Source organism: Scomber scombrus, chromosome 2 (assembly GCF_963691925.1).
Source record: "Scomber scombrus chromosome 2, fScoSco1.1, whole genome shotgun sequence".
Lineage (NCBI taxonomy): Eukaryota > Metazoa > Chordata > Actinopteri > Scombriformes > Scombridae > Scomber > Scomber scombrus.
Genome location: NC_084971.1, coordinates 29979503 through 30085115, shown reverse-complemented (window position 1 = coordinate 30085115; position 105613 = coordinate 29979503). Strand labels below are relative to the sequence as shown.

The window sequence follows — 105613 nt, the reverse complement described above, 5'->3', positions numbered from 1 at the left end:
GGGGGAGATTAATAGTCTCACATTAAACCCTCAAGTCACAAGTTGGAGCTGTAATGTCACAGAGTTGTTGTTTAGTATCACAGCACACACGAGATGTGTTAATAATTGCTTGTTTTAGGGGTAATTGGTGTTTTTCATCACTCAGCACTTGACGTAATTTTCAAAAAATGGGTTTAATTAACTCGGTTGCTCCTTGAATGAAATGAAAAGGAAGTTAAAAGTCCAAGGTGAATGATGTGAGGTTACACTGAGCTGCCACATAGACACACTAGTGAAATGTAACCTGAGATAATACATCTAGCACTCTGTGTTCTCCTCGTGCACCTTTTGTTTGATTTTCATGCTGTATGATTTCAATCTGCTTGCCTGGAACCAGATATAGTGCTTTACTGTACTGAAATGTATCCAAAAAAAAACAAAAACATAGTGTAGAATATATATATGTGATGGATGGTTTCAGGGTGAGCTCAGTTTAAGTGGGGTCGGCTGTGCTCCAGACACTTCCCCTTTTTTTTTACTTCAAGAACAAGAACTTTTGTCTGAAGCAGCCATGCATTATGCAAAGTTATACTTAAAAGGATATGTTAACCTTTTTTTGAAGACTCTCCTTCATATTCCCATCTGTACATTAAATGATTTTTAGTAGGCTGTAATTGTTCCTCCTTTCCATAAGAGCACAAGGAAATCCATTCTTAAAGCAACTTCAATGTAAGTGATGGGGAACAAAACCCACCTACTGAAATTAAATAGCCTTCGTGGTCTACTACAGAATACATATCTATTCAGTAAATCTCTGTGTTCTCCTTTAAAATAAATCTGAAATCAAAGGGAGGAATGTGTTTTAAATGCTATCATTTCACAATTGTGCCTCCTTGGTTTGCATTACCTTAATTAAATATTGTTCCACACTCTCTTTAAGTAAACCTGAGTCCTTATGTCAATACAGTAAAACAAATCTTGAGTAAAGCAGTATGGTGGTGTTTGATTAGAGGCAGAGCAGAGGGTTGCACTGAGCCTGACAGCATCCTGTTACACAACAGAACAGCCACAGTCTGTGAGTAATAACCCGCATTAGAGTTCCTGCTCAAGTCTCCTTCTTATCTAACGTACAAATGTGAACGTGTCTTGTCCTTTACCTTCGCTTGTTGAACAAGCCACCATACAGGTATCCACTGGGTTAAAGTAAACAGCAGAAAGCTAGGTAGCTAATAAATCCCTTTACTGTATCTATCACCTTGCACCCATTATAAGCTGGTTTTGCCGATGTCTTCAAATTCCAGCAACACATAGCCTGTTTATGGCTTGTAGTTATAGTAGTTTGCTTACTTAGTCTCCATTCAGTATGCTACACCAGTACCCTGCCAGCTAATGTCAATCACACAAGTTGGCAACATGCCCTTTCACCCAGCTACACAAAAAGAAGCATTTCCATTCTGTAAACATTAAACTATTAACAGTAAATCTAGGTTTAAGCTCATTTTAGGGAAAGGCTAATGCAACAAGCTTCGGCTGTCTTGAGTTACACAAATCAAGCCGGTGTGTCTTTTTATTTCACAAGTCCATTCTTTGTTCTTTGACAGAAAGCGAGCACACGTTTTTTACTAAAAACAAAGACAAATCTTGCTACCCTTTCCAGTTCAGCTCCTAGAAAGTCTAGTCCCTTGAAACTCGCTCTTGCAGCACAAATGGGGGGAAAAGAAAACACTTGAAATTAGATTACATTTATTTTCATCATCTGTTACCAAATCCAGACAGAGCCTCACATGAACACAGCTAAACACACTAAGAGAAAATGGTCTTTTCTCTGCAGGTTTACCCTTAAAATAAAGCTTTGAAACATGACTTTTAATCTAACTGAATTTGTGTTTCGAATGTAATTCCCTTTAACAAAGTAACCTACTAATTGAGCCCCCACTTGCTGCCATTTGTCCGCTGTGGATTTCAACCAGTCCATCAGATGGCAATGTGGAGCCAGAAGTGTCACTGACTATAATGACAAGTGAGCTTTAAAGAGGCAATGTAAGGATTTAGGTTCAGACTCAATTTGATTTCTGCAACAAAATAACCACCCAACCTGTAATGTGAAGCTTTTAAGCTCACTGATGATAACACTAAAAACACCCAGGCGATATTAAATGTTGTGCAAGACAGCAGATGTAACTGATCCTGTTCTTTTTGCAGAGTCAGCAAGAACAAAAATGAAAAAAAAGGGAACAATACAGGCAGTTACTGTCACTCTCATTACACCGTGCCCTGTTTTTTTTAAAATATAATCCACTGGGGAGGAGTTAAATTGTCAGCAGTCACAGAGTGGACCAGCCACTCTGTGGGTGTTATGAGGATGCAAACACAGCCAACCTGATATGTTTGTGCAGACCACACACACCTTCTTCTCACCTTTAATGGCTGTGCTCGTTAGTGTCACCTGGACGCAGGAGTTCAACCAGGACACAACAGACAGAGAGAGATTTGCCTGGAACTGAACCTTTACCTCTGGCTTTAACAGTGCAGATTGTGCTGCAAAGGAAAACAAGACAATCTGAAAGGTAAATACACAAGGCTTTATTATTTATGCTGACTAAGGGAAATATCTGTATGGGAGAGAACGGGAGGTCTGTGTGTGTGTGTGTGTGTGTGTGTGTGTGTGTGTGTGTGTGTGTGTGTGTGTGTGTGTGTGTGTGTGTGTGTGTGTGTGTGTGTGTGCGTGTGTCTGTGTGTCTGTGTGTGTGTGTGTGTGTGTGTGTGTGTGTGTGTGTGTGTGTGTGTGTGTGTGTGTGTGTGTGAACAGATGCTGTCATGACAGTGTGTCTGCCACTATTCTGGTTGTCAGAGAGAAATACTATGATCTTTTTTATGTTGGGTGTTTGTGAATTCCTGCTGTGAGCGTAATGAAATCTGTCACTTTGTGTCTTAGAGTAGCAACTCTGCTGAAATTAAAGTTTTTCATATGCTTATGTGTTAGGAACTGCAGTGTTAGTTGTTTTAAGGGCACTGATAGAAAGACATAATCACAAAATCCACTGATATCCTACTGCTAGTACTTGAAGCTTTACAGCAGTTTAAAAAAAAGTTTTTTACTTTTTAGTTGCACTATCATTGTTGTTATTTATTTATTTTATAGTTGTCTACCTCACTGTGAGAGAAACATAATTTCACACCTCTAAATGTCTTGACAATAAAGTTGACTTTGACTTTTGATATCAGTTTGAGTTCACAAAAACAGGAAGTTATCAATGCATGTCAGCAATAATATCAAACTGTTGAATACACCAAGAAATCTGCCGGTCATGAAAACTAACTAAATCATACTGCTTATTGTCGCGCTTTGTTCAGGGGATAATTTGACATTATGGACCATGTGGATCTGTGATTGGTCAGCTGGTTGTGTTTTACTCCTAAGTCTTTGATACCAAGTAGACATTGTTTAGAGTGGATACAACATGAGGCATGACTTTAAAAAAAAGACACACACGTAGCTAAGACATCTCCTCTGGGCATCCTTTCTGCTCTCCATGACACCCGCTCTCTATCACAGTAAATGAATCATGCTGCGACTCAACAAAATAGCTTCCTTTTCAGTAAAGGGGAAGTATCATGAACATATTCAGGCATGTGTTCATACTCTTGGACTCAACTAGAATATCTTTGTATGATTTACAGTTTTAAAAACCCCTGTATTTATCTTTAACAACCACTCAGTTCAGCCTCTGTTTAAAACAGGCAGGTTTAGCTCCTGTCTCTATAAAGCCCCCCCCCTCCCCAATGAACCCTTCCTGTTTTGATTGGTTAGCTTCTGGAAGTCGTCCATCGGCAGACTTCTGGTGGCTCGGGAGGTGAAAAGAAAGAATAGTAATCAGATGTCAAGTTTTTATTCTCGATCTTTACTCAAAATGGAAACTTCTCAAATACACCCACGCATGTTCCAGTCTGAATCTGATCTGAAATATGTGAGTCGATGTGAACAACCTTAACAACAGTCTTTACAACAATGGCTTTACAACAGGGAAGTAGAGGTTATATTTCAAATGAAGCGTTTACAGCTGGCTGAACCCTCATTTTAGACTTTCAGGCATCATTTTGACATATTTTCCCCTTTTTAGTTTTGGAGCTTTGACTATGTTTAACATACTGTAGGCATCTGACATTATACAACAATCACTAAAAGCATGATACGTCCCTTTAATGAATCACAGCCAACCCAAATATTTATGGACTGTACCTTTATGATTTAAGTGTAGTCCAAATATTTATCACAAAGTGAATGAAACAGTATAAGCACAGTGAATAGTATAATTTAAGCATGATGAGGCCTGATTACATATGACACACCGGTTTAATGTTGTCATGGTGATCTCAATGACAGACTACAAATCCCATTCTGTATTTACAGAACAAACTCCATGTCAAGCATAGATCCAGCGCTATAAATCAAACGCACATTATAAACATGTTAAAAAATGACATGTATAAACTACGAGGTTTTATTTATAGTGGGGTAATGTGCTGGACTATAGACTCTGTTTTACTGCCAACATGTTGAGTTGCCAAAGCAGGAGAAGCACAGGTGTAGATAATAACAGTAACAATGCTCCATTCAGTGAATTGTCCGTTAATTGCAAGCACAATACCTGAAGGCCTTGAACTGGCTCACAGACTGCAGCCGTCATTAATCTCAATCCACCTGTGTTTTCCTGCTTTGATAACTCATAATGTCTGCTGGGAAAAGGCTCTATTGTGTGTTTTTTTGTTTGTTTGTTTTTGTCTACAGACAGAGCCACACTAGTCATTTCTCCCTATTTCAAGTCTCTATACTGAGCGAAGCTAACCAACACCTTCCTCTAGCTTCATATTTACCATACAAACATGAGAGTGATGTACATACTCTTTTCAAACTTTATGTAAAAAAGCAAATATGTTTAGTTAAGTCATCAAGCTTTTCCCTTAAGATGACATTTTTGGGTATAGTACAGTATAGACACAATACCAGATACAACACTGTGGCCATCCTTTAGCTTTCTTTCTGGTTTTGTCTTAGAAAAATAAAGCAGAGTTAATCAGCTGTTTTTTCTTCATGCACACACCTCCATTTCTCTAACCTCAGACAGTCTGATAGTCCGACTCCAACTCTGGATTTATTTCTGTCACTCTGGAATTTTATCTAGGGGGGAAGTTCGATAGTGGTGGCGGTGGTGGAAATAAAGCCTGTAGCCTGTTCAGTTTCGCTGGACTTGAATCAAAGCCCTCCATATAACCCTCATATATCCAGTGTTATCTGAGTAGAGTCTTTAGCTGAATATATTACGTTCTGTCTTGGAGGTGTGTGTGTATATTTGCACACTTACAGTATACGTCTAGAAAAATGAGATCCATGTGGAAAATCAGGATAATTTTCCATTTTCTCTTGAAATGAGGCTTTTGTCAATAATAATTATTTTTAATGTGTCTTTTTTTCTGAGGCAGACGGTCCATGTAATGCTAGAAAAGAGCTAGTTTGGTTGATGTGTTGTCCGATCACGTCTAACGCTTTCAAATGGCCACTCAAAAAACCTGTTTTTATTCTATGCTTGGGTGAAACATTCAGCTGGTTTTATGCCAATGTTTACATTAAATGATAATCTAAATTATTTATGGCAAAAGTAAACTTACTGAGTTATATTTTATTTGGTTGAACTTATCTAAGAGCGGGTTCAATCTATTTTTCCCTCTTAGTATCACAGATTCAGCCTGTTGGAGCAGGAAAACATATGTATGAGAAACCAACCCAGTGTGTAAGTCAGAATGTTTCCTTATTCAAATCAGGAAATATTTGATTATGGAATAAGCAAACAAGCCTAAACCTGACTCAGCATCCACTATTTGTAGCATAAAACATAATAGCCTACTTCATGAGACTGGACATGGCTGTTTGCTTAAAGCCAAATTTAAGTATAGCATGCAAAAAAAAAAAAGAGTTGGCATCAGTATGCAAAATACACACATTTTACTGCACTGACTGCAGAGTAAAGCCTGGAAGAGTTCATCAGTCCATATTTCAAATTTGTTCGGGCTCCAGGTATTACACAAACTAACGTCATAATCCTGCTTTATAAAACAGTCCCATGTTGCCAGGGACTAAAAGCTGTCACATTGGATGATGCTGACAGGCTGATATCAATATTTGATTTAAAAAAAAAAGCAGAAACAGACTGAGATGTGCGGACTGTAAGCCTCCCTCCAACAGCTGGTCAGAGGGAGAACAAATGGAGGCTGTGAGGTTGAAGATCTCTGGCTGATATCAGGAATGTTACACTCCTGGAGGCCTAACATCCAGCTGTACTGTTTAACTAACAAGCTGAGGTGCTGCCAACTTCAGGGACTTACTGCACGAACTAGGACACTGTAGCCATGGTCATAGGTCTTTGTAAGTCTGACCAATATCGCTGCTGGATGTCTTCTTTATATGAGTGAACAGCCCCCTCCCTCCCAAACTTATTTTGTCAGATATTTGTTGACATTTAACTTGACTTAAATACACTACATTGTGTGGTGCAATAAGTCAATATGCTAATTTCCTTATGATTGATCACCCTGAAAATTGTATAATAGTTGATAAATATGAAAAGTGTCAAGTGTATTTGCACAGTGCTTAATCAGCATAACCCAGCCTCAAAAGGGTCACATTGTCTAACAAATGAGAGGAAGCTGTGTACAGCTATAGAATCAGTAAATAATAAAAGATAACAGACACTGCACTGCAGAACATTAGCAAACACAAGTATGTCTCCACAAACTGTCAAAAGCTGGAAGACTTCCATCGCCTGAGTTTGTGAAGCCTCTTGAAATGATCCAGCCTGCAGACAAAGCAGAAAGCTAATTGAACACATTCACTGATGGCTGAGTGTAATGGCTGCTTTTATGTTTCTATTAGTTCTGATTGTTTTAGTGATAGTGCCTCTATGATTTGTCAAGACTGAAAAATCTCAATTATGATATGCATGGATTTTTTTTGGTTAGGATGAATTCTAATGACTGTTTTCCCCCCTGACTTTCTTATCTAGCTCCACCATGTAGTTTACATTTGTGTTTTGAGTGAAATATCTTAACTACTCGGTGGATTGCCGTGAAATTTGTTACACACATTCATGATCCCCTAAGGATGAATTATAACAACTTCAGTGATCCCCTTACTTTTCTACTTGTATACCACAATAAGGCCTAAATGTAATTTGTCAGTATTTTATTATATGACCAAATATCTGCAATACCAATGAAATTTCCATCGGCTGTACTTTTGTGTTTAGTGCTATCAGCAAATGCTGGTATGCTAACACACTCAACTGTGTTGAACATGGTTAACATTACCTGATAAACATCAGCATGTTAGCATTGGAGCATGCCAACATTTAGCTCAAAGCATTGCTATGCAAGTCAAGGATAGTAGTCTCACACAGCTGCTAGCATGGCTGTATGGTAGTGTTGTAGTTGTTTAAGTAGGCATTAAAAATCACTAATTGCATGATGATATTAATGTGGCATTCCAATCCATATTGAAATCAGTCATGCATGTAAGACAGATGTCACTGACTGTACCAGTTATGGTACAAGGAATGCCAGTACAAACAAAGTCGAGCTGCTTTTGGAGGAACTTGTTTGTCAGGTAAGATCACGTGTTCAGTAATAATAAATTACCCGCTGCTAAATTTACTTTAAACACCAGTGAAATATTTATGCAGGTTTTCTTTTCCACACCTTCCCTCTCTTAGGTCTCAGTCAGTGAGCTTGTAGATAGCTTTAGTTTTTCATGTCATTGAACCTTCTAATGTAAAGATTGTCCCTGTTAAGAAATGCTGCATTGATAAGAATAGCAAAAAAGAGAGTGTTGAAAAGCTGAACACAGGTGATAAACAAATCTCCAAGTTCACTATGTCAAAGAGAGACTGTATTATTTATAATGTGGTACTAAAAAATGCAAGTTGGTACTTCTTCTGACATTATCGCCAAAAACAGTAATCATAAAAACAGTAATAATACCTTGTTCGCTACTGTCAACAGGCCAACAAACCCTCCAGTGTCAGATGACAGATTCTGCCAACAGGCTTTTTCCAAAATACTCCAGTGTCAGATGCTTCTGAACTTATATCCACCAGGTCCTGCAGAGAATTTGCCTCCTTCTTCACTGACAAAATTCAGAAATCTAAACAGGCAGTTTATGCTTCCATATCAGGATGTGTGTTGTACCTGTGTCCACTTAAAAGCAATTCAAATATCATGACACAATTTCATCCGATTAACCATAAAAACCTGGACGACATTATACAACATCTGAAATCCTCCTGCTGCTGCTGCTGTGATATTCTGCCAACAGGCTTTTTCCAAAATGTTTCAAATTGCATGGCCTCAGATCTTCCGCAAATTGTCTTTTTTCCTAGGTTTCTTTCCACAGGTCCTGAAACCTGCAGTCATTAAGCCACTTTAAAAAAAAAAAAGAACAATCTAGACACTTTACTAATGAACAAGTTTAGGCCAATATAAAAACTCCAGTCTTTGAGAAAAAGCTTCTTCTTGTCCTCCGGTCAGGATTTTGACCACACAGCAGAACTGAGACTGAGATTCTGGGGCATCTTCTTTTCAGTATCTACATGCTGGCTCAGATAATGGAAAACAACAAAATATGTTAACATAATTATGCAGTCCACACACAAAAATGTACATAACCATATCATATGTACATAAACCATACCATCAGACTATGCTCCAATAGCAGCACTGAGCAAGTTAACAACTAAATGACTGGATGTGGATTTTATTCAATTAAACAAAGAAAAAACTGAATAAAATTTTTTTTGGAGCCAAAGAAGAATGATTAAATGTCAGTGCTCAGCTTCAGTCAGTAATGTTAACAACCATGAACCATGCCAGAAATCATGTCTTAGTCATGGACTCAGACCTGACAGCAGCCACAACAACAGTCACATTAAGACAATTACCAAGTCAACCTGCCATTACCTGAAAGATATATCAGGGATTAAAGGATTTATGTCTCAGCAGGATTTGAAAGAACTTGCCCGTGCATTTATCTTCAGTTGACTCAACTACTGTAAGGACGTCTTTCACAGGTCTCCCTAACAAATTGAACAGACAGCCGCAGCTGATTCACAACAGTGCTGCTCTAGTCCTCACCAAGACCAAGACAGTGAACCAGATTACTCCAGTTCTCAGATCTGTTTCCTGTCTTTTAAAGAACTGATTTCAAAATACCATAAAAACCGGTGTATGAGTCGCACTGGTGTATGAGTGCGACTCATACATTTTGGGGTATGTCATGTGGGAAAAACACTTTTCTTTAAAAGGCTGGTTTATTTGAATGTACCAGTAGCTATTCATTTATAGCACATACGTTTAAACTTCTACCCCAGTGACAAAAACTCTTCATCAGAGCTGTTGCTGTGCGCTGTAAGGCTCAAAAAGCGCACTATCCCCGAACTCTGTGTCAGTCCCAGAGTCAAACAAAGGATCATCCTCTGTTCCATCCAGTGGAAAAACACAGAAGTTAGTGATTCGTTAACTCTTCAGATCTGTGCTCATACTGTGTGTCGCTGCCACAGCTCAATAAAAGCTGCTCATCTGTGTGCTTTTGCATATCGCGCTTCAAAATCTGCTGCTGTTTTGAATAGTGTCCCAAAACACTTCTGATCAACACACTGAATCAGCACATGCCTATGAACCCGCCTGGTTGTATTTTTTTGTTTTTCAGTACAACATACACACACAGAAAAAAAAACGGGTGTATTTTCATTACCTGCTGGAGCGTGCAGCACGTGCTTGACACCACTGTTTATAGGACGTTAAAGTTAATAAGTGTGGACACTCACATCATTATCTTTATAGTTATTGTGATAGTTATCATTCATAGTGTGGACAGCCTTTTACATACCTATGATCATATCCAGATCCAACCTCTTCTCTGTATTTTACTGATGTATAGGACACACCGGTGTAGAAGATGTACCCCACTTTTCAATGTAAAGAAAATCGCGTTAAAAGTGCGTCTTATACACAGTTTTTTATGGTAGTATATAAAGCACTGAATGGTTCAGAGTCAAAATGCATTTCTCATCATCTTCTACATTATGAATCATCCAAACTGTCTAGGACAGGACATTCCTCAAACCAAGCCAGATATCTTGGCATACTCATAGATTCAGACAATTACCAAGTCAATCTATACGATCACCTGAAAAATATATCAGGGATTAAAAGACTTATGTCTCAACAGGATTTGGAAAAACATGTCTGTGCATTTATCTTCAGTAGACTCAACTAGTGTAACCGTGTCTTCAAAGGTTTCCCTAGAAAATCAATCAGACAGCTGCAGCTGATTCAGAACGCTGCTGCTCTAATCCTCACCAAGACCAAGAAAGTGGACCGGATCACTCCAGTTCTCAGATCTGTACAGTGGCTGACTGTCTTTTAAAGAACTGATATCAAAATAATACCATTGGTTTATAAAGCACTGAATGGTTAAGGGTCATAATACATGTAACATTATCTTCTACATTAAGAGGCATCCAGACCTCTTAGACTGTGTGGGATGGGCCTGCTTTATGTCCTCAGACATAAAACTTAACATAGATAAGAGGCGGTCAGTTTTGATGCTCTGCATATTTGGAACATACTCCCAGAAAACTGCAGGTCTGTTGCAACTCTGTTCTTTTAAATTAATGTTGAAGACTTTTCTGTTGGCCACTGCCTTTCATTAAATCAAATTTGAGGCTTTTGATTAATATCTTACATTGCACTGTAACTTGTACTCTTGTCATAGGCTACTTTGGGGGTAAACTTCAGACTAAAGACTGGTTGACTTGGGATGCCTTGTCCAATTGGGGAGAAAATTGGTAAAACGCAGATGTTTGGGTCAGTGGTTAAGGTTAAGGTTATAGTAAGTGTTAAAGTAGGTCTCGAGGAAATGAATGTAAGTCAATGTAATGTCCCCAAAGATGACCTAGGATAGTGAAAATTGGTAAAACGCAGATGTTTGGGTCAGTGGTTAAGGTTAAGGTTATAGTAAGTGTTAAAGTAGGTCTCGAGGAAATGAATGTAAGTCAATGTAATGTCCCCAAAGATGACCTAGGATAGTATGTGTACGTGTGTGTTTGGGTGTGTTGGGTACACACTTAATGACATGTTTTTGCCTTCTGTGTTCTGGCCAGTGTGTACATGCTCAAATTTCGTCTGATTGTCCCCCTGATTGCGTAGCAGTCTGGTAATTCCTCCTTGTTTCAACAGATCCAGGCAGTCCATAAATCCTGTTGCTAACGCCGTTGTTTTTGCATCGCCATGGTGACAAAACTTGCACTGACGAAAGCTGTATTATGTCTCCCAATGACGACACTTGCATACACAGTAGCATCCTAGTTTTGAGTCTCATCCTGGTTTTTAATCATATTCAGGAAATGGAAAATAACGGTACTGAGTCACTGGTCCGACACCCTTCAAAAAACTTTCCATTGGAACAAAAGTCCATTAGTATAACAGCCCCTCATCCCAAAAACTAAAACCCACTGCTCTGAAGGCCCATTCCTCTCAAAAAATACACTCCCTGGGGTTTTTTTCCCATAATATGTGTATTTTGATGTGCAAACGCAAAGACACTGTTTACAAAATGCTTGCTTTTTAGTGCTTTTAATGCACGCTAACCCTAACCCGAACAACAACAGCGGGGTAGTCTAATTGGACGCCTAACCATAAATAATGGCAGTGTGGTCGTCGCTCACCGCTGCAATGGACCTTCGGAGCAATGGATGTTTGTTTTCAGAGTAATGGGCTGTTGCACTAATGGGTTTTTTGGTCCAATGGGACATTTTCTGTACTATTGGGGTTTTGGATTAATGGGCACTCCCTACAGCTAGCTACAACTAGTTAGCTTATTAGCTTAACATACAAACTGTGATCAGAGTGGAAAAATCTATCGACCACAACTAACTTATCTTATTTAAGTGGTACACAAAGATTAAGCTTTAGGATTTTGTATGCGTGAAAAAAGCGGCTTCAACTTCTTATTTAGTGGACACATTGATATTTTTCTAACTCTCTGTAAGGAAGTGAATATAATAGGCATATTTTCTTTAAGGATACTACTACTACTACTACTACTACTACTGCTAAATAAGTGATAACTTTATTTGTATAGCACCAATCAATTCTATTGATTTTAATAAGTGCAATACCTTCCTACTATGTTATCTTTTTAGCTGCGTGTGTGTCTTGTTTTTATTTGGTTGTCTTATTTTTATTGTCTTTAAAGCACAAATGGAGTGGAACCTGTAATCTCATTATATGTTAAATATAATTACAATAAAGCTTTCTATATTCTATAAAAGGAGCATAAAGCATTGTCTAAAAAAAAAGAACAGAAAAGAAAGAAGAAATAATAAAAACATTAATGTAATATAAGCAGGAATATAAGAATAAAAATAACAATAAAAGTAGTACACAATAAAAGTAGTTAAAAAAAATGAATAAAAACCCTCCACACATGTCTTGATATATATGAAAAATAATCAACGTTGAATAATAATTAGTGTCTGATATGCTGTTTCCACAAACAAGTTACATAATCTTGTTAAAATTCATAAAATACCACCTACTTATTCTCCCTCATTAAAGATCCCACAATGTATAAATAGCCTGGCCTATCCAGATCGCCTTCTTCACTGCAGAGTCCATTATCAGTGTGCACATGTGCACTTGAGGCCTCAAGTTTCCATATCACACTCCTGTAGGCTGAATAATGGACCAGGACTGACTTCAAAACTATGTGTGATGTCACAAAGCCTGCTAATTGGCCTGCTAATTATATTAAAATTGGATTTTGATTATATAAGCACAAAGAAAAGTTTCCACATTAAACAGGTGAATGTGGAAACAGCCTTCCAGTATCACACTCTGCACAGCCATCATTCTTCACAGTGAAGCTCAAATAAAGAAGGGGGGCTTTTAAGTAACTTCTCTATCTGCCCCCCCACTAAACTTCACCTTCTTTGCCCCCTAATGGCACAAATCTACAAATAGCCCCCCCTTCATATTTCATCCATTCAACATGTTTTATTTCTGGTGTGTAATGAGCATTTCAGCCTGGTGGGGGCTCTGTGTCGCCGCATACACTTTACCTTGTGTGCAGAATTTATATTATAGCTTATTGGTGGGTAAATTTAGGGGAGACCTCTCAGCCTTGTCACAGGGGAAGAAAGTTAAAAAAAAGAGGCTATAACAATAGCAGTAGTTGCAAGTTCACTGCGACCAATTCATCATATTTCCTGCTTTGCATCTCCATCCTACATAATAGACCCCCCCTCCTCTCTCTCTCTCTCTCTCTTACTCCTCGTCCGCCTCTGATGAGCAGCATAGCGGGGAGGAGCTCTCCTCTTGCGGGGCTCCTCCTTCAACTCCCTCCGTTTTCCTTCACTTGCCCCGAACACACACACACACACACACACATACATACACACGCACACAAATACACACATACACACACTCATTGTATACACCACCTCCTCCACCTCCTCCTCCTGCTCCTGCTGCCTGATCGAGAGAGAGAGAGAGCGAGAGAGGAGGGTGAAGATGATGAAAAAGGAGTAAAATACAAGAGAAGCTGGTGGTGGGGGGTCTTGTGTTCTTGCGCGCAGGAAAAGGCAGGACGGAGGACGGAAGACAGGGATCACAGATAGAGAGAGAGAGAGAGAAAGAGAGAGAGAGAGACGGTGGGAGGAGGCGACAGCGGCTCGTAAACACGACAGAAAACGGCGAATAGGACGGCAGACACCCCCCACCAGCCACCCCCGTGTCCCTCCTCATCACTCCATCTCCATCCCTTCTGCGCCGTGTGGCTCATCCCTGCGCGTAACCAACAAAAAAAGAAAGCCGCTGCTCCGTTTTTTCATTTTATTTCATTTTAAAATGATCCGGCGCGGTGTTTTCGTAGAATAAATACCAAGACGAGGAGGAGGACGAGGAGGAAGGGGGAAAGAGAGAGAGGAGGCTGAGCTGAGACATCACCGCCGACACCGACAGGATCCACACAGTGTAGCTCGGGACGATCATCGGCGCATCCGAGCCGGCGGATAAAACCGGAGAAGGGGGGTGAAAGCACTGCGAGATGACTGTAGGGTAACCCCCCCCCCCCCCCCCCCTTTTATTTGGGCTGAAGCACAGCAGAAAGAGAAAGAGAAAGAGAGAGAGAGACCCCGGCCCCTCCAGCATCACCAATGCGATGGCATAGCGCTTTCTGCAGCAAAACTACCAGACTCGGATCAGCAGGGCTCTCATCCACCATGAACCTCTGAAAGACATCCGACACAAGCACAGATGGGTAAGAGGAGATGCTCTGCTCTGCTTTCTTTCTTTCTTTCGTTTTTAAATAAGAATAATAATTCCAGGATACGGAGGTTTTGGGTAGGAGGAGGAGGAAGAGGTAGGGGGTTGTTCTGTTGTAGGATTGTGACGTGAGGACCCTTTTGCCATTAGCACTCACTGTTTTTTAAGACTGCAATGCAAAAAAAAAAGGGGGGTGGATCCGTGTCTGTGCGTGTGTGTGTGATGTTGGGATGAAGTTGCCTCTCACGAAATTGGGGAGTAAATGAAACAGATGGCCCTCTGCTGCCGGTCAGCATGGATACATCACCATATATGCCATCTCAGTGGATTCTAGTCTATTGTATTTATTTTATGCGTCTATGCTGCCAGGTTTTTGGATCCTACTGCTTGTGTGAGATTTAGTTTCTTTATAAACAAAATAGTATGTCTGGATAGTTCAGCACTTAAAAACCAAGTTATATTCATCACAATTTAGATTTTAAACGACCTATTGGCACATCTTTTGATTCCTTGTTTAAACTATCCACGCTTGATGTGATGAAGGCATAAAAGTGTCCACTGATGCTGCCGTGTTGCACAGGCTATACTTTTTCATTTTCACACTGTCACACCTTACCTCTCTCCCAAACACCTGAGCCGACGGCAGCCGTTCAGCCCTGTCACATCACAGCTCTACATCTTTACAATCCAGAGGAAAGCCCTGCTACACGACACCACCTCGCCGCGTCTTTATCACCTTTCTCCCCCCCCACACACACACACCCCTTCACCCCTCTTTCCCGTGCTGGGTCGTCTTCTGTATGCGGCAACTGCAAGCCTCGCTGACAAAAAACATTTTCATCTACTGACTAGTCAAACCAAAAAAAACAAATAAAATGAAACCCAGCACTGCATCATCTGCTGAATCCATTTCTAATTTCCCACGAGAGGAGGCCGGTCTCCCAAGCCAGTGTTTAGGGGTCAGGTATTGATCCGGGGGCCCCCCAGATGGGTTATAGTATATTAGGGATTGGGTAAGCGGGCCACTGATAGGCACTTAAGTGCATATTTAGTAGACATGAATGAGGAGACGGTGGTTTGGTGATAAAGAAGATGTGATAAAGAAGCAGATGAAGGTTGTGACTGTGGAGAAACAGCCTCTCTCTCTCTCTCTCTCCCTTGATACCTGCTGACATGTTGCCCTTGAGCAAGGCAATTAATCAGCTATAACTCCATTAGAGAGCAGCTTCAGCGCGGCAACAGTAGCAGCAGACTGTAGCTGTACCTGGCAGCTCCCAGGTGTGAACGTGTGAAGCCGGGTATCGCTGATGAGCATGCTCAGTGAGTTCCCTCAGGAGGAATCCAGGTTTTTAAAGATGCATGTGGGGTAGAGGTAATTATTTGAGAATCTAAGGTTGCTCCAGGAGAGATCAGTTCACATGTGCTTTGTGTGGAAGACATTTGATAGATGCCACTATTGATTTGGGCCAGTTGAACCCAGATGGCAGTGTGATGTATATGTTTTTTTACTCGTTTGGACAGCAGATCGGCTGTAGATCTGTACATGCCAGGTAGTAAAAAGACAGCAGAGAAGGAAAGAATTTGAAAATGATGCTTCACAACAGCATAAGCAGTGGCACAGGCCTACACCGGCGCTCCTGCTCCTTCTCTAAACGTGGCTTCAAATGGTCGGTGATGCCCCGACCAACATCCCAGAGCCCCACATTTCAAAACAACAACATAAACAAAGACCACATCTCATGGGGATGCTGGCCTTTTCACTCCACAGTGATGCTGATGCTGTGAGACAAGGCAGTGGGTGGATGTATGTGTGTGTGTGTGTGAGGGGGGAGGAGGAGGAGGATGAGGATGAGGATGAAGGGGGGTGTGTGTGCAGAAAGAGCAGAGAAATACATAAAAATTGCCTCTTTTTTTTGGATGTCACAGCTGGGAAGCGAACACAGCTGTCAAACCTGGATATGTATGTTGTGTTCATTATAGAGAGGTGGAGAGAAGAGTAGGTTGAAGTGAGAGGTCAGAGCAGGGTGAAATGGAGAGAATGGATGGATGTATAAATGAAGATGAGAGAATCATTTCTAGGAAAGGGATGGGATGTTATCCAGTCGTCTGTCTGACAGTGTTCGGACTCTAGACTCCAGAGATCCACCTGAGCCCCACAGCTGAAGCTCACGTCTTGTGCCAGATCAGATTAAGAACAAACTCCTATGATTTCTCTTTCTCACACACACACACAGACACACACAGGTTTACTTAAGTCACTTGTAGGGTATTCACATAGACTTACATTCACTTCCTGGATACTTACCCTAACTATAACTACTGCCCTGCTTGCCTAAATCTAACCCTAACCTTAACCACAGCCTTTTACCAATAAGGGGGGCATGTCTTTTGGTTGGTATTGACCCCAATTGAACAAGCTGTCCCCAATCAACCAGTCTCAAATCGGGGTCTGTGGTCCCTGAAAGTCATGTAAGTCAACTCACACGCATGCGCTAATATGTAGTGGATGAAGGAGGAAGTTAGATGAGTCCTAGCTGCAACGCTTAGTCGACGCTTAATCAAAAGTATTTTGATAATGGATTAATTAAGTCATTTTTTTAAAAGATAAAAACGCTAAAATGTTCTGGTTCCTGCTTCTTAAATGCTAATATATTCAGGTTTCTTTAGTCTTGCATGAATCTATGTCTTCTTGTTAGTCACAGGCCTAGTTGACAGGTCATTTTTCATCTATAGTGCAGTGTTTCTGTCTTCCGCAAACAGAAAAGGGAGCTTTTTATCATCTGGCAGGGTCATAATGTCTGCAGCTTGCAGCTTTGTCAAAACTTTATCATACTGTATGACACGCTCATATTTTTGTGTTTCGGACGTTTGCAGAGGAGCATTTGATGTCTTGGTAGAAGGGGTAACAGTCTCTCTCTCTCTCTCTCTCTCTCTCTCTCTCTCTCTCTCTCTCTCTCTCTCTCTCTCTCTCTCTCTCTCTTTCTCTCACCTAATCAAAAACAGTGAGTTGGCAAATACTGGAAAAACAAACACATAGATAATAATAGAAAAAATGAAATAGTTTTACCTTCCGCAATCTTCTTTTTTTTTAAACAGTTTTTTTTATCGGTCGTTTTCATCACCGAGCAACCTTTCCCACTTCTTTATTCTTCCTTCCCTCCTCTCACAGAGCTCTGTCATTATGTAGCTCCCACAGCTTTGTACCGCCTGCGACTCAAGTTGCAAGGCCGAAACAAATGGCTTTGCTGGCACGCAGACAGGCTGTCAGTTAATATTGCTGGAGGTGATCTGGGTATGCGGAGATCAGCAGCCTCTTCCCCTTCCACAGCATCCTGTTTTGAAGGCTTTCCCTCTAGAAAAAAAATCGCCCGCAGTACTTCTAGGAAATAAAATTTTAGCTTTGAGTCAGTCAGGGGTCAGAAATATACTTTTACGCCACAATTGTACCACCTTTAACTTATCATTCATAGACGTTTTATAATCCAAATTTAGGCCGGAGAAAGGGAGAATGTGATTCTGCAGGAAATGACTGCACACAGCCAGGCTTGTTGATGTTAGCAGATGGACAGACATCTGATATCTTGCAGTGTGTGAAGACCAGCAAAGCGCAGCAAAGAGTGTTTTGCATAGCCAAAGTAAATTTTTGTGAATTACCTGCGATTCAATGACTTTTGTCTGGACTCATTGTTTTGCTAGTAAATGGGGCAGAGTGGATTTAAATCCAAGCCAAATGCGAAAGCCACAACCAAAATAAACCTTTCCTCAATGGCAGGATCAGTAAAAGACATGATTTAGGGATATTTTACAACCTTAGTTGAATTATTTGCACAGTGTCACAGAGAAAAGAACACTGAAACAAAAGATTTTAAAGGAAATCGTGCTGATTGAGTGATTGTTCTATAAAAAAAATCAGAAAATAGTGAAAAAATGACTTGTGAAAATGTCTTGTTTTGTCCAACCAACAGTCTAAACCGAGATATATTCAGCTTACTATCATGTAAGCCAAATAAAAGCATTAAATTGTCACATCAGAGAAGCTTTAATCAGCTATGTTTGGGCATATTTTTGCTTTAAAAATGACTAAAATTGATTATTGATGCCACCAACTCCAACAGTGAAATGTGGAAACTGGTTCAGGGGAGTGTTTTTTGTCTGTGACTTCAGGTCGATTTCTGTTTCGTTTTGCATGTCGCTGTAATTTCCTGACATAAACTGAAACTATCTGCTCTCAGGATGCAAATGTGACCGACTTGCCTCCTGTTGACTGCTATAAAGTTGAAGGTTTGTGGCTTCTGGCAGCAGCTGTAGGTGAGCAAAAATGAAACCAGAAATGGTTTCACTTGTTTAGGTGAAGCTGTTGACGGAGCTGCAGCAGAATAATCTTTGAGTAAATACAAAGGGTGGATGTGCTCACATTCACTGCAGGTTTACCTGTGTCTCCTAACAGTGAGAAGTGCTGGGTGGTGAAATTAGAGTAAAGGTTGAGTGAAACTGAATGATGCGGGTGGCCATATTTGTCCCAGCAGCTAGTGTTACTTCCTGCCTTGGGCGGTCTTTGGGATAAATATGTTCTTTATTCTGCTGGAAGTCAGTAGGACAAAGGGATGTTTTCAGTGCTGAGACACAGAGGCAAAAACCCTGGTGAGCGCTAAAGTAATTACAAGACATAGCTCAGTGGAGTGTGAAAAGAAAAGAGGGAAGAAGAAACATGAGGCAACAGGGGAGATGCTGAAAATAATCAGTTTTTGAGCGTCTTTTTTCCCTCTCCTGCGTGTGTGCACCTCATTGCCTGTTGTGTTTTTTCTTCTTCTTTGACTCGGATCATACAGTAGAGCTATTCTCTCAGTGTGCATCATTACCGCTGTGGGTGTAATCTCTGCAGTGCAGGCGGGGCCACGCTAGGCTCCAGGATGTCCAAACGGCACCGAGCTAACCCCACCAACAGGTTACGTACGGCTGAGCACAGCCGGCTACTGCTGCTGCTGCTGCTGCTGCTGCTGCTGCTGCTGGGGGAATTAAGCTGTGTTCCACCTCTGATCTGGCATCTGTAGACACACACACACACGCACACACACACTACAGGACTCCTGGCTGTGCTTACACTATTCCTGGAGAGAGAAACCCACAAATACAACTTTTTTCCCCCTTTTTTGACATCTATTTCTGTACTTTTGTTCCTGCAGTCTGGATAATATTTCACTTAACTTATCATTCTTGCAGTACAGTTTTCCATCTGTTTTTCTGTCGGCCCACACACGTCACATACACACACATTAAATGCACAACACACCCTGCATTACGATCACCCCTCTGCCCACGCATCATCCTGCAGATCCTGTGTTGCGTTCAAAGACTGAAAATAGGAGGATGGAGAGTTAAAGAGGTCTCAGAAAATGTCTTATTTCCTGGATTGCCTCCACCCACCTCCACTACCCTCACACCCCTCCCTCAGAGCCCTCATTAAGCAGTCGGACGGTGTTTGATGGCTCGATGCTGGAGGAACGACTCAAAGTTTCTCCGTCACTAACCTGCCGTCGCCCGACAAGCTGCGGGAGATAAAAATATCATCTCGGAGCTCAGCACATGAAAGGTAGCAGCGCTCTGGTGTTCTACTTTGACTCTGAAAGCTCACATGTTACTGCAGACTGTGAAGCTGTTGTTTTGGGTGCAAAGCAGAGGACTATTTTTTTTTAAACGAGAGGTTTAATGTAACAGGTGCCAGACGTGTCCGTGTTTTCTTTCAGGACAGTCGGAGTGACGACACCTTCAGGCGTTTGGCAGCGATGTTGTTTAGACCGACCGGATTTTAAATCAGGAAACTCTAAATCATAAATGTCACTCTGGGATGACGTGATGACGGCAGATGATAAAAGAGATTCTGATGAGTGATGACAAAGTGAGTCTCTGCAGCTGTGTTCGAGCTCAGGCAGTGAATAGTTATTTATAGGTAGTCGTTCACTCTTTTAATCATCTTTTTTCTAATTGAGTTATTCTTATCTTGGTCGACACTGATGTCTAAATTAACAATAAAAAAGCAATTATAAACCAGAGCTGTCCAAAACTAATATCTGAAATAACAATGAAAGGTCCAGTTTGACTTCCAATTACCATGCAGTCCAATGTGAGGTACACCTGACAGTGTTGTTGATTGTTTAGTCAATTTAATGTCAGAAAACAAGTGAAAAGTGTCACCAAAATTGCTCAAAACTGAAGTTAACATATTCAAACCATTCAACCAGAAGTCAACAACCCAAAAATACTCATTTTTCTTCATGTATGACAAAGAAATGCATCAAATAGTCACATTTCTTTTAAGTTTTTGATGATCGGCTTCTACAGAACCAGTCAAAAGTTTGGACACACCCTCATGTTCCCTTGACTCCTTCTGTATATTAGATGGAGCGGTGTAAAGGTTTAGAGCTGCAACGATCAGTCAATTCATTGACTAGTCAATCAACAGAAAATGAAACGTCAACCTTTTTGACAATCAATCTTCGTTGTCGTTATCGAGCAAAAAAAAAAGACTATTTGATGACTTATAGACTGTTCGTTTTCACCCTATAGATGTTAATGTTTCAACTAAAGGTCCAGAGCTTTCAACCACATGTTACAGCCTTCTTTTAGTAAGTGAAATTGAGTTAGATGCATAGTTTAACCTTTGTGTCGTCCTCCCGGGTCAAATTGACCCCGTCTGTTTTGACTGTTCCTTCTTTCCTCCCTTCCTTCCTTCCGTCTGTCCTTCCTCCCTCCTTCTCTCTTTCTTTCCTTCCTCTCTCTTTCCTCACTTCTTTCTTTCCTTCTTCCATCCCCCCTTTCTCCCTTCCTTCCTCCCTCCCTCCTTCTTTCCTTCCCTCCTTCCTCCCTCCCTCCTTCTCTCTTTCTTTCCTCCCACCACCTTCCTCCCTTCCTCTTTTCCTTTCTCCCTCCCTCCTACCTTCCTTCCTTCTGTCTTTCCTCCGTCCTTCCTTCCTCCCTTCCTTCTTTCCTTCCTTCCTTCCTTCTTCCCTCCTTCTTCCTCCCTTCTTTCCTCCTTTCCTTCCTTCTTTCCTTCCTCACTCCTTTCCTTCCTTCTTCCTCCCTTCCTTCCTTCTTCCTCCCTTCCTTCCTCCCTCCTTTCCTTCCTTCTTCCTCCCTTCCTTCCTTGACTCGAGAACAAACGGAGGGTTAATAGATGCTATGATCTTTTTATAAGTAGCTATGGTAGACAAAACAATTTTAACTCAGTCTTTTATTTACTACTTTTCTCCAGAGCTTTCAACCACATCTCACTGTGTTACTTTAGTAAGGGAAGCTCGAATGTGAATTGTATTGTTTTTGTTAGACTTGTTTTGACATAGTTTAAATATACTATATTGTGCAGTACACCAGTACACATAATCTAGACAAATTGTAACCTTTGATTATATTTCACAAGCTATTTATAGTTTAAATAAACAAATCTGAACTCAAGGTCCATGTACAAGCTTGTACTCGAGCTTTCAACAACATCGCGGTCTCAGGCATTTCAAACAGTCCGAGGTCAGGGATGAACCTTCATGCTCATTTACTGTGTGTCAGTCATTATTATAGTGATGTTATAACAACTTCATATTAAGCTGAGCTGATTAGATGCGGTTGTCACTCCGCTTGTGGTTTTCTGATAGTGTTCGAATCACAAGCTCATTTTCGATTTCACAAGTATAGATGTATTTATATAAAGCTAAAACCAGAAGGCTTTACAGTCAGAAGAGTATGGGAAACCCTGTATCCTTACACCCATTATACAACTCTCTCTATATAAAGCCGTTTTGTAATCATAATACAATCATCATTTTAAGAAGTTATTTAATTTTGGATGTTCGGTGTCCGCTATTACTGTCAGTCCAGAGTTGTTTACCGTCCACACTGAAGGCTGGATCGATGGCTGCCACACTGTGTTCTTCCCTCTGTGTGCTCTGTGTTTATAGCAGCGCTTAGCATCCTGTTTCTTAACTGCGACCTTGCCTAAGAGCCATCGGCCGGCCCGTAAAGATCGCTATCAGACAAAAAACAGTTTAACGAGGATCCTGCAGGGTCCCGCAGACCTCATCATATCTGCTGGGGCCCCCCCCGACTTAAAGATGATAGACTTTGGTTAATATGCTTGAGACAAACAGTGTCGCATCAGCAGAGCCTCTGTGAGGTTTATTTTAAGCACGGACTTATAATGCTGGGTTAGTCCCACTTAATAAGCCCCCTCCACACGCTCTCTCTGTTTCACACAGACACAAACACACTGTCTCAGGTGGGGGGGTCTTGAGGGGGCAGCCGTTGTGATGATGAAGTATGGATTTCTGCTCTTGCGGGTTAAACTGAGTGTGGTTGGGCTTTATGGTGGGGGGGCGGATGAGGAGCTCACCACACACACTGCTGCTATTTGTTAAGGGTCTGACTGACTATTGAAGGAGCAGCATCACACCCTTTTCCTTCCGAACTCACCCCCCCCCCCTCTCTCCTCTGCTGTTTAGAAGGTGCTCCCCTTTTCTAAATAAGGCAGTTTCTCCCTCCATGTCCTTACCCCCCTCCTCCTCCTCCTCCTCCTCATCCTCCCCCCTCCACACACTGCCACTGTGTCTCCTGTCAGACCGCCAAGCTTAGTTTACCGCCAGGCCAAATAGAAGTTGCCTGTCCTTGAGTATGTCTCACTCTCTCTCTCTCTCTCTCTCTCTCTCTCTCCTCTCTCTCTCTCTCTCTCTCTCTCTCTCTCTCTCTCTCTCTCTCTCTCTCTCTCTCTCTCTCTCTCTCTCTCTCTCTCTCTCTCTCTCTCTCTCTCTCTCTCTCTCAGCGCCCCGCGTCCTCTCTCACCCACTCTCTCATCTTTTCCTCCTGCTTGGTCACCTCGGTGTCACCTTACAGCCATGTCCCACCTTGCTCCCCCATGAGACTCACCTCACGGGGGAAGAGAAAATGGTCCTGACCTGTGCTCGACCCAGCTGCATGTGTGTTTATCAAGCCGCTACGCTGCTGGAACGTACCACTGTTGCACAATTTATAGGGAGTGTCTGGTGCCAGTTGGAAATACAGCACAAGCCAATCCTGGGTCAAAGATGAATATGCAGATATTTTTGTTGGTGTGTTAAATGTGTGTGTGTGTGTGTGTGTGTGTGTGTACCAGATGGTTGTTTTGTTATGCAGGACGAAACATTTCCCAAGGAGAAAATTAAAATGATGAAATATTGAGTGTAATTCTTGGTCATTTGCAGGTCAAAAGATGCATTTAACTGGGCTCAGTTTGGCTGAAAAGTCAGTACAGTTTACACATAACCATTGTTACAACCCCAGAACGTATACATCTCTATGTACACGCCACACACACACACATCAGTGGAATTACCATGATTTTCTCTTTTCACTGATAACCGTATTGGTGACGTCCAGCACTACATAAGTCTCTGCAGAAATCAAGTTTAAATGTGCTCTAATAACTTCAAATATCACCACATAATCACCAAAAGTTTGTATCAAACTTAATTTATCAGCGCAACCGTGGTTACTTTGGAAAACTGCCAGGAGCTAATGAATGATGGCTTTACATGGCAAAGATTAAAGAACTACAGATGTGTTGAGACAAAGAGCGGAGCACATTTTCACCTCATCTTAACTGTGACTCTTTGACCACTTGACTGTTTGTGCAGTCTATTTTTATTCATGCCAAACAGTCAAATACCAAGTCTACAGATGCAAGCTATGAGCAAGCTAGCAACGGACAAACCGAGCCTGTGTTGTGTGTGTGTGTGTGTGTGTGTGTGTGTGTGTGTGTGTGTGTGTGTGTGTGTGTGTGTGTGTGTGTGTGTGTGTGTGTGTGTGTGTGTGTGTGTGTGTGTGTGTGTGTGTGTGTGTGTGTGTGTGTGTGTGTGTGTGTGTGTGTGTGTGTGTGTGTGTGTGTGTGTCAGACTCTGACTGAATTCAAACCTCAATGAAATTTTTTTTTACCTCTCAGGTTGAAACAAGTTTGTGTGTCAAGTTGTGTGAACATTTCTTTGTCTCAGTTCAAATTTGCATATCTTAGCTTCCACCTACATCTTTTGAATGACTTTAAATGCAATCCTGCTGCGTCTTAAATTTGCGTCTGAACAAATCATATGACGAGAGCGCTCTGTCAAAAGGATTTTTGTTACCTTTGATATTTTCTCAATCTATCCAGATACAGATTAGAGCAGCAATAATTAGTCATTAAGTCCACTGACAGAAAATGATTGACTATTTTCATAATCGATAAGTTGTTTTGAGTCACTTTCTAAGAAAGAAATCTTTAAATGATGTTTTTCCAGCTTCTCTGTCAGTGATAGACATTTTTCTTTTTATAGATCAAGTGTTTAATCAAGTAAATAATAAACAGATTAATTGATTATGAAAATAATCCTTAGTTTCATTTACTGTATGATGCACCGTTTGGATATACTGTTAGAAAATTGAATAAAATAGCATTAAAATTGTATCTCTATAATGAAAGCTAGATGTGTATAAAAGTCTATTGACCTGCAGATGCTTTCTGGATGTGATGGCAACCTTGACAACCTTGGTAACACTATCTGTACCGTTGTCATGATGTGAATCTAATACTCCAAGTTGGTTTGAAAAAAAAAAAAATTATTTGCAAATGCTGTTCAAGCCACATCTGCTGAAGCCTCTCAGTGAATTTAGAGGGGCGGTGGGTGAGAGCTCAGTGTGGTGTTGTAGAAGATACCGCTAACCACAAACAAGGTAATTTCTCCAATGAGGTGTTGTGTGCTTTTAAAAAAAAAAGAAAAGCACAGTCATTGCTGGCTTGAAAGTCGTCACCACACATGTTCACATTTGACACACTTGTCTCACTGCCTCCTGTGAACCTGCAGCGTGTCCTAAAACTACTCAGCAGACAATGTTTCCCCCCTGAGCCCCAAAAAAACATGAAGACACACACCGCTTTTAACTTGTCAAATCCAACTAGATGTTAGGAACAATAAAGCGTTTTCTAGAAAGCGTATGGGATGAAGGCAGGACAGATGTTTTGTGAGATAGGTGGAGGGAATGCGAGAGAGATTCTTGTCATTTTATCAGCATTAAATCTTTTTCTAATGTGCACTCAAGAGTAGAGGAAGGGGTGAGCAGAGAAAAAGAAAGAAAGAGAGAATATGGGAAGATCAAGGCCAGTATAAAACGACACACTGGAGACGGAAGAGAGTCGGAGGCGGACTTGTGATTCATTTTAAACAACGACAAAAGCAGCTCTCCGTTCAGCGCGTTTCATACAGTAAGAATGATAATGGCGTGGTTTTCATTTTGGCTGTAAAGAGATACCTACGTCAATGAGGAGTCTGTCACTGTCACTGGTTAGTGCGAGGGAAGTGAGACTCGAACAAAGGTGGGAAGAGGAACAGCGAGAACGTGCAGCGAGTACGTCTTCGGATGGACGGAGGGAATCGGGTGGGTGGGTGGATGGATGGAGAGAATGAGGGGAAGAGGAAGGATATTTTCATCAGGATTATCCTGCAGCAGAGAATCTCATCTGGGAAAGTGGCCCAGTGCTTAGTGAACAATCAAAACACGCACACACACACATACACACATACTCACACGCTGCCTCAGGAGGTTGCAAAAACAGGAAAATCTCCAATTTACCTCAGGTTGACCAGGAAAGCCCCTCTTTTGGGCTGCTTGTTACACTGTGGTCCCCCCAGAAAGACTCTGCTGCTGGATTTTAATATATATAATTCTGTAGAATTTCTGAGCTAGTGTGTGTGTGTGTGTGTGTGGTCCATCCGTCTATTCCCCTTGTTGAATCTCAGCGGAGTACCTCCTACTTGATTACACTGTTTATTCGCTGTGCGTCCCCCAAAATCCTGCCCACCCACCAGCAGGCTGCAGCCAGGAGGAAAGCATTGATACCATTGTGGTTCTTTATACTCCGTGACAATAGTTACACATTCAGGCCAGATGAGACATAAGACTCTTGTACAGAGCGAAGACTAAAACAACACATTCACAAAGGTAGAACTGTGAAGTGCCAGAGTAAGATAACAAATCTGATAACTGATTCTCTGTTAGTTTAATCTGTTAATCATTCATGCCAAACATTCACTGGTTCCAGACTCTAGATGGGATGATTTACTGCTTTTTATGGTTTTATGTCATTGTAATGAAGGAACTTTATTAGTTTCAACTTTATCACGTTACCACAGCAAACATAGTGTGAGCAGCATATCAACACATTGATGATCCTTTATTTGTCCAATGATAGGAACATTTTACAGGTGCAGTATTGAGCTTAGGTCACCTGTGTGTTGGAAGTGCACAGAGGCCAGTACACACAACTGTACTACAACTCATGAAATGTGTTTATGTTTACTCTTCTCCTCAGATTTATAAAGCTTGTCATTGATATGCATTTTTCACATTCATTCCCACAGTTAGCCACAGAAGGATGTAGACAGTCTTCTATATTGTAAACTGTATGCATATAAATATGAGTCTTTATGAGAGGGAGAGGCAAAGAAACTGAGTCCTCACACATCACCATCATGCTGCTATTCATAGCACCTGTAGTGCCATCATGCAAACCCACTCAATAATTATCATCACACCTCGGAAAGGTAATCAGCATCTCTCCTTACAGAGAAGTCTAAAAGTACATGATGAAAAATGATTTGATGCTTTAAAAAAAGATCTGAGCTCATTTCCTCAATTCTTATTTCAAATACTGAATCTGAAATGCCTGAAACTGACTTCTTGCACACAAACAATAACAAACACAGATAGTAACACACTGATCCCTGAAGAGGATGATTTTTCTGTTAACTGCTGTACTGTTTACCTCGGCTCCTGGTTTAGTCTCATCTGTCTGAATCTGGGCCTTCAGTGACTGGGAACTGTTAGAAGTAGCATAAGTTGCTAACGCTAGAGCAACAGTGTCTTTTCTACTAATTTGGTGACGTTCTGTCAGAGCCTTCTTAAATCAGTAGTGAGGTGTGTGTGGTGCTATTTGGGAAATTTAAAGCCCTCCACTTGGATGTGAAGGTTTAACTTTGCAGAATCATGTACGTATGTGCAAAATTTGGTTCTCACCTTCATCTGCCGTAGGTCCTACGAGCACGACTTGTGACATCACAACTAGTTTAGAACCAATCACGATCCACATTACACAAGTGTGATGTAGAAACCTGAAGCCACCATAGTGCACAAACACTGAGAATGGACTTAAACAGTGAAGTATGACTCTGGATTTAGTTTTTTTTACTATAAGAAATTAAATTAGTTATTTTGAAGGATTATTTGAATCATGCCTGAATCAGTCTTTTTTTCCTCCAATTTCATGCAGAATTTAGGTCTGATCAGTGGTTGTGTATCAATTTAACCAAATTTCTCTTATCAGTTTATCTAATCAGTAAAGATTCAGCTGTGGTTCTATGTTGTATTTTAACAAAACTAATCATGAGGAGTTTTCATTGTCAGATTTACTCTCAGTGCCAGTAAGACAGAGCTGTGTGTATGCGGAGATTCACAGTCTTTTCTACGTACTAATGCTCTCATTTGGAGTGACCTGCGGTAGCTGTGGGATAGTAGGTTAATCTTAAATTCTTTCATTACTGACGCACATGCAGCCCAGCAGCACAGATTAAAACATACCGAGGCTTTGGTTTTCTCACAGCTGGCGGTATGAGTTGATGAGCACAACATGACGCTCTTCATAAGATGACTCAGTTGACATTGAACCAAATTTAAAAAATCTGCTTTGTGTTTTTTGTTCAGGATGGGTTTCAATGTCATAGTCAACTGTGTCCACTTAAACAAAGTTAACAAATTAACACTTTTTTTATCTTTGTGGCATGCTGGGAAAAGGTCAGATGCTGTCTGCAAGGCAACGTGAGAGCAGGATTGAACCGGACGACTGGCATTCATTTAGACACATTCTTGGTCTTTTTAAAGGCTTTGTAGTGATAATAATCTGATTTAGTGCTTTTCATCATGATCAGTATTGGCTGCCTTTTTCCACAAGGTCCTTCATCACAATTTTAGTTGAAACCCTGCAGTGGATGAAAGATTATGATGCTTTTTTTTCCTCTATTTGTTCTTCATATTTAAATGAAAACAGTTTCCAAAAGGTGTAGAGTTTCATTTAATACTTGATCCGTGAGGTTTTGCTTAAAACCGTGTATTGACTTTGGGATGTATTACTGCGTTTTTTATTTTAGATTATCGTCACAGCTTGTGAAAGTGTTACATTCTACTTCCCTCCTCCAGCTTGTTGTAATCACCTGAGGCTTGGTGTGTGTGTGTGTGTGTGTGTGTGTGTGTGTGTGTGTGTGTGTGTGTGTGTGTGTGTGTGTGTGTGTGTGTGTGTGTGTGTGTGTGTGTGTGTGTGTGTGTGTGTGTGTGTGTGTGTGTGTGTGTGTGTGTGTGTGTGTGTGTGTGTGTGTGTGTGTGTGTGAAAGAGAGGCAGTCAATGAAAGATGCATTTTAATGAGGATGGTGGGATGTGGGAATATTCATCCTATCATACCCCACTGGCATCATCTTGTTACCAACATAGTTGCATATCATTAGTTGTGCGTGTGTGTATATGTGTGCGTGTGTAATCCTGCTGTCATGTGTCTTTTGTTAAAAGATTTACAGATCTGAGTGTAGAGCAGCTGGGTGGCCTGATGGTTTGACACACCATCCCATAAGATCACAGCTTCACTTCCCACCACCGCTGATAAGATGATCCCCACTTCAGTGAAGTGATTTCCAATTAAGCACTAGAACCAAAGCTCCTGACTGTCCATGACCTCTGGCCTCTGCTTCAACATGCATATCCACATCTCTGAGCTCTGAGAGACCAAACATTTTTGGTATTTTTATTTTTCCTCTGAGGTTTCAGCCTTATCTTAGGGTCTTCTCATGGGGAGATTATTACTCTCTTTGCTCTAAGATGGTTTGTTTTCTGTGTTTTGGACAAATTGATTTTAAATCATGAAATGTTGTAGGCTTCCCAGTCTCCTCCAAACGTTGTAGGCTAAGTTTGAAAAAGATCAATATGACAATATTCTTGAATGTGTTCAAAAGCTAAAACTTTATCCCCAAAAGGCAGAAATATGAGTTTTTTTCAACATTCCTGGGCAACACACTACATTTTTTCCAAAGTTATTTGCATATTTACCAGTCAGTCAGTCATCTGGTCTAACTGTTAGTTTCTGATTGAATGGATTGAATTGCAGTTTTTTTTCCCACCATTATTTATGGTCCGTAACCATTATTTATGGTCCGTAGAGGTTGAAGCATAATGGTTTTTGTGATCCTCTTACTTTTCTTTTGCTATCATAATCAGGTCAAAATGTACATTTGTTTAGTAAGTATCCAAAAGAATGACATTCCCATCAGCAACACCTGAAGCTTGTGTTTTACTGCTAAGCAGCAAATCTTAGCATGCTAACACGCTGAACTAAAACGGTGCACATGGTGAACTATTTAAACATTTGCATGTAGCATTGAAGCTGTTAGCATGCTGACATTAGCGTTCTCCTTAAAGCAATGCTGTGCCTAAAGCTGCGTTCAACCACATGGGATGTATGGTAAAGATGAGAAAGATTCCCATGTCGACTTCATATTGGTTTTTTATATTATAATGTGCCAAGTCAGCGCTTTGAAGCCTTACTCCAGCTGCGGTAACTTCCTGTTAAACGGTTAACGTTCTTTCTCAAACAGAAAATGAGGGTGTGCATAATAAAAGCATGCACTGCACTCACAGTTTATTAATTTGCATCCTCATTTTAATAATAAACGCAGAGTTCAGCATGTTAGGTGTTGAGTGCACAGATTGTGTAGGCGTCTCCATGCTACCTTCTGTTGTGGTTCATTGTGTGCAGAGCGGAGCAACGTGCAAAAAGGATGAGCGAAGAGGTGAATTAAGGGTGATTTAGTTTTAGTGATTTATGTCACGCTCCTAAAACAAAGAGATTTTATGAGGATGACACATGACTGCAGTGATCTACTACAGTCACACATCATCACTCTAGCAGCAACAGCTTAAATTCTTTAACTTTGACTAATAACAAAATTAAGTTATTAGTCAAAAAATATTTGGCGTGCATTGTGCAGGATGAGTACAGCCTCACAGAGCTGCTAGCATGGCTGTAGACTCTTTGTCCCGTTTGACTACTGGTTGCTCCTGTAGTGATAAAAAGCTCTGACTCAAACTCCAAACTGTTGGCTCTCCACCAATATACTTCTCTTTTTTTTTTTTTCTTAAGAAATGCAAAAAAGAGATGAGTAAGGAAGTCCAGAGTTGTAGTCAGAAAAAATGTGCAGACCACCACCTGTGTTCTTTGGCACAAAATGTGTTGATTTAAATTGAGATTCAAGTGAAATTCGAGTGAAATTCGAGTGAAATTAGAAGCACATGCTCAACATTTCCAATAAGCCAGGGACACATTGCTTGTCCTAAAGCCTGGTTTTGTTATACATCCCAAACATATTAATGGAATTCAGACAGATTTGGACCTCATTTTGTAGTTTGCTTATCTGTGATTATCAGTCAGTAAATATCTTCTCCCACTTGTTTAGGAGTCTTCCTGTGTGTTTCCAGCATAACATTAAACTCACCTAAAAACACTTCAACATCCTCTCCTTCCTGCCTCATAGTCAAATACTAAACACAGAGTTTTTCTCTTGACGTTTTACTTCACTGGTTTATTGTTCTGTAAAGGATGTGTAAGCAGACACCACTCTCTCTCTGCCATTGTATCTCTGTTGTAGATACCTGGAAGACAATGGTGAATGGGCCACGGCTATTATCTGGCAGGAATGGATTGTGCAGAAAGGTCATGTGAGAGATCAGGTGTGCACCCTGTAGCATCTAGGTCACATGCTACAAACAGGAGCTCACATTTTACCGCAGTGTGAGATAAGAGGTCAGTCCTATAAACCTTTTATACACTTTTCCAGAATGCTGGGATACACATGATCTGTTATGTATAAGTATGTCTATCTTGCACATATTTAAAGCACCCACCACAATTCTGGTTATATCAGGTAGCATACATCACTTTACACTATTTGTTTGTGAATGTAAGATAATATCTGCGTCAGTGGATCACTAATGTGACCCAAACATACCATGTTACAGGTTTTTCATGTAAAATAAATACGCACATGGTCATGTCACAGTAGTAGTAGTAGTGGCCCATTCCAGAGTATTATTATTTGTTAGGTTTAACACTTTCTCTTACATGTCAGTACTTTTTTTGATAACTTCCCTTGAAATAAGTATGTATTTTGGTAAAAATCATTGGGAATACATGAATAAAAGAAAAGCCTCATTTACTGTAAATAAACTGCAAGTAAACAATAATACATTATTCAATGATTATTAGAAACTTTATTCTCCATATGTGCTTAATGTTGTGCTTACCTGTAAATACATTTCATATTGTTGGATCTTCAGCTGACCTGCTGTGTAGTTAGTCTCACTAGTAACAAGTGAACACTGCATCTAATATTTCCTATTAGTAGTATCAGAGTACACACAGTAAAAGTCACGTGAATTGAATTGGAGTGTGTCCAAATTTAGAAGTGGATGAAGGTCACTGGTATGGCCTCCATAAATTAAAGCAGTATCATGCAGCACAATTTTCTTTATATTTATACAACTGGATTATCATGATCATAATCATATTTTGTTGTAGTTGATTAAAGTGCAGCTAATTCTTTACATATATACATTTGGATATGTTACGTAATTTAATTGTAAAATGTATCCTTGTTATATAATCTGGTCATATGGAAGAACATTAAATAACACAAGTGACTAGGTTTCAAATACATATATCATAAATTAAGAGAATAAAGTGAAATTGTCCTTTTGAAATGTGGTGGAGTAGAGATATAAAGAAACATCCAATGCAAATACTCAAGTAAAATACACTAAAGGTAACTTAAGGAAAAAAAATAAAGTAGCTTCCACCTCTGTTTGTTGTTGTCTAAACACCACCGCCCCTGCAGACTTCTCAATCAGAGATGCACTTTCATCTGTATTTCCACATACACATAGGAAATGCAAGAAATAAATATAATAATACAAAGCAATCTAAGTGGGTGGAGAGCAAATCTATTTATGTGGGCTGCCAAAATAAATTCTGCATATGAAAAACGCTCCAACTACACTCTCCCAAAATGACTGCAGCTGCGATAGAAAAGTGCTTTATTGGTTCCTACTTTCACTATAAATGATGATCTGAAGATGGTCGGGAATATATTGGAAAAGATGCTGAATGCTTTTTGATATTAGATGAATGTTAAGTTTTTTTGCTTACTGTTGAAACGGATATGAAGACATTTCTTTTGCAAACTTAAGCGTTATAAGTGTTCCTCTTTCATACTTATCAGTCAGATGTTGAGCAATGTGCTGACATTTAGACTTTAGACATTACTGTACCCAAGAGGAAATGACTATTCTTCACCTCTACACTCTGCACAGACGGGCATTAGGGTAAGATGGTGATTGAGTGGGTGTTTGATGTCTTGTGCTGTTGAGGTTATAATGCGTGTGATGGCTTTATTGTTAAGTTCGGTCAGCGGTTTTGGTTATACGTGTGAGTTAGTGACGGATAACATGTTAAAGAAGCAGGTGGAAGAGTTAAATTGGACGGGCTGAATAATGCTCTTATAGTAAGAGGAAATGGGGTGCAACATACAATCCTTTCAGCTTGCCGATGACAGTAAGTCTTTGATCTGTGCTGAGCTGTGCCATTTATACTGCTGGGTTTAATGGAACCAAACTGGACTCGAACCTCTTCGTGCAACTCTTCTCTCTGAAACGCTTGACTCAACTTACCTTCCAGCATATAATATTATACTCAGAGAAAATAATATAGCCATACATCATGCTGTCACAGGGGATTACAGCTCTCACAGTGCAGCTAGATGTGTTTTTTATATCTATATTGTGTTCTTAATATATGAAAACGGGTATTTATGTATCACTGATGAGCTTTAATGGCCACGCCGTATGAGTTCAACATGCGACATGATGAATAGCTCTCATGAAGCTCATCTCGGTGCAATGACATTACACGATAAAGGTCTGTAGTTATTATAATTCACAGGCTGACACACCATCCCGTCGTCACATTTGCTCATGGTATTACATCAATGTAATTACAATTCAAAGATGGCTTTATTGAGGATTATGTGAGTGTGAGTGCATGAGTTGAACACATACACACACACACACACACACACACACACACACACCCACATACCCACATATATATATATATATATACACACACACACACACCCTCAGGAGCTGTGATACAGCACTATTCTAGAGACAGGAGGTGGGTGCGGAGTTGAATGGACCTCATTGTGTTTCAACAGCACTATCTTGGAGACAGACTGGCCAGTCAGTGCATGCATGCACGCACACACACACACACACACACACACACACACACACACACACACACCGACACCGACACATATACAGTATTCAGTGCCCAGGCTTAGGCTTGACCCCACAATGCTCTCTCTCATTTTCTCTCTCTCTCTCACACACACTCCCACATTGACACACACACACACACACACACACACACACACACACACACACACACACACACACACACACACACACACACACACACAAACATAATGAGAGGCACTGTACTGGAATCAACAGCAGTCTTGTTCTCTAATAAGCGCTGCACATTAACACTGTTTGTCTACATTAGCCTCTGCTTGTCTCTACACCTCTACATTCATCTGACACTTCTAAACACACCATGGTGTCAAATCCAGTCTTTTGTCTTTTGTTGCAGCCTTTATCGGAAATCAGGTTTTCTAAACATTGTTTTTTTCAAGTTGAGGGACATTTACCATGCAAGCCTGTAATCAAATGCTGTGTGAAAGTGGCTCATTCTTTAATTTAGTTGTCACTTTATCCAGTGCAAAGAACAAGCATCGGTTTCTTTGATTTACTAACAAGAGTGCGGCTGTGTGGGTTTTACAGTCTGAAAGTGTTGCCATAGCATGGGGTTCTTAACCTTTTCTGACCCCATTTTTAGGCCCCAGAAACCTCATGACCACAGGAGGAAATTGGCAGCAATTATAGAGAGTAATTTCTGTAGAGCCGCCTCACTGATTTTTTATGTGCTGCAATTCACCTTTCGGCCTACGCACTAAAATAAAATTTAAAAAAATCACTTTTCACATGTGAACCAACAATGGCGGACGATGAATCCTGTGATTTGATGACTGATTGCAGCTGAGTCATGTGTCCAAGTTGTCATGACAGTTTGAGTATGGTGTAGCCTACTTTTTCATTGTCTAGTTCAAACTGATTGCACAGTGAGGATGAGAGATTTTATATAAGTTATAAGTTATTATATTAGACGTGCTGGTAATGTTGGTCAGTCAGTCCACCACTTTGGTCCAGAAATGTCTCAATAACTGTTCATGACATCTGGCACCAACGTCCGGAATTACTGGTGATCCGCTGACTTCTCTTTATCTTGGCACATGTTTTTATGGTTGCCATTCAATTTCACTCAACCTGTAAATTAAGGCAACAATGGAAAAAGAGCAATGAAACAGGTGTGTCGACATTATTCCAATCCAAGGCAGATAACATGAGTTACACCAAACATGCTTAACAAACTAGCCGTAGCTGTTTAAAACAGACTGATGTGGCCTTTTTAAAAAGATTCAGATAAGGCAATACCAATAACAAAAGCCACAGGACTGTTCATTGCTGCAGTTGTGCTTGAGCTCAGTGGAAATGTTCCTTCAAATGCAGTAGTTATGTTTGAGATATAAAACCCTGCGGATGTGTAGAATGATTCATGCTGACTCTATCAACACGAATAAATGACACATTATCACCCTCAAGTAGAAGAAGCAGGATGCAGCGTTTAGATTTTAGGTGTGATGTAGTAAGTTGTCGCTTCCTTAGGCTTAGGCTTTATTTAAAGCCTAAAACAGATTATGCTTTTTTAAATTTTTTTTTGTCGTGATTCTGCACCTCCTTTCCTTAAATGTTCTTCTTTAGTAACCTTCACCCTTCCTTCACTTACATCTTTAACCACACCTTCACTGATTCTGTATATGTAAAAATGCACTTATATACAAAATGATGCTGCGATGGGGAAAAATGTAACGGTGTAGATTTTCTGTGCCAGGTTAATGACTGATGGGTAATCTGCTTCTCACAGGAAATGACACATTTAGAGAGAAAGAAACAGACTTTGGCGTCCTTGGTCTGATTATATCTGCGAGGTTGGTAGAGTTGAATTTGAATTGAGTCGCGTTGCACGATTGGCAATTCACATTTTTAGTCTCATATAAAAATCTTTTTTTTTTAAACTCTCTTTTGTGTGTTTATATGGATTAAGGAGTTCAACCTTGATACAGTTTATTTTGCTTTTATGTCTGAAAAGTCTAGAGTCTAAAGAAAAATGTTTCACAGCACTGCCCACATTGTTAGAAGCAATTTCCGTGAGTTGTATCTCAAACAAACACCACGGCAACAAACCCTTAGCACCAAAGTGTTGCCCTAAAAGGAGATCACAGACAACCTGTTTAAACTTTAAATATCTCTCTCTAATTTCGGGTTGCATGCAAAAGTCTGACATGAAGTTTAATTGTAATGCATCTTCACAGTCTGCAGGTGCGCACTGAGCTGTTATACTGTGATTGTTTTAACACCTTTTATTCTTTATCTTAGCAAACTCAAACTCAAAGGTTTAAAGATTGTGTTCATCATCACAAGGTCCCATGTGTAACCTTTACCCTGTTGTTTTAATGTAACCATAGACTGTGTATAAATTTGGATGTAATGAGGTGTGACATCGCCCATTGGTTTGCATTGGAGAAGGTCTGAAGCCCAGAGCTGCAGCATATGGTCGACACCATCTTTTCCACTTGGGCTAAGGTTAGCTACTTTAACTAAATTGTACTAGCAGCAGGTAATCCTAATCAAGTAACAATAAACTTATTTATATACTGCAACAATAGTCTGATTCAATTCGAGTCCCAGAGTGAATCACAATCAACATGGCAGAGATCAAAGTCTTCAAATCTAATTTAATCTCTTTAATATCTATAATAATTTCTAAAATGACTACCAGCACACTTATTAGAGAGCCTGAATTTGGCAATTTGAGTCCATACTGACTGGTTGAAAGATATTATTGACTTAGTATTTCTAGAGAGAAGACGCTTTTTGAATGGGAGCCAATCTGGGATATTTTGGAGGCCAGCATCTAGTGGTTGCCGGTGGCATCGCACTGTACAGTACTTCCGCGCTGGCTCCAGCTTCGAGCCATTTTAGTTGCCGCTTGATTGTAACACACAAACACAGTCTCCTCTCTTTTTTTTGTCATTTCATGTCACCCTCCCACCTCGCTCGACCTATTTTTGTCTCTCGCCTCCTCCTTCTCTCAGAATGGCTGTGGCACAGTGTCACACTGCCTCTCTGCAGGACTCCTACATTTGCTGCCAGTCTACCATCACAGTGCTTTTAGTAGTTTTTAATGAATTATGAGTATAGTTGCAGCATGCATATAACTAATACATATATAGGACTATATATAGCTGAGTGATGGACATGTAGAGATTGTAGTGTGCTGTGCCAACTGAATGAGATTATTAAATATAATTAGCTAATTATACTTATGATCTGCAAATGAGGAATCTTAATACTTTTGACCTTTTCTGTTGTGCCTGTCAAGTGAAACATTTCCACTAAATTTAGCAAGAAAATTAACATAAAATTTACAAAGCAAATTCACACACCTCTGAGGATGAACCCTTTTCCATTTTGAACGCTCTGTGAACTCTTTCTCTTGTGCCACCCTGAGGCAAAAATATCAGTTTAGCGGGTAGACTGCATTGAAATTTACAGAGCACTCTCATGCTGGTGTGTCTTCAATGAGCAGGATCTTTTTATTTCAAGCAGAAGCCTCAAGAAAAACTTTACATTAGTAGCTCAAATATTGATACGTTTCTTAAGGCAAGCAAAATGATTGCTGTGTCTTAATGTAATGGAATGAAAATTGACCCCTAGTGATGCTACGAACGTTTCTTTTTAATGAAAACCACACAAAATGTTCCATGAGATTTTTGTTTCAGTCTTTGTCATTTTGTTCCATGCAGATTTGGAAACCCTGTTGTACATTAAACATCTGTTTCAACTTGAGAGCTTGATTTCTCACTGGGTTTCCTGGAGTGTCAAGTAGTGGAGACTGTCCACTTCGCCTGGAATAAGGACCGCCCCGGCTAACACCATAAGAAATTAATACACTTCTAAGGAATTAAACACTAACTCCCCCCAAAGAAAAAATAAAAAAGAGGTGCTATATCACACAGCTGACACTGCAGATTTATTTAGATTGAATATGTCCTGAGGATAGTCTGGCTCCAGGAATACCAAGCAACTTAATGGCTTATCTGGCAAAGGCCAAGAGATTCCAGTCCAGTTCTTTGGTGAGGGATAGTTTAAACTGATCTCACTGCAGAAGAAAGAAAGGATAATGGATTAATCTAGACTTTATAATTCCTAATTCCAACAAATTGATCATCCAACAGAGACACTTTAGCTTTGAATACAATTATTTCTGTCTGTGTGTTTTCTGGGATGCCACCCTTACAGGAAGCAGTTAACTATTTGCTGATAGATATTACCCACGGCAATTGGTTTTTATGGCACTGTGCTTTGAGTTGCAGTGTTTTTTGTTTGGCTAACACTCAAGCTGATCATGTTCAGAGCTGTTCGCAGTGTGTTTTGGTAGCTTTGGTGCTTTTTTGTCATGAAACTGCTGAGCTGCATTTAGATGCACAGACAGCAGAAGCTATAAAGACAGTTGTAAAAGGGATCTTTGTAAAAAATGCTTATCATTACCATTTCTTTTTGGAGAAACAAGACTTCATGTGAAGCAAGAAGTGTATGTGTGTCTTCATACTGATGTATGTGCACTTTTGCACGCCCATAATATGCTCTTAACTCATTAACGAGGCACAAAGTTCCCCAGTCTGTTCTGTACATTTCACTGTTTCAGGGACATAATGTAGCATTGTATCAAGAAGAGAGAGAGAGGCTGTTTTTGCGTCTAAATGATCCTCTTTATCTATTTGAGCATTCAGTTTGTGTTCAAATTGCACCACAGTTTAACTGGAGGGACTTCCTCACCATTGTCAGTCTAATTCAGGAATTTGTTGTTCTGTCTCGGTTCAAGACTTTCTTTGTCTAAAAGTGAAACTTAATTTGCAGTGAATCAAATGAGACAATACACAGCCACAAAACAAAATATAGATGAATGGGACACATTAGAATTAACAATGGAGGTAGGATGACCCTCTCACCTTTGTCAGAGCATGAGTCGCTGCAGGCTGAAAACTCATCAGGTTAAGAATAACCTCGCCCAAATGAATCATCCTCTCTCCTACATCTTCCTCCACCACTTGCACTAATTACTCTCATTACGGACATCCACCGTCATCCTCCCTCCTCACTTGTTTTTACTTCTAAGTCCTTCCTCCTGTCATAATCTTTTTAAGGTCCGAGGAATTTTGTTTTTCTGCTCTGTTGCTGGGGAGCAGCGGCTCTGACTCCTGCTCTTCTTACAGTCGGGTGATTGAAACAGAAGTGATCCAGGAAATGAAGTTTATTCTGCTCCTGATGCCAAAAAATGTAAAATGTAAGCAATGCAAAGAGCAGGAAATTGAATGAGCGGTGAAGTGGAAGGCTGCTGGAACATTTTAGTGGTGAAACTTTGCAGCAAGTGTGGTGTCAGTTTGGAGAGTGAGTGCGGTTTAGAGCCTCAGTTCACGGCCTCTTTTAGGTTGTGACCCCCCTGTCAGAGGTTGTGGTCCACGAGCCGAAAGTAGATCAACAGATGAAGATATTTCTCCTTCTTAAATTGTTTAATTTGAATATTTTAATCAAGAAATCTATGTATTCCTTTCATGTTCATCTCTAAACCACTCAGATCATCTTTTGACCCTTCGGGTGGGCTTCCCCAGGAATGGGAAATACTGCTCCATCCTGAGGATTTAGTGCTGGAAAGGGCCACTCTCAGCGACAAACCACCAGGATTTGAAACAGATGGGATACAGATGGCAAAAGAGAGAGAAAAAAAGAGAAACCATTTTTAATATCAAACTGCCTAACAATTGTTTTGGAGTCGGAGGCGTTTGGTTTTGGAACAGGAAGCTTGAACTGATGAATGGTTTGTCTATGTAATGAAAGGTTGTCACTATGCCAGAATGTTTAACTTTGATACAATACTGTTGTAAAAAAATAATACTCAATACTTCAATGGCAAAAAGAAAGAAAGTCCTAGGCCCACAAATTGGGATATGTTGTTTTCGGGGCTAATTTTAGCTTGCTACAGCAGTGTGTCATTCATGGAGAGAATGCCATAACAGTCACATGTTGAGGACTAATTGATTTTCTTCTCTGTTGTTTCATTTGTGCAGCCTTGGATTAAAAATCTGATTGTGGATCTGTTTTTAAAAAAATATACCTTCATAGCTTTCAACACTATCAAATGTATAATTAACAGAGATTGTATTGTTTTATACACATGGTAACAGAAAATGATCAGCCAGGATGGAGTAGACATTAGGAACTTGGTGTTTATAAAGTTTGATGAAGGAGAATGACTCAAGAAACAAGAACTGATGCTACATCTTATTAGCATGAACCTTTAAAAGAAGAAGAAGAAGAAGGTATTGGATTGGTACTCGATATCGGTGCATACCCTGAGATTGAGTATCAGAATCGGTATCGGGGGAGAAAAAGATTGATCGAAAAAGATTGATCGTCCATCCCTAATTAGATCATCATTAGCCGTTGTTGCTAAGGTTGTTGCTATGGATTGTTCGCAATGTATACTCACGCATATCCGCCTGGATCCAGACTCAAAGTGAACAAGTGAAACCCTACAGAGCTAAAACAGACTATTTCAGACAGAGGCTGAACTGAGGGGCTGCATAAAGAGCCACTATAAGATTAATACAGAGGTTTCAACTGTATGCAAAGATAATCCAGCTGAGCTCCAGAATATAAATACAGACCTGGATATATGCATGATACACCCCATTTAAATTCATTATACAAATAAAGCAGTCACCACAACTTCTCATTTCTTTAAGTACAATGTGATTCTTCAGGGTCCGGTCCCAGCTGCTTGCCCTTATGCAAAACAGCACCGAGAGGGAGGCAAATGAACAGCAGCCATTTGTCCTACCATCACGAAAAGGAAAGCTCAACATCACTAATAGACTCTCTGTAATTGTGGTGTGTGTGTGTGTGCTAGCTTTTGCGTGTGACTGACTGATTGAAAGCTGAAGAGTCGAGATGTGAAGGAGCCGACAGATGTTGCTGAATTACCCGGAACTAAATTAGACTTCATTGCTTTATGAGGATTATGTAATCTTGGATATGTGTTTGCCTGAATGTTAATGCATGTGTACATTTTCTATAATCTGAAGAAGAAGCTATAGAAGTATATTGGCAGTGTATCCTCTGCCTGCCTGTCCTTGTTTTTCCAGTTCATGTATCTGCTTGTTTGTATTCACTCTTCATTGTATTACCTGTGTGTGTATGTCCATACTGCCTAATAGTGGGTTTAAGGAGCTAGTGTGGTGCTCGCCTGCCGCTCACATCATTAACAGGTTGTCTTCCAGGGTTTAATGAGCTGCCAGTTGTCTTTCCTTCCTTTTATGTTCCTCTCCAGAGAAAGCATGTACTGACAGGACAGGTGCTCATTTGCTAATTTTTGATTTGTGAGGGGGAAAAAAAACATCCCTCATTTGTCTCATGTCAGTCAGGTTAGTGTCCATGTGCCTGTCCACATATATAAGCCAGGGCCCTCATTCCTTTATTTACCTCAACATAAAAGTGGCAGGTATTTATTAGAGACAGGTCATTACTTCCTCTGGCAGGTCCGCAGTGGAGTGTGTGGCTAGAAATTGAAGTTACGACATTTCTGTGAAAGACCTATGAATTGCACAGAATTACAGGAAAACCTTATTTACGATATGACTCTTTTATTGTTCCTGTAGGGAAATTCGTCTTGAGCCCAAATGCCGTAAACCATGACACATTACATATTGCCTCATCATTTGTTTGCCTCCATAGTAGTAATAACAAAAAACATATGCCATTGCACATCAACTACAAAATTATTTATATTACACATACTACGTAACCCCCTGATGAGGACAAGAAGCATATTACACCACTTCTCTTATTATGCCATGAAGCTATTGCACAACCCGGCAGCCCCAAGCAACATTATTTAAGATTTTAATTGGGGTAGGCACAAATGAGTTTTTGAAACGGTTGAGTTTACATTGGGGTACTTCATATCGTCTGCCAGAGGGTAAGACCTCATACTCTGGTGTGGAGGATATTAGAGGGATCAGACACTGCTCTCTGTGCCTGCCTGAGAACAGATTGCTCATATATCGACTGGAGTGACTGGTGCTCATTGCTCCCCATAACCTTCATGCCAAGTCTGTGCCAGTTAGGTTTTAACTGTGCAGAGAGATTGCCATACCTTGCTGACATCTCATACCTGATGCTCTATATACAGCCTGTTGGAGAAAAATATATAGATCCATCCCAAGTGGAAAGTAAAATCTTTGCTATAAACAACAACACAAACCGAACATCGGCCTTGTAGCTGAGGATCCAAGTGAACGCCAAGGGGCTTGTAAGAGCAGACCTGAATTATTGGCTCATCATGTACAACCACTGAACTATGATCCCCCACTGATCCAGGTCCAGTACCATCACCTCAGTTTCTCTCACATGATGGATGGATGGGTGGCTGGCATCACACCACCGCACAAAACTCTCTATTTCAGTAGACTGAAGGATGGTGTTTGTGCAGTAGACTGAGGACAGCTGCGTAATCTGGACATTTTGGAAGTTGGTTCCTAGGGTGGCCGCTTGTATGATTGATCTGGGTTTTCTGAAAAGGTATTGTTGACCTTGACGTGCTGGATTCGATCTGTCAAAAAGGAAAAAAATAACCTTAAAGTCTGTGTAAAGTCAATTCATTGATTTACTTCTAAACATTATTATTATACATGTTGGAAAATGGTTACAGAAAACATGTGAAAAGGCTGAAAACTATGCTGTACTGGATTGTGGAGATAGAGCCTTAAACTGTTTCTCACCCTCTCATTTGTCCTGTTTTTCTGATCCTGCAAAAAAAGGGCTACTCCGTGACGTAGTGGCGTACCCGCGTGACCGTGGTCCCTCCCTTACTATATAAGACCGAGAGTCCGCTCTCCTTAGTGGTTAACCTGCCTAGTGGCGAGTTATTGTTACTACAGCTCACACTACTACTGCTACAGTCTACAGTTAGCAGAGTTAGCCGCCGAGCTAGCCGCAGAAAGCTCTCAGACGTAGCGTCCATGTTTCGGGTAGAGGTGACTTTGATTGACAGGTGACACTCGGTAGGGGGCGGGGTTTCAGCGAACAATTCAAATTTGGCAGGATGGTTAACAACACACTTTTCTGTGGTATGTCAAACTCAGAACACATATTTATTCTTACTTTACACAGACTATAAATGATTAAAGGATTGGCCCTCATCTGTTTGAGTTTCGGGATTATTAGACGGAACTGCAGCGTAATAAAAGCAGAGCTACAATCAACAATAGCAGGTGTGTCAATGGGTGTTTAATAGTCAAAAGGTCGATACTGTTAATAACATCATCCATGCTCCACCTTTGCATGTAGGTAAATTGGAATAGATGTAAAATAGAATTGACCTCTACTTTGAGTACAGACACTATATACATATATATATATGTGTGTATATATATGTGTGTGTATATATATATATAAACTGGAATAATTATGTTTTTTCCAGAGGGTAGGGACAGTGTGTAAGTTTACAGACTGCTGGAAAACAAGGCACCATGCTGAGTTGAGTTATACTTCACAGGTCTTTAAGAGATGCCCTCTGGGCTTTTGAATATCTGAATTTCTTTGTGCATACATGTCTAAAAAGTGACTAAAACGTATGCGGGTCAACCACCAGCCTGAAGCTCGAATCAGTAGTTGAAATGGTCTCCAGCACATTAATACAGATTCAGTTCTTTGGGTTTTTGCAGATCATCATTCGTGATGAGATGTTCATATTGGTTATAACTTTCATAGCTTTTTAGAGTCCAATGAGATACAAATCTGCTCTATAATCTCTTGTATCCTTCCACATTTGGTTGAGTTCCTTTTGCATTATTTTCAAATCCACATGACCTTTATTTCTAAAAGCATTTTTTTTTTAAATGAGGCAGTTCTTTTCCTTCTTAGTTGTGCAGATCTTATTGATGGGATACACTGCAATGACCTTTTTGGTAACCACGAGATTTGATGTTTCCATAACATTTGTCTAACATATTGTTCAAAACCAGGGACAGACAGATCTTATTTACAGTGATTAAAATCCCCTAAAATGAAAATAGGGGCTCCGGCTGTATGTTGCAGCTGCTGGTGAACACAGTCTGCTATTCGAGTCGTAGCTGTCACCGCATTTTCACTAGGAGGGAACATACACTGCACAAATTATAATGTTCCCAAACTCCCTTGGAAGATAATAAGGTCTTGGGGACAGGCACAGCGGTTCAATGTCAGTGTTGCAAACAGTCTTTCTCACTATGTAATGTCTGCACCAGCTGTCACCGACAAACAGACAGACCCCCCCCCGCCCCCCTCTCGACTCTTCCCCAATCTTTCAGTTGGGTCAGCCTGGATGATAGAGAAACCCTCCAGCTTGATCAGAGAGTCTGGAATATCCCGATGGAGCCAAGTCTCTGTAAACACCATCATGCTTGATTCCTGGTACTCAAAACATACCCTGGCACTGGTGCGGAGTTCCTCTATTTTGCTTCTCAGCGACCGCGCATTGCATAGTATCACACAGGGCAGCGGAGGTCTGTTGCTTCTTTGTCGGGAACGCTGCCTTACAAACCCCCCCCCCTCCATGCCCCACCACACAAACACACTTCCTGCCAAAGGGAACCTGTTATTACATGCTGCGACTGCTGCTAACTATTAATATGTTGTATCATATTTTTACTACAAGGCTCTTAATTGAGTTGCACATAACATTTAGTCACAGTTTGCTCAAAGTCTTATTAAACAGTGCAGGATGGTTGCTGATTTGAGATGCTGTTTACTGTTTTTGCCACCACATTCGGTGGTTAAATTCACATTTTTGTCACAGTTACATCTTGTTAGATGTTTGAATACTGCCTCTGTGTTAAGGTTGAATTGCTACAGTATGTGTTTCTACAGACTTTATGACTTAGTTACTACTTGCAGGTCTAGTAGGTAAACAACTGTCATGCTGGCTCATTGAGCTCATTTTTATTTTCTCTCATTTTCTGTGTCATTTACTTTCTGGCACTTTGTTATCAGGATTGTACGTTATGTCATTAAATAAATGGTAATTCAAAAGGGGAAAAATCTGTCTAACTGAATGAGGCAATACGTTAATGCAGTTTATTCAGAATACTTTCTCCCCCTCTGCCTGCAAACCATCCTCTTCTGGAGTAGTTTATATTCCATCAGAGAAAACATTTAAGTGGATGGTGCAACACAGCTAATGATCTACAATAGCTTCAACCATTTTAGATTCTTCAGCTTACCATTTCCTCAAAGGTCAGCACTGTCAAGATGGTTTACTGCCAGTTAACGGAACACATTTGGGTGTCAAATAATAGTTAAGCTTGTTTAACTTCCTTTATAGTTTAGAAATTGTAATTGTGGAACCTTTTTAGGTAGTAGTGTTGCAACTCTAAAATATGCAATTTCTATATTTTGTCACTATGTCCTCTTTTAAAGCTGTCCTTTTTACCAGCAGGTACCATACGTCTTTTTTATATATCTAGACAAGAAAGCTACTGCTTTGTAGACTTGAAAATGATTAAGCAGTTCAATGACTGCCACACAAAGCTGATGGCAGACACTAGGACTCTCTTAGTGCAGGAAATGTGGGAATTGACTTCCCATTGTGACCAGGGCTGGTTAGAGAGCTGTTGAGTCTGTGGTTCTGCCCCGTTAGCAAATGGAATGATCATCTAAAGATGAAGCATTTGCATGCTGAGCTGGAGCTACGTCAGCACCATTTGCTTACAGTGTTACTTTTACATTCAGCGTATGCAAAGTTAGGTGGAAGGCCAGATCCAGATTGAGAAAAAACCCTGCTTTTATGGGATAGTTGGAGCAAATCTATTTACCTTTGTACTGATAGGCAAACTACAGTCGCTTTTAATCATGTGGTGCTGTGGCATAAATCTGCAGGGTTTCATTTCACTCGTTCTCCCTGAGTGGGTGTAATGAAAACCTGCAAATTGACATGTTATTTAGTCACAAGATGGAATAACAGGGAATACAATAGGAAATAGTCACACAATATCATTAGTGGCAACATTCAATTACTGGATATTAATTTGTCTTTTCTCAATCCTAATATTTACGTTTCCCCTGAGAGGAGATTAATTTGGTATGCTCCTGCAGATGCTTTCTGTGCTGCAGTATCAGGAAGTTTAGAGAAGACATTAAGTGTTTGAAGTTTCATCCAAAGATACCTAATGTTTATTCCGATTAGCAGGCCCTCTCTGTTCTTTCAGTCATTCCATTACAGCAGCAAAATACGTTGGAAATGAAATCTGATTACGTAGACTTTTATAATGTTCCATTTGCCGCCAATGCACTAAAGCTTCAAGGACCACTTTGCCGACATTCGACCTAATCTCTAGTTCTCGAAAATAGGGATATAGTGTGGAAAAAATAACAGTTGTTTTTAATGTTCTCTGTGTCTCTGGTGAGCAGCTGCAAAATCTGTTGCTCTTCCGCCATTTGAGGTGCACAGTGACGTTGGGGGCAGAAAAGAACAACAACTATTTCAGCTTGGATTTCTAGTTTCCATCTCTGATTTTTTTCTGTCACCCAAAACACTTTCCATGGTATGCTAGCAATATGGAAAAGCAGACGCTAAAATATCATACTACTAAATACTTTAAAATATCAGCATATTTGGAAGAAAAATAGTTCCCTGATACAAGTCCAGATATAATGTATTATCCAACACAAACAAAAAACTAGCTTCATGATGTTGGAGCAGAGATGTGGTGCTAGTGGTACAACTTAGGAGGTCGAATATAGCGCTGTGTAATCAGTCACAACAGACTGTAGAGGAGGAAGCGAGCACGGGAACTGTAACAGCAGCTGCCGATAAGGACAAATGTTTTGAAGATGAACCTAAGTCTCAGTAAAGAGATATAATACTTTGTCTCTGCTGCCGATGCTGTAAAAACACCATCAGCAGCAAATTGGATGGGACTGCGTGAAGTGCATTCTAGTTGTTGTAGGATTGATGTCAGAGCGGTTTGGAAATGCATTATAGTATTATGGCTAATGATTGATATCAAAAGTTCCAGAACAGCTAGTCAGTGGACCGTGAAACAGTTTTTACAACATCTTCATGTTTCCACTGCAGCTAAATGGACCTCGATGGTAGATTTTATTTAATCTATGTTGTGAATCCACCACGCATCATAGTACCACCATAAGTTTGGGCTGGTTTGAAATAGCACAACAAAGTTTGGTCACTTGGTTTTGGCATTTTCTTTAGCCTAGGGTGTAAACCCAGAGAATAGCAGGTGCCTTGAGGCCGCATCACTTTTCTTTTCGACCTCCTGAGATTCTGTATTATGGACTTTTTTGTAATACTGAACCTGAATTATCGTTAAGACATGACAAGAGTTTTCCTGCCATTGTTCATATGGCTTTGTTGAGTTTTCCAAGTCAAGACTAAAAGTGGAAATGTACCTACTTGAATCCCTGCATGGACTGATGTATGAATCTGCAGCTACATACCCATTTAACACAACATAGTGATCTGCTGCTTGGTGGCAAGTTCACTAATGAACCCTACGAATCTAATTTCCTTCCCTCATTTAATAGTTATTTTACATAACTTTGCTAATAAACAATGTGCCACAGTGGTAATCAAACCCTTGAGCTACTCCAACCTGCCTAAATGGATACCTATTGTACTTTACTGCCTGAAGCTATTTGTAGTTTCTCATCATGTTGCTGCTTCCGGTGATTTGTATTAATAATAATGAATAATATGTCATGTGGATTTGCTGTAATGCATTGCCAGGAGCTCTCAGCTTTTGGCTGTGCACAAAGAGAGCTTGTGCATAGAGAGAAAGCTTTTAAATGTCAGCAAACTTTTTCGCTTTCTTTCCTTGTAGGCCCAAGCTGACAAGAGAGGTTAAAAAAAAGGGGGGTTGCAATCTTATTTTTCTTCCTTTTAAAAGGCCTGGAGCAGAGAGGAAGATGGAGATTGAGAGGAAAAACACACAGCGAGTGAAAGAGAATGACAATGAGGTGTCAGCCAGGGGAAAATTGAAAACAGTAACAATTAGAGTTGTTTGTGTGCGCGTATGTGCGCATTTGAGTCGGCATTTTCTTCTGTGTGAAGATTAGCATGAGTGCTAGCAGGAGGTGGAGTGCAGCAAACAGCCTTGGGTTATTTACTCAGCCCTCTGAGGGATCGGACACACCAGCACGTCGCTTCCATTCTCTAACACACGTCCTGCTGACAAGCAGCTCGGGGTGCCTGACATTTTCCTTTTCAATTTTTTTTCCATCCCCCTCTTTCTTTTTCCTCTACATTGCTGACCTTTGCAGTTAGCGCGCCAAGTGCAGATAAGAATGCTGCTGAAAGGGAAGAAGGGTCGGCAGGGATAAGAGCACTTGAGATGCTGTGCCAGTTAGCTACTGACCAACGTCGGACCAGGTGGACACTATAAGAAGGTGAATGTAGAAATACACTGTTTCTTGTTGTGCTTGAGCCGCTGTTGTTAAACCATTTAAATATACACAGATATAAATATCTGAATGATTCGATCAAACATTTACGGTGGTAACGGTACACAAAATTCCCCGTTCAGGGTTAGGGTTAGCACAAAAGTACAGCAGGAAAAAAAATGGCTCATTGGCTGAAACTGTTACTGAAAGAGTTTAGTTGCTGCGGTGGAAACTATTACTGAAAGAGTTTTAAAAGTATTTCTTATGTGTAAAGAATCCCGAGGTACGACTACTGTATGAAAAGTACTATGCAAACTCAACTTAAACTTACATAAAAACAAACATCTTAATAATACTATGAAAAGGCCCTCCAGTGATTCATGCACAGTCAAACCATATACAAGGTTTTGACCGAGTCTTGTCCTTTGTAATTTAGGTGATTCAGTCCTTTTACTATAAGACACGATGGAGGGTCAGTAATAGAGGAAGTCTCCCCGGTACTCTGATTGAAGCATTTCCAGACTGCAGTCTCTGTGCTGGCAGCTGAAAACCTTCAAAAGTCTATCAGCCAGTCAGTCTGTCTCTTCTACTCTCATTCGGAGGTCTTATCGCTGTAATGCTGCTATCTCCGACTGAAGGAGCTCTGATTACGACAGTGACTGGTGCCGAAGCGACAGACTGCAGCCATCGCAACCTCTCTGTCAGCCAAGAAAATAATAGACTTTCTCTTTCCTATATTTTCTAATATTCTCTAGTCTGATTTTCTGATTTCTTCTTCCGCCCCCACTTTTTTTTTTTTTAATGTGTATCCCTACATACACATTCTCTTCCATTCCCTTTTCGGTCTCAATAATTCTGGGGCATTTTTCCCTCTCTTCATTCTCAGATCAGTGTTTGACCAACAGTCCAAAGTTAAAGAACACAGAATTTACTATAAGTCAAATACAGACTAGGGAAGTAAAGTCACACAAATGACTAAAAGGAACTAGGAAGTGTTTGGCAGTAATCATGTTTCAAACTAGTTGCTGAGTATTTCTTTAAGTCGATCGACTAAGTGATTAATCAACTAAGCATTGTAGCCCTTAATGCATTGACACTGTATTTAGATCAGTGTTAGTGTGAAATTATGCATGTCAGTTACAGTCTTACACCTCTCTCTCTCTCTCTCTCTCTCTCTCTCTCTCTCTCTCTCTCTCTCTCTCTCTCTCTCTCTCTCTCTCTCTCTCTCTCTCTCTCTCTCTCTCTCTCTCTCTCTCTCTCTCTCTCTCTCTCTCTCTCTCTCTCTGCCTGCAGCCTTGGGTCATTATACTGTATAACAGCACAGAGGTCAAGGACAGCAGCTTTCTTTCAGTACAGTATTTTAATTAACAGTACTGAACTGTGCCCAGGTCAGTCAGAGCTTGCACTCCAACAGGTCAAATCAAGTGGAAGCTGTTAAGCCCAAATCTAGTGAAATAGAGAACTGAGTATGAGTGTCCTATAGCAACATGACAGGATGCTGGTCATCATAAGAAGCACTGGAATTGCACCAGCATTACTGTAAAGGTCTGTTTCTCTGTTTCACTAACTCCTCTTCACTATTCTTCTTTAAACTCTCAGACCAGTTAACAAACCGCTTAGATATGTCACAGTCAAGTCACTCTTACTCTTTTATTGTGATTTCAAATACAACTTTTAAAGGGTGTTTTTGGATTTATTTTATTAGTATTTTTTCTTCCACCCCCACATCTTTGGCATTCTGTAGCTGACGTCTGAACGAGACCATAGGCTGATTAAAAACATTCAAGAAGTTTATTTGACTTAAAATAGGTCAGCGGTCAGTGCGTTTTCAGACCCTGCCAAAACCTTTTAGATCAACTGTTGCCGCTCCAAAATTAAGAACAGAGCAGGCGCCTCATGGTGTGTCGTGTTGCTGTTGGAAGTAACACAAATTTATGTGGCCCCAAGCTAGTGCCCCAAACAGATGTCTTTTGCATGACACTTCCTTTTTATTCTCAGCAGGGTCATCGAGAGGTTAAAGAGGGATTTTAAGCCACAGGGAGACGTGGATCATGAAAAGGGAATGAAACCGTTTTGAGAAGTTATATTTCCTGCCGGTTTTTATTCGAGGGTTTTGTAACTTTATTCGCTTAAAATTAACTTCCTCTACGTCGAGCGTGAATGTGAGAGGATGTGGTGTGAAAGCTTGCAATGTAATGGTGTTAAACACACGGACGCGGTTATTTTTAAACCGGCATGTATTTACTTGTGTAGCAAGAAATGAACACATGACTTTTCTTTCACACACATTTTCTGCTTCACAAATGCACTCACTCACACACACACACACACACACAATTCCCAACGTGCATGACACCTCCTGAACTCTCCCTCTGACAGATAAGTGTGCTGTGGAGCGCAGACAGGCCTTGTGATCGCAGTTTGCACCCGACCCGTTATAAGTCTGGACAACGCCACGGCCGTAGAACTCTGCCAAACCCGATCAGACACTGTTGCTCTCACATGTGCTGCAGCAACTGCTGATCAATCTGTCACACCGCTTGAAAACTCACGCTCTAACAGGAAAAGAGCTATGGGCAGCATGAGGGGCAGGAAACAGAGGAAGTTTTTGTTAAGGGAGGGGGGGGTCTGTGCGCACATGTGTCAGTAATGCAGGTCTCAACGTGTTTTTCAGGGGTTATATGGGGTGAGCTACGTGGTTTCGGTATGAGTCAACAAATGGGTCTTGGAGTCAGCTGGCCCTTAGCAGCCTGCTCAGTATGAATGAAGGCTCACAGCTCAATTTGTCCACTTATATTTCAGTTTATCTTGCATCTTATGTGAATCAACAACTGAAAGGAAACATCACAACAAACAAGGACTTGAGTAATTAAATCATAAATACAAACACAGTTTCACCAGAAAGTTATATAAGATTATGAAGATGAATGTTAATTAGCAGCATGTGTCAACTTTCTTGAAGGCGGTTGGTTACGAAACACTTTCGTTTCAAAACAACATACAGCAAATAAAAGAAAACCAAAAAAGGAACCAGTTCCCAATTACATGTGTCTATACTGGAGTTGAGCCAAAAAATGAAAAATAAGTTGAAAATAACAGTTATCAATACAAAGTAAAATGTGCCCTTAGTTGGCTAAAAAAAAGAAAATGTCTTCATTTTCAAACTTTGAGCCGCTCTAAATGAACCACAGGCCATTAAAACTGAACCCCTGCAGTAAAAAACAACTGCTTAAAGAAGCTGAACTTGAAGCTGTGAATGACAACTTTCTTTTTACTTTAACTATATGAAAGACTTCCTCAATTGTTGCTAGCTGTTAAACACTGAGATCTGTAGTAGTTTGTGCAGCCATCTTATTGTTACCATTAGCTCTGATCATTGCTCTACCTGGACAACAATCAAGCAACATAAGCCTGCTTTCCTGGACTCTGTTGAGCCTCATAATGAACCTGTATGCCAGGATAATGCTCCCATTTAAAAACAAAGAAGTTCATACTCCCAGAGTTTCATTGCCCTCTGGTTACTCTGCAGTTTGTCACTCAGTGTAAACAGGGACAGGATGCAGAGGAAGTTTGCTCTTATTCTTTTATCCCACATAAACTGCAGATCTAGTATCTTTATACATTTCACACTACAATCAAACAAGCAGCCAAGCATTTCAATACACTGCTTTCATCGTAACATGCACTTTAACTTATCTTGCACCTTTTTGTGTCCTTTAGCATCTGTGTGTTTTATCTGTTTAATTTTCTTCTCTGTGGAGCCTGAATTTTGTTGGATCAGATTATTACCTGTTGCCAAAACACTGCAGCTTTCACCTTTGGCCTTCATGGTCGCTTGTATTGTTGGTGCCCTAAAAAACTTGAACCTTCATCTCATCATGGAGAAGTATGGAGCCTGAATAGCTTAAAAAAAAGCATGTAGATACTTGCAAATAAGCATGGTGACACCTGCCAGCCGTGTCAAGAGGCTTCACATTTGACATATTTCGCTTACATAGGAAAACTTGTTGCTTTCAGTTGACACATTGCTGCACTTTTAATACACTTCCTCTCATGCAGACCTATAACCATCAGATATGCGTCAATGTTTATCTAGCACATAGACCTTGCCATCTGCACTGTTAAAATAAACTGCATGTGATATGGCCTAGCTACAGAAGATATCAGGCTGAGTTTGACTCTATGGGGCTTTTTTTTAAATTTAAAGATTATAAGATTATATTTCTTCCTTTTTTTGATCACTATAAATAAGGGCTCTCTCCGTGTAACATATCTTTTCATGCAAAATATGTAACTGTGTGAATTCCTGTTCACATCAGAAAAACAGAGCTGAAACTGACCGACTCCCTACACTGAAGATAGGGTGAAAATGCTAACTGTTGCAGAGAAAGTAGCAATAGAGGCATTTATTTAGAGCGAGGTGTTGCCATTAACAACCTTTCTCATGTGCCCTCTCCTGAATGAAAGAGGAACTTCTTGTGTGTGGTGCACATTTTAAGGGGAAGGGGAGGGACCGGGTAACGTGTGCCAAGTGCTTCCAGGCTCTTCTTAACTGGTCGCTTTTCAGTAAGTGTAGACCAGATGACAGCAGAGCGAGGAAGACCCGGGGGGTGCTCGGCGCTTTCTCGAGATCACACAGCTGACAGAAATCACCTGATTCTCTTCTTTCATGTCACACTTTGTGGGCGCCTCTTTCCAACTGATGCACCGCTCTGCATGCACAAGTCGCTCACCCTGCATCTTCTTTTTCTGTCGCTCGCTGTGTTTACATGCACTTTAATACTTTCTTATTAGAGCCAGTAGGGTAATATTGCAACTGTCAGATAAACCCCTTTTGAGTTATCTTACTCGCATTAAGCTTGTAATCGCCAAGGCAGAACTCGATTAACGGAGCTGGATTACTCAAATTCTTCTTGGCACCTATACAGCTTAGTTATTTCCTTCTCTGGGGAGTAAAATCACTGCTACCAGTTATGATTCAGAAATAGCTTTTTTGTGTGTATGGGGGGGGCATTTGTGTTTAATAGTTGCTTTTATTTTCAGCAAAGTTTAAAATGTTCTAATACAGTTCCTGTTAATGTTAAGGCCTATTTACACTGAGTGGTTCTGGGCAGTCTGAGATTGACAATCGTGAGAATAAAACAAATTCTTTTGCGATGAGTCACCGTGCATTCAACACACCAACGGATTTCGTAGAATCTGACATTGACTGTGGCCAAGTTTTTATTATAGGGATCTTGCACAATGTGGCACAGTCATTGCTTTTGCACAAAAGCCGCCTTTATGTTCTTGAAGAAGTTTTAACTGTTAAAGATCCCACTGGATACATATCTACTCACATTTAATGAATCCTTATCTTAAACTTCTTGTTTATGTTCAACAACAGATATTAGAAAATCTACCAATATCTGTTATTGACTATGAATATAATGATGTCAGCCTCAAAAATCCAGTGTCTCTCGGGCTTTATTATTATTGCTGTCATAAGGCTGCAAAATCCTATTGTTGCCTCAATCCAGCTATTACACTTAATCTGTGTATCCACAGTGGTAAAGTTGTCTTTGTGCATGTAAACACACCAAAATGCTTCATTGCTGTGTTGAACTTGCTGTTGTGTACCCCCCGCCATTCAGTTCCCCTCCACTCTGTGATCTTGTCTACAGCCTTGATCACACACAAAGCTTCTGGCTCTTTCTTTATTCAGCTCTTCCACTGCATCCCTCCCCCACATCTCTCTCTCTCTCTCTCTCTGTGTCTCTCTCTCTATTTCTATTGCTTTCTCTTCCTTCCTTCTTCCTTTTCTCACTCACATCCACAACCACACATCTCACTGTTGCACCACTGCACTAACCTTCCCCGTCTTTCCTCACACTGGTGCCTCCCCTTAAGCTGTCCTTTCGCGCCTCTTTCTCCCCCCCGAGCTGTTTCTTTTTTGATTTAGCTCTCTTCGTTCGGCTCTCTAATCACTGCCGCTTCACTCCCCTCTTGCTCTGATCACTCTTTCTCCTCGAGTGCCTCCATCGACCTGTAATTAAAAACAGTTGCCCCGGCTGATCGAGCTGTGTTCAGGTGTAACGCCTGACTCCTGTCCTCCTCCTGTTCCTCAGCATGGAGCCGAGCTGCTGCTGCTGCTGCAGAACATATGACATTAGCATGCATCAAAATCCCTATTTGACTTTTCGGATGGGAGAGGATGAGAGGGTTAAATTGAGCAACCGCTGCAAGAATTTAATCTATGATTGTCAGTTTCATGACTGTGGGCTACGTTTTTAACCAACGTGGCCACTTCTCAGCATTGAGTATCCTGTTATTCATAACACAGCAACAATACTGGTCACAATGGCGCCATTCTCTAGGTCCATCAAGCCTGATTCTGTGCGTTCAGTAATTACTGGCTGGACCTTTAGACTAATGCAAATACTGTAAGGCTTAACCAGAGCCAAAATGGAACTTTTCTAATGGCTCCCATCTTCCTGTTTCCGTAATAACAATGGATAACGTAGCCACACAGACAATAGGAGTGTGTCTGCAAATCCTTCAGCCTGTTGTTACATGTAGTGTTTTTTAGGGTTGACCTACTTTGGCTAATCCCAGGCATTACTGTGTGCCTGTATTTTGCGTGATTGGGCTCAATTTGAAAGGATGCTGTGTGGAATACAGTGTCAACAACCGGTGTCCTGACTAGATTGACTGACTGGTTGTAAGATGTGGTGATAGCTTGCAACTGGAGAGAAGTTTCTGAGCATTGAGTGGGCAAAAAAAAACTGATGAAAAGAAGAGGCGAGTACAAGCAGGTGCCCGGGTGTCTCTTTCAACAAAGGCTGGCTCGTACATGCACAGAAAATACGGGTAAACTCATTCATGTCTGTTACTTTTTCATTTTCTCCCACACAGATAAACACAGTGAAGCCTGTAGTTTCAGTATAGATGGGTATAGAGCTCATACCCACACTGATACCCTGGAGAGACCACACTGTCACCCCTGCTAAGTCTCTCGCATACTCACACACTCTCTCTCTCTCATACTCACACACACACACACACACACACAAACAAAACTAATGACTTCAATACTTCAGGCGCAAATAGAAGCAGTAGTCCTTGCAGCAAACAATTCTCAGTTCAGCAGGCATCCGGGAGGAAGAAAGGGAGGACGGGAAGGTGGGAGAGCAGTGGAAAAAACGGGGGAGAGAATTGGTGTTTTCATCCTGTCTTGGAAATAATGACACACCTGGGGAAGGGGGATTGCAACGAGGACAGCATTTTTGTTTATTGTCGAGATGATTTGCCGAGCCCTGTCATTATCCACTGAAGTTACACAAGCGCTACGTACGATCACAATGCGGCACTTTAACGAGCGAACAGTAGCGGAGACGTAGCCTTTTTAGCTTCTTACAGAGGAGAAGTGAGTGGGCGTGGCAAAAATAACAGGAGGGTGGATGCAGTAGATGACTAAGGAGTGAATCACTGCAGTGTAAGATTGTCTTTTAAGAGAGCTGTGTTCATTAGCGGAGCTGCACAGTGATGTACGGCGCAGGAGAATGTAGGAAATTGGAAAGATCACTATAAGCCGTTCTAGTGGAGGGAAGTTTTCCCGTAGGCCAAAGATGTAATATTGGCTTACCTTTTTTTAAATTTGGTGTTCAGTCAGAAAAGGCTCGAAACTGCAGCAGCTCAACTGAGATCAGCAGCCTGCAGGGAGTCTTATTAGCTTTTCAGGACAAAGAATATTCTGGAGGCTTTTAGAGGAGGGAACCCAGATCAGGGAGAAGATACTCCGAGTGAATTGGCAATCAGAGAGGAATTTCATTGCACAGCATAACTCAGGCCTTTTGCTGATGCTCTTTATCTCTAAAAAAAAATTACTAACTACTTGGCTTTTCAATCATGAGCGACTTCATCAAATATGTAAGATATCTTATATAACGTTATATCTGAGGAGGCTGCATAAGTGAATTACGGGAAGTGTTACTTAGCGGTACGCTTCATTTCAAATTCAAAGCACACAGATTAAGCCTGATCTGATTTTTTAAAGATGACTCATGCCTGACTAAGCTCAAATGTAGATTGTCTAATGTTGGTCTAAGTTATAATATGAAATTCATTCTTGACCATGGATTTAATAGTATGACAAAATAATCTTAACACAAAGTCCTTAAATTAGCTTCCAGAGGCTGGTAAGGTTTTGTATCTAAAATATCTAACATATTTAAACTTACAGACTGTTTTTATTTTCAAAATGATCTACTCCTCTGCAAACCAGTCAGACAGACATTGTCGCACATGTTTTTTTCACATCGGTTGTGTTGCCTGTGATCCTTTTTGTATTTGTGCAAGGTTGTATTTATGTTGCAGCTCAAGGTCCACTTTCTTGCTCCCTTTCCATAATTTGTCCATATCACAGTCTTTGTTTGCGGAGTGTGGTTATTTTCCGAGGAACGGCTGATGTTCAAAGTTGACATGATTCTGAATGCTCATCCAAGCTGACTTAAAGTTGAGCTTCAAAGTAAGTGGACCCTGAGCTGAGAATGTTTTGTCAAGTGTAAGATCAAGAATGAACTGTCAAGCTCAAGATCAAGGGACCTTAAAACACACCAAGTGCTGCACTGCAGAAAATCGACCCGTGTACACTGAAACCAGTAACATCATCACCTGGGCAACAAAACATCTACTTTCTCTGAAGTGCCACCATAGTTACAACTGCTCGTACTGCCACTAAAATAGAAAGCTTAATAATAAATCACAGCAATCACTTGACAGCTTTTTGAACAGCACATGAAGGGAAATCATAGCAATCTTCAGTGACATGTGACATTTAAGTGGAAGCAGAGTGACTGAAGGGAAGAGAGGACCGTGTGCCATTAAGAGCCACCTTCAAAACACGCTAATAACATAGAAAATTGTGTCCGGAAGCTGAACACGTCTCCGCCGCATCCGTGAAGTGCTGGTGTTGGAACGAGAGAAAGTGGGAATGAAAGGAAAGGGAAGGAAAGGAAGAAAGAAAGTGAATGGAGAGAACGGCTGAATCAGCTGCAATAGAGGAGAAGGAGTGTTCAGCTGAGCGAGGCTTTATTGTCCCTGAGGTACAATGACTGTGCAGCTTTTACAGTTACATGCAACAAAAAATATACAAGTTCATAAAAATCAGAAACACAGATACAAAGTTATTAGTGCTGAAGTATGTGTGCTACGAAAACTACAAGTCAACACATTAGTGCAGTTGCTTTATGTTCTGATAAGAATAAGAATGTGTTTGATGTAGCCGCAATATTGTCTTAATAGGTGGAGATTCTTGCTGATGAAGGGAAAGTCCACCGATTTTACATCGTCAAGGCTGAGAAAATCACTCAAATGACACCGCTTGAGTAATCTCTGCTTTGGGATATGGGGGGAGGGGGTGTGCCACAAGCTTTTAACCAGAAAGCCTGCGTTATAAACTAAGGACAAGGTGCTTTCAAGGCATGGGATTTATCAAGCAGCGACTCTTAATTAAAGCTGCTATCAAGTCGCATCATGGGAAGTGTAGGATCTAAGGGTTTTGGAGCTTTATCCAAGGAAGAATAAAGGACTAAGATTCAGGAAATCTCTGGCTTTGCTGTCGATCGATTTTGACTCCAACTTTATGGGAGTGCAATACTAGTTCCCCGGCCTATCCCTTTTTATTTTAACGCTTTTATTATTCTAGCTGTATATTTTCATTTTAGTTTCATCCAGATTGCAACCAAAAAAAACAGTAAAAAGCTAATAGTTAGTTCCCTGTGGACGAGGCAATATCTACAAAATCTAAATGTATTGGTCTGTAATTACGGCATCCCCTGAGGGCCAAACATGATCATTTTCATTCATGCCAGAACAATGTGGTAATAGATTGGTAATGGATTTTTGAGTCAGGTGATAAAGGAATGGAAAGAATGATCACGACTAAGAATCAAACCATAGTCCACAGCACGAGTTAAGTAATAGATTTCATACGCAATATTAAAATAATGAACGCAAGATGAGACATTAAAACAAAGCAGCAGGTAGTTAACTTCACAGTAAAACCTCAAGCGCCCCAAGGTGCAGAGAACATGTGTTTTTAACCAGGTTTTAAATGTAATCAAAGTCAGGCCAAGTCTTTTTATCATTCTCTACATTCAAAACATCTTCATTCTGGAGAATTCGCTGAGCTGCTGTTCACAGCTGCTGCGCCTTTGGAGAGGTAGCGGTAGATGCGGATGGATAGATGGGGAGAGACCGTGAAATGTACCGTGCAACACTTGTCTCCACCTTCAGTGCAGAGAGCAAACGGGGGAACAAGAGGGAGACCTCACGGACCGCTACCGAGCTGAATTATAGATGAGGTCGGAGGAATGGAGGCACTCCGCTGGCTTTTCCCATCCTCCCACCTCAATCCATGCACTCTCTCACATACACACACATACAAAACACACACACACACACATCAAATCATGCCTACTACATCCAAACAATATTCCTTGCACGCACCAAGTCTCTCTGAGGCAGTGCACATTATCACTGCAGCTCCAGTCCTCCACTTCCCAATATTCATGTACACCTTAAACCCTGGTTCTATTTTAACATACACACAGTTTCACATTCACACATACACTTTTTCTGAGGCCCTCAGCGTGCCTGCATTATTCAAACCCACTTAGCAATGCTGGCTTTCTCCTGACATATGACTCACCAAACCAGTGACCGTAAGTTCAGAGAAGAAGCTGAATTTTCTGATTCTGCTGCAAAAGAGACAAGAGAAAGAGTTCTGTTGTCTGATGACGATTAGAGAGGGACCAGACAGGAAGAGTCATTGTCTGACACTGCAGCTGTAAGGAAATGAGGGGAAGAACCGCTGCTTACGATACTGCTACAGGTGGAATGAGAGAAGTCTCAGGATCTATTCTATTCTAACTGTATTTTGAGTACCACAACCACAGTGCAACAGAAGGAACTACCAAGTCCCCAATGCTGTTGGTCAAATGGAAACCTCAAGCCAGAAGACAGCTCAAAGTGTAAAATACATTTTAAAAACAATTCCTCACAACATGAACTGACACAGTAGATCCAAAAGCCACCAATCAAACATGGCAGCATGGGCGTCGGAAGCATCGAGGGTGGAAAGGAGGCGGACATGCAACAAATGTCCAATGTCAGACTTAAATCAGTGATCTTGTGATTTTAAGGCATGCTCCCTAACCACTCAGCTATCTGCCCACTTCGAAGCTTTTTTAACAGTTCGCTAACCAAACAGTGAGGCTGCTGTCAGTCGGTGTAGAGACCATGTAACAAAAACACACAGCCAGTGAGCGACAGGCTAACAAAAGATTTAGTTACAGTAAATGCAAAGCCTTGATTTTCAGCAAGTCAGCAATTTCCTGAACACCTTGTTGTGAGAGTGTGTGACCCACCTTAACTCAGCCTACCTGGTATGTGAGAATCTACCTGGATGTGAGTTTTTATTGATTTGTACTTTCTCTCAATAAACAAGCAGAACGGATTTAATAAATAAAGCTCTGAAAAACAGACAAAATATTTATAATAATGGCTGCGACGTCCATGGCAGTCGGACAAGCAGAGACCAGAGAAAGACATTAATGCTTTGGCATTACGGGCATGGAAGCGAGAGAACGTTTTTGACCACATGCACTAGTTTTCATTGGCATTAATTGGACGCCATGTTTTATGCAGTGTTTAATACACATATCCCGGTCACAGCTTCAAATTAAAATATTCTTCCAAACTCTGAAACTCATACACCAAGCACCCAAATGCAGTTTTGGGTGTAATCACAGATTGTAAGATGGGCGTAACACCTGTTTATTTGCATTGGAACTGGTTTTGAGACCAGAGTTGCAGCTTATGGTTGGTGCTATCTTCTTCACCTTTACTGATAAGGACTGGAGGTTATTGCCTCCCACGCTATGGAAATGCACCCATGGGAACTGTTTATTAGCCTGTGCTGCTAACTTTAGCTTAACTTTGAATGGAGATACAGAACAGCAAAAAAACTATTGTATGATTTAATGAAAGGAAAATATGACTTTTGAATTGTTTCTACAGAAACCTAGAAAATTATTCAGGTTTTTTTTTTTTTTTTTTAAGAGTTGTGCATTCTAAATAGACAAAGGTGTAACATGGCACCAGTAAAGGAATTTAACTTTATTTCGCCGCAGTGCAACAGGAGTAACAGCAGAAGAGCCAGCTACTGCACAATGGAGGCTTTTGTCACTAGATGCAGATATAACTGTAGACTGACACACAGGGTAGGAATGGAAACTTTAGCTGAGTTTCCTCAGTGACTTGTCTGTGTGCATTTGCATCTGACACTTTTGGGGGAAGGAGTGAAGGAATGGGGGCATTTAAATGAGGAGGTTCAGAACATTTACTCAGAGTGGGTGGTGAGATGCTGGTGAGTCCCTAGGCAAATTGTCACCTGCTTACAATCCTTAGAGTGTAGCATGCTTGTTTGCTAATGGAGGAACCACCTACAGTATAAGATAGTGAGCTGGGGAGGTGTTAAAAGCAGGAACAAGAGGGGAAACCGCGGTCAGCGATGCATGGTGAGAGATTTACTTTTATACTCTGGCAGTGGAAGGATCAGCCTCATAAAACTTTATGGCTGAAGCCTTTCATTCTGAAACACATCCATCTTATGAAGAAGTTGTCGCCTGATGTTCAAGATTTTATATTAAGAAAAGTAAGTTGTTTTTTTTTGTCATATTCAGTAAGTTTCAATTTCATGGCAGTGCTTCAGATGAGGAGTTGAAACAAAACCTAACTCAAGAAAAAAACCAAGCCTGAATGAAAATGTTAATGGGATTTTAGGTTTTAGTTTGGCTCATTCACATTAGAAAATTATTTATATTGTGGTTTATTCCATTATTTATTCAGTTAACTAAATAGTGAATGTGCCTTTTAAAATGCCCATCACAGGGTCCTAAAGCACATGATGGCTGCAAGATAATAAAGAAACATAATAACTTCAAAATGATACGGCAAAAGAGATAAGGCACAGTTTAATTTGTTTATTTGATGCCTTCATGTGTTTGGAAAATGTACCTTTTCAGTTCTCCCTCATGATCTGGTTACAACGCTTAGCATCACTGGTGCTTCAGTGACAAACAAAAAGCATCTCTCAAGATTAGATGCTTCATAAATAGCCACCGCTTTTCAACCATTATTTTTAATTTATTACATGTTGTCTGTGTTTTGTCCTGAGGGTCAGGTGGAGGAGATGAATAATGAAGGTTGTGTTAAACCATGGCCCCATCACCTTTTATATACTGTAGGTTTTACATTACAGACCGTGCTATACTGTTTCTGACCTGCAGCATGCAAAGGGATATGAGATTACGAGGTGTGGATGTGAATGTATGCGACCCTTTTGTGTCCAAGTTGACTCATGTATACTGATAGTCTTCTATTGTCTTTTTTTGACATTAAGACAGTGGGTTTTTATTTTAAATATACATTAGGTGGAGAACTCCCCCTACTGTCCTGTATTTTAGGATTAGTTAACATGATTAGTTAGCATGGCCTGGTCATGGTGGTTAATGGATGTTTAAGCAGGTCGAGTCGCCTTGTTGCTCACAGTGCAATTAAGGGTTTGTTCCTTTTGTCCCCCAGAGAGAAGTTCGGGGCCTTAACTAAGGACGCTCTGATTATGCGGAGCTTGTGAACGTCTGGTTGGAAGTTGGTCTCACTAACTGCTGCTGCCAAGATGCTTTGTTTTGTTTCGATATCCCCCCTGGGTGCTTGTTAGGTGAGGTCAACAGACTGGTCAGAGGCTGTGGGTGGTGCTGAATGAGCCGAGAGACGCTTTGTAGTTCAGATGAGACGATACCAAAAAAGCCTTTCCCATGTGGAGAGATGTTTGTGAGTTTGCTTTGTGCTGAAAGAGAAGAAAAGGGGATTTAGATGAGGCAGCTTTCTTCTTATAGAGCATCGACACACACACACACACACACACACACACACACACACACACACACACACACACACACACACACACACACACACACACACACACACACACACACACACACACTGAGCAGAGCTTTACTGCCCTGAGTCCTTATAAAACAAAGGCCTTTTAGCACTTTGGAGAGGCAGTGCATCATTTATCATTCCATATATGAAGCTGTTTTGCTGACAAGGCAAATTTTGTAAAGCTAAACCACCAAGTGTGAGATTGTGTGTGTTGAAGCGTTTTGCTGTGTGTGTGTGTGTGTGTGTGTGTGTGTGTGTGTGTGTGTGTGTGTGTGTGTGTGTGTGTGTGTGTGTGTGTGTGTGTGTGTGTGTGTGTGTGTGTGTGTGTGTGTGTGTGTGTGTGTGTGTGTGTGTGTGTGTGTGTGTGTGTGTGTGTAGGCTTAGACAACTACACACATATTCTGGTTGTATACTTTTGCTGTAGTGCAGGGTTGAATATTGAATGTTGGTCAATATTCTGTATTTAAAATTATCAAGTAACTAAAACGGGCATTAATGTAGATTTATTCTTTGATTGGATATTTTTTTATTTATTCTAATTTTGTCAATTTTATACTTTATTTGTAAAAAATATAGTATTATTGTTTACAGGGGAATTATTACCTTTTAAAGAATTTTAGGACTGCAAAGCTCATTGTCTGTTTTTTACAGATTTTGACTGAAAATACCCATCATTCTTTAAAAGCTGTTTGGTCTCCAGCCTGATTTTCTGCACTCAAACTGCAAAACGTTTCCAGTTTCAAGAGGAGACTGATTACGATAATTTACAGGAAATGAGATGCTCTGTCGACACTGACAGCTCAAAACACGCTTTGGTTTTGTAATGTGAAGCGTGAAATGTGAAGTGAAATGCAAATGAGATGATAATTATATACCATATTTGCTCTAAGAGACCAAATTCAATGTAAAACTGGTTAAACAGGTCAGCAGCGGCAGTGCAGGCACATTCTCACAGCCAGACTGATGGAGTTAGGAGCAGTTTACTTGGTGAATTCCTCCTCCCTGCACGTACTTTCTCTCTGTGTGTGACTGTTTATCACTTGGATCGGCGTCCGCCTCTCCAAACCAAATGTTTGGGCTGTGTGGTCGGGGCTTTTCTTAACTCTCCAGGGGGGCAAGTGCACTCCCAAAAGTTTTTAAACAATTCCCACAGAGACTGAGTTGAGAGAGAGATGAGTTTTAGTTCTAGAGGCGAGGTAAGGGTATAGGGTTTAGGGATGAAATCTAAAAGTAAAACCGGTTTGACAAAATAAACAACACCAGTGCAGGGGGAGATCAACCATATCTCCACTCTCCGCCCACTCTGATATCAGACTATCCACAAATAAAAGCTTTCAGTTGTATAAACACAGGAACTCAACCCAGCTGGAATTAAAAACACAAAAAAGCAGTTTTCTGAAAATATCCTCTTCCCTCAGTTCAGTGCATTCCAGTCAGGAACACATGCCCAGTTTTGATTGGGTGGCTTATCGCCATAGAGATGGCTGTTAAGTGTTGCCCATTGGTTGGCAGCATTTAAAGGGCTTTCAACAGATAACTTTGTCCTAAAGTGCTTTCTACCACCAAAAGGAATGTAAATTTTGATTACATGCTAAGATTAAAGCAGGTGTTATGATGGGGGCATGGCTTCAGACAGAACTTTATTATCTGCATTGGCCAGTATCTTCTTTCTACCAACAAGTAGTGTGTAATGATAGTGTAGTACCTGTGAAAACAGTTACAGTTATAGTTATATATATATATATATAGCTCTGTAAAAATACACATAGAAATACATTTAAGCTTTTATAAGACATGCTAAAAACAACATATGTAAGAGTAAAACTGATTTTTTTTTTCTTAAATTTTTTTTGTCATTTTAGGGATTAATCAAGAATAATAAAGATAACTGCAGCCCTACACAGGAGCAATAACATTATAAATAAACAATACATGGTAATAAACCTCAAATAATTTGAGTCCACTGACATGAGAGAGGTCGATAATTCAGTTAGCTTTAAAACAACAAAGGAATTTGTTATATGAGGGTTTGATGTTTTGTGGTGACATTATATCATTCAACAAAATAGTCAATGTTAAAACACTTTTTAACCACATTAACTGAACATTCAATATTATGCCTGAAATGAATGTTTAATAAATAATAATACTAATAAGAAGAAGAAAAATACTTTAAATGTTATCACAATATATAATTTTGAAGAGTATCCTGATAACAACTCAAGCAAGTTAATTAAATATAAACATTGCTTAGTTTAGAATATGTTTTGTGATAAAATAATATATTAAATAACATCATGATGTAGACATTAAACTTAGCAAACATGCGTTATCTGCCTTAACAGAACATTAGCGTGTTAGCGTGCCTTGTAACTTATCAAACAATGTAAATAAAACTCATAGCTGATATCACTATCACATCAAATTCCTTTCCAAGAGTTACAACTAAAGAAAAGGGAACAAGTGAATTAATAAGGCTCTGGCACATTCATACGTTCAACGGTAAGATCAAATAGATTAATAAAGATATAAATTATGCACTGGTTTTACATCTCACAAATGTTTTAGAAGTAGAAATCTGAGGGAAAAATGCTAAATTGTAATCCAGTCATTGTGTTACATCTTTTATAAGCACATTAAACTATATATTCTGCTGTAACCTCTTCATTTATCTTACTAAATGAGCTATTTTCTGTGCGTAGTTTACATATTTTTAGTTTTCTTTATGAAATAACTAGCCTTTTGTTGCTTCTTTGTTTATTAGCCACTATCCTAGCCTAGCTTAGCAGTTAGCTTGGTGCATTCTCAGTGAAAGCAGCCTGTAGGCCTACAAGAGGAACGAGTCAGTGAGGTAGAGCAGCATTTTTGGAAAAATGGGAAAATTAGGAAAGGTGAAGGAATGAAGAGTAGTGGGTAGACTACTTAGCTTGTGAAACAAGTTGTGTAACAATTTAAAAGTCTTCTGTGGCTCTGCATGGGGGAGGTTTCTAAAAATGAACATATCCTGATAATTATCTAAAGTTTGACGTGCTCTGATTATTATCAGGGTTGCAATAAAGAAAAAAAAATGTGTTAGCATGCAAACTTGAAACCAGACAAAAAGCAGAGCAAACAGAAGTCAGTGTTGACAATACTTTGCATCACCTGTTTTAACTGCTACCACAGCCAATGTAACGTCACTGTTGGTTAATGTGACTTTTAAAACTCCACCCTGACAGGCACCATCAAAGCGGAGAGAGAGGAGGTTTACAGCAGTACACTGGCTAACACTGGTGACATGAGCACACTGGGATCATTTCTACTGTGATGTCTTGGCTTAGAGGTACCTTGGCATCCCTCAATCGCACACAATGCCTGCGGTCTCTCTGTTTGTAAGTGCTTTTGAATATACATGGTGATGGGATAAGTCATTTGGTAGATTTTGTGGTAACTTATGGGGATAAGTTGTTGCTGCTTCTGTGATTTATTCCTTATATTCAAAAAACTTTTCAACAGTAAACCAACATTTTAGTATTTTTTTAGGGTAATTAATTGAAAGTTACTCAGTGACTTACACTGAAAAACAAAGAAGTGAGTTTTACATAGAAACACCTTGGCTTGGCAAGGGTTTCACACAGAAACTACCAGTAAATTTAATAGAGGATACTTTGAGTAAAGTCAACATACCAAAAATAATTCAGTTTAATGTTTCCATTAGTAAAATTCACTCATGCTTAATCAGCAAATTTTACTCAGACTACCACTGCATTTCCTTATGAATTGTTTTAAAAAAGTAGTTTGAGTCACATTTACAAATTACTCAAACTACCTTTTTATAACACTTGGTTCTTAATTTGTGCAGGATTTTTTTTTGCCAACCAAACTGTTCAATAAAGGGATAGTATGACATGACATAACAGGTATTTTATGAACAGCAACTTTTTAATAAAAACTGTGTTGGCAGATGAGACATTAATCAGCCTAAATGAAGTGAAGTGCCAAAGTTATTTTTACAGTGATATTCCAGAGTCTACGAGAGTAAAACAACATACCGTGCGTTTAAAGAAAGGACAGCTGGATTTTCCAATGATCCTTTGTAAAGCATTCACAATGATCAGCTTTAACTCAGGTTGGATTAAATGTCCACTCTGCAAGATATCCTGTACATATTGACTTTTTCCCAATGAGTGACTTCTTAAGCTGTTGAGGGAACGCCTTCATCAAGTAACCTTTATACTAAAATAAGAGCAACAATAGACTCACACACCTCCTTTTCAAAGCAATAAGCATGACGAAAGATTAAGAACCCGCCGAAATGTAGATGATCACATTTGACAGCCGTTGTAAAAACAACAGCAAAGCAAAGAGTGAACAAATATTAATACAGATATGTATGGAAAATAAGTTAGTTACCTAAAATAATTATCTATATTTAAAATCAATTTCAACAATCACATGTTACACATCAAACTATTGTGCACTAATTAAAAAACAAACAAAGCAAAACACTAATCATCATATGTTAATCGTGTCACTTTGACTCTGGAAAACTGGTAGAGCACCTTTACCTGTCAAGACTTCATTCTTCCAATGCTTGAGCTGAACAATTATATAAGGTTGGACAAAACAGTAAAAAGGCGAGGTACCAAATAAACAATCACAGTCATTGTGTTCACATGTTAGAAAAACCCTTTCATAATGCCCCGTGATGGGGGGCAAAATCCACAACAAATATTTCAAAGTTTGACTGAAGCTAATGTGAAGCATCATCTGCTGTCCATGTTAGCCAAATCAAGTATATACCTTTCAACTTTACTTCTTTTTAGTGCCATAGTCCCTCTTTTTGTTGCTATTCATCCACAACAGGAACAAGGAAACACAAAGAGGAAATTTTATGCTAAGAAGACTGTAAATATGGCAGATATCCATCTGATATGACTAACTCAGACTGCTGAAGCCTCATATAAGCTTTAAATCAATGTTTAAATGCATTTTTGCATAAAATGACAGTATGGACACACTGTGGATTTTAGCCCCCATCTCTTACATTAAAAGTGTATTTAGGAGAATTTATATTAGGCAGGAGGAACAGGAGGAATGATTACAGTGAAGAAAACCTCTTTTATTATTCATATGCACACATGACTGTTGCTTTAAGACAGACCAGACCTGTCTTTTAACATTTCATTTAGCTTTTGTCTCTTAAAAAACGGCATCTTTGCACCATTTGCTGTTTCCCACCAAAATATTTAACATCTCTGAGCAGGCACGAGTGAAATTTATTTAAAAGTAAAAGAGCTTTCATCGCTGTCACTCTTTTTTCAATGTGTCTGCATATTGTTGGAGGGTAAAAAAAAAAAAATAGAAAGAGATAGAGAGTCTTTTATTCATCCTTCATTTCCTCTTCTTTGTCTTTTATGGCAAGCTGTGTGGGAGACAGAGGAGAGTGGAGTGAAGGAGGGAGCGAGTGAACGGGAAGTGGGATTGGAGATGACAGATAATAGTGGGGGGAATTGAGAGACTTGAAGAGAGGATGTGGCAGATGAAGCAAGATGTGTGTGTGTGTGTGTGTGTGTGTGTGTGTGTGTGTGTGTGTGTGTGTGTGTGTGTGTGTGTGTGTGTGTGTGTGTGTGTGTGTGTGTGTGTGTGTGTGTGTGTGTGTGTGTGTGTGTGTGTGTGTGTGTGTGTGTGTCTTCACCAATACACCAAACACCAGCAGCTTCAACCTCCTCTCCTCCTCTCCTTTGACTTCTTCTCTCCCTTCTGTTAACATCACCTCCCTCTAAAATCCTTCAGTGTCTCCTTTCTTGCCTTTCATGTACGATTGTGTTCCTAGCAGCAAAGGAATTGGTTATGCTTCATTTATGTTTTAAAAAGGCAGTATACCCTCTCTCTCCCTCAGTGAAGAGACGGACCGGTTATACAAGAAAAACATATCTCAAAACACATCGCTCACCATGTGGTTGCGTTCTTCTGATTAAATCAAAGGAAGCATGTGAGCTTTTCTCATGACATGACCTGGAAATAGTATTAGTGTTTATATCTTCTGTTTATAGTGATACCTTTTTTTTCCAATGTTAATGTAGGTTAAAAAAAGAAAAAGGAGGTTGATGGTTGATATCCTTTAATTATGACTATTTTAAATCATGACTTTTATCCAGGCCCATTCATTCATTCATTCATTTTAGATTGCTATGTTTTCTTTTTGTTTTTTTACACTAATTTGTTTTTTTTTAAGGGCAACAATATTTCGTTTTTTCTTATGTATGAAAGTGCATAATTAAAAATGGGTTAGGGCTATAATAATACAATAATAAAGAAATCTTAATCTGAAATCTAAAGATTTGTCAAGTATGAATCATTACTTCATGGTGCAATGGATTGCTTCATGGTGCAATGGTGCAATTCATGTATGGCTTGTCTGTGGATGTCTCAACAAGTTCCCATCATATAGGCCAATGAACAAGCGATTCGCTGTCTTGCTATCTTGTGCAATTATAAGCTATTAAACTCTGGCAACATTTGTATTTTGAAGTGTTTTTTTTTTTTCAAACATGCTTTTTTATTTAAATAACAAACTCAGAGAATTAAATGAAAATTTGCATAATTCTCTGTCAGATATATCAGATATAAGGCTGGGTAAAAATTACGATACCAGTACCAATCTAAGTGACCTTAAAGTGATACCGATACCAACTGAGTACATTATCCGATACCCATCATGTGAATAGAAGCATTAAATTGCATAAAATGTCCTGTTTTGCTCTGGATGCTAAAAGGATCGATTACAGGTGTCGTTTGACGGAAGACGTTTCGATACTACTTGGTATCCATTTATTTCGGTCAATAACTTAAAGGTTTCGAGTACCGATCAGATATTTCCTGATTTGATCTCAGGGCCAGCAGAAACAAGCTGTGAACCAGCTGATGTTAAACAGTTACTTACATGCATCCAGCAGATAAGGGGAAACATTAGCATTCATTTGGAGTTTCAAACCACCTTTAGCTCTGGTTTTGCTCTCTTCTACCACCTGAGAAAAAAAAAAATCTTGTTCTTTAGCTGGTAAATGTTCCACTGTGTTCACCTGCTGTTTGGTGTTGGGCACATGATGTACAGCAGGTTTTTAGAGCTTCAACACTAAAAACAGCTCCCTTTTTTAGCTGAAAATGTTGCTATGAGAGTGGTGAGAAATAGTAAAGTAGAGTTGGACGATAATGTGCAACCCTCGTGTGCATAGCAGTGGAGATGAGATCCATTGTGAATATAGAAATATTGATTATAGCTACTTATTAATTCATACCTTTGTCAGTCTGTCATCTTTTATGGGGGCAGAGTTGTGTAATATGTGTGCAAACTTGCAAAGCTTGTTTTGTAAGTATTGTTCCTCAAAGTCAGGAAGCAAAAAATACATACAAATATTTTTGGTATTGGTATCAAGAATCAAGTATCATATCATCACCGATATGATAAATGATAGATTTGCTTGAAGTAGTGCTCACACTTACAGATCTGACTTGTGTTAAGCTGTTAATATGAACCTGTGGTTGTCTCGTTAACACTGCACATTCATGTATTCTCATGGAGGATTCTCTCTCTCTCTCTCTCTCTCTCTCTCTCTCTCTCTCTCTCTCTCTCTCTCTCTCTCTCTCTCTCTCTCTCTCTCTCTCTCTCTCTCTCTCTCTCTCTCTATCTCTCTCTCTCTCTCTCTCTCTCTCTCTATCTCTCTCTCTCTCTCTCTCCCCACTCCTCTTTTCATCTCTGCTCCCTTCATGTTCATTCCTCTCGTCTCCCACTCATGCCTCATTCATTCCTCTCCTCCCTTCACTGGACCACATCTCGCCATACTTCCTCCCAACCGCCTCTTCTCTCCTCCCCTGCCCTTCTTTACACTCATCTTTCCCCTCTACGCCTTTCTCTTCATATCCAGTAGTTAAGACCCTCAGGGGGGTTGGGGGGGCAGTGCTGAACAAGCTACTTCAGATTCATGCGATGCATTGCTGGGAACTCACTGGCAGAGTTAGCTTCTTTTTTTTTCTCCTTACCTCAGTGTTTTTTTTATTATTATTCCCCTGCACATTGTATGCTTAATGTGTTCAGATGTCCAACATTTTTTTGAAGATGGATTAGAGTAGCAGAAATAAATCTTGCAGCGTAAGCACTGAGTGTCCCCGTTTCTTGACCTTACTGCCTGTGCCTGGTGAAAAGAGGAAATCCCACTCATGAGCCAAAACCCTTTCAGATGGTTTGAGTTCACTTTTATGTTCCATTTCAATTGTTTTTTATTGTAACTGAGAAAATGTAAGGTGAATGCACACGATTAAATTAGTCGCCTTGTATATGTCTCTTTATAATAGCCTATTGAACACTCATTAAGGAGTACATTTGTAATTTTAAGCCAGCTATGTGAGCATCAAAGCTGTATTGATAGCAATGTCAGTCTATCAAATGGTCAGTCCATCGCTTTAGCCCAGGCTGAATTATCTCAACTACTACTCGATGAATATTGTACCAGGGAGATGATTCCTAATGAATTTGGTGATTCCCGAAACTTCTTCTTCTAGTACCTCAATGAGGGTTGATGGAAGTGGTTTTCAGTGAAATGCCTCGACAACTATTGCATCTAGATTGTCATCCAGTCAGTATTGGGTTCAGACTGTCCTGTTCTCCTCAGGATGAATTGTAATCACTTCAGTGATCCATGAACATTCTCAAGTCTCTCTTATCATCCTCAAGTCAGAATTCATGTTTGTCCAATACTTGGTCACCGATACCTGCAAAACAACAATTTTACCTCAAGTGCAATCATAATACACTAATATGAAATAACCACGAATAAACACTTTAAACTATTTTATATTCTATTTTATATTCAGTTTTAATAGTTATTTACTCATTCAACCCACTGTTTCTTTTAATATATGTGCATGTGAGTGAATGGACGGTTGAGTAGAGTGAAAGTGGTACAACAGTTTTCCTTTTTTTAAGAGAGACAGCAAATTTCGTTGTATGTTAACATTCCCATCAGTCTCGGCTATATATAATTTGTGTTTAGCGCTAATTAGCATATATTAGCATGCTAATACGCTAAATTAAGATGGTGAACATGGTAAACATTATACGTGTTTAGCATTAAGTTTATTTTTTTTACTTTCCATGGTTCTCTAATTATCTCTAATATTTAGCTACATGATAAAAATGAAGTCATGTCTGATATTCAGCATGAGTTATGTAGCCAGACTATATTGTTGAAACTTATTTTTTAGTGTTTTAGATGATGATTTGTTTGAGACTTCAGCTTCTTTCCTGTAACCAGAGGAGAAAACACGAGCCTCAGTGGAGAAACAGTGAATGTATTTGACCTAATTTGCTAGCGCTTCAGGCTTTCACCTTCCTTCTGTTAGTTAGATTGTTGCTTTTACCAAATCCCAAGCATGGTGATTGATTTTTGTTTTGTTTTGTTTTTGGCTTCTTCTTTTTCCTTCTTTTTTTAACAACCCTTGAGGACATTACTCTTAAGTTAATTGTGTTTCACCCACAGGGGTAAAGTACAGATGGGAATAAAGACATTATTTCAAAACGGAAATTGTTTTTTGATGTTATTAGTCTGATGTTTCTTCATTTCTCCCCCTCCCTCCTTCCCTCTATCTCTTTCCAGGATGAAAATGCGGCGGCACAGGGTGTTCTTGCTGTGCACGGTGGGCCTGTGCGTCATCTCCTTCCTCCATTACTACAAGGCCCTACACTACGTCTCCCTGCTGCGTGAGCTCTCCGCCCCGTATCCCAACATCAAGTCCTTCATCATGGTCACCGGCTTCTTCTGGAGGGAGAAGGGTGCCTCCGCAACCCCGCTCAGCCCCGCCTCCCCTGAAGAGGCACCTCCTTTACCTGTCCTTCGCTCGGACTCCAAAGCTAGAGGGGTGGTGGGTGCTGTGGGAGGTGGAGGAGGAGGAGGAGGAGGAGGAGGGGGCGGAGGGATGGATTTGGGGATTGAGGGTGTCATGGCTGGCGGTGCTGGAATCATTGGCAGTGCAGGGCTGGAGTTGAGGCTCAGGGAAGAGCCAGCACCTCCTCACCCTTGGGAGAAACCGGAGGAGAACCAGCGAGGAGATTCTCGAAATGAGGTAAGACAATTAAACATCTGTTATCACCCTATATACTCAGAGTGGCCATAAAAATAGAAAAACCTGTACAATGTAATACATTGCAATACAACAGCCCTGCCATTAGTGCTACCTTTCTAAAAATGGTCATATCTGTCATATCCGTGTTGACTAAATTCTGTTATAATACTTAAAAATAATACTATACTAGAAAACTAGATATCGGCCCTGGTTGATTTTCTTCATTACCGCTGACTGTTGGTACAACTTTTTGTTCTTTTACTACCTGCAATATTTAAAACTTCATGATCTGTAGTCAAAACATGCAGAAAATGACAAATGTTTTGTAGAACAATCACTGTCATAATAAATCAGCTAATATTATCTTATTACATTATTATTATTATTATTATTATTATTACTATTATTATTATTATTATTAATATTATTGGGTTTTTTAAAATGTTTTTATGCTCCCAATTCTTACTGTTAAATTATGATATTTTGTTTTTATGTAAATCACATTGAGTTATCCCTGTGTATGAAATGCACTATGTAAATAAAGCTGCCTTGCCTACAGACATATTGATATCTGTATATACTATGTCAGCCAGTAACTGACAAAAAGTACAGAAATGCCGAGGTTATGTTTTGTAGCTGTGTCATCATTTTATAGTTTGTTCACAAGAGAGAAGTGAATGTAAAACACATATCTTGGTCACAATTGTTTACAAAAAAAAAACCTATTAAATGGAACTATGCATTACAACATTAATGTCGGCCATCACTGGTCACACCCTTAAAATTGAAATATGAGCCAGCAGCATTAGGTAATATTTGTATTGCGTTATCATTCATATATCATTAACTTAACACAGCTCTGATACAGTTGCAGGAGAGTGAACAGTAAACAGTGAGACTGATATCAACCCTCACTGTAGTTATGATGAAATAAAATTAATAGAAACAACAATGCAGTTTCACACAGTACGCATTTTAAAGTTAAGGGAGAGAAATGTAAACAAGGATTAAAAATGGAACAATGGTGACGTGAGATGGTGAGATGTAACCCTAACCCTAACCCTAATTTCATCTGCTCCCATGAGTTTGTTTAATGTCACTGAGAGGGTTTCCTAGTAACCTATTAATGGTCAACAAAGAGCTTCATTTGTCTAAACAAATGTCCACAAACATGCGTCAGTGTTCGAATGACAAAGCCCTTCAGCAGCAGCAGCAATCATTAGTATTTTTCCATCTTGAGCAAAGGAGGATGTAGTGTGACGTAGATATAGAGCAAAAATATCTGCAGAGAAAATAAGTTTGTTTACAATCTGACAAAACACCATCTTGGATCTCCTTCAGTTGTAAGACTTCATCTGTCTAGTCCACAGAGACACTGAGCTGTTGCTTTTTCACTGTGTACTATCATCAACTCATCTTTCAATTTGCTTGCAAGCTTTATTTGAACTTGTTACATTATTACATTTTATATGAACCTTTGAAAGTCTTCAAAAAGTGCAGTGGTTGTTTTATCATGTAGTATAGTTCATTCATTCAGATGTCATGTAGATTTCAAAATTGTCACCACATCCCTCCTTTTGTATTAATATCACTCAGGTGTGCACTTCTTAAGGAACTCAACTTCAAGATATTGCTTTGTGTCTAATTCATTTAATTAATGACCATGAGAGGGACAGATATCAGGTATTTATTTACTTTCAATGTCTTTTCTTCAACTTCCTTTTCAGGAGAGAGCTGAACCACCTGACCATCTGAGGCCAAGGAACCCCAGCAATCCAGACCAGCCTGCTGGGCCAGACCTCTCAGAGGTCCTATTAGTGAGAAAAGACCATCGGGTGGCCAAGGATCAATTACCAGACTCTGTAGAATCCATGGGAGACATCCACACTCGCACTCACCAGCTTCAACATGACAAAACACCGTACTTTGTCCGAACCAAAGCTGGAGCCCTCTGCTTCAGGCAGGGGACTGAGGTGGCGACTCCAAAGGAGTACTCTGGGAAATCAGGGGGCGCTGTGGCCAATGGAGCTGTGGAAGGTGGTCGGGCCGGGGCTGCTGGGCAACGGAAACCTCTGCAGGTCCAGCAGCAGCCCTCCACTCCTCCAAAATCAAAAGCGAGGGTTAGGGGCAATGGTAAGCGGCTGGTCAAATGTGTTTGTCGGCCGGGATGGCACGGACCTTACTGTGGGGTTCCCACAATGGTTTACCACTCCAATCTGCCCACCAAGGAGCGCCTGACGCCACGAGAGACTCCACGGAGAGTGATCAACGCCATCAATGTTAACCACGAGTTTGATCTGCTGCACGTACGCTTTCATGAGCTCTCCCAAGCCGTCGATCTGTTCCTTGTTTGTGAATCCAACTTTACTGCCTATGGAGAGAGACGGACTCTGAGGTAAGATACCATCTTCTGGATTACCATGCGGAGATGTAAGAGCTGTGCCCTTAAGGTCAAGGTGTACTTAAGTAAAATGTGTAATCCTCAACTGAGCTGCTCTGTGGCCATCAGTAGATAACTCTCTTTGTATCATCGTAAAATGACACACATGCTCAGCAAACTGAGTCATGAGAGTAGTATATACTTTATATAATCATGGTTATGTGTTATTGATGTTTTTATATGGATACAAGAGTTCAGTTGAGGTCCTACTGTACACTGGAGACATCCAATTTATGTTCTGACTTCATAAATATTCATCAGTGTAGAATAAAAAAGTTACACAAAATCCTGAGAATCCCAAGTTGCCAAATTGTTATACTCTTCTAGTACATTGAGTTGCTGTTTACACCTTACAGTCTTGTTCGCAGCCAACCTTCACGCTTCTTGAATCAGTGTACTGAATAACAATTACAGTGGAGTTCCTTTGGCAACAACATGAAATGCCTTGGGAGCAATTTTACAGCAGATTATGACAAGAGCAACATGATTGACTCTGCATGCGGCCTTGGGAAGAGAGATTGGTGTGTTCAATCATGGGATGTGACACTGCATGAAAGCGGCTTCATTCGGTGAACAATGTCTTTCGCTATGCATATCAACAGGTTAATTGAGTTGTTCTTCCAGTGAGTTTGTTGTATTGACAGCGGATTTTCTCTGTTCAAAGGCACCATTTGTCAAACATGGACCTTTGTCAGCAGGTGGTCTTTATTGTGTAATTCACATTTTGTCATGTCTCTTTTTGACCAAAATAATGCAGAATTGATGTTTATTTACACAAGAAAGCTATAGGAGTCTGCTAATTGATTTTCAGTCCATATAATAGGAACCACTTATCTGACCAATGGTAGGAAATTGTAGGAAAAATGCATCTAAAAATCTAAGATACAACAGCAGTGTTTTCAAAATGGTTAGCTTAAAGGTAAGGTTAGGGTTAGGGTAAACCAAAAACCTAATAACAATCCTATATAACAAGGCGTGATCTCATTGCATCTTAAAAAAATCAACAAAATAACATTTGTAATATCTGCAATCTCCTCCTCAGTTTCCTGCAGCTCCTCCTTAATGGTACTTATGACTACATACGTCACAAGATCCTGTACGTGTTCCTGGACCACTTCCCAGACGGCGGTCGGCAGGATGGCTGGATCGCTGACGACTACCTGCGTACCTTCCTGACACGCAACGGCATGTCCAGAGTGATAGGCGTCAGGTCCGATGATGTCTTCGTCATCAACGACGCTGATGAAATCCCAGCACGTGAAGGCCTCCTTTTCCTCAAGTTGTTTGATGGCTGGACAGAGCCTTTCGCCATCCACATGCGCAAGGTAGAAGCGATAAGTTGCTCATGTGTGTGATTATGAACATGAATGTTTGGTCAAGCTGCAGATAGGTGTATGATGCATGACGTTGATCTCCTTTTGAATCACTAAGATTTTGTAGACAGCAACAAATTAACTGCATTCTGTGGTGTTCATAAGTAAGTTTTTCCTGTTGTCTCTTCACATCCAGTCACTGTATGGATTTTTCTGGAAGCAGTTTGGCTCTCTCGAGGTCGTATCAGGCTGCACGGTGGGGATGCTCCGCGATGTCTACGACGGTGACGGTATCAAACTGCGCCGTCGTGAATACTACACCATGCCGGGTTTCCGCAAGTACGAAAACGACACGGGTCACATCCTGGTGCAGTGGTCATTGGGAAGCCCCTTCCACTTCGCTGGCTGGCATTGCTCCTGGTGCTTCTCGCCAGAGGGAATCTACTTAAAACTGGTGTCAGCACAGAACGGAGACTTCCCACGCTGGGGCGACTACGAGGAGAAGCGAGACCTCAACTACATCCGCGATCTGATCCGGACGGGGGGCTGGTTTGATGGCTCCTTGCAGGAATATCCCCCTGTGGAACCCAAAGAGCACATGTACGCCCCCAAATACATGCTGGAGAACTTCAACAGGTACCACTACCTCCTGGAGAACCCTTACAGTAAAATGCCCAGACAAAGCGATGGCTAGGAGTACAGTGGGGAATACATATGTGAACTAACTAGCAGGGCCTAAGCGAGGCCTCAGCAGAGTTTTTGGGGGGACAGAATGGTACTGACGAACTACATCTCTCATTGGAGCGATACTAAATGTATCTCCGCCAAGCAGCACTGATGTTGCAGGGATTTAAAATCTCTTAAAAATAATTATTTTGGGGTTCAAAAGGGAACACTGAATCACATCCACCATGGATTTACGGAGAGAGTGTTGAGAGGACACAACCACTGGATAACAGAGTCATTGATTTCCTCATTCCTCCCTTTTTGGGGGAGGTGCTAAGCTATCTCTCTATTCGTCAGCCCGCTCCTGTCCTTCCTTTCTTCACCCAGACTGATTTGACATGCCATCTGAGAGAGTGCGGCTGCTTCGAGGCAAAGCAAGGGATATTTCGCAGGCGTGTGAAACCTGTGGGGAAGAGAGCAAACTTGGGAATGAAGGATTGTTTTGTTTGTTTGTTTGTTTTGTTTCTGTCTGTGTTTACTAAAGTTTACGGACCGGCTGATGATCATGATCCATCCCTCCACCTTCAAATGTCTTCCTGTCATATTTGGTGACCTCTTTCCAGAAACGCAGACACAACACACATTCAGATATTGTGCTTTTTTTTGGGTCTCAGTAGAAAATGATAAATACTATTTAAACCCTGCTGAAGTACCCAGTACCAAATTAAAAGTAACGACTTTATGGAGATGTTTCAGCTCATTCATGTATTCACACTCACCCCATTTGCACCTTAGACCTTTTATGTGTTTGTGTGTTTGTATGCGTGTGTGTGTGTGTGTGTGTGTGTGTGTGTGTGTGTGTGTGCGTGGCCTGTCTCTGAAGCGTATTGAAGTGAGGTGTTGGGCCGTGAAAGGGGGACAAGATCAGCGCAATGAAACAGAAGGCCAGAAAGAAACATCGGGGGGGTGAGGGAACACAAGGGAAGGAATGTGAGGAGAGGCGGCGAGATGGGGAAAACAGTGCGAGTGAGACAGAAGGCAGGAGAGAAAGGAGGATAATGAGGAAGGAAGAGAGCGGTGATGAAAAGGAGAGAAAAGGAGGCTCTCTCTCGATGCTCCCTTTCCCACAGCGTCTGCTGATGCACAAGGGTTGCAGGGATGAGTGTGCAGAAACTGTGTGTGTGTGTGTGTGTGTGTGTGTGTGAAGGTTTGTGTCCCCCAGAGCTTACAGAGCTTACAGACAGGTCTGAATAAATCATATCCTGTCGATGGCGTAAGAGACAGATGAAGCTCACCATTATTGTTCGTCCGATGAGAACAATGGAGATCAGTTGGGGAAAGATCGCCCATCAGTTGTCTCTCCGTTTATCCAGTAGCTGAGATGACTTTGTTTCCCTGGAAACAAAACTATGTGAAAGAGGAGACGGGATGGGTGTTGTTAAGATGAGTGGGTGGGTTCATATCAGGCGAGAAGCTGCAGCGTTCAGACAAGGTCAGTGCTGACTGTAAGGTCCCCCCGGTTAAAGATTCCTCTTTCTTCTCAGCTGTCAATCACCCACACCTTGAAAAATCTCTCTTCCAAGCATTTCTGTCTTTCCCCTGCCCTCTTTCTTCCTCTTTTTATGCTACAAGTGTCTTTTTCTGTCTTTGGTGCTTGTTCCCCTCTTAATCCTCATTAACAAAGCATACTTTTTTCCTCGCCTCAATACAATTATTATACTCTCTTTCTCTATTTCTCTCTCTGTCAAACATTCTGAAGTGACTCCAACTCTTCACCAACATGCACACTGTGTCTGTTTCCTCTTAATCCTCACAAATATGCCCCATTTCAATAATAGGGGTGTATTTATCTTCTCTGTGCCTCATTTCTCTCCCCATGTCTCTATAGGACAGGGTAGCCGTTACCATGGCGATGCCTTCCCTGTGCCCCCAGATCACTGTCATCTTACATTTAGACATGAGCGCTCATGTCTTTTGCCCCCACCTCCCCTTGAACAGTATTTGGATGAAGTTTGGTGAAGTTGTGGAAGATTTGGTGGGCATACTTTTCCCTGCGGGTGAGCATGATGGGGGCTGAGGCTAGCGGAGTTCTAGCATTCTTGTCAAGCGCAACAAAATAATATCACCAATACAATGCTAGAGCGCAGTTAAGGAAGCAAAACATGCACCAGACAAGTACTGATCAAAAAAAGGCCTTGGTGTTTCTTTTAGTGCATCAAGCATCTGCTTCTTTAACGCCTGTCTGGCCTTTACAGATACCTCCAGCCTAGACGCTGTTTGTTGGTGAGCAGCTCCTCACAAGGAATAATAATAAGTTTTGGGAGAGACATTCGATCAGTTATTGAGGGGAAAGGATGTGACTGAGAATATTTTAAAACCTGAAGGCAAAAGTTCCATATTGTAGCTTTAGTTATCATCTCAATACAGAAAGCCTTGTTTTCCAGCTCAGCTTGGCCTCTTCGCTACTTTTTCAGATTTCAGATTCAACTGTCCTGAGAAGGACTTTGAGCCCTGACCTCCTTTGTTATCATTTCATCCCTTTGTACAGTATTATTAGCTACAGTAAAACCCTAAGGCATAGACTGAAATCTCAACATGCTTTGGGATTTGGCAAAACTAGTCAAACACTTCTACCCCAAAGTCCGCCCCCATGCATGCAGGCTTTTCATGGTTGTGAGTTTCTGGTGGGAAAAGCAGATCAGCCGTTGACAGTTGTGTCGGCTCTGTGCTGCTGCCTCCATGGCGGCGTGGTTTGTGGTGGCAGCTGTTCGGGGTTTGGTGTTGGTGTTGAGAGCCAAACCTCCCATACAACCCCAGAGGGGCTGCAGAGAGAAACAAACTTTAAATAGAATTTGACATTACACGACACAAAAAGCAACAACAATACTATCGCTTTTTATAGCTAACATAGATTATTCTGCTTTATCAAAGCAAGGAAATGCTCTGTTTCCTTATTCTGATAGTGATTGTTGCACAGAATTGAAGCAGATGATAGATTTGAAAGGGAAGTAGACAACTTGAGTGCTGGGAATTTAACCAAGCGGACCTTGAGGCTTTCTGAAATGTTAAATCATGAACTGAGACAGTAAAGCAACACTAAACAAACACGTATACCTGCTTCCCTCTGCATTCAGATTCAGGGCCTCAAACCACAACCACTATCACGTTGCCTGAGTCCGTGCTCTAATGTGCATGCTGCTGTATGTAAAAATAACAAGAAGTTTGAACCGAATGGCTTCACAACATCTGAGAAATGTGATCATAGGGGTGTCCGTTCAATCCCGTCGAGGGTTAGTCTGTGTCTTTGTCTTTAAGCTCTGCCAAAAGGCGTTTAACCAGCGCTGACTCCCAACTCTGAGTGTGCTGCAATGAGGCTGCACATCTGGTGAACTGTGTGTGCACTTGTTTGCATATCTGTAAGTATGCTGTGGACTTGAATACCATGTGTGTGTATGACAGCTCGACTCATGCCAGATAAGGCTGTCTGGCCTGCTAAAAGCGTAGCCAGGGTTACTTCATTCAGCCTGTTGCCCTGTTATCGCCATGGCAACGATCCTCTTGATGAATTCCTGAGATCCCTAACAGCCCGAGGTCACCGACAAGATAGCCAACCAGTAGGATAGGAGGTGAGGGAGAGCAGAGGGAGGATTGGTTGAGAAATCCCGAAAGTACTATCCACTTAATTCAACAATACACACTTAACAAAACGTTAATAAAACAAATGCAAAACCCGTCATTGCTCCGTCGCTTTCAGGAAATGTCACAGCACTGCAGAGCTAACAATGGTAACACGTACGTGCTGTGTACACCGTCAACCGGCACGCACACTGCTCTTTTTTCTCCTTTCCGCTTTGTTTTTTTTCATTGATTTGACTGACTCATCACAGCACGTAGACAATTTGCAAGGAAAACAGTGTAAACACTTTAAAAAATATATTTTTTAATCATAACCAGGAATAAAACATGAATGTGATTTTTTTTTTTTTTTCTCAACCAAGGAAAGAGAGAGAGAGTCCCATTACAAACAAAGCCAAGGCTTGATGAATGGAGACTCAAATCCAAAAAGAGACATTTCTGAAATAATCCTTCCACTGCCATTTCCAGTGACAGTCTTATTGGATAAAGCATGATTATGACACAGGGAGAGGAGGGAGGTAATAAGCTTGACCGAACAGCTTTGATTTTTCACTTTGATGCGAGAAAGTCACCGCGGCGATGAAATGAAAAGCGTCCAAATGAAGGGAGAAAGCCCCATCATCCCTGTAAAAGGAAATCTATAAACTAATGACAGTTAAAGTGGAAATGAGGTTGTGATGTTAAAAAGATTTGAGCTGTGTTTGTGCCGCCTGGCTGGACTTGTAATGGCTTTAAAGTGTTATCCAAATTGGGAAAGGGTGGGGTTGTGCATCTTGCACAAGGACACTTCAGCAGATTGTGGCGTTTAAACAAAACCTGTGACATTTACGTCAGTGGAAATCCTGTCTAAATGAAACTCTGGCTTGACGCCTGGGGCCATTTTTGTCATGATCAATCATGACAATCATAAAATCAACAAAATGATAACATATGGGATAGGAAAGAGCTGCAGCCAGTAACCGCAATACAGCCTGACTTTGAGGATGTTATAATTTATTTACTGCATTTTCAGCATTCTCACAGCAATGTCAAACATTAAGCAAATATACAAGCTTTGACTTTTTAGTTTGATCAGGTTGTCTCGGGCTCTCTGCCAACAATTAATCTGCAACCAAACATGGCTGCTTGCTTCAGGTGATTGGAACAGAAGGAATAAATTAAGTGTAAAATGCAAAACTGTAAACGAGACGTCTGCAGCGATACAGCTGCAGATGGGAGTACGGATTTGTGTTGCTAGGAAACAGCTCTGCACCGTCTTTATTTCCACACAGTTATTGATATTAGAAATAGGATTTTTTTTTTTAAAGTGGGATCCATTTAAAAAGGTTAATCTTTGTGGTCTGAAGTGAGGATGTAAGCTTGAAAGGGCACTCCATAAAGTTAAGGGAGGATTTAAAGAGTGAGAGAGAAATACTGAATCCTACATTTCCCACAATGCAAATCTGTAGCATCTTTTCATGAGGCCCTGACAAAATATTCACATCTTACAAAGTCCATGTCATAGCTCCATGATGCAGCCTTTCTATTTAAATGTAATGTCTCGAACCCTGATGGCATCTCCATGACATCATCAGGCTTATTTTCTCAGACTTGATCCGTACTCCCTCTCCCTCCCTCTCCCACTGGATTATTACCGCCCCTTTCTGCAATGTGTATGTCCACTCCCGCCTGCACACGCAAACTTTCTGATCATCCACACCCACACAGCACAGTCCCATTGATTTTATGTCTTCTCCCATCCCAAACTCGTTATTTTACTTTTTAATAAAGAGATGCAAACCTGTCAGTAACAACGTAGCAAAATGAAGTTCTAGTGCATAATTGCAATTATTCAAGTGCAATACTTACAGTTATTCTAGTGCAATAAGTACACCTATTCCATGTAAAAAAGTACATCGTATTTATTTATTACTTTATCAACACATTTTTCGATAATATCTTGTTTAATATGTGCAGGAAAAATGGGATTTAAATTTGAAGAAGAGGTTACTTTGACCGAGGAGAAAAGAGCAGGTCAGCTCAACCCAGATGTGCCAAATCTGTGCCCATTGCAGATCAATCAAGTCCATTTCCTTTCCATCTTTTTCAGTAACAACTCAGACATTTGTCAAAATGTCAGACTGGCTTTACTTTGCTTTTTGTACTATAATGACATGCTTTGCTCTTTTTGAACTTCATTCATTTGACTCCATCCTTCTGGTTAGTGCTATAGCTAAATCCCAGGACCCATGAGATTTAATCCCAATGCAGTCCTCTACTCCAGAGCCACAGAAGACATGAATTGTTTTTAAAGGCTGAATTGAACTAACCATGACTAGTAAACTAGTTATTTATGTGTTAAATTGATGGAGTGCCCCTTTAATGTATCCTAAGAAATCTTTGAATTCTACAGAAAATCATAACAAAACTTCACATCAGTTTAAAATCATCAGCCTTTAAATATCCCATTTATGGTCCAGCCTTGTTTTTTCAGCACACACACTAACCACCAACACATGTTTTCAGTGTTCAGCACGTGTGTGTATCCCATACAGATGTGTATCCACAGGGCTGTGTTGCCCCACCACCACCACCATCGCCCCCCCATCTGTTGTTGTGCTTGCAGAGCGGCTGACTGGCTGCTTGTCTACAGGGCTTACATGCCTTCACGGCTCTGGCCCCCCGCCAGCTCTGTGGCTTCCACCGATTGATCTTTTCCAAGAAACATTAGCGGCAGGCAGGCCGGAAATCAAGGAGGAGGGTGTGGGGGTGTAGAGAATAGAGGGTCATTTTACTGGGGTCCCTTTTTGTCTTTGTTGTTGTTTCTTTTTCTTTCTGTCTGAGGGTTTCAGTGCAGGTCTGGAAAGTGTAGAAAAAGACTGGTCATTTCGGTAGAGTTTCTAAACTCTTCAAATTACCAAATTCTTTATGAAAAAGTGCTAATGTCCTGTGCTGGTACATAAAAGACTACTTTTTTCCATGCTTTCAACCCATCATCCAGAATAGCCTGATGTTTATAGCTCTGAAGAACAGTCCTCATTAATGTTACATTGCTACTACTTCTGTTAATCACGCTGAGGGCCTTACAACTTCACATTAAATAAAGAAATTAAGTTCTGGAAAATGGGATTTTGAAACCAGCGCACGCCTCCCATCAGGCCGTACAAACAGCATGCTGCTGGTGCTGGTTGGCAATACAAATATTGTTATTCTCTTCATGTAAGCAACAGAAAGCATTCGAATTCCCCGAGCTGAGCGATCACATTAACTCTGACAGCTGCAGCGATGTGTCACCACTGATTGGAAAACACTTGGTCCAACTGAACATAGGCATCGCCCCACAAGTGCAAGTTTTCAACCTACTTTTTTGTGCTCAGTTGGATTTGTTCATATTAGACCAATTTCTGATACCTATAAATATTATTAAATGGTCTGTACACCCAGATTACAAAAATAGAAAAATATTCTTTCACTTCCTTGCTACAGTAACCAGCCAGGCGGATAGTTTTGGTTTTATTTGCCCTGGTTTTGCAATATCCAAATTTGAAAATGTCTGTCTGAGGCGAATAGAATATTATTTATGGTTTTTACAGCTTTAAAAATGACATTAAGTATCTTTACAGCTCTCATTGGAACTCCTTTCTACCAATGAAATAGTCTCTTTGAAAGCTGTTGACTGGGTGTTCTGTTAATTATGCGTAGTAGTATGCTTTGAGCACCGCAAACAAAATTCCATTTTGTTACTTTTGGAGTGGAGGCAGAAATCAGAGAGGGCAAATAAAACCACAACTATCTGCATAGATAGATACAAATCACTAGAGCTAAATGAAAATGTTATTTTCAGCTTTTAACACGGCTTAGAAATACCTCAAGTGCTCAGACAAAAATGGAAATTTTAACCCCAACGATTCTAAGATAACCGGGTTCGAGAGTTCAAAACAGGTGCTAAACAGACTTTGTGGTGAGATTATTTTCTCAGCTGATGTTTCCACTGTCGAGAAAAAAACTTAGAACCTCAGAAAATGTTTATTTTACTTGAGTAAATATACGGTTTAAAGCATTAAAAAGTGTTGGTAATTTAACAGCAAGCCTCAAAATATTGTATTTTCTCTCTGAGAGCTGGAGCCCTCTTATTGTTTATGGGTCTTTTTAATGAGTAAATCAATTGGGTGAGGTCCAGTTCTGTTCAGAAACGCAGCCAACTCTTGTATTATGTGGCCTTTCGCACATTGAAGTGTGCTTCAGTTCAGAAAAAAAAAGGCATCGAATTAAGCGGCCGTTTAGAAACAGTGTTGAATATGAAATAGTGGAAAATGTATAATGATGAGCGGGAAACTCCTCCTATATTTCACATTGGGTCTGATGAATGTGTCTGGTATGCACAACAGCAAAACAGCAGAGGTGTACGAGCATATGTTTGTAAGTCAGGGCTCATAACACGTCTGAATGTGTTCCAGGACAGATTGTTGGCTGTTGCGGTTGGGTGTGGGACGAGTCTGGTGCGGGAGTCCATATGTTGTGACACTGCAGATCAAAAAGATGAAAGTCAGAGTCGCGCTGCAGAGACAGATGGACGCAGTGACACATACGTACACAAAAAGTCGGGGGCGCAGACGGACCGACGCTTGGCTACAGATCAAATACCGTCAGAAACTCGAGGGAAGGGATGAGCGTTGCTAGACTGTACGGCCAACAGTATCTGGACACCCCCCTTCCAACCCACTTTTGTGTTGTTTTGGTCTGGGATTGTTTTCCATGTTTGAGGCCAACATTATTGGTTCATATAATGGGGACATTTTAAAGCCCCCCCTTTAAAGCTACTTGCGGTATTTCTAAAGTTCTTGTTGACATGTTTTGTGTGTGTGAGCCACTTTGTCTGGGATTTTAAGTTGTTTAAAGGCGACTATCAAACGTGAAGTAATGTCATTACTTTTACAATGAGGAATGTGTTTTCAATATTTAAATGCTACTTCAGAATCACTTGCAATAAGCATCTTTTTAAAGTTAAAAAACATCTTCAGGTACATTTTTTTTAAGTTCCTCTGCTTTATCAGGACTGTGCGGCTGTGGTTTGAGCATATTTAAGGCACAGTAACTAAACAATCCACCCGGCTGTAATTAGATCCTGATAAACCCTGATTGGTGCACAGATGTACATGACATCACCTTTTTTTGTAACTGAGAGGAGCACAGGGGAAACAAATAGAAATCTCAAATGTGAAATAACTATAAAACTATTCAAACTCTGACTGGAAATAACTTGTTCATGTAGCATCGCTCATAGCAAGAAGCTGATTTTGAAAAAAAGGGGTCTGTAACGCAGCAGCATACTGAGATATTGTGGACTGCTCCTAATTTTGTGTTAACAGCGATTTCCTGTTTCAACGTGACAATGCCCTAGTGCGCAAAGCCAGACCAATAAAGACATAGTTTTCCCAGTTTGTTGTGGAAGAACTTAAATGACCTCAACCCCATCCAACACCTTTGGGAATGCTGATTGCGAGCCAGGTTTTATCGCCACAACATCAGAGGCTAATGGGAGTAAATCCCTGCGGCTAGGTTCCAAAATATTGTATGAAGCCATCCCAGAAGGAGGGGAGGCTGTAATAGCATCATATCAATGCCCACGGTTACAATGACATCTGCAGCAATCACACACAGGTCTTTTGTTCAGGTGTGTTTTGGACATGCAGAACAGTGTGTGTGTCTTCCTTTTTGTGTGTGCGTGTGTGTGTGTGTGGGTGACTTTTGCAATTTGAGCCTACCTGCAATCCTCAGAAAGTCACTCTCCCATAGTGGCCTAGCCTGAACTTAGACAGAAAGGGGGGAAGGAGGGAGGGAGGGAGGGAGGGAAGGAGAAGGTGACGGCAAATGAAGGGGAAGGAAGAGTGAAGGGAAGGAGGGCGAGGGGAAGAAGGGTGAGAGCGAGCCTCCGGAGGGGTTTGAATTCCCCGCAATCAGAAACAGACGGAAAGAGGGAGTGACAGATCCTTTACAATCACAGACTTTCCACATTTAGATTTGCTACTTTTTTTTTTCTTTTTCTTTTTTTTTTGCACTTTTGTGTGAAGTTATTCGGTGTGTCTTTTTCCTTTTGGGGTATTGTTTTAATATTGTTTTTGGTGGAAGTCCCGGGAAACAGACAGAGAGAGGGGCGAAGTGTGTCTCTGGCCCTCTGTTTTTCTATTTAACATTGTTTTTGTACTTTTTTTTGTAACTTCATCCACTTGGCAGCTTGATATTTAATGTCTTTTTAAGGCGGTGAGTGTGTGTGTGTGTGTGTGTGTGTGTGTGTGTGTGTATGTGTGTGTGTGTGTGTGTGTGTGTGAGAGCTCATAAGCACTGTCTCAGCCTACTGCTAGAATAGACTTCTACTCCACCTCACAGATCTGTTACCTCTGCCGCAAAAGGGGCGTCATATACTGTGGCAGCCATCTGATTTGCTTTTTTTGTTGCCAGTTGTTTTGGGTGACATCATGTTTTCTATGTGACCTTAAACAGCATCACATAACCACTTGATTTATGAGTTGTTGGGTTTATTTTTATTTTTTTTCAATGATTTATGTTTTTTATTTGATGGTTTTATTCATAATTGTCCTATTCATTCACACATGGCAGCATATATACAGATAACTGCAGCACACAGAGACTCACAGATAAATATACATACACACACACACACGTACACACACACACACACACACACACACACACACACACACACACACACACACACACACACACAGTGCAGCCTCTGTTTTTAGCTGTGCTCTGATTGTGGCCGTGTCCACTGCTGGTCAAACAGTCAGACTACTGTAGCTGCTCTGTTTGTGCCCTCGCTGTTATGTGATCGCTATGAAGGCTCGCCATTGTGTGACCAAAAAACATTTTTGTCATCGCTCAGCCACTCAGAACCGGTTTGGGCCAGAGTCCCGACACAAGAAGAACCCAGGATACAGGGGGGGGGAAGAAAAAAAAAAACCTGCCATTTTTTGCCCTCAGCTTTTGTTTAATGTTGTCTGTCACGCAGCGATGTGGTGCTGGTTTGATGCTTTTTCTGTACTACTTCTTTTTCCTCTTTTATCACTGATGTCCTCTCTGTGTGTTTTTCCCTTCCAAATAGACAACGATGTCAAAAAACAACAAAACAAAAAAAGGAAAAAAACAAAAACTAAGAGATGATCACTTTTGGAAAAAAGCTTTTTATTTGAGTTGCATGCTGAAAAGCAGATAATACTTCTGCCTATAAATATATGAATTGCACCTTATTGGAGGGATGAGGTTTTGTTTAGTTTTTTTAATGCATACACAAATATATATATGTATATTTATATTTATATATATTTATATGTATTTGTGTACTTTTTAATTTTGATAAAAGACATAACTGTTAGCGTATCAGGCAATGCATCTTAAACCAGGTTTTATGATTTATTTTTTTAATACTTATTAATGCAAGGTTTCATTGTAATTGATGCAGTCACTGGTGTTTGGTTTGGGAAAGCTTCATTAAGCAGCATCAGAACATAAGTTAGAGGCTGGTGAGCATGCCAAAAGAAGTCCAACAGATGGACTGTGGTGGTAATAAAACATCTTTATTTCATAAAACTACACTGTGAGGTAACACACACCTCAAAAAGAAGGTTTAAATTGAGTCATGAAATAATAATAATACAAAATGAGATGTGTGTCACCTTAAAACATAACATTGTGTTAATCCTAAATGCCTCAATGGCAAAAATATGTAACAAACATCCTGGGACAGAGCTGAAAACTGAGCTTTGAGCTTGCATGAGCAGGTTTTTCCTTTGTTGGTGCAGACAGAATGATTATGTGATGAAGACAATTGTTAGTGCCTGGCTAGCTGCTGCTGCTTAATGAAGCCTTGTCCACAGACACACACACACACACACACACACACACACACACACACACACACACACACACACACACACACACTGGCCTGTACTTACACAGTGACCACTAGGAGGCATCCTGCTTGTCCTCTCACATATCACACATACATAAACACTTCCTTCGCCTTCCGTCCATCTTGTCCTTGAAATGAGGACAAATGACTAACTGAAAAAAGACACCACGTTGCTTTGACACACACACACACACACACACACACACACACACACACACACACACACGAACAATACGGTCTTGGCAGATGACTGGCAGCATGCATGGTGCTGCCACCCGGTCTCATGTCCCTGGGGCAGAGTGCTGTCTGCAGCCAATTAACCAACAGGGCCGGTTGCCAGGTCCATATCCATCTAATCCTCTCCACCCTCCTGCCGGGTTGCCAAATTTACCCCTCCACTTTTACCCCTCAGTTTATTGTGTTAAAAAAAAGAAGAGGTTTACAGCATGAGAGGGATAATGAAAATAGGTTAGATGACTCAGTTTGGGTGTTTTTTTTTTTTTTTTTTTATTGGATAAAATCCTGGTGAAAGTGAGAGGGTTGCTTTGTCTGTGCTTTTATAGTTGACCTACATGAAACTGGAGAGATTACCGGAAAACTGGCCTGCAATGCTGGTTCATCTTTGTCTACCAGTGAAAAAAACTCAACATACACAAACACTCCTACCTGAGCAGCTTACAGCCACGTCCATGTGTAAAAACTCCAAAATGGGCTTAAAAAAAAATCAGGAGAGGACGAAGAAATGAAATGACTTTTTAGTTTCTTTTGACACAGTGAGCATCCCCTATTACATATTGTGACATTGTGCATCAACACAACCTGTATGCCCTGCCTCCCTCTGTCCCCATGCACTGATAATGATTGTATATGGTCGCATAGTTTTATTTTTTATATCATTGTTGGGGCTTCTTTTTTGTTTCTGGGATTGTTTATTAATTTGTATAGTTATTATGAAATGTTTTGATGGGTCTGTCACTCTGTAATCGGTATGCAGGAGAGAGTGTGTTCGTGCAAGAGTGTGTATGTACTGTAGCTTACTGAATGTGTGTGTGTGTGTGTTTGTGTGAAAGAGTAAAGAAAGCGAGTATGAGTGTGTTGTTCTGTGGCTCGGTGTTCAGCTCCCAATGCGCATCAGCCCGTTGCCTGTGTTCATCATTGTGCCAGTGTGTTCAGGTGTTCCCTTGCCTCTACATCCGTTCATCCAAATGGAAGAGAAAGAGAGAAGGAGGAAGAGGAGGAAGAGGAGGAGGCAGAGCGCCTTTTCCCTCAGGGGAAGAAAAAAAAAAACACAATGAGAAAATATACTTTTGAAAAAAGGATATTTTTCTCCTCTGCGGGGTCTCAAAGAAGAGTGTACATTTCTAAGTTAATTGAAAATGATGAATAAAAAGCTCATTTGTTCTCTATATGAATGGCTGTATGTTAACCATGAACAAAAAGTAATGAGTTCTATGACAAAGACATATAATAAATTAATTTTAAAATTTTGACAACGCTATCTGTTTTTTTTTTTCTCACTTCGAGGCATCTGTCAAGGTGTGGATGCTGAAGTGTGTGTGTGTGTGTGTGTGTGTGTGTGTGTGTGTGTGTGTGTGTGTGTGTGTGTGTGTGTGTGTGTGTGTGTGTGTGTGTGTGTGTGTGTGTGTGTGTGTGTGTGTGTGTGTGTGTGTGTGTGTGTGTGTGTGTGTGCAGATGTCTGCAGTTTTGCTAGATTGCTGTGATTTGCATCATCCATCTCTCATCTCACTAGAGGGCAGCACTGCAGCACACATCATTACAGCTCATTATGGTTGCACCACTGTACACACTTCACATCGCTTCGGATTCAATTTTCACAGCAGATTTTTAATATTCAAAAGTCTTTTGTTGCACTAAATTCTAAATTCTGTACTTAAATACAATAAAACACAACATAGTTCTGAATGACTAGGACCTGATCACAAATTCAACATTGGTGAATTGTCTTGAATTGAAACACAACTTTTAATCATTCCCAGATTCAACTATTAGATGTTAGGCCCCTATTGTCCTCTCCATCCCCACCCCCCACTCTCAGTATACGTACTTTAGCCTATCCTGTGTAACTTCCTCCCAAGCTACAATAAAACTTATGGGCCACAGAGTGTCAGTTAGTTACAATACAATTAAGAATATACACCATTTGAGCAAAATATAAACTATAACAAGGCCTTTAAACTAGATTTTGACACAGTGCCCCTCCACAAGATAGGTTCTCAATGTTAAGTGATAATTCAGTACAGAAACTGGTGTTAACACAATAGTTTGACCTTTTTGGAAATACACTTAGACTCTTTGTTTCACTTCACAGTTGTATTTATCTTCTCTAACTCTCCACAGCAAAGCAAACAATCACATTTCACAATATGTCAAACAATTCCTTCAAGTGATGCAAATTTCCTTAAAATTTCCTTACGAGTCTGCAGTTGATCAAATTAATTGAAACTAGGCTTGTTTGGGGGTCTTAGACACCTGTTTCCCATCATCAAATGGTAATCTAGCCATGCTTCTAATCACTGAGTCAGCCAAGGTGACTTTAACCCTCCTGTTGTCCTCGAGTCAAGGAAGGAAGAGAAGAAGGAAGGATGGAAGGGAGGAAGAAGGAAGGAAAGGAGGAAGGAAGGAAAGGAGGTGGAAGGGAGGAAGGAAGGAAGGGAGGTGGAAGGGAGGAAGGAAGGAAGGAAAGGAGGGAAGGAGAAAGGGAGGAAGGAAGAAGGAAGGAAAGTAGGGAAGAAAGGAAGGGAGGATGGAGGAAAGAAGGAGGGAAGGAGGGAGGAAAGAAGGAAGGAAGGAGGGAGGGAGAAAGGAAAGGAGGAAGGAAGGACAGAGGAAAGAAGGAAGGAAGGAAGGTAGGGGGATGAAAGAAAGAGAGAAGGAGTGAGGGAGGAAGGAAAGGAAGGAAGGAGGGAAAGAAAAGAAGGACAGACAGAAGAAAGGAAGGAAGGGAGGAAAGAAAGAACAGTCAAAACAGACGGGGTCAATTTGACCCGGGAGGACGACACGAAGGTTAAAACTCTTCTCAAGTACGAGACCTTTCAGAAAATGTCAAACCGGAGGCTTAAAACTGTAAAATCTTGAGGGAAATGATACTACATAAGTCATAACCAAGAGAACAAATAGGCATTTCAGAAAACAAGTATTTATTGAGAGGCTTTTTGACATTGCCTACAAATCTAGCCACATTGTAAAAAACATAAATACAAATTGTTGACATAGTTGATATGATGTGTGGAGGAGAGTAGTCTTGTGGAACTCATTCAAATAAAAATGTCCCAACAATGAAAATAAAAGCAGATCTGCAGCTCTGGAAATTAAATAAATAAGCCCACCGTGCTGCAATCTTCAAATAGTTATGATTGGCTGGAAAGACGTCACATGAGAGGAGATTTGTAAACACAGATGTAGGATCAATATTTTACTATCCTGATCGTGTTGGGATATTAATTAAAATGAGATAGCAGACTGATTACAACTAGTAATACTAAGTGTCACAAAATGATCAAACTAATGTACATTATGGGATTTTTGGAGTTATTTATCGTACATCACACAGAGGGCAACTTTACAAATACAATAATTATCATACATCTGGCAGCACTTCATGGCACACTTCATAACTTCACCACCAAATAACCGACTTACAACGCTCCACTTAACATACTAAAAACACAACGTAATAGATGTGTCTATAAATATGCGACACAAAAATACAACTTGCAATGTTAAAAACAAACCAAATATGATATAAAAACCACCTCAAATATCTACAAATTCAACCGCAGCGCTCCATCTGTGGAAAAACAAAAGGGACAACAATGTGTAATTTGAGGCCGTGACACCGCTGTGACATTCTGCTGGGAAGAGGGAGAGACTGTGAGTCTAAACATGCAGTTAATGTCCAGTTGAAGTGCCAGATCAGCCACAGAGGACGAGGGTGTAACAGCAACCGGCCCAGCCACACACACACACACACACACACACACACACACACACACACACACACACACACACACACACACACAGGAATGCACTGCTGATGTTTTTCTGAGTCTGAGATGGACAATGAGAGACGAACAAAAGGCCTTTAAATACCTGACACTCAGATGTACTGTAGAGAAATTGCAAACACATGCATGCACCATACAGATACAGAAGTATGCATAAATAAAGACAGGCAGTGAGGTGTGCCTGAATATGCACAAAGACAGAAACACATGCATTACCGCTCGATGGTATTAATGCAAAATAAATTATATTTCTAAAAAAGAGCAGATTTATTTTCAAGCAGTATAAGCAGCGAGGACTATGTGATAGCTCAGTAGCTACTGTCCAAATTATCATGATAGTTGTGGGAACCAAAGGATGGTCTCCTATAATTTTGGTGACCCCTTAAATTATTTATAATCAATGTCAATATCAATATCAATTTATGTCAATATTTCCCTTTGAAAGACTTATTTTTGGTCACTACTCCACCGCTATAATAATGTTTTCCCATCATAAAGCATTAGAATCAAGCTTACATTTACATTTTGTTCAAAGAGGACATATCATGCATATTTCCAAGTCTATTATTATTTTCTCTATTGGAATATCTTTGCATAATTTACAGTAAAAAATATATAAAATAAATAAAAAAATCCTTATTTATCTTAAACTGGTTCTTTATGCAGCATGTTATGCCCCCTTTCAGAGTTTTAAATATAACCAAGTAGCCAGTTTTCATTTTATAAATTGGGTGGATATAGTGGATACTTAGCTAGTAACTCTACAAGTGAATAATTTACCATGCTGTAGATTAATGAAAATAATTATTCATGTTAAGTGCTGAATATTACTCACTATCCACCTGATTAAACTGATTATAACTACTTAAATCAGCATGATTTATTTATGATTTCACCTCCTGCTGCAGTAAGTTTCTAGTGCTTTTCGACTAAAACAGCAGCACCACTGTTACAGTAAGTTCCCTCTACCTACACACCTCTTCACAGATCCCTGTTTGTACAATGTGTCATGAGGTGCACTGTATATATCAAAGTGGCATTACCTTTTTTTATATCTTAGGAGCCTGTTCAGTTTGAAATACTCCATCAGAGCTCCATCAAACACACTGCTGACAGACAACCTCATCAGTCCAATGCTATAATCCAACATGCAGCATTCAGCATTCAGCAGGGTTGCTTTTGTGTCTCGAGACTTAGCGTTCCCTTTCAAGGAATAACTTTGATAACTGACAGCAAGTTCCTTCAGAGGTAGCGTTTGAATAATAGCAGAAAGAAACAGCAGTGCATTATTAAAGCTGATATTTCAGTCGTAATTCAAAGAGATTGTTACAGGAGCCGTAAGGACAGGACTGACAGTTAAGCACATTTTTTTTAATACCTCATCCATTCTGTGTTTCTGCTCCATAACATCAAAGAAAAGTATAGTGTCTTATGATGCACATTTGCACAGGCTGCTGCTTTTTTAGTTCAGACTGTGAATTGTAAATGTGTAAGACAGAAACATCTATATTTGTTAAGCATGAAGAACATTTTCATATACATTAAAGCTATTAACACTTTCAGATATAACCCGATACCGTCCTTTTGTACTCCTACGTCTTCATTACGCGGTTTATATCTGTATTCTTCGTTGCCTTGATGCCAGCAGTTTTCAATCAGCATCAATCATCATCATCACCTTGCAATATCCTCTTTGTGATTCTCCTAATTGCTCATGACTTACACCGCTATCTCAGCAGCTAATGACCATTCAATTAAAAATGTTTTTGATCTCTCTCTCTCTCTCTCTCCCCCCCACCCCCGAAAATTACATTAGATGTATTGGGAACAGATAGAAAATGAAATGTGCCATAGTGTAAAATTGAATTATGAGGGAGGAAATGGCTTCTTCAGGAAGATGATGGGCTGTCTGGTAGATCAGAGAGATAAAATATGCAATGCTTATGGAAAATACTGTAATTGAATTACATTACATTTCATACTATCTTTAAAGTAAGAAGAAAAAGAAAGAATGCAGTTAAGTGTTTTTCCAGCTTCATTCATATTGTATTAGACACAGTTGTTGAGGGATGAATGCACTTTTATATGTGTTGTACTTTAGGCCCAAACTAGGTGCAACATACAGTAAAATAGCATGAATAAAGTCAGATGCTTCTTCCACTGCAAAAAGTCAATTTTGCTCATTGCAGCATTTTAAAAACTTGTCACCTGTTTTTTTAATATGATGGAAACATGAGCTGCAGTTGGAAGTGTTATAGTCAGGAGGGAATACAGCAGACAACCAGAGGGAAAAGCTGCCACATGTTTCCATTTGGCCAGGAGTTCTTCTCTATGATTGTTCCAAGAAAGAAATTTAAACCTGCTTTAACTGATTTATTTTATTTTATTTTATTTATTTTTTTGAAGTAAATTGGGAGCAGCAGAAACAAGTAGTGAACACAACACATATATATCATCACCTTTTAAAATTGATGTGTCAAATTTGTTAGCAGACAGTTACATTGTCATTCATTTGGAGTAATGTGTCTTTCCACCTGAAGAATGTAAGTCCAGTATTCACTCTCCTTTAGTTAGCTCAGGTATTTGGACTCTATCAACTCTTGAGAGAAATATCTGTCACTTTAGTTTAATGCTCCACTATGTTCACCAACTAGTCTGTAACTAATCTGTTTGCCATTTGGTGCTGCAACCCTGTCTCACATCAAAATGTGAATGGACAATGGACAATAGTCCAAATGCAAAATATATTAGTTTCATAATAACGGCTTAAATATTGTGAGATGTGTATGTTTTGGCAGGTTTTTTTGGCCTATTCTTTTCCACCCAGCTGGGTTGCGTTGCTGAGCAGGTAGTGTACAGTTGGTTTTTAGATATTTTTCACTAAAAACAGCTGCATGGCCAAAAATGATGCTATGAGAGTGCTGAGTGAACAGAAACAGTAACGCTGCAGCCAGACAGCTAAACGATGAGCTGAAACTCAAAAAAAATGAGCTGGAGAACTGAGTGATAATTCTCTGAAGGTTCATCACAATGACCAATGCCTCTTTGTCATTTGGAACTGAAATATATCAGACACAAATATGCAGACTTAAACGCTTCATTAACTTTTAAAAGCTTATTTCATGGGTTGTTATAATAAAACAGCGTAAATCCTTTAACACAACGGAAAGGAGAGCTAAGAACATTACTTTGTGCCAAACTACTACGTACAAGCTTCCAGTCAAGTTTTCTTCTTTGACCTTTGACCCCTCCTTTTTATTGCAGAGCTGGTCAGTCTCACACTGCCTGCTACTCCACAATGCCTCGAGAAGCGAATTAATTATGTCCCTCAGAATATGAATAGAGGCAAACTTTGAATTCATGCCACACAGTGTACAGTAACTATTATGTTTCTAAATGATTAGAGTGATTAAGTCAGTGGTCTCCTCTTCCCCTACAGTATATTTCCTGCCTTACTTCACAGTTCCCTATCAAACTGAGCAGAAATGCTACACAGATGAAAGAGAAATCAGGCTGGGGAGAGCCAGAGGCCTGTGTCAATATTAATGACAATAACTCATACAAACCTACTGCAGATGGAAAACCCTGGATAGCTGCTGCAGAGCTGGATGGCAGAGATTACAGAAGGCCTCGGGCTGAATGGATGGCTATTGCTGCTGTATTGCATGGTGCTGTGTGTGTGTGTGTGTGTGCGCGTGCATGTGTGTGTGTGTGCGTGTGTGTGTGTTGAGTCGAGCCTCCTCTCAGTGAAGCCCGGGGCGGGGTCAGGCCAACCAGGCCGAGCTACTCTGTAATTAGCAACCCAAAAAATGGAGCCAGACAACCCGTCATTTTGGGTGCGTGTGTGCGTGGGTGTTTGTGTGACAAAATGAGCGCCTGCAATGTATCTGAGTGTGTACATGCGTGTGTTTCAACCTGTGTGTCTTTGTTTATAGGTGATGCAATCATTGTTGTGGGTGCTTGAGATTTTGTAACACCATTAGCAGGACATTTGGGTGGAGCTGTAGTAGGCTGTCTCCACCACAAACAGAGCTGATGGAGCTGCTCTTTAAGCGAGGGAGGAGTGACTTGAGGTCAGCAGGCTGAGTCAGTGTTGTTGATGCAAAGTTGATCTGGATAAGCTCAAGATTCCCTTACGTGAACCAACATTTAAATACAAAGTTATGTTGCATCTGAAGCGACTATGGCCTCAAGGCTGCTAGTCCTTGTGGCTCGATGCTGATAGCTGGTAGAAGTTTCTTTCATTTTTGACAGACACACTCTGGAAAGTACTCATTGATGAAAAGATTTGAGCTTTTTAGGAACTGGGCTTTACTACTGTAAGTAGCGGATGGGGATCCATCTCCAGCTCAATTTTCCGGGGGTCAATTTGCAGTCTCTCAGACAGCTGCTTTTTCACCTTGTGGTGGTTTGTCTGAATCAAACCACTTTTCATTGACAGATCCCTGAATCCATTAACATTCCCGTTTATCTAGTCTGGCCTTCAATATATTCTATTTAGTCACAGAGGGAGAGAAAAACATTTGCAGATTATTTCATCATCATTCCTGATATCTTTACAACCCACGCTCCGCAGCAAGTTTTAGAATCATCAAATTTCCTTCATCACGGATCATAAATCAAGAACTTTCTTTAACAACTCATTTATTCTCTTGTTGGAGCAAGAGATATTTCAACACAAGATTCAAAGTTTCGCTTCTGCTAATCCAGCAGTGTCTTATACAAATCCTTTTGTTGATGTAGCAGTTCATGCACCTGTGCCACAGACATGGTGTCTGTCTGAGGTATTGTTTGCGCTTCCCTTAGTTGGCATGGCAAAGCAGATATAGCAGCTTACAGCACATAGACACTTGCCAAAATCCAATCCCTTTTGACAAGGTTGATCCAGTCCCTTGTTCTTTTTTTAGTTCTTACTTCATTTTGCAAGAAAATATTGCAGATTTTTTTATTTAATGGTTAAGATTCACTGAGGCTCTCTGAGACAGACACCAGCAGCAGCCGTCTTTAAACTTCCAACAAGACAAAATCCTAATGATACAACAGAATCTGGCAATATAAGAAGAAGTTGTAAGAAGAAGAAACTAAAATGGTCAAAAGTTCAAATTACATCAAAATTGCAGTTTTTCAGTTAGTCACTGCAAAACTTCTAAAATGTGACAATAAGCAAAATGAAATCCTGCTGTGTTTATACAAGAATTTGAAGGATGAAACCACCAACTTTGTGTAAAATGTGCCTTTTACTTTGTTTAAAAAAGCACAGCTGTTACTAATAACATTAAATATCACCTCATTTCAATTAAGTGTTGCAGAAAGCCAGAAACCAGAAACCAGAGCACAGAGGCCTTGAACATAACAACCTAATTCGGGGAAGGTTTAATTTGTATTGCACAACTATATTTGAATAGGCAATCCAAAGTGCTGTACATAAATCATAAAAAGATGAGATATAATATGATTATATAAAACACAAGGCAATATAAAAAGACATAAAAAAATATTTTAAATAATAAAAAATAAAATACAAGACAAAAATAAGCTATTTTCTACTCCTGGTTGAATTATACTTGCTGAGTAGTTTATCATAAGCCTTGTTTGCAGCCGACTTTTGCAAGAGGACCTGACATGATTGAATGATTTACACACACAGTTGTGATTTATGCATCACATTTGCAGGACAAATTAAGTATATCTATTCAGAGTTACTGATCTTTTCATTTAAACTGGAGTGAAGAGGTCAGATATCCACATGTATAATCGCTGCTCCCTCTCACTGAAAGGAGCCTGTTGTGGTGCTTTAGGCATTTGATCAGAATGCCTCCTGGATGCTTCCATGTGGAGGTAATCAGGTCACGTCCAACTGGGAAGAGACCTGGGGCAGACTCAGAGCATGCCGGAGGGATCGTATATCCCATCTGGCCTGGGATGCCTCTAGAAGAACAAAAAGATATGATTGTGGAGAAGGACATCTGGGCTATCAAGCTTAGCATGTTGGCACCATGAGCTGGATAGGTGACGAAAAGGGGACGCATTGATCTGATGATTTAATTTCCAAATGTGTTTCCATGCTGAGCGCCTGGATGGGCCTTGAGCTGAATTTCCACTGCAGCTACCATTGATGCTCAATCTGAAAGAAACCAGGACCCTCAACAGAATAGTTCAGGTAGGTCATTTGCAATTGAATTTTCATTGTAGAGATTACATTAATTCATTTTACAGAGATGTTAGATTCATGCACGATGAAAAGCTGAAATGACCTTTTCAAGTAATCCAATACAAGACATGGTAAGAGCACTCTGTGCAAAATGGTCTTTTGGAGTTTGACAAATGACACTCTACTCTAATTTATTTGGGCATAAGTTCCCCTCATATAACTCACATAGACCTATACTTAGGCAGCACACACACATAGACTGCAGATGTGCAGGCTCTGAAATACACAACTTCTTCAAGTATCGACCAGAGAATCAGCTTACTCCTTCCCAGCTCAACACCACACACTGTGCAGAGAGCAGATAAGAGCTCTGACCTGGGGCGTGTGTTTTAGGAGTCGGCATTTGTTCTTCAGTCCACAGAGAGCATCAGGGCAGATCAGGGCCTGGATCAGAGAAGAAACATTATCCATCTCCTCGAGGATTGCCCTGTCAGCTGCTTTTCAGGCTCAGAAAACCAAACGACTAAATTAGCCCTTGATAGAGAGATAAGCTTTTCTTTCTAGCTGTACATCTGTACTCCACTTTCAGTTTAAAAAGGGATTTTACAGAAATACTAACAGTGCAATGTTATAATAAATGCAACAGGCCAAACAAGTATAATGTATATAGCCTATGGTATAGTTCATTTGTGTTTTTCCACATGGTTACTATGTCAGATATGGTTATCATACTCTTGCTGTGACCCTGACAGAGTATTTGCTTGCAGCCTTTCAACAATTGCATGACATGCTTTATGTGATTGTGCAGGAAGGGCCATAGACAATTTTCCAGGATGAGGAATGTCAACAACTATAGAATCATTTTGTAGATGTAGTCAGACTCTACAATATAAAGTAAAAACGTTCTGACATATCAGGCTTTCCTTCTGGGCTTCGTGACGACTGACACAATGACACACTACACAGCATAAAGCAACACTCGTTGTGTTGTTATTCTCTTTATTTATACCACCTGTAAGTCAGATTGTGTCATTTTGTCTTGACAACATGTAGTCTAATACCTGTATAAGTCAACGTTTCAAGTTTCAACACTGTTGCCTGATGAGAATGCCATTCACTGACATAGCACCAATTTTATTTATATAGCAACACATCATAACAAAAGTTATCTCAAGGCACTTGTCACATAGAGACAGTGAGACAATGCTCTTTGGTTTCAAGTGACCCGACATTCCTCCATGAGCAAGCACTTGGCGACAGCAGCAAGGAAAAACTCCCATTTTATGGGATGAAACGTCAAATAGAACCGGGCTCTGGGCGGGCAGCCATCCACCTTGACCAGTTGGGTTGAGAGAGAAAGAATGAAGGAGAGTGAAGAAAGAAAGAGACAGAGAGAGAGAGCGAGTAACAAAACTGATGATTATGTTCAGTAGCAAAATTGTTTTACATCTGAGTCCAACATTTTTGAAAATTCCTGCTTTCTACTATGTCTGCACATGGTAAAAAATGTATGGTTAAGCAATGGTGGGGTTAGACAACTAAAACCCTTAATTGCAGGTCTGTGATAGGACTTGAAAGCCAGTTTGCTGCATCTGCGGTCTCCTCCACCCCAACCACTGCATTGCTCACATATACGAACACGAAAACTATGAACGGAATTGCAACCTGGTACCCTAAACACTTAAAAGGTGCCCAGTTAAAACAGTGGAAAGTTCACAAAGGGTCAGTGGCAATTAAAACAACACATGCAAACAAATTGTTGACCTTGTTGATTGGTGTTGTTGTGACCATTCGCAGCAGACTGTGTAAATGACATGCTCAACACAACATCCCCACAGAGCTGAAGATTCAAGAGAGACCAGAGACTGCCTATTACTTTTGTATCCATAGGTGTAAATGCTCCATAAATTAACGCACTACTTCCTGCACTGGCACAGACATTGGCATTAGATCGAAATCATGAAATGTGGATTTGTCCAATATGGATGTAATTCCTATGGGGAACCAAGTACAGATCCTATTAAGCTCTTGTTTACTGATGGCACTCTTACATAAACCCTTATATCTTCAGCAGAATATCTTAAGAAAAAGAGAGAACCTGATGATTGATTGGTTAAACCTAGAGATGCCACCTAAGAAATATGATATCTTCATCTCTGACATATGGACTAAAAAGCATAAGCAGCAGTCAACCTGAACCTAAGTAGATGCCAGATTTTGTCATTAAAAGTTTAAATCATTTTCTGAACAAGTATCTCTGCCTCTGTCCTCCACTGACCGGCCCGCTCTGCTGGCTCAAGACAAGATTTTACCTCATTTGCACAGAAGTGAATCTGCTTGTCTTTGCTCAACTTATGACCTTCACTGCAAGATAAAATAAAGCCAACAGAGCGTGAAGCAGTGTCTGGCAGAGCCACATACCTCCTCCTCTGCCTCGTATCTGACTCACTCGGCAGCACTCTGGCAATGCTCTGCTAAGAGCCATTACCCAATTATTAGGTAGTGAGGTTTTTAAACGAGAAAGAGAGAAGGGCGAGTGATAAACACAGAGACACCATGATGGAAAATGTGGAAAAAATATTTTATTAGAATCTAGGGTCTTTTTTTAAAGGATTAAAAGAGCCTTAATTACTGTTATTTCATCAAAATTGATTTTTCAACATAGTCTCTGTTTCTGTGATGGATTACATTTCAGTTCCACTCCCACTTTAAACATGTGTTTTAAATGGACAAAGTCAGAAGTATTCAATAGTTATGTCCTCATAGTCGATACTGATTTTATAAAAAAAACATCTATAATGTTGTATAGATAGCCTACAAAGTCTGCAACAAGCATGGAGGCTATACCTGCATAATGCACCAAGAGATTCTGAAACTCTTAGCTCAGATATCACATAGTTCTCTGTTTATTTTACATAACAGGTTATGAGGTGTTTTAAACATTATGAAGCTTTAGCTGCCAAGGCTCCACTTTAAGTGCTGTGTTCTTTTAACCTCTCACTAGGCAACAGGATTTTTGTGCACAAGCCCGAAAATAATGTACCCAAAATAAAAAAAAGGTTACTGCTGATAATCCTGGTCTCATTTGTAAGGTAACTCTTTAAATTTTACAACCACAAAGTCAGAATGAGTATAAGTGATCCTGAACCAAAGTTACGAGGTTAAAGTGTCCCATGGGTCTGACAGTGTCGTTACACAGGTTTTGAATGTGGACTCTGGCGTAACGATCAACAAACGTTATGAATGTTCTTTCTCTGTCACCCTGACTTTGAGGTTGTCATGACTTTGAATAACAAGATGGTTAACAGGAGAGTATGTGCTTGTCCTTACACAGTGTTATAATAATACTAGACTGTTGTCATAGGGTAATGATGCTTTATGGTGACTTTTATAGTGGGTTTTGTGGGTATACACTTTGATACATAACACATGATACATATGGAATACATAGAAACAGTTTCCAAATAATCCAACATCTCCAAATTTAACAAGTAATTAGTAGCATGTCAGTGGTAACCTTGTAGTCACACTAGTGGCATGGCTTTAATAATGGCAATGTTGGTGTGTCTGTGTGGAGTTAGCATGCGTGGGTTCTTTCCGGGTACGCTGGCTTCCTCCCACAGACCAAAAACATGCAATTTAGGTTAATTGATCACTCTAACTTGCCTGTAGGTGTGAATGGTTGCTTTTCTACTATATGTTAGCCCTGTGATTGGCTGGCGACCTGTCCATAGCGTACCCCGCCTCTCACCAAATGACTCCCAGCCCCCCCACGACCCTCTAGAGCAGGGGTTTCATACTCATTGTAGTTCAAGGGCCACATACAGCCCAGTTTGATCTTGATCTCAAGTTAGCCGGACCAGTAAAACCATTGCATAATAACCTACAAATAATATTATATAACTTCACTATAATAAACCATCTATTTACTTAAGAAAAATGAATGCAATTTCAGCAATATTATGTCCCTTTTTTAGATTATTTTGCACAAAAGCTGCTGATTGACAACATTTCGCACAATGTTCAATATATTAGTGGTTTAAATACGATCACAATATGTATTCATTGTCAGGATGGGAAAAACTCTGAAAGCTGCAATTTTCATACTTTGCAAAGTTATCCAGTGGGCCATAGAGGACCCCCGCTGGCCCGTGGGCCATATGTTTGACACCCCTGCTCTAGAAGATAAGCTGTATGGTAAAATGAATGAATGTTGGTGTGTCAGCAGGTAGGTCGCTTCAACCTTTGGTCCAGACAGAAATCTCAACAATTATTGGATAAATTACCATGAAATTAGTATACTAAAAAAATAGTGACATTTGCAGTTTTAAGGAAATCTCTCAACAACTAGCAACTATGATGGATTGCCATGAAGTCTGATGCAGACTGTTACCATGACGACGGTTTATAATAACGTTGGTGGTCCAAATTTGTCCATTAATCAATGTTTTCATTTAATTTAACTTTAAAAACACACTCATATAACTTTTTTTGGCGCTGGCTGGAAGCCTTTAAGCCCTGAACACACAAACACACATATTTTTTTGCTCTCTAGTTTCACACACCCATATAAATGTACAGTGATTGTTACACTTTCTGTATTTTTATACCTTTGCTAACTGATTGTTGGGTAAATCCACCACTTCCATCAAACCTGCCAAGAAAGCATCACTCACCTTCAACAGTGCAGCAAAGAGAACCGAAAGAACTGGTGTGGTCTTAAATCTAAGTAGCCAAATGACCTAAATGTTCCAGTCTAACACACATACACACAGCAGTACGTACATTTCATCTGAAAGGAGTATAACTCTCCAGCCCTCAGAAATTATGTTGCTTACTTTGGAGCTCTCTCAGCAGGCCTTCCTGTCTGCTATATTTATATAGCAGTGGCGGATTGAGTAGAAACTGTAGATTTTGGAGATTTATATCATATATCTTGGGGCGTTCTGTTTTAAAGAGTTGTAATTTTGTGATTTCAAGAAACTGTCAGGGACTGAGTTGCGCCCCTTTGATCTGTCATACATACAGTATTTTTTATTGAACTTCCAGTTTCATTATTTTTTCTTTCCATAAACCTCTCAGCCAGTTATATGCTCCTACCTGATTTTCTCTCCCTTACCCCCCTTCTTCTTTCTTTCTTTCTTTCTTTTTTTCTTTCTCCATCTACTCCTCAATACTGTCTCCTTCTGACAGATGAGTGTGGTCAGAGGTCATGTGGTTGTAATTAGGAGAGCGCTGCCTCGGCACTCTGCCCTGCTTCCTGTTTCTGATCTACGAGAAAACAGGCTTCGGTTCAGTCATCCCTGAAAACAGCTGTTAGCCTCGAGGCTCAACCTTCAAACTCCCCAACCTAAATAAAACTGTCTTTAACCTGTCTTCATAGTCTCATAACATTTATCACAACTTTCCCCCACACCAAACTAGGTCTACCCCCCAATTTCCCCCTCCGCATGATCACTTACATAACTGCTGAACTACAGAGGCCTCAGAGCACTGATACTGTCTTTATCAGCAGTTCAAGTATGTACTGAGTTGTAAATCTTATGATCATATCCTCTTTTTTTTTAACAGAGGAATGTTATTAGTCTGTAAGTTTTGGGTCATTAGATAGGATCAAAGGTTATAATCCAGTTTTTCTTTTTTTTTTGCCATGTCCAACATCTTCCGGTCTGTTTTCAAGTTGCTGTACTTTCCTTTACAGGTGGCTCTTGTTATCTGGGTTTAGTCTTTGGGAAAATCTCCAGTCTTCTTTTTCATTAGGTCAGGCAGTATAAGGAGGGCTGCACTTTAGTCCTGTGTTCACATTGTAAGCCAATAACATTTAAGGAGAAGAGTATTTATTGATCAGAGAGAAGCGGGGAAGTTGGTTCAAGTTTGTGGCTAAGAGGAGTTGGTCATAGTTTAGTTTCCAAGCTGAATTCTTCGCTTCCTTTAAGAAAAAGTTTGGGATTTTTGGAAATATGCTCATTTGCTTTCTTGCCAAGAATTAGATAAGAAGAATGATACCACTCACATCTGTATGTTCGATATGAAACTACCACCAGCAGCCAGCTAACTTAGCTTAGCAAACAGACTGAAGCCATAAAAAAATCTGCCTGTCAGCATCTCTAAAGCTCACTAATATATTACAACTGAAGTTACGGGGGTACAGAGGCTTATATGTCACAAAATTGTGCAAACAATAGTCTGAACTAATATTCTTCTTCTCTAACTTTATAGGCAATAAAGTGAATAAGCATATTTTACAAAATGACTGACTATTCCTTTAATCTTCATATTGATATAATGACAATTTGGGCACCTGAGAAAAATGATCAACCTGACAGGAAAATAAACATAATACTGCAATATAACTCATAGTACTGAAAATTGAATTTTAGTCTAATAGGATAATTCATTCTGTGCGACCTAAAAAGAGAATATCATTTAACAATTTAACTAAAAGTCATGAACAGGGATTGCTTTGTTCAAAGGTGCCAAAAGATAGAAGAGTATACAGAGCTGGCCCTGTAGTTGTCACATTTCTGGTATGTTCCCCTTAGGGCAGGCGGTTTCCAAGCAACTCAGTTAAAATAGGATAAATACTGTCATTAAAGGTCAAGTACTTCTCAACAATTTGTGTTGTAGAGTAATGTTTGGGAGAGCTGCTATTCCAATTTTTGATAACATCTGACTCTTGTTCCTGTTAGGTTTGAATGTTCTTACTGTTGTGTTGCGGTCATAGCATCTGCCAAAATCTGATTTTTACAGATCTGCTTCATTATCCCAAAAATGAGTCAAATCAAATGCAGATCTTCCAAAGTAAGTACAGAGTTCCCCATCTGAGTTTCTTTGGACAGTGTTTCCTGGTGAGAGCCAGAGAAAGAGTAGTAAAAAGAAAGAAATTGGTATTTAAAAGACTAACTTTGGAAGACATCCCCTTTATTTCACTAATCCAGATAGCTGAAGCTTCATATTTTTCTTTGTACTTTTTTGCATAAAAACAAATAATTTTGTCCCCTATTACATGCATTGAACAAATCTTTCAATGGAGGAATTATTGCAGCAATTAACATCTGTATCAATGTTCCTATATGCACCAGGACAGACTCGGAAAAATGTGAAACTATCCTTTAATATCTGTGCATCCCCATCACTGTACACAGGCTGAGTGTTGAAAAGCTTCTGGGAAACAAAGACTGTACTAATAATCCTACCATTCTCTTTATTAGCCG

At 40.3% G+C, this 105613-nt stretch overlaps 1 protein-coding gene and 1 long non-coding RNA gene across 2 annotated transcripts; both read left to right on the top strand.

Annotated features, from left to right (window-relative positions):
* Window positions 1-13956: 13956 nt before the first annotated feature.
* Window positions 13957-77458, top strand: mgat3b (beta-1,4-mannosyl-glycoprotein 4-beta-N-acetylglucosaminyltransferase b). The gene is made up of 6 exons (XM_062436396.1): window positions 13957-14347; window positions 31084-31238; window positions 71794-72259; window positions 73987-74654; window positions 75742-76024; window positions 76209-77458. The coding sequence occupies exons 3-6, from the start codon at window positions 71795-71797 to the stop codon at window positions 76704-76706; spliced, it is 1914 nt and encodes a 637-aa protein (XP_062292380.1). The 5' UTR covers window positions 13957-14347; window positions 31084-31238; window position 71794; the 3' UTR covers window positions 76707-77458.
* An 8759-nt stretch (window positions 77459-86217) lies between these two features.
* On the top strand, window positions 86218-89711 carry LOC133996882 (uncharacterized). The gene is made up of 2 exons (XR_009927231.1): window positions 86218-88914; window positions 88998-89711. It is a non-coding gene; the product is annotated as an uncharacterized LOC133996882 (long non-coding RNA).
* Window positions 89712-105613: the final 15902 nt, after the last annotated feature.

What these genes read in the sequence shown, in the direction of transcription:
- mgat3b (XM_062436396.1), top strand. Translation starts at nt 71,795, where the DNA reads ATGAAAATGCGGCGGCACAGGGTGTTCTTGCTGTGCACGGTGGGCCTG. An exon ending in GAGGAGATTCTCGAAATGAG is followed by an intron (nt 72,260 to 73,986) that starts GTAAGACAATTA and finishes CTTCCTTTTCAG; the next exon opens with GAGAGAGCTGAACCACCTGA. An exon ending in TCGCCATCCACATGCGCAAG is followed by an intron (nt 76,025 to 76,208) that starts GTAGAAGCGATA and finishes CTTCACATCCAG; the next exon opens with TCACTGTATGGATTTTTCTG.